At 53.5% G+C, this 107,245-nt stretch overlaps 17 protein-coding genes across 17 annotated transcripts; 7 read left to right on the forward strand and 10 right to left on the reverse strand.

Annotated features, from left to right (window-relative positions):
* The first annotated feature begins 6,067 nt into the window (after positions 1 to 6,067).
* On the forward strand, positions 6,068 to 7,735 carry LOC34619306 (vesicle-trafficking protein SEC22b-B). Its single transcript, XM_022732603.2, has 5 exons — positions 6,068 to 6,276; positions 6,677 to 6,870; positions 7,083 to 7,229; positions 7,406 to 7,449; positions 7,622 to 7,735. The coding sequence occupies exons 1-5, from the start codon at positions 6,068 to 6,070 to the stop codon at positions 7,733 to 7,735; spliced, it is 708 nt and encodes a 235-aa protein (XP_022592626.2).
* A 1,336-nt stretch (positions 7,736 to 9,071) lies between these two features.
* On the reverse strand, positions 9,072 to 9,503 carry LOC34619307 (high mobility group protein homolog NHP1). The gene has a single exon (XM_022732604.1). It carries the CDS (start codon positions 9,501 to 9,503, stop codon positions 9,072 to 9,074), a length of 432 nt encoding a protein of 143 aa, XP_022592627.1.
* A 4,019-nt stretch (positions 9,504 to 13,522) lies between these two features.
* Positions 13,523 to 15,057, reverse strand: LOC113147155. The gene is made up of 2 exons (XM_026336698.1): positions 14,329 to 15,057; positions 13,523 to 13,612 (listed from the first exon to the last, which is right to left on the reverse strand). The coding sequence occupies exons 1-2, from the start codon at positions 15,055 to 15,057 to the stop codon at positions 13,523 to 13,525; spliced, it is 819 nt and encodes a 272-aa protein (XP_026192483.1).
* Positions 15,058 to 16,723: 1,666 nt separating this feature from the next.
* LOC34619308 lies at positions 16,724 to 20,410 on the reverse strand (the record flags this gene model as incomplete). The annotated part of the gene is made up of 6 exons (XM_026336699.1): positions 16,724 to 16,909; positions 17,094 to 18,810; positions 19,067 to 19,194; positions 19,835 to 19,938; positions 20,072 to 20,180; positions 20,387 to 20,410. Coding segments are annotated over 6 exons (2,268 nt in total), but the record flags the coding sequence as incomplete, so codon positions are not given.
* A 4,083-nt stretch (positions 20,411 to 24,493) lies between these two features.
* Positions 24,494 to 27,126, forward strand: LOC34619309 (protein LAZ1). The gene is made up of 7 exons (XM_026336700.1): positions 24,494 to 25,051; positions 25,333 to 25,391; positions 25,521 to 25,584; positions 25,752 to 25,820; positions 26,059 to 26,171; positions 26,415 to 26,535; positions 26,734 to 27,126. The coding sequence occupies exons 1-7, from the start codon at positions 24,494 to 24,496 to the stop codon at positions 27,124 to 27,126; spliced, it is 1,377 nt and encodes a 458-aa protein (XP_026192485.1).
* A 340-nt stretch (positions 27,127 to 27,466) lies between these two features.
* LOC113147156 (nucleoside diphosphate-linked moiety X motif 8-like) lies at positions 27,467 to 29,138 on the reverse strand. Its single transcript, XM_026336701.1, has 5 exons — positions 28,896 to 29,138; positions 28,703 to 28,786; positions 28,305 to 28,424; positions 27,794 to 28,049; positions 27,467 to 27,669 (listed from the first exon to the last, which is right to left on the reverse strand). The coding sequence occupies exons 1-5, from the start codon at positions 29,136 to 29,138 to the stop codon at positions 27,467 to 27,469; spliced, it is 906 nt and encodes a 301-aa protein (XP_026192486.1).
* Positions 29,139 to 29,741: 603 nt separating this feature from the next.
* Positions 29,742 to 33,098, forward strand: LOC34617565 (tyrosine--tRNA ligase). The gene is made up of 6 exons (XM_026336702.1): positions 29,742 to 29,821; positions 30,481 to 30,960; positions 31,240 to 31,953; positions 32,192 to 32,279; positions 32,426 to 32,680; positions 32,796 to 33,098. The coding sequence occupies exons 1-6, from the start codon at positions 29,742 to 29,744 to the stop codon at positions 33,096 to 33,098; spliced, it is 1,920 nt and encodes a 639-aa protein (XP_026192487.1).
* Positions 33,099 to 33,758: 660 nt separating this feature from the next.
* On the reverse strand, positions 33,759 to 34,679 carry LOC34617564. Its single transcript, XM_026336703.1, has one exon. It carries the CDS (start codon positions 34,677 to 34,679, stop codon positions 33,759 to 33,761), a length of 921 nt encoding a protein of 306 aa, XP_026192488.1.
* A 6,256-nt stretch (positions 34,680 to 40,935) lies between these two features.
* On the reverse strand, positions 40,936 to 46,002 carry LOC34617562. The gene is made up of 11 exons (XM_026336704.1): positions 45,822 to 46,002; positions 45,156 to 45,395; positions 43,742 to 44,640; positions 43,431 to 43,510; positions 43,112 to 43,164; positions 43,055 to 43,063; positions 42,915 to 42,968; positions 42,648 to 42,756; positions 42,321 to 42,422; positions 41,620 to 41,874; positions 40,936 to 41,338 (listed from the first exon to the last, which is right to left on the reverse strand). The coding sequence occupies exons 1-11, from the start codon at positions 46,000 to 46,002 to the stop codon at positions 40,936 to 40,938; spliced, it is 2,385 nt and encodes a 794-aa protein (XP_026192489.1).
* A 3,233-nt stretch (positions 46,003 to 49,235) lies between these two features.
* LOC34617560 lies at positions 49,236 to 52,697 on the forward strand. Its single transcript, XM_026336705.1, has 8 exons — positions 49,236 to 49,311; positions 49,422 to 49,659; positions 51,163 to 51,266; positions 51,385 to 51,539; positions 51,676 to 51,851; positions 52,034 to 52,091; positions 52,209 to 52,434; positions 52,495 to 52,697. Exons 1-8 carry the CDS (start codon positions 49,236 to 49,238, stop codon positions 52,695 to 52,697), a joined length of 1,236 nt encoding a protein of 411 aa, XP_026192490.1.
* Positions 52,698 to 52,727: 30 nt separating this feature from the next.
* Positions 52,728 to 54,193, reverse strand: LOC34617559 (coiled-coil domain-containing protein 43). Its single transcript, XM_022730925.2, has 5 exons — positions 54,106 to 54,193; positions 53,543 to 53,862; positions 53,236 to 53,382; positions 53,016 to 53,068; positions 52,728 to 52,827 (listed from the first exon to the last, which is right to left on the reverse strand). Exons 1-5 carry the CDS (start codon positions 54,191 to 54,193, stop codon positions 52,728 to 52,730), a joined length of 708 nt encoding a protein of 235 aa, XP_022588794.2.
* Positions 54,194 to 56,011: 1,818 nt separating this feature from the next.
* Positions 56,012 to 61,140, reverse strand: LOC34617558 (EH domain-containing protein 1). Its single transcript, XM_026336706.1, has 14 exons — positions 61,078 to 61,140; positions 60,545 to 60,700; positions 60,314 to 60,421; positions 60,027 to 60,146; positions 59,573 to 59,743; positions 59,287 to 59,397; positions 59,050 to 59,145; positions 58,254 to 58,346; positions 57,781 to 57,942; positions 57,395 to 57,517; positions 57,097 to 57,246; positions 56,838 to 56,938; positions 56,408 to 56,625; positions 56,012 to 56,142 (listed from the first exon to the last, which is right to left on the reverse strand). The coding sequence occupies exons 1-14, from the start codon at positions 61,138 to 61,140 to the stop codon at positions 56,012 to 56,014; spliced, it is 1,803 nt and encodes a 600-aa protein (XP_026192491.1).
* Positions 61,141 to 70,118: 8,978 nt separating this feature from the next.
* Positions 70,119 to 71,739, forward strand: LOC34617557 (40S ribosomal protein S6). The gene is made up of 3 exons (XM_022730923.2): positions 70,119 to 70,888; positions 71,212 to 71,341; positions 71,506 to 71,739. The coding sequence occupies exons 1-3, from the start codon at positions 70,119 to 70,121 to the stop codon at positions 71,737 to 71,739; spliced, it is 1,134 nt and encodes a 377-aa protein (XP_022588792.2).
* A 3,956-nt stretch (positions 71,740 to 75,695) lies between these two features.
* Positions 75,696 to 79,841, reverse strand: LOC34617556. The gene is made up of 9 exons (XM_026336708.1): positions 79,698 to 79,841; positions 78,434 to 78,821; positions 78,023 to 78,301; positions 77,747 to 77,823; positions 77,555 to 77,603; positions 77,108 to 77,355; positions 76,816 to 76,936; positions 76,093 to 76,298; positions 75,696 to 75,794 (listed from the first exon to the last, which is right to left on the reverse strand). The coding sequence occupies exons 1-9, from the start codon at positions 79,839 to 79,841 to the stop codon at positions 75,696 to 75,698; spliced, it is 1,611 nt and encodes a 536-aa protein (XP_026192493.1).
* Positions 79,842 to 85,835: 5,994 nt separating this feature from the next.
* LOC34617554 lies at positions 85,836 to 86,927 on the forward strand. Its single transcript, XM_022730920.1, has 2 exons — positions 85,836 to 86,476; positions 86,615 to 86,927. The coding sequence occupies exons 1-2, from the start codon at positions 85,836 to 85,838 to the stop codon at positions 86,925 to 86,927; spliced, it is 954 nt and encodes a 317-aa protein (XP_022588789.1).
* Positions 86,928 to 87,682: 755 nt separating this feature from the next.
* LOC34617553 lies at positions 87,683 to 95,185 on the forward strand. Its single transcript, XM_026336709.1, has 14 exons — positions 87,683 to 87,808; positions 88,463 to 89,263; positions 89,585 to 91,180; positions 91,405 to 91,501; positions 91,649 to 91,713; positions 91,894 to 91,948; positions 92,025 to 92,199; positions 92,327 to 92,357; positions 92,502 to 92,803; positions 92,926 to 93,339; positions 93,630 to 94,142; positions 94,396 to 94,505; positions 94,660 to 94,998; positions 95,070 to 95,185. Exons 1-14 carry the CDS (start codon positions 87,683 to 87,685, stop codon positions 95,183 to 95,185), a joined length of 4,740 nt encoding a protein of 1,579 aa, XP_026192494.1.
* A 2,871-nt stretch (positions 95,186 to 98,056) lies between these two features.
* LOC34619911 (histone acetyltransferase type B subunit 2) lies at positions 98,057 to 100,182 on the reverse strand. The gene is made up of 3 exons (XM_026336710.1): positions 100,078 to 100,182; positions 99,644 to 99,809; positions 98,057 to 99,324 (listed from the first exon to the last, which is right to left on the reverse strand). The coding sequence occupies exons 1-3, from the start codon at positions 100,177 to 100,179 to the stop codon at positions 98,057 to 98,059; spliced, it is 1,536 nt and encodes a 511-aa protein (XP_026192495.1). The 5' UTR covers positions 100,180 to 100,182.
* Between the last annotated feature and the right edge of the window lie 7,063 nt (positions 100,183 to 107,245).

The following is a 107,245-nucleotide window of genomic DNA, read 5'->3' on the forward strand; positions in this document are numbered from 1 at the left end:
TCTTTCTCTCTCTCTCTCTCTCTCTCTCTCTCTCTCTCTCTCTCTCTCTCTCTCTCTCTCTCTCTCTCTCTCTCTCTCTCTCTCTCTCTCTCTCTCTCTCTCTCTCTCTCTCTCTCTCTCTCTCTCTACTTCAACACTAATAATCATGTGTTTTCCCTTTCCAGATGCCAGTAGCGTCTCTCTCTTGGTGCGAGATTCTCATTCTCAACGGATGTCTCTCTCTGGCGCGCTTGTGAGCTGTGGGGACTGCACTTGCGTGTGATGGCTGCAGCGCATGCGTATTTCTCTTCTTGCCACGGGGAGGCACGTCTCTCGCACCGCTTGCTGTGGATCCTCGTGGGCATTCAGTTCATTTGCTTGTCAATTCGGTTGCGCCTTCCTGCTGTCGCTACTGCCGTCCTTGCGACTACCCATCCCCACGGCAGCCTCAGCACCAGCACTGCCTCCAGCGCTGCCTCCGCCGAGCCGCAGTCTCCGGAAGGCACCCACGACCTGTACAGACACCTGGATGGAACGTCTACACCTTCCAAAGCGGTCAGGAAGAGCAGCCGCTAGCTTGCGTGCCACCGACGATTGCAAGCCTCTCCGGGTGCTGTACCGGTGAAACTGCATGCGCAGATGCAGAGGCGTGTGGCCTCTAATGGAGACAGACAGAGACAATGTGTGTATGTCTACATGGGTGCTCACTTGCATTTCTCTATTGTGCGCAGATGCCCTTGCAGGCGGTGAGAACTCCTCCCTTAGCCCTCCAACTGGAAGGAGCAAACTCAGGTAAGCGTTACTGCTGACCTTGCTGCTGCTTATGCCCTTCGCATGCAGAAAAAGCCCCAAAACAAGCGACGTCTTTTTTAAGGGTGTTTTTGCTGCCGCAAACAGAAGAGCTTTCCTGCTAGCAGGGGTGTCTCTGCGGCTGCTGAAGCAGGTCTCTCTGTAACGAGACGGAGAGGTTCGCTAATTTGCTGGAACTGTAAGCCTGACACGCACCACCTCGATAATGCGCGCTCGAGGAGCTGCTGAGATGCTGTTGCTGAGGAGCTGATGAGATGCTGTTGCTGAGCAGCTGCTGCTTGTGCTGTTGCTGAGGAGCTGCTGCTTGTGCTGTTGCTGAGGAGCTGATGAGATGCTTAGGAGCAGCTGAGATGCTGTTGCTGAGGAGCTGATGATATGCTTAGGAGCAGCTGAGATGCTGTTGCTGAGCAGCTGCTGAGATGCTGTTGCTGAGCAGCTGCTGAGATGCTGTTGCTGAGCAGCTGCTGCTTGTGCTGTTGCTGAGGAGCTGCTACTTGTGCTGTTGCTGAGGAGCTGCTGCTTGTGCTGTTGCTGAGGAGCTGCTGCTTGTGCTGTTGCTGAGGAGCTGCTGCTTGTGCTGTTGCTGGTGAGCTGCTGCTTCTGCTGTTGCTGAGGGGCTGCTGCTTGTGCTGTTGCTGGTGAGCTGCTGCTTGTGCTGTTGCTGCTAACCTGCTGCTGTTGCTGCGGAGCTGCTGACCTTCTGCTGTTGCTGCGGAGCTGCTTCTGCTGCTGTTGCATGCGGGGGCGCAGCGACCACTAGACTCTATGCCACACGCTTATCCAAGCTAGTGCTTTACCCTGTGTTGCTGCTGCAGCGGTGTGGCTGTCGCTTCATTATGCGCTCTACTGTATGGGATTTCATGCGGCGTCTTTGGGGCTTCGGACGTATGGAGGCATTGAGCGGAGTGTCTTCTCTCTCCAGACATGTAGACACCTCGACTTCACAACGTTTGGATCTGACTTGTACGTCTCATTGCAGTTTTTTGAAAGGGAAAGCGCCTTTAGACGCTTGGGGGCAAGGGGCCTTGCAGGAGTGCCTCACAGCGCTTTCTGTCGTGCTGAGCGCCTGATTCGCGTAGACAGTGCTCGTACAGCAGCTGCTGCGGCTGCTGCGGCTGCTGCAGCACGCGCTGTATGTACAGCTGCAGCTGTTGCTGCCGTTGCTTCTGCAGACCTGTCTCTCGGAGCGTTGTCAGCACCTGGGGCTTTGTTGAGCTTTACGCTGCCGGCGCGACATGCCTTCTCTGCTGTCGGAAATTCGGCTTGGATCCTTACAGGCTGAAGAGCTACTTTTCCTTCCTCGTTTCATCGTATGCAAGCTGCACGGGTTTTTTCTCTCTGTTTCTCTGCGTATATCCCACCCTATCGATACCCCGGATGCTCTCCCTATCCTGCCCTCTTGCGCATGGCTGGCGCCTGCTGCCTTCCATTGACTGGGCTGTCTCTTGCGCTCAATCCTCTGTGCACGGCAGAAACAAGTGCGCTCTTTCCGTGTCTTCGTCTCCTTCTGAACTCGCCGTTCCCTTCTCCTGCCTTTCTCCTTCCGTCCCCTTTTGCGACTGAGGCCCCTTCTCCAGTACTTTACGGCGTGGATTCCGCTTTTTTGCGGGTGCTGCTGCGAGACTCTTAGGAGATGCTTCTGCAGGCTCCGAGGGATACCCCTCTTGCTCTGCTGCACGCAACTCGCCATTGTGATCCAAGCGGCAGTAAAACTAGCGCTTGCGTGGGCAACTGGTCAGTTTTAGGGGCCTGGGAGGCAGCGTTTAAGAGTCTGGTGCTTTCCTGCCGCGGCTTTGTCGTCCTTCGGGGAAAGGCGAAGCATGTCTGAACTAGTAGACGTTTTTTCGCTGTATCTGTATCTGTGTGTGTGGGGGGGGGGGCAAACAAATTTCCCTCTGCTGTAGGGTATGGAACGCCCATGCAACTCGTGGGCTCCATCTTCTTGGCCAGCTGCGTACTGTGGGTAGCCGCAGTTCTCTCGCATGTGCTGCAAGTTGACGCAATAAATCCACCCTTCAGGCCGTGTCTCGCCTTTCATGCACTTTGGTGAGACGCTAGAGCTGCTACCGCCGCTGGTCGCACTTAACTGCTGCTAGAGGTGCTTGTGATTTGGGGTGCTGCGGCTGGCGCTTTTCATATTGGCAGTCGTGGGGAAACTGGTATCAGGTCGCTTCTCTCTGTGTCTGTCTATCTGTCTGTATGCATGCCGCTTGGACGGCCACTGCATTCCTGTATCCATCCGTGTCGGTTTGCTGCTTCTGCCTGCGTTCTTCGCTTCAGGGCCTCTTTGAATCTGTTTGTTGTTTGGGTTTGCGGCTTCATCTTTTATATTTCGGTGTATGGGCTGCGCCTCGCACCCTACTGCGGTGTGCATCTCTTCGTGTGGTGCCTCTATGCCGCGATTTCGCTCTTCAAGCACAAGCAGATATTCCCTCTAGAACCCCTCGATGAAGACCGTAAGCCGTCATCTTGCTGCAGTTGTGTTGCTGCTCCCCGAGGCTTGTTGCTGGAGGCGACGTTGAGAATGGCAGGGGGTTGCGGGGGGGAGAAGGAGGGGGTGGGGGAGAAAAATGAAGTTTCTGTGCTGCAGCTTGCATGCCGGGTGTTTTTGATGTATTGCTGCTGCTGCTATTCTGCTCGCGCCTCTTCCTGCAGTTGAGGGGGGGGCCAGCCTTCTCAGCGAAAGAGTCTCTCCAAATGGCGGGAACGTAATGTTTCGCCCTGTAGCAGCAGCAGCAGGAGCGATGGGGGGACGCAGTCGGCCTATCGGTGGGAGAAGCAGCAGGAGTCGCAGCAGCAGAGGCACTGGATAAGAGTGTAGGTACCGCCTGCTCCGCCACTTGACCCTCCGTAACGTAGGAGCCTTTGGAGGCCTTGTAGCCTCAGCGCCTGCCGTCCCTTGATCCTGCTGTCGCAGCTTTAGTAGAGAACGAGGAGTTGCGGCAGCGCTGTCGAGTGCGCCGAATACTGCAGCCGCGAGACTCGCTGCAGCCCTGCCACGCGTATCTGGGGGTACTGCCGCAGTTTCTCTGGAGCTGCTAAAAGTGCTGTGTGACATTAAAAAAAACGTAAAAATGGGTTAGGTAGGGCCCCTAAACAGTTCCTTGTGGCTTCCCCAACTCCCCCCAGCGTGCTCCAAGGCTTGCTAAGGCTCGCTGCCACTGATAGTTTCCCGCAACTTCAGACCCCCTGATTTATCCGCTGGGCCTCACATGAGTCCTCGAAACAGAGGAGGATCGATCCATAGGGGGACGGGGGGAGGGGTGATTATAAAGGGCCATTAAGACTGGGGGGAGTCGATGGTTTTAAAGACACCTTTTCGCGTAATTTCCAAGTTGAAAGGCTCCAGGGAAGAGTTCCCTGCCCTTAGGGGGAAAGGGGGTTGCCGCCCCTCTATTCGCTACACACAGCGACTTGAGCTCTATCCAAGGTGTTTCGAGAACAAAGGCGTTCACCGCCTTCAACAGACACTGGCGGATAGCTTATGGGCTCTTGGTTCACTGGACGTAGGGGGACACGCACTACCCGCAGTTGAGTACGAAGGCTCACCAAGCTTAGCAGACGAACTGGGGGCTAGGTGGTGGCCAGTAGACAGAAACTCGTCTCGCTTGAAAGGAGCTTCCTTTAGTTTTGTCTGCGAGGTTAGAGTAGAGCGCCAAGCCACAAACTTTGGTCCTTGCGCTGCTGCTGCTCATGGGGTTGTACATTTAAAAAGGATTCATTGGCAAGGGGCTCTACCGCGTGACGGTCTGTGTCTCCTGGTCGGCGCGGACTAGAATTGCTTAACTCGGCCCTATACGGCAGAAATTTTTAAAGGTGCCTGCACGTTCTCTAGCTTGCCGCCACGTGCAGCAGGATGCGCATGAAAGTTCAGAGCGCATAGAGAGGGCACAGCGACGCGGCACTGTGCCCGAATTGCGTCTCTCACAATGCCTAAACACCCATTGGGTGAGGGTGGCTACGGGAAGGAGAAAGGAGCTCTCCTGAAGAAGCATTTTTAGCTTTGGGGACACCCCAGTACAGAGAGCGATACAGAATACCCCTGCTTTTCTACTAGGGGAAACAAGAATATTGATGCGGGAGTGGTGAGGAACTCTGCGCAGTTGTTGAGCATGCAGGCACCTGCGTGTGGCCTACTCTTTATTTTTTAAGGCGCTGCACCGTGTTGTGGCAGGGGAACTAGAAAGGGTGGGGGGCATCGCCCTCTGTAACCTCGAAAGGGGAGGAGGTGCCACTGGCTTTTCTTGTTGCTTTGCCCCCTTCTACAGAATTCAGCACTTTGTGCAAATGCTCGAGACAAAACAGCGCACTTTTGCTCGTGGTTTCAGACAGGTGGTGAGAGCAACTCTCAGATAAAGGCGACAACACAGTCGACCGCTCTTACTTGCTGGTTGCCTAAGGCGCTCTTGATAACACCTTAGGCCACAAGGAAGCTACAGCGATTCAGCGGCAAGAGCGATCCTGAAAAAGTGTTCTGCAACGAGCTTATCCCCGTGACGCGAGGTTGCGCCAAGGGCCGAGGCGCATCCCAGATACACAGTGGGGCGGCGACGAGGTTTTAGATAGAAAAAAAGAGGCAAAATAGCTCAACGTTTCGCGAGTCGAGCCAATAGACAGCGCGACAAGCCTAAAAGGTCATATCCTGTGTGGCAGGAACGAGGAGGCCCCCCCCCGGCTGCAGTGTCTCGAGAGGCCCCCGCCTCCGCTGTCAGGCGCAGTTAGAGAATGCCCCTATATCTCGCAGTGCCCGACGTGTGGCTCATCTTATTTGTTTTTTCCTGAATTAAAGTGCTTGTGCGTGAATCAGAGCGGGCGGGGCAGCCAGTGTGTGATTGACGTCCTAGCGACTGGGCGACGCCTTCGACACATGCACCAGCAGCTCTGGCGAACGCGCAACTGCAGCAGCGGCGGCAGCAACAACAGCACCCACCCAAGTCTTAGCGTCTCCCTGTCCGCTGCGTCGGAGTCCTTTCAGTCGGGAGGCTTGCAGGCCCGCTGCTACCTGCGAAAACGCATGCGTTGTTGCAGGCACAGAGCACACTATAGAAAGAGCACTGGGACTGCCGAGGGATGGAGACATCCGCGGTGCTAAAACGCAGCTAAGGCCGCAGACATCTCGCAGCTCAAGTGTCTCGCAGAACGGGAGCTCCCTTCTTGAGACTCTAATGCCTCGGAACCCCATACCTTGAGTGCTCGTGAAAGCGGAGTCTCTCTGGTTTAGGGGTGCCGCGTGGCTTGATTTTGCTGTAAGGCCATATGGATATTAAGGGCTCGGGAAATGTGCGATGTTACCTTTATCGCCCGTTCTTCCGACGGGCTGCTGCTGTGTGAAGCTTGGTCTCCCCACTACAGCAGCAGCAGCAGCAGCTCCACCTACCAGCAGCAGCAGGAGCAGCAGCGACTGAAGCACCAGGTGAAGCAGGTGCTGCAGCGCTTGCAAGGGAGCACAAGTCAAGGAGCCATCGATGCGGGTCATTTGAAGTTTTAGTGAGCGTAGAGACACTGCGGTTTGGAGCGTGCGGAAGGAGAGCTCTATGCCTTGTAGTGGAAGAGTTTCTTCCAGAGATCAAAATAATCGGTTTAGACTCAAAAAAGGGGGAAAAGTTGGCGGCCTTCCGTTTCCTGGCGTCGGTGTGCAGCTCGGCAGCCCTCGCTCTAGACTGTTTCTGCCTGCGCTTCTGTAAAATCCTGCTTCCTCGAGATATTCTCTTGTTGGCGCGCGTCTCTATGCTCTCGCGAAAAGCTGTGTCTCCGTGAATGGCCCCGACCTGGATGCGCGTCTCCCTGTGTCTCGTCAGCTTCGCATGCAGTCTAGCTATTTCCCCGCGTAGCTACCGTCCGTTGTGCCATGCTGTCTGCCCCTTTTGATGCAATGCTATCTCCGCAGTTACAAGATGAACCGAGGCATCACCTATTTCACGGTGTGCGCTGCGTCGTACCCACGTCGCCTAGCCTTGTGCTACTTGGATGAAGTCTGCGCGCTCTTTGAAGACGAGCTGACCATCGCCTTTGGATCCAGGGCTGTTGACTTCTTCGCGATGATAGAGACCATAGAGGCTCCCTATCACTTTATTAAATTCGGTGAGCAGCGGTTAGCACGCAGTACGCTGGAAAAGCGCCTGAAGAAGAGGGGTCACCCGCAAGAAGTCCGCTATACCACCTAACGCTTCGCATTCTCGTGCCCCTTGGCCTTGTTGCGGGCTAAAAAGAGAAACACATGTCCAGTTACTAACCTCTTGCCTCCCCTTACCTGTCTGCTTCTTTTCTGCACTGCGCTTTTGACCATCCCTCAGAACGCGTGCTGCAGAAAAAGCGACAGGAATTCGCAGATCCTGGTTCCTCCAAAGCTTTGAGTCGCCTGAACGACTCGCTAGCAGAAGTCTCTGACCTTATGCGGCAAAACATCGAAGAGATACTTCAGAGGGGGGAGAACCTATCGGGTAAGGCGGCATGCACGGATCGCGCGACCCCCATATCTGTGCGTCCTCCTGATCTTACCGTTGCTTCTGATCCTGCTTTAGAAAGGCGCCAACGAGGCAGGCCAGTGGTGTAAGCGTGCCAGTTGCAGCAGCTCACGACGCCAGTGGCGTTTTGGGGTTGGCGTTGCTGCTTGCAGATGTGGGCAAAAAGGCGAGCGATCTAAAATCGGCGAGCGAGAAGGTATGCCCATGGCGAGCTGGGCCATGTTTCTCCTTACTCCCTGCGCCCTCAGCCTTCTTCTCTAGTCTCCATTTTATTCGCTTTTTGTTGTTGCTCCTGGCCGCCACTAAGGCTTCGCTCTTTGCTAGTACACTTATGGAGGGGGGCCCCCTGTGATTTGGGGTGTCTGCAGTTCAAGGGGCTGGCGAAGGCATTGAGTTTTAGGGCTTTGGTGCAGCAGTACGCCCCCTTGGCACTAGTGGTTCTGTTTTTCGTCACGCTTTTGTTTTGGAAGCTCTACCTATAGCTGTGTGGATATGCAACGCCATCAAAGGCAGCAGAGAGATACCCTCCCCCCTCCCCTCCTCCTTTGACCCCTAGAACGCCGCAGCTCGGGGGAAGCAAGGAAGCATAAATACGCATCAGCGGACTTCAACAAGCCACATATGGCGTGACAGACCCTTTTGCGTTTCCTGTCTCCTCTAAAATTCCCAGCCGGAGAAAACTAATGGCCTGTCTCGCCCTGCTCAATTCTACTTTCCGTTTTACAGCGCCATTTCCCCATATTATGTAGCTCGTGTGCAAACTTCTATCTCGCCTTGCTCCTGCAGTGCGGGTGCCCCCGACGCAAAGCTATTACTTGCTTTCAGAGACACCCTTCAAGCTGCTGCCGCTGCATCCCTATATCCTTCCTCGGTCCTGGCTTCTGCTCAACCTGCCTGCGCTGGCCACTTTTGCAGTTTCATCTTGCCCGTGAAGTGTAGTCTAATTTTAACGCCTACAGAAAGCGCTTCAGAATACGAGCGTCGGCAATATGCGCACGGTAAAAGGGAAGAAAAAAGGGGGGGCTGTTTCCTTCAGACGCCATTGATGCCTGCCTTTTTGGATGCTCTGCTGGCTGGCTGGCGCTGTACCTCTGCCCTTTAATGACAGGCTGCGGTGGCTCTTCATATATATATCGATCTAGCAAACTTTTTACAACTCCCAGAAAAACGAGCACACCCTTTAACGAAGCAGCGTAGTACCTGCCTGCTACAATCAGGCTGCTCCACTGACGCCTGCCTGCGTTGCCAATACCCCCCTTCCCCCCTTCCCTTCCTTCCCACTTGCCCTCCTTAAAAAAGGACGCCGAATCATCGACGCTCCCCTCATGTTCATTCGTCAAGAGCCCTGTCTCGCTCTGCCTCACTACCCATCGGTGCCCACGTGTGTTGCACCGCACAGCCACACACAGGCTCCTGCATGGCCCGCAGCAGAGATGACGCGTTCACCTGTAAGAACAAATAAGGAATCTTCCTGCCCCCAAGGAGACTTTGGGTTTGGCTTTTAGACTCCGGGTGTGTATGAATAAGATGGCTAAAATATATTCATGTATATGCATATAATACCAGAAACACCTGACAAGTGGCATGGGCCGGGGGGTGGTCACACTCCCCAAAGGCCCTGGACAGAAAACGGCAAATTGGAATGACATACATCGCTGATGCACACAGCCGTAGATCCTGGATCAATCGTTCATGGAAGATCGGGAGTTTATAAGGTACCAGAGAAGACAGGCAGGCCTAACCTGCTGAGGCGCCTGCCTCTGGCGACTCATTCAGTCACACACAGCAACAGAGGCACATGATCCTGCGATGACTGCTCTATTTGGTTTGCTTGTAGGCCGCAAGCGCATGTCCATACTTGGTCTTTTCCTTCGCCGCCGCGGCTACAAAATGCTGCTTTTCTAGGGCACTTGCAGTGCGCCACATGTCTCCCAGAATCTTGGCTACGTCCTTTACGCTAGATTTCAGCTCTGGCTGCTGTTGCAAGACTTCCCCTCGCTTCTCCCTGGCGAACAGCATGTAGGCAGACAAGGGCCTCTTCGGTGCCCCTGCATCCTTCTGATGCTTCTTTATGCCACGATGAACCGGAGCAGCAGACGCAGCACTGCTGCTGGAAATGCCGATGCTTGCATTAGCGTTGCTGCTGCCGCTCTTGTGGAAGACTTTTGTCGGCTGGGGAGCTGCCGGCGTCACCCCCTTCGCTGCGCTACCACTGCCGCTGCCTCGCCGTGTGCTTTTGCTGCTTGTCATTCTTAACAACAACTTCGAACTAAAAGCCCTGGTGTGCGTGTTGCTTTTGTGCTTGGCTAAGACACAAGCGGTAAAGAACAAACGATCCGATTGGTTCGCTGATGCCTGAACAGAACACTGACACACTAGACAACACTGGCGGGCGTCAACCGCGAAGCCCCATACCCTTATCCCGAAATCGTGAAGCCTTAAAGTTATATCAGTGATCTTACCCGTGGGAAAATGCAGAAATTTGCTTTTCTGTTGACAGATTCCACAAGGCTGTGACGATGTCCAGCAGCAGCAAGTGATGCTGCCGCTGTGCGACAGCAGCAAGCGACCACTGTCGGCGGCTGCTTGTGTTGTGCTGGTCCTGCTTCAAGGGCTCTTCTACGGGTAAAGATTTCATCTCTAAGTAGAGTTACGGTATATTGAAAGAAGATTAAGGTTATTGCCGAAGTATGCGGAAAGTTTGGGACTTGCGGTTGGAGGCGGTGGTCACCTTTGTTACTGTGGTTCAAACTCTCACACAAACCGTGAATCTGTCATGCTATCCTGGCTTTTTCTAAGCCCTTCCCTTCAATTAATACGGTGATTCTTGCATTAAAGGTGCGATTAACCTCACTAGCGGAGGCTCTAGGCCTTGATGCTGAGGATTTTTGCACTTTGCTATGGTTTCGGAGGGCTCGCATATCGCTCGATCTAAGGTCTCCACAAGGAAACACTGAATTTTAGAAGCATTACAAACTTGCTAGACAATTATCGGGTAGACCATAATATATAACTCCTCACTTCCGCTGCTCGTGCCCCTCAGGCTTGCCACATGAGGGTGAGAGAAGAACCTCTAGGGTGCGCTTAGTGGCACTCTCTTCACTCAGCACTGCGAGCACCCACAGATAGTTCTGTATAGCATCTAGTATACATCCACGCAATATTATGTTTCTTAAATTGAGCCAATGGTTCTCTGCAACCATACGATACGCGAACAGACAAGCCAATTAGTCCACGCTCTACTAATTCTTCGTTGATTATAAGTAGTCTAGTAGAAAACGCTGAATTGTAGCTTAGCTCGCCACAATCAGCAACAGAGAGTGCTAACTGAGGCTGTCATTTCCGGCACCTGATACAACAATTTCTCTCCAGTTGTTCGAAAAGTGCGTACCAGACAAGCGTGCCTAGACACGTCTACTTTCGCCTGTGTGCTTCTGCAAAAAAACCCAAGTAGAGCTTAGTACATAGGTAGGAATTGGATGAATTGAAGTATTTTTGCTCATGCTTATCCGTACAGATGTTTGTGCTGCCTTTCTGAATGTAATGTTCCACCTAGACTTTCCGCAGTGAGACTCTTTTAACCCCAACCCCCGCTCCCCCCAAGTCAATAATTGCTTTAGTGCGCTGTTCTATTGCTTTCCACTCTCCATCCCCTAATTCCTCGGTGTATCAGCATGAGGCAGGGGAGACTAAGAACTAGGGTGCACACAGCTTGAACGCACCAACTTTTCGTATGCACGTACACAGCTGATTCTTGTTGTTATGAGCTTACTACTGTACTCTGCAACGAATATAGTGTACCGTACGAACATCCATACCAAAACATTATCAATTATTATCAATTTTTTGCGAAGTAGAAAGAGCCCCAGTAGAATGAACAGAAACATGCTTAGAATCCTAAGTTTCGCACTTGCGCTCACTGGAGTTTTCTCGTTTTATTCACACCCCTATAAATACTTGTATTTACCATGCATTCGTGCAGCGGCCTTAATCCCACAGCAACACTATCTACTGCACTCGTTCTAGTTAATGGCAATTCAGCAGAAAATCGACTAATTTGTTTGGCTGTTCGTACATCGTATTTTGTGCGGAATACTGTCAGCTCGAGACAAGAGGACGCGATGTTGTGTGTCGGTCCGCTAGATGCTATGTGCGATTGGCTGTGAATCATCGAAGTGCTGAGATGGTGCAGCTAAGCGCGCTCTAGTTGCCAGTTACTTCTAATGCCAGAAACTGTGAGGGGCGAGCCAGCACAGGAAAGTGGGAACTTTGTAGAAGCATTCAGTAACTCTATTAAGTATAGTCTGGAGGGAAGTGCCTCCCTACGGAGACCTTACATTGAGCGTTACAATGCGTACAGTGCATGTCTACTTTGTATAGCTGTGGACAAATAGGGCCATACATCCTTAAAGATATTTACACTAATTCAAAATCAGGTGTCTATATTAAAAAGACCTAAATGAGTATATACACGAAGGATTACATAAACTGGTAGAGGTTCCTCCCTCCGTTCGCACCAAAACGCCTTTTGTCTAGTGCTAACTATATTTATGGCCCTGTATGCGGATGTACATGCATGTATGCTTCTGCCTAATGGGCCGTTTTACTATATTGTAGATCAATAAAAGTGTACTATAAGCAGAAATATGCCAGGTTTCCCACAAGAGGGACTAAAAATGCAAGGCAATAGCGACAGTCGTTTGTTATTGCAAAAGTGTTGCACTTGGCCAGAAAAGCTCTCTTCAGGAGTTATAGTAAAGCGCCTCTATCGAAAGCAGAAATCTTATCTATTCCTACAAGATGAAGGCGCTGCCGCTGGTACTGCTGATGCTCCTGCTGCGCTCTGAGGTAAGGAAGAGGAGGGCACACACGGGTACGGGGGTGTGCAGTGTGGCCTCACGCGGAGGCACTTCTTCTACGCAGAGACAGAGCATTTTTTGTTAGTTTCTTTGCAGCAGCTGCTCGCCACAAATACTGGGCAATGAACGGCAGCAACGGGAAGTGCGATCCCAAAGGTTCGCTTCGCGTGTGCGCACCGGCTGGTCTGCCTGCTTGCAGTTGCTATGCAAGAGGACAGTCCAACACGCTGCCGCTTAATTGCCACCTGGTTGTCACAACGTCGGGCCTTACGGGAGCCACTCGCTGGCAGGCCCTTGGTTTAGAACATACACCTGGCAGTCGCAGCAGCAAAAGCCCCGCAAGCAGGAGCATGACAAGGAGAGCGCGTATCGGGGCAGTTGCATGCACGACGCAGCCATAAAAGAATCACTCATCGAAAGTGGACTTGCCTGATCCGTGGGACATATCTTGAGCTCCCTAGTCGGGCAGGAAATCACGATTGCCATTGGCTGGTCCTGCAGCTCTAGGTGGGCGTAGTTCCCGAGCTGCCTGTACAGCCCAATGGCAACCTTTCTTTCCATATTCAAGAGGTGCTGCAGCAGTCAGGCAGACGACGCAGGTGTCACCGCTTCACATGTAGCCGCCTATGCTCCCGCACAAGCGACCCCTGCACGTGCTGCCCACTGCACACCGCAGCGAACGTAACAAGGCCACAGCAGCAGCCGGTCCGCAAGAAAGACATATGACGCAGCAGGACGTGCAGCAGCAGACCTCAAAAAGTCTCCTAAAAGGACTTCCAAAGAACATTGGAGGCACACTTTCTAGAGACAGAGGAATGGCGGAGGCCCCTCGCATGCCTTTTCGCGCCTGCAGTAGGCACAAGGGCAGCAGCAGCACGGCACACGCGTTCCAGAATGCCCTTTTAAGAGGAATACTTCCAAAGAGACGGCTGCACATTTGTCTGTCTACTTATCTGTCTGTCTGTCTGTCCACTTATCTGTCTGTCTGTCTGTCTACTTATCTGTCTGTCTGTCTGTCTACTTATCTGTCTGTCTGTCTGTCTACTTATCTGTCTATTTATCTGCCACCGGTGCGCGCACTTTGCCTGCACCCTAAGAACGTGCAGTGCACAGCCTACGTGGACAAGACTATTGACGATGTTGACTTCAACGGAGTAGCGGCTAACAGGAAGCGTGTGCGCCATAGCCCCATAGAACATTTCTTCGACGCATGCAAATCCAGAAGCAAAGAATAGGGACCTGTGGAAATTTCAGGACGCAAAAAACACAGCCAGGCATGCGGAGGTGACGAGGAAGCAGCTCTAGTAGAAGCTGTTGCCCAACCTCCATTTTTGTGATCCACATGCAGCAGAAAGCAACACACAAAGCCGCTGAGACAAAATTCCTGCGTCTGCTGTGCTCTGCTTGGCCTTACCGCAGCCAAGGGGGGCGAGCATGGGGTGTGGAATCGTATTCTGGAGCCTCCGCCATCGTAAAGTCGCAATACTGCAACAAGTTCGACTGCAGCAGAAGAAGCGGCCGCAGCAGCAGGTAATAGCGCTAAACGGCTAACATGTCTGTCAGGGGAAGCAGCGTGTATGTACAGCAAGCTCGCCCTCCAGAGGTGCTGCCTCCAGGACCCACCATCACCACCACGACCACCACCTCTACCACCACTACCACCGCCCCTCCTCCTCCTCGCAGAACACGAGCAAAACATGCAAAACCCCATGCACTCCCGAAGGTACCAGCGGGCAAAGAAGCCAACGTACATCCTTCAGATCGAGGAATATCTGCGGTTCCTTGCGACGCGGCAGCAGCAAACCCGCATGCAGGGGGCCCTGCCACTGCTGCTGTTGCTGCTCTTGACTTTGAGGTCCTGCATCTGCGAGCTTTTGCCCGCGAATGACTTGCGTCAGTGGACTCTCCGCAGCGAAAGAGGGCAAGGAGGCGGGTGCCGCTGCTGAAGAAGAGGCTTCTGGAAGGCCTTGAGATTCGCCGCTAGATGTGGCATCCAGTGGCTGCGGATGCTCGTGCTGCTGCTGTTGTCGCATTTCACTGTGTTTTCGCTGCAGCACAGGATAGCTTCCACTTCGCGTGGGTGGGCTCGATGGCCAGGGAGAGCCATCTTCTGCGCGTTGTTGCTGCTGTTGCTGCTGTTGCTGCTGCTGCTGCTGCTGCTGCTCCTGATTGAAACCTTGCAGCCTGGCCACAATAGAGCCGCTGCCCAGCAGCGCCTCGCCAATGGAGGCCCCCTCCTGAGCCTCTAGGACCGGAGGCAGTCCGCCTTGAGGGGGTGGGAGGGGGCCCCCTCGTTTGTACAGCGCGAGGATTGTCCGTCTCACGAGGAGGGCCTGCGTGTCGAGTTTGCTGCTGCTCAAGTCAGCCCTCCAGGAGACTTGAGGCGACGAGAAAATTGCAACGGCGGTGGCCTCCAGCGCGCCTGCCCTCAGGAGATCCGTCATGGAAAGGGCAGATCCGCAGATGTAGGCGCAGCAGCGGGCATAAGGGGCCAAGTCTAGGGGCCCCACCGTGTTCGGGCTGTGGGGGCAGAGGATGAGAACGTTGAAGAGGCCGTTCTGCAGCAGCGAATGCAAGAAAATCCGCAGACCCCGAGGCCACCCGCACACCAACACTACGGGGGCGTTGCGGCAGCTGTACACCGAAGCTCTTGCCTCTGAAATGGAGAGCACTGAGGTGATCCCGCCAAGCTGCTGATTAGCAGCCTGTGCAGAAGGTGTTGTAGCGGAGGACGCTCCGCTCACCATCGAAGTCTGCGTTGCTGCTCTGGGGGCGGGGGCCCCCAAGGGCAGACTCGCGTTCTCCCGATGGAAACATCCACGCGGAAGGGGCCCCGAGGAGAGGCCCCCAACGGTGGGTACCGAAGGCGGGGAGGACCCCGTGGGAGCGGCGGCTCCCCCTTGAGGAACTGCGCCTTCGGGGGAGCCATGATGAAAGTCGTCCATGGAGTGCACAGACGGACTCTCTTGCAAAGGATGCAGCCGCGTACGGGGAGTAAAGACAATCCCTGCAGGAGGCAAGTGCTGGCCAAAACCCCCACCTAAAACCGCGCACATATATATATATATCAATATATATATATATATGTATAGATAATATATATATATAGATATAGATATCAATATATATATATATATACATATCAATATATATATATATGTATATATATATATATAGATATAGATATCAATATATATATATATATACATATCAATATATATATATATATGTATATATATGTATATAGATATCAATATATATATACAAAAATACACATACAAAACGTACATACATACGTACAAAAACACAACACAGAGATAAAACACATACTTGCATACACATACTAAAATGCATACACATAAAAATAGAACAACACACAGATGAAACATATACTTGCATACATACATACAAAAATACACACATACAAAAATACAACAACACACAGATGAAGCACATACATGCATGCATACATACAAAAACACAACAGCACACAGATGAAACACATACTTGCATACACATACATACAAAAATACACGCATACAAAAATAAAACAACATAGAGATGATATACATACTTGCATACACATACAAAAATACAACAACACACAGATGAAGCACATACATGCATGCACATACAAAAATACAAACACATATATAAATGCAACAACACACAGATGAAACACATACTTGCATACACATACTAAAATACACACACATATATAAATATAACAACACACAGATGAAACACATACTTGCATACACATACAAAAATACACACATACAAAAATAAAACAACATAGAGAGGATACACACACAAAAATACACATACATGCATACGTACGTACATTCATCCATACATACATAAATACACACGCGTTGCGCTAAAGAGGCACTGTCAAGTACATGTGGGAATATTTGTATTGTGCGTACAAAGCAACCCTGAGCAGAAGTGTGCATGATAAAGCGCGAACTACTCTAGAAACGCTAAATGTATTCAAAACAAGACTGGACTGTGGCATGCAAAAGAAGAAAGACACCGTACAGTGACCACGTGCACACAGGCCGAGTGGAGGATCGTGAACGCGCGCGAATAATGCATTACAGAGGGAAACGCAAAGATTTACGACTCGAGAGATAGTAGGAGATAAAGTACATGACCAGAAAGAGAAAGACAGCAGGAAGGGGGGCTGCACAGGAAAAGGCCACGCAGAAGCATGGTGGGGGCAGTGCATCTCAGTGTTGCAGTGGTTGTCTATACCTTCAGGAAAGGGAATGCGCTTCTTGTAATGATGCGGGAGCCCTCCGAACGGTTTTCTGTGTCTCCTCCTTGCGCCGAGCTCTTTCGCGGATGCAAGACGGGCAACAATTTCTAGATTGGGGGCCAAGACGATTGCTGCGTATGCCCCTGTGGTTGCAGACGGAGGCGCTGTCTGTGGCAGCGGCTGTTGCTGTTGCTGCTGTCCTCTGGCTGCTGCTGCTGCCTCAGTCTCGGCTCCCACTGTGTACTGCGCGGGATTGATGGCGATTCTGTTGGCGAGAGAAATAATGCCGATGAGGTACACTTCGTAGTGGATGTACAGCACGCGGGCGAGCTCGAGAAACGGGACGCCCTCTACACACGCTGGGAACTCCATGCGGTAGATGGTGTAACCTGTGCCCCTCTCGTAATGCTGCAAGTCTTCCCTGCCTCGTCGTCCAAGTGCAGGCACTCTCCATGGCTTTCGCCTCTGCTGCTTCGAGAAGACGAACCAGCAGCCGACAAGGGGCAGGAAGCCAGGACAGCCTGCGCAGCTCCTCCCTAGCAGTTTCATCTTGACTTCGGAAATGCAGAGTGTCGCGTAGGCGCCCATGTCTTTGACGAGGCCCTTGCGGTGATCGTGTAGAAGCTGCACGTTGATAGGCCTCAAAGGAAAGCAAGCGGCACGGGCCCCTAGAAAGCGCAGCAGCGTCATCTGATCCTCTTCCTGCTCCCGTGTCTCTACACTCTCTCCAGATCCGGGAGCTAGAAGGGGGCCCTCTGCACTCTTGCGGCCTCCGAAGGCTTGAGGAAGCGCCCCAGTGATGGAGTAGGGTCTGCTGTTGCTGAAGACGAAGACAGCTCGCGCTTCCGTGCATGCGGCACGGATGGCTGAGGGGAGAAGGGCCCCTCTGGCCCCCCCCTTGATGCAAATCCTGACACCCGAGTGTTTGAATGCCTTTTGGCAAGCTTCAACGTACGCGGGGACAGGAAGGGGCGTTATGAAGAGCAAGGCAGACGCGGATCCTGGGAAGGCACGTCCCACCTCGAAGCAAAAGGCAGTCAACTGCTGCGGTTGTATGGGCCCTAGAATGCACAGGTAGTCTTCGTCTTGCGTGGGTATGGTTCCGTAAGAAGTGCACGGCTCTCTGAGGGCCTCCATGAGCCGTTGGATCTCGCCGGGCAGGTATGCGAAGGCGGAGACGATGACGCACATGGCTAGCCCCCTTCCGGCAGGGGTCCTCGGAGCGAAATCGCCATAGCCTACAGTCATGACCGTCACAACTGCGTAAAAGCACAAGTCGAAGACTGACATGTAGTTCGCTTCGACATCGGGGGCTTCCAGAATGAAGATGCCACCCGCGAAAGTCAGCACGATCATGAGCCAGGAAACACCGATCGACACCACGCGCAGAGACACCAGAGACAGCGTTGGAAAGCACGTGCCTAAGACTGTCTCCGTGCGCAGGAGCCGCAGGAAACGCAGCCATCCAAGCCCCAAGAGCCAGGGATAGTTCTGCGCCTTGGGATCAGAGACAAAGAGCCGGATCACCATCGCCGAGATGGGCAAGGTAACGATGTCAATAATGGAGTGCGGAGACAGCACAAAGTTCAAGGGCGAGGAGGCCGTTATGAGGCCCACACAGTAATCCCCCGTCACCATCCACACAAAGAGAGCCTCCACCACCGAATACGTATGTGGGAGGGCCGTAAAAGACCAATTCAGGAGGCCCTTCATCCCGGGGGCCCTCTCCATGTACGTTGTTGCCCACAACCAAACCCCACACCACGCCAAAGTGCGTGCCAAGATGGCTAGCAGGCCTGCTGGAGATGTCAAAGTTGGGAGGAGCCAGCAGCGACAGCCGGCCAGAAGGATCTGTCCTAACAGCGACAGAATTCTCCAGGGGAGGCCCCACCGGCGGCTCTCGCGGGCCTCCTCTTCGGGGCCCCCACTATAGAGGCCCCCAGCCGCTTTACCGACGGTGGCGGCAGGGATGTCGGAGACAATGTCGGAGTGGCTCTCCGCTTCCAGGCGCTGCAGCAAGGAACGCAGCTTCGCCTCGACAGTCCGAGGCTTCTTGGGAGGTGCCATGAAGAAGTCTGCGCTGGTTGCAGCCCTAAATGCAGAGGAGAGCCGTTGCTGTTGAGGGCCCAGCTGGGGCACGCCTAAGAAGCCTTCCGCATCGCTGCAGTATCTAACGAGCTTCTGTCCACCCTCCAGCCCCCAAACGGCCTCAGAAATGCCAGCTTCCATGCCGGCGACGGTGTGTCTGTGCGTCACGAATCCATGACTTGCGTCCAATCCAAAGGGACTCCCCTCTTGAGCGGCTGACACCTCCGCACGCCACTGGCCCGCACCTGCCCTGCTGTTTCTGTAGACGAGCCAGAGGCGAGACAGATCGTCTGAGACAAACCTCCGAGGCCCCTCCATCTCGCTCCTCTCCACCGGAATTCCGTTGATGCTCACAGGAAGAGCCAAGGGGCCCCCGCGCTCCCCCGAAACGTCGCCTGAGAAGGCACGAGCAGCAAGCAACTCCGGAATTTCGTCTCGGTAGGCCCTGGGGTACTGCTGCTGCCATCCTCCGATCTGCTGTTGCTGCGACTGCCCTTGCTGCTTCTTGCCGCCGTCTCTCCTGCAACAGCACCACCACCTCCAACAGAGGCCCTTCTGGTGCTCGCGTTTCGTCACCCGGGACGTGGGGCCCCCTGCCCTCTCACTCAACATGTTCCGCGCTTGCAAAGCTTCTGCTTCGATCTGCATCTGCCGCAGAAGCTGCTTCTGGTGATCCCTGGGAGTCATGGCCGGAAACTGCGTTGTCGTGTGTCTCCTGCCATCCACCCGGTGGCTATATCCTAACAGGCGGCCTATGAACAAACGAGAAATACAGCCTCGCAGCCAGACATGGAACCCGAAGCACCTCAAAGGCGAAAGCGCAAAGGCCTACGAAGGCAAAGGAAAAGGCGGGAGGAGGACGGGAGGAAAGTGTAGGCCGGTGTAATTCCCCTCCCCCCACCACATAATCGCATGCAGGTGTACAGGCACAAGAGGGCGGAGGGCAAACAAAAGGCGGCCTATACAGATGCATATATATATATATAAACAGATGCCGAGTCCAGCCTATACAGATGCATACATATATATATATATAAACAGATGCCGAGTGCAGCCTTGATGGGCAGCGGCTTTTTCAGGCAAACCTTCACGCAGCATGCCTTACCATGGAAGTATCCCTTAAGCTGACGCCTCCACTTGGGAACTTTTAAAGACAAATGTGCCAGCAGCTGCATGATGATGTGCACCCCGATCGCCGGCAAAACGTACAAGCCAGTTGTGTTCCTGTGAAGGTCTAAGGCCGTTGTGGTGACGATTAGGACCGCAAATGCTCCACAAAAAGCCCTTTCGAACCATTTAAAAAGCCAGCGCAGGCGTCGTCGCACCCAGAAACCAACTCCGCTACCCTCATCCTTGTAAGAAGACGCCCTTACCTCTCCAGGGGGTGGATCCTCCGTCTCCCCATTGGTGAGGTCTCCACCCTCCGTTGTACCGGGCAAAGGAGCTTCTGGAGACGTGTGGCCATTCGAAGTCTCCCCTGCAGGGGGGCTGATGCCGCCTAAAGGAACAACTACCTGGGTGCACGGTGAGTTACTGCTGCGCTGCGAGCCAAGAGGCCCGAGGGGCCCCCCACGAGAACCCTCATCCTGGCTCGAAATCGCGAAGCTAACGCCTAAAGGGCCCCCCCTTGGGGGCCTCCAACTGCCAAGCTCGCTCTGATCGCCAGGAGTGCGTTGGCTTGGTGTTTCTTGGGTTTGCTGCGCTGGCTGCGGCTGCATCCTGCTTCGTCCAGTGCCCTCGCCAGGCTTTAAAGCGGAAGCGACTGACGGATCGGGAACGTCGGAGGCAGTTGAGGATGGATGCGCCTGGGGTGGACTCTTAGCGACAGGACCGCGTGGTGGTACCCTGGGAGGGCCCCCTGGCGCTAAAAAAGCAAGGTCCTTGGGTAAGGAGCTCATTGTGGTATCCTGCTGTCAGGGTTCGACTGCAGCTGGAGCCGCTGCCGGAGCGGCAGGCCGTTGCTCCAGCATTTGCCGCTTCTCCTGCTGCTCTTGTTGTTGCTGCGACGGTGGCAGGCTCTGAAGCCCATGCGAAGGGGGGCTAGTGGCGTCTTCTGCCAATCCCTCTGCGACTGATGCACTCTTCGCACGAATGGATGCCTCCGGGCTCAAACGCACCTCCCGAAAAGGTTCACGGCAAGAGGATTCCCAGCTAGCAACACTCGCACGACTGCTGGTGCTGCTGCTTTGCCGTGCCTACCACAGCCACAAATGACCCTCTTAATTGTGTCTATATCATAGAAAACGCTTTAATATCCTTGAGTATGTACGATACGTCGCGGCTGACTTGGTTTGAGGGGTTTGTTGCCTCGTCAGCTCGCATGCACCTCTGCAGCATCCCAGTCTCGAGCTGCCAATACGCCCAAGAACCACAAGTGGAATGAAAGTTTATTTACACCATTTTCTACCAACTGACGACACCTACTGGCCTTCCAACTTACCTAAATAAAGGACTTATGCCGACAATCCCACAGGGGCCCCAGGGGGCCCCCTGTTCGTCAGAGCTGGCACGGCCGGAAACGGATCCCGAGTCATCAGCTCTGACTCCTAACCCTTTCGCCTCGATCTAAAGTGTCTCGTACTGGAGGTATTGCCAGCTAAGCCATCAAAAATAGTGGCAAAGGAAGCATTGCGTCTATATTGTCTTCCGTGCAACGAGCAAAAGCACTACCAGCCGAAGGAAAAAAGCTGCACGCGGCAAGGCCACTCCTCGGAACTGCACCGAGGTGGTCTTCGCGGCAGGCAGAAATATTAAACATTAGGTTTCTCTACGCTCGCATGAGGGTGGCCTGAGAAAAAAACGCAGCATGCCATTGTACCAGCAACGCTGATGGCCACCGCGCAGAGTAAGAAGCCAGCAGAAGACTACTGCAGCTACTGTTGGTGCCTCTGCTCCAACATCAAAGTGAAAGGCGTATTCTAATTTGTAGGGGCGTGTGATGCCCTGCACTACCTTCTCTCTTATTCCCTCGGAACCCTAGCACCACTAGGCCCGTCGGAGCTACCCCAGTCGCGGAGCACTTGCAGCACAAATCTGGTTGCTGCAGTGAATAGCTGATTTAATTACTCGAGCTACTATAGGGGCAAGCGTTTCTGTGTGGCACGTGGAAAAATCGGGTTTGTGGCGGTTAAGTTACACGCCGGCACCTTGTACACATACACTTTGATAGTGTCCGCTACCAGGGCAAGAAGAGAAAAAGTGCTGATCACGCGGACCCCCTAGTTGATGAGGTAATCACTGGTTTCCCAGAATCCTTAACTCTGAGATCCGTTCCCAGGTACTTCAGAGAAAACTGCAAACTTTTAGGAGAGATAGAACTGTAGGGCAGAAAAAGGCGTGTCAAGGTGCGCTCAGTAGCCTATCATGGACTTGACGGTACTGTTGCAGCTCTTTTTGGAGGGCACCTGGGGTATTGCTGCGGGTGACACTACTGTAACTGGTCTTAGTGTGAGTTGGCGAGGCCTACAATTCTTATGCTGGGTTTTGCAAATATGTACAGAGAGACACCTAACTGCGTTGGAATATATTCAGATATTAAACGGATGTTTCTTAGCTGTGGGCTGAGCAGCAGACAGGCAAGTACACAGAGAGAGCAACTGTATTACCCCATTCGAACCCTCCCATATGCAATACCTTCCCCATGAAGAACCAAAATAAGACCAGTTCAGCGTCAAGGTACCTGTGACTATCCTTCATGGTGTTCACCGTACAGCAAGATGCCAAGCGTCTCTGATCAGGCTGAGCCGCAGTCTGTTATCTTGTATTGGAGAATCCAAACGACCCTAGAGTCTGCAGTATGGGCATCTTCTAAATATATATATATATATATATATATCCCAAACTTCACGCACGTCCTCCCGTCTGTGATCTTTTTATCTGTTGCTGAGCACTTCACGTCTCGTCAAGACGCAAAGGATATGAGAACACAACCAGCAGAGGCAGCGGATGGCGTGAGCGGCTCTGAAATTTATGAGCCTCACAAAAAAATATGAGTGCGAAAGTTGAAGGCTTACATTGTGTATTCATTTCAAGGAAAGTCGAGCTATTCACTTACCCTATAAGCTCCTTTTATAATATCTGTATGGAAGCACTTTCAACATCGAATTTTCGACCAAATCAAATAGAAAAGTGTCAAGCGCTCCCCTAACAGTTTCCTCACTCGTCGCCCTTTCCACGAAAGGGCCCGACATAAAGGAGTAAAGAAAAGCCGCGGCATATGGCCGTTATTGCTCTCATCTCCTCATCGCACAGTTGCTGGCATCCAGTTGCACAGAGCAACTTGTTTTGCACAAGCAAACAATGTTACAAAATATTTTTTGTTGAACTAATTCTGTCTGCTCTGCAAAATATAACACTAGGCGAGTAGCGCAAAGAATAGCCGATTCGTAAAAACAGCTAGTATGCCAGCAAGTTTTAGGTAAACCGTTCACCCGCTGCATTCGGAGCTCTAAATGCATTTAGGAAGCTTCTTCAGAAGCCGTGCGAACACGCTATAGTAAGATGAGCACTCACGCATCCTTCTTGTCTCCTACAATCCTGTGCTATTCATCCCGCTAGCCGCGCATTCAAACCTGAATGAGCCATAATTAGATAGAAGAGCGCCTACTCATTAGATAGCCTGGAACCAAATGCAGCTTCACAAGATGCTTTGCCATTGTCGGAAGGGGAATAAACAGCTGCAAGCAACGCTGTTAAGCAAGTTTCATTAAGTAAGCCACCATTTCGGTACCCCGCTATTTATAGACGTGCAGAAATGCAGTGGTACCCAACCGCATGCAACAGGGACGCCATCTACAAGAATGCGGACCATGGTACACCCTGTAGCTAGGGAAGGAATTATAAAAGTTATGAATTATAAGCTGAGTCCACTTGAATGCCACACACTAGTGGCTCAAAGAACAGAAGAAGGTAAGTGAAAGCTAGGTAAGTGTATGGATGGCGTAACAGTGAGGGTGGAAAGAATCCGTCCTTGGAGCCTTTATTGAATTCAGACCCCAGCAAGCCTGCAGCGCTCCATTTATGGTCTCTGCATCGAGATATGACAGGCAAACAAATCAGTCCATTCATCACCAATTCTTAATCGAATTATGCATAGTACAGTAGAAAGTGTTTGACAGTAGCGTAGCCTGCTACAGAGCCCTGCGTTTAAGCCCGCATCTCGTTGTAAATTACGCAGCACAGCTTGTTACACACAGCATTTCAAGAGGCACGGGGACCAGTTCACGGAATACGGCGATTTGAATAGTGACTCTGGCTACACCGACGTCCAGTACCGAGAGGGAAGCCAATCAATTTTGATCGCTTTTTCTACTACGCATCTAAGCAACAGTGTCGCTCAAGGCTAGAAGGAGCCACTACCATCACGTGGCAGCCAAAGAGGCGAAAGGGAGGCTTGTAAGGTTCGAATTGGAAGTCTGAAGCTGCAGCATGCATATCAAGGTGCTAGCGATATGGCACACAACTTGCTGGGTGGTCTGTCCCTTTGGCCAGAGAGCAAATGATGGCTATGCTGACAGTTTCTGCATGCAGCCCGAGCATAGCAACTCACCAAAAACAGGAAGAAACGGACTACGGAAGCAATACTGTCACTCGCCGAGTTCTCCTAGCGGCCTTGCGAGCTGCTTGATGGGGCTGCAGCTGAACCATTGTGTGTCCACTGCCGACAGTGGAAGACATGTTGATTCATGTAAAGGTAGTAAATCCATGCTGAGAGGATAATTTTGAGGGTTTTCTTTCGGTTTGCATTCGTCTGTGCGCATGCACAAAGCCACTGCGCGTGTTTTGAACGCTGCAGCAGCAGGCCAGAGGGACAAAATACCACAGCGTATCCTTCCTTGAAGTTTGGCATCTAACACCTACGTCCTGTGGATGTGCCCCTCGAATATTTCCCGTGTCATTCCTTCAGCTTTTCGAGGTCGGCCTTCCCTCTCTCCCCCTTCGCCTTATCGAATCCCCCTGGCGCGCGTGGCGAGCTCACCTATGACCAACCGGAGGTTCAGCAACGATAAGGCTGGAGGCTAGGGCTTAGCGGGATGTCTCTTGTTCTGGAAGGCCGCTTCTATGATACTGCTGCAACAGCTGGCACTGCAGTTGCCTGCATTCTGGCTTCGCTGCCGCTGTTAAGCCCCTGCTGCAGGCTGTTGCTGCCCCGGGGGTTGAGCAGCAACAACTGCAGCATCAGGAGCAAGCCAAGTGCTGCGCCTTCCACCTCTGAGTTCCGCACAGCTCCCACGACTCTGGCTTACCGCATCATTCTTATGGTCCCTGTCTACGCTTTGACATCTTTACTGGCCTTTCTCTTCTGCTCTCCCCAGGGTTCCTTGCAGCATGCAGGAGCTCGACCCTTAGAACTAGCGTCAGATTCGACTACCAATGCCTCCGTTTTCCCAGGAGGCCGTATTCCAGGTCGTGCCGCTGCAGCGGCAGCGGCAGCAGCAACTGCCCTAAAGCAAGGCAGTGGCGGCTGGAGAGGCCTCTGGCTTCGGGGGGCACGTGAGGCCTATGAAGTGTATGCACTCTACACTTTTCTTGAATTGATGATTGCACTCCTGGGAGGAGAACAACAGGCTGTTAACCAGCTGCACCTCAAGGTCTGCCTTCAACGGCAACGCTGTTGGCTCGTGCTGGGACTGCCGCTGTTGCCCCTTGAGTAGTGCTGCACATGCGGACAGTCTGTACTGACTTTTAGGCTGTAGAAAACGGCACTCTAGTGCATGCATGTGCTGCTTTGGCTGATGGGAAAGCCTCTATTCACGACCCCAGAAAAGAAGCCACTCAACTAGACAGAAGAACCAAAGCACCAGGATGCATGAACGCTGCCGGCAAGTGTGCTGCGTTTTTGCTCGCCTTTGCTGTGGTGGCATTTTCGCAGGGAACTTTGCAGCATGTGTGGCCCTTCAACCATGTTCTGCCTCCAATGGAATGCGATCGGTAAGAACCCCACCCATTTGCGGCTCTGTGCGGCGTACCGGGGTGTCCATACAGCTGCTGCTGCTTCTGCTGCAGTAAAACCCAAGGGGCCGCGTCCCTGTGCACCTTTTATGTGCGTTTCTCCTGCAGAGCGTGGCTAGGTCATATCAAACGGCTAGCTGCGCAGTTTGTTTTCGTTAAGCCGGCTGCATTTGTAAGGTCCTCTACCCTCCGTGCCAGTGCGGCTGCTGCTGAGCGCTCCCAACCGCAGGTCCTGCAGCGACACGCCTTTTTGGCACGGCATAGTGCATGCAGACAGCCTGGAAGAAGTCCGCTCAACCCAAATCTATGAAGCCTAGCTTGAGCTCGCGTCTGTCTCAGGTTCTCAGCGCATGCATGCAGCAGGAGGGCTTCTTCTTCGTGGCGCTCATCAGCAACATCTCTGCTGCGGTAAGGGACGTGGTGGCGTTATTTTAATATGCTTTCGCCGCTCTAACGGCAGGAGTGCCCTGTCACTTTTCTTGCAGCCTTTGATACGCACAGCGACTCCGGCAGGGGATGCGCCGCATTTCCAGAGTTTTGGTATAGGCTCTACATCTCAAGAGCGGTGCCAGTCGGTGGTGATTTTGCATCTGAAATCATAGTGTCTCCCTTGCACGCGCATGCCTGTATCCGGGTGTCTCCGCAGGTCGCCATGTATGCACTCATTCTTTTTTATATGGCAGTGCGGCGGCCCTTGGCTCCATGGAGGCCTCTCCCGAAGTTTTTATGGCTCAAGGCCGTCGTCTTTGTGTGCTTTTGGTGAGGCGGAAGGGTAGCCACCATGTGTCGTGTGGGGGTGCAGGAAGCCTCATGGAGTGGAGGTGTCTGCTACCAAGGCTCAGGGTTCACGTAAATATATCTTTTTTGTCATGACTGCCATGACACAGGTTGCCCAATTTTTAGTTCTCCCCTGATGCAGACCGCAGCAAGATGCTTTCTCTGTCCGGTGTACTGATGGGACCTTGGTTTTTCTTACGCTGGTATGGCAATGCTTTTGTGTAGGCAATCCCTTGGACTGCGCTGGCTAGCTGGATTGTTTATTCCTGGGAACCGTGAGGCAGCAGCAGCTGCGGCTGCCCGGCTTCAAGACTGGCTTATTTGCCTTGAAATGGTCCCTTGCGCGGTCAGTGCTAAGCAGTAGTTACGTAGCAAAGCCTGTTAGAACAAGTGTAGACCCAATTTATCCACAGATGCGTACTGGCTTGCCGTCATGTGCAACGGCACTCGGTTGGAGGATGCATGCAGCCGCACGGCCTCAATCTGAATTTCCTGCGCTTTAGAACTGTGTGCTATGCTGTGTCTGCTGCTATGTCTGGTGCAGGCAGCCCATCTATGGGCCTTTCCTGCTCGGGAATTCGCCGCTTTGGGGTGTCCAGGTGGCTCCCCCAGGCTTGAAGGGCGACATGCAGCAGAAGATGAGTGCTCAGTGCTGCTGCAGGCGGCCAATTTCGCGGCTGCTTCTGCATCAACACGTGCAGATACACCCGGTGCGGATGCACGCGGCAGATGCGCTTTCGATGGAACCCCAGATGACACCGGAAACGGAAGCGTCCTTAAGAAGCCGCTGCATCAGCTCATAACCAGCGTGCACCAGCTGCTGATGTCGGACGCTGTGCTCAGTGATGCAACGCATGCAGTTTTCGGCCCACAGCAGCAACAGCGGGAGTTTCACTTAGAACCACGGTCTTCAACAGGCATATCAGGGGGACAGTAACTCTCAACACGATACAGGCAGCGCATGTGTATTGTGAAATCGCAGCAGCTCCCGCTGGCTTGGTAGCTTTGCGTCCACCAAGCGGGCAGCTGCAACTTTTCAAAGAAAACAGCTGCAACAGCGACCATTGCCGTTGCAGATTCGGAATTGCGGCCGAGAAGACCGGTCCCTAGCCTCATTTGTCTCTTGTTTTTGAACGCAAAACTCCAATCCACTGGCTGCGCAGCTGTAGGAGGCTGCTCGCAGCGTCTGTTTCCTGCTGGTGCACTCATGCTGCAGCATCAAGGGTAGCTCGTCACAGGTGGCAACAAGGCTGAAGGGGAGTTTTCAAGAAACAAAACTACTCATGAGGGACCTTGGCATCAAATTTCGGGGGCAGCAGCCCGTAGGGTGCTTGCGACTGCTCTTGCGGCTTGGTTTCCCATTTGCACCTGCAGCAGCAGCAACGGCTGCTGCTGCCACTACCTAAATAGCCCTCCGGCAGTGTTGCAGCAGGCAGTACCAGGCGTAAGAGGATGCCTCTGAGGACGAATGCTGTGAGGCCTGTGAATAGCACGAGAAGCAGCACCTGCTCGCGGAAGCTGCCACCTCAAGGGCCCACGGTAGAGAGTTCTAGAAGCTGCATGTGTGCAGGGTTTAGCGAGGCACTCGCTTGTAAGGAACTCACCCCATATAGGATACTGCTCAAACATGAAATGTGGGAGCCTGAGCACACTGGCGAAGGGTCCATCATCCTTCTGTTGCTCCGCCTGCGGCTGCCGCTGCTCCTGCTGGTGGCGTTTTAGCTGCTGTAGTAGATCTTCTAATCGGACAAACAATAGAGCCTGCACTTCCTCAGGGTTCGGCTGCAGCAAAGACGCGTCCACCTCCCGCATCGCCACGCCGATGACTGGATGGAGAATAAATCCCGAGAGAGAGAACACCTGCACAAGCGTACAAACCCCTTCGCGCCTCACACTCAAGCTGCACTGCTACCTGCGTGCGGAGTGCACAACCACTGCATGCAACGGCGCACACGCAACCACGAATAAACAGCGCGCCTCTTCAATCAACTGGTAGGGGCTTAGCAACAGCACTGGCAAAGAATCGATACGGCGCAACACATCAGCCTAGCAGCACTCGCAGGCAAGACTGCAAGAGGGGCGAAAGCCGCTGCGCTAGCCAGTGTCAGAGCCCACAGGCTGCGTACGGCCGACAATGCGTATAGGCCCAATATTCCCTATTTCTTCGGCTGTCTCTCTCAAGGCTGCATCCTCGGGTGTCTCTCCAGGCTCCATTACACCTCCAGGGAAGCACACCTGCAAGCACCAGCAATCCGTGTGCAGGGAGAACCCCATGAAAAGCCTCTGCGTGGCTGTGGAGGCATCCACTTGTAGGAGGCTGCAGCGCCTGCATGCGCATCTATTGCAAGACTCGTGCGCGCATACTCGTGGTGGTATACATGCTAACCATGGGGCCCTAGGAGCGCCAGCCGGCAATGCAGATCTGCATAGTGCGTAAGAGGGGAGCTCTCAAAGAATTGGCAGCACATTAAGACGCAGAGCTTCTCCTAGAGAGACACCGCACCAAAACCTACCTGATTGCTGTGGTTTGAGAGGAAGGGGCTTCTCAGGGTCAAGAGACAGCACGCCTCCCCGTTGGTGTTGTTGCAGAGTGGCACCTGCAGCAGCAGCAACAGCGGCAGCAGCAGCTATACCAGGACCCTTGAATGCAGCCCAACAGACTCAGTCCGTCTGTATAGTCCATAGCGCGAGACGGAACAAACATACCAAGACAGCAGCTCGCCGTATGCGTAGGGGAGATTCTGCCTCTGGCCGCTGCTGCTGCTCCTTTTGCTGCTGCTGCTCTTGCGGCTGCTGGTGCCCCTGTCTCTGCAGGGCTTCAGACAAGGCCATGAGGCGCTGTACTGATGGGGTGGCTGCGGTTGGATGCAGTGGCAGCAGCTGCAGGTGCTGCGATGCAATGATGGCAGCCATTGTGTCTATAAGGGAGGTCGTGAGTCGCAGCGGCATCGCTGTTGCTGGGACCGCCTACCTCCCCCCCAAAATTTTTCAAGAGCCAAAGTTTTAGAAGCTTCAGCTACAAAGGTGTACAGACACACGAGCGGAGAGGGTATTTCTCTTGTTGCCGGCAGCAGCTGCACCGGTGGCTAGTGATTCTGCGAATATTGCGACGCGCAGCTGGAGAAGCAGCCACTATTAGTGCCGGCTGTAGAGCTAAGATGCTGCTATTGTATTCGCGGCTCTGCTTCCGGCCGCTTCAATGAAGCAGCATCGAGTTACTGGAAATCGACGCTGCTGCTTTTCCTAGTTTGCGCAGAAGGCTGGAAGGTGCGTATGCATATGTGTGTATGTATGTGTGTGTGTACATATGTGCGTGTATGTATGTATGTGCATGTGTGTGGATGTGTGTATATGTTTGTGTCGAGCTGCATGCTTTGGCAATGAAACAGGCGCATGCACACCCATGGGGATGCACAGAAGAAGGGCAGCGGCTGCACACGCTTCAATACGAGATCGAAAAAGGCATAGTTTCGAGGTGTGGCTGCCTAGGGATCGAAAAGAGCAGTAGAAGACAAAGGGAGGTGGTACTCTTCCCGCCTTTCAGTGAATGCCATGTCGGCTGCGGCCCCCCGCATGCAGCCGACAGCAGCCGCAGATGCCACAGCATCGGTGGCGGCGGCAGTTGCTGCGCAGTGTTGCTAATTCCTTTTTTTCAGCAAAACTGCAGCAACACTTAAAATGTACATATATTGGATGTGCGCTAAATTAAAGCCCCTGAGGGCAGCTTGTCCTCTTCGCTAGTCGGGAGGGGGGGCGGAGGGGAGCATGATCGCTATGAGGTTCCCTCCCATTTCGTGCAGTCCGCATGCTACTTCCGCTGCTGGCTACTGACTCCATGAATCTGATTCTCCCCTCCGCTGCGGATTCTCCTGCTGCTGACGCCTAGCCGCCCGAGCCTGTCTTGCAGGAGCAACGGTTGCTGCTGTTGCTGTCGAATGGGACCACCCTCTACCAAAAGGGCTTCATAGCCAGCAATGAAGCCTCAACTGCAGCACAGCCTACGGCCTCCGGTCCTGTTATTCGTGCTGCTGCTGCTATTGCTGCTTGGGTGCTCATGCGCTGCCTCGCCGCACCAAGGCTGCGGCTGGGGGTTGAACTGTCCATCTCGCTTGGTGGTTGCCCCCCCCCCACATATTTCTGCCGCCAAGAAAAGCAGCATCAACGCGGCGTGGAAGCCACACACTGGCAGCATCGCCTTCTGCAGCCCCTCCTGCAAGAGGAGCAGCTTTCCCGGCAGCAGCGCGGCTGCCGTGTTTATCGGAGGCAGCAGACAGCATGTGTGCCCTTTGAGAAAAAACTGGCCTAGTGCTGCCAGGACTACTCGAGCCTTTCTTCTTAGTGGCTCCAAAGCTACCAAAGCAACAGCACTACCATCGCCAACACCTCTGCCCCCCGATGCAGCAACAGACGCCGATTTAGCTGCCGCAGGCCGTCTCTGGGAGCCGGCAAACGCAACCCTAAGAGACTTGTTGCAGCGACGGCTGCTGGCGAACGTCAGCGACATGAAGGCTCTCGAGGCGCTCCTCGCGACGCCCCCCCCCCCCGACAGCGGGGGGAGTGCCAACGCAGCCTGCGCGGGAGTATCAGCGAAGAGGGCACTTTCGGAGCAGCCTCCGCCACTTTCCGAGGCTGTGCCTCACGTCCATGTGCGACAATTTCCTCTGTACACCCCCCATGATGGTAGCGGGGGGAGCAATGAGGCCGAAGGAACCGCTCCCGCCGTATCCTTCTACATGGGGATCGACATGACTGGCCCTTCGCTTCACGCAGGGCATTTACTGCCGCTGCTGCTTCTGCGTCGGCTCTGGCTGCGTGAGGGCATACAGCCTGTGCTCCTGCTGGGTACCATGACTTCGCGTATTGCGCTGCATGTGCGGAGAGGCGGCTTCTGCGGCAGCGGCAGTGGCCCCTGCAGCAGCACAGAGGAGCTCTCGCTGCTTCGACTCCTCGGCTGCGGCAATTGGAACGCGTGGGATGCGGAAATCGAAGCCAACTGCCACGCCGTGCTGCAGCAACTCCGCCGCATTTTCAGACCGCCTCCTGTGGCCAGGCAAAAGCAGCAAGCGCCGCTCCCGACCCCCCTCGTCGTGCAGAACGATACTTGGCTCGACAGCATCCCCCTAGGGGCTTTCCTTGCATGCGCTGCACGCCGCCTGCCTCTCGCCGACATCCTTCCCCGCAGCATGGCGAAGGGGGCGGAGCGGCACTTCAAGCCGGAGCCAGCAACAGCAGCACCAGCAAGAGCACCGTCCGGCAGCTGTGGAGAGGCCCCCTTGGCGCCTGGGGATTTTACAGCGCCCGTAGAGGTGGCTGCTGCCGATGTGCGAAAGCAGAAGCAGCACCAGCAGGAGGAGGCGCAGCAACAACAGCAGGGGCAGGGGCAGCAACAGCAGCAGCTGCTGGGTGTCGGTACAGCAGCGGCGACTGCTGCAGACATCGGCTACGCGTTACTGCAAGCGCTAGATTTCGTGCTGCTTGCGCGGTGTCTCCGTTGTTACTGCCAGATCGGGGGCAGAGATCAATGGAAGAACATATCCACGGGCCTGCACGTAGCTCGGCGTCTGCTTCAGGAGCAGCCGCAGTACAGACACAGTGCGCAGCAGTTGGTGGGGGTGACCACAGAGTTGATGGAGGGGCCAGGGGGAATTAAGATGGGAAAGAATGCGGCGCCTGCAGGGGCCCCTCTGTGGCTTTGTCCTTCGCGCTGCAGCCCAGTAGATTTTTGGCAGAACTGCAGAAACACCGGCGATCAAGACATCCAGAGGTGGGTAGTGTGCTCCTTCTGGCCTTGATACAACTGCATGGGGGCTGCAAGGATGTGGCTCCTGCTGCTAGCCTCGACGGAGGGGTCGTTTTTGCTGTTTTCTGCGTTCCTTCCGGCACGACCTGCCAAAAAGAAGGGCCACTCTCTCGGCTGGTGCTAGACGGGGGGACTGCTGCATCTCGGGTGCAGTCTCTTCTACCGCGCTGCCTCCTCTTGTGCGTCTGCGCTTTCGCTGCAGGATGCTTCTCTGGTTCTCGGATCGGCCGGCGCAGGAAATTCTGATGGACACCCGCGATGAGTCACCAGCCAATATCAACAGGCTCAAGGTGAGCCCCTGCGGCGCTTGCTGCTCTTGCGGCTTCTGCGAACGCGCGCACCAGCTGACTCCGGTGCTGTAGCTGCATTTATGCAGGGAAGGTGTGTGCACCTTGGTACTGCTGCAACTGCTGCGCTACTGTGTTCTCTGCTGCAGGTGGCTTTCGCTGACGAACTGACGCTGCTAGTCCACGGCGAGGAGGGCCTGCAGCGGGCGCACGCCGCTGCGTCTCTTCTTTCTCGCCATCGCGGCAGCAGTATTACTGGCAAAGAAGCCAGGACGGGTGATAGCAGCGGCAGCAACCAAAACAGCAGCAGCAACACCACCACCCCCACGGCAAATGACGGAGCTTCCTCATTGCCAGTAGAGCTGCTACCCACGCATTTTATTTCATCAGCCGACTTCGCCGAGGTAAGCCACAGCAAAAGGGACAGTAGCTGCGTATCTACACCCAGTGGCAGCTGCGCGCACGGCACGTTCCACACAGCAACTCTTGTGCCCCTTGCTGTGTATGTCTTTGCACCAGGAGCAGGGGCCTGCGCTGCCTCGTGTGATGCGTGCTGTCTCCCTGGCGGCATCTGCCCTAGAGGCCTCGCGGCTCATGAGAGGGGGCGCAGTACGTCTCAACGGCGAGAAGGTCACAGATCCGAATCGGCGATTGATGCTGTTCGATTTCAAACAGCAGAAACCCCCAGAGGGGCAGGCACCCGCACTTGCTGTGCTGACAGTTGCAAAGAATCGCGTTGCAGCTTTGGCTGTGAAGGAGTCTGAAAGTCGGGGGCCCTCTCCCCACATCTGGGGGGCTTCTGAGGGAAGAAACACGCACTAGGTGTGGATCTGCGCCACCGTTGCACCTACCGCATCGGCAGCTTTTCTACTACAGTTGGTGCCATGCAGCAAGCTTGACGCCTCCGGGCAGCGTCATTCCAAAGGGCGCAGATGTAGGACGCTCTCCCTTGCTGGTTAGAGACAGCGGGGCAGAGCCGAACCCACAGAGGGAAAAAAGGAAGTACAGAGAGAAACATCGCTGCTAGACAGTCCATAGAAAGAGTAGGAGTCTGATGGGGGGTGTGCCGTGCCTTGCCTGCTATGGCTGCTGCAGTCACGTTCAGCGCTGCTGTTCTTGGCTGCGCTGTACGCAAGGACTGCATGGCAGCGCGGGCAGAAGGGACAGAGCAAGGATCACTCAGAGGACCAAACACACGAAGTTACAGGGAAATAGGAGGAGCACAGAGGAGGGAGAACAGACACGGAAGGATGTGGCAAGAGGGCTGGAAGGGGACACAAAAGAGCAAGCCTATTAGGGGATGGGTGCTCCGTGGGCAGGAGAAAAAAAGCACCACTGAAGAGCGAGCGTTAATCCTTTTACTAGCATTTTGTTGGTTGCTGTCCGGCAAGCCGCAGTTCTCTATAAATCTGCTCTGCCCGAGCTAGCGTCAGGCCCAGCAAGCTTTAACATTAGATGAGGCAGTTACAGCTGAGACGGCGGCTAGTAAAGGCTGGCTGAGAAGGCGCCCGTGGGGAGGGGGTATAGGGGCCGTTGTTGTTGAATGATCACGTTGGGGGGTTCGGATGTTCCCTCTGGAGGCAGAAGGCAGAGCTGTCTTTCCCTGGCTCCTCTATCGTGAGGTCTGGGTTGTCTGAAGGGGAGTGGTCCGATCTTGGCTTTAGCATGCTCCAGGTCGTCTTCAGCTTTCTGCAACACCACCTCTACTAACCTCTGAGTCACAGAGCTGGGGCGCTCACAGAGGGGGAAGTGTGCCTTGTGTAGCTTTCGCATGGAGGCCCTGAGGAACTGCCTGCCTTGATCCATCGCCAGTGCAGTTAGCTGGTTCCCAGTGCCACTGTAGGCCATGTAGCAGAAGCTGGCTGCGAGATGCGCCGTAAGCAGCTCTTGCTCATACTCTAGGCGCTCGCAGAGAGCACGACATACAGCTCTTCTTTCCAAGATATCGGGGTCCTTCCTGCACCAGCAGGTCAGCTTGTGGCATAGGGGCCTCCAGCAACGGCACAGACGCAACAAGCACTTCCAGCAGCAGTAGAGACAGCAGCAACAGCTGCAGCACCACTTAAAGAAGCAGCCACACTGGACTCGCATACACAGTCGTGGTAATGTATCTCCATCTGCTTGGCGCTTTGCTATGAACTTCCTGAAATCCGGACCCGCCCACCGGATGTACATCTTTATCGCTTGCTGTAGATGGAGGGACGCCGTATACAGCTGCTTGTCCCCAACCCTATATCTATGCGTCCTACACCGTATACAACTGCGAATGCATTTGGACTTTTTATGAAAGAGAGTCTTTTCGATGCACCAAAGTGGGGCCTCCACCTGTGCGATCTGCCGTAACACGACTTTCTTCATGTGTTTCTGCTTCCGAGTGGCTGTTCGTATAACCTGGTTGCGCATGCGGTGAGTAGTCTCCAACAGCAAGCCATGCGCACTGTCAATCAAGATAGCACGGGAGCACAGTCGCTGTCTTCTGAGTTGCTTTTTTCGCTTCCGACGGGTTAGCCGCCGACTCTTTCTTCTATGATCACAGAGGGGATCGACCGCAGAGACGGCTGAGAACGCGCACCTCAGACAACGTGTACGATTGCAACCACAGCAGCACCAGAGCTACCACCACCCCTAGAAACAGCACTTGAGGCAGTGTTGTTGCTGTTGCCACAGCGGGGAGGGCTCAAGGTGTAGCTCGTATCGCTTTGTCTATCGAGGCGACTCCAAAAGAATATTGTAGATTGAGCACAAAGGAGGCTCTATACAGCTGAGCCAGGTGCATACGACTGGATACAAGGCCACGGCAATTCGGAAGAAGTATGAACAACAAAAAAAGGGGGCAAGGCAGCAGATTGAAGAGCGCACGGTCCAGCGGTCCTTATAGAAAGGCCACGAGTGAAGCGGGATGTCTAAACTCAGCTCAAGAGAGAAAAGCATAAGCAGAGAGCAACAACATTATAAAGCAAGCTACTTGCCATAGACTTTCCTCTGGTGACGCTTTCGCCGAATGCATCCACAAAAGGCGCGGCAGGGGAGGCACTTGCAACACGGGCAGAACACCATCACCTCAGTAAGCTGATGGTGTAACAGCTGCTTCTAGCAAATGACTTCTGCTCTTTTGGGCAGTTCCCGTGCGTGTGTGTCTTGTGGCAGGCCATGTGCAGCCCTTCATTAGCCCCTTCACTAAGCCTCCCTGAGAGCTTTTATCTCTCTCCTTTTCTGGCTCTGTATCTCTCTTCGTGTCTAGGAGTGCCTTTCTGAGTCTCGGGCCTCTTCTTTGTTTTTTGTTTCTACCAGTGTTGCAGGCCTTCAGAGAAAGACAAACAGCTTCCTGCCTTGTATCCTCAATGCCCTTCCAACTTTCTTTTTCTACTTGCCATCTCGCACATTTGGCTTGCCATCTGTTCTTTTTGAGTCGAACGCTTTTGTGCGCTCCTCTCTCTGGCTTCCCTACCCCTCTGCTTGGTCACTGTGTCGCACAGTTAGTGCATGTGGCTGCTCAGGATCTCAGAGTGAGGGTCTCAGCCTTCATCCAAGATGCTGTGTGGCCCAGCAAGCACCACATTTTGCCCATGTGCAGACAAAAGCGGTACTACAACGATGCTGACGTGCAAGTGGAATCGGGGGCTGGGTGGCAACTGGTGTCCTCTTCCGTGAGTACTGGTTCCCGTCCGTTCGCAGGAGGCTCGAAGAAATAACACTTTTCAAGGCTCTCAAAAGTAATTATAAAGCTACTCGGGGGTGTCTAACTCCCCGTCTGATGACCTTGAGAACGATTGCGGGCAAAGGGACTCTCTGATGTGGGAGTTGGCGTCGTTTAGAGGCATCCACTCAAAGGGCCCTCGAATATATGGGTAGGATCTGCAGTTGCAAGCAAATTAAAGGACGGTTTTCGGGCTCTTTTCTCTATGGGATGAAGCAAAGTGCATCTCTTCTCCCCGATTCTCACGCACGGGGGATTGGCCACCCGAGAGCGTAGCTGGAGGGCTGCTAGGGAACTCCCGCAGACACCTTACAGAAAATCTGGAAGGGGTCTTCTCCTAGAACTGCCTGAAATAACTTTTATCTTCGTTCCAAAGTTTAATTTGTACATCGAAATAGCAAAATTACCTTCAATTGAAGCGCTGGCCAACAAAACCAGATACGGTCACCTGCGAGCCTGTGGTCCTTCACAGCATTTTTTGCGCCGTGCCTGCTCTTATCAAGGGTTGACAGCGCAGCAGCGACTTGAATCTAGAGAGGTGAAGGGCCCAGAAATTGGTTGTTTGTGCAAGGGGAAAAGACTGGTGAGGCCATCAATGACAATGGACGCGGAAAGCCAGCAGTCACTGATGGGGCGTGGCGATAGCAGCAAGGTCACCTGCCGCAAGTTGGCAGCTGCAGACCTCTCTGCAGAGTTACTCCTCGAACACGTAACCGCTTTTCTTATCTGTTTCACCACCTTTTAGTGTATCGACATATGAAGAAGTCTAACTCGCTCTGCAACGGCAACGCCCTCAAGCTGGCAGGCAGCAGGCTGAGGCATTGCACACTCCGCCGGGTGTACGCATACCTGAATGGCACATGAAAAGTCTGAATGTGGCAGCCCAAACCATGAAAAAAGTAGGCTTGAGGAGCTGCAGGTCTGAAGCACCAACACAAGCGACAACTACGTGTGCTTCAAAGCAAGGGCGTCCTAGCCTCGCCTCCCAATCAGGTGTCTCCAGGGGCGGCTCAACAGCAGCACTGATGCCTTCAACCTTGCTCATTCCTGCGAAGCGACAAAGGAATCGACAATGCCAGCATGAGCGCCAATACCACTACCAGCGGCAGCACCAACACCGACAGAGGGAAGGGCGGGAGAAGCACCCAGTCATTATTCGCCTCAACAGAGATGCTGGAAGCAGAAGCACTTTTCGTAACTGCAGAATTCGCACCGACAACCGCCTTCAATCATTTCGATTTCATCTCACAAATGCTCTTTCCAATAACCAGGTAGGCATACGCGGAACTTATTGCTCATGGTGTTCTCGCTGATGGTTCTGAGGCTGCAAATGGGGAGAGGAGGCCATACATATGGCTATATGCTGATGATTATACTGCTAGAGCCCCTGGAAAAACACAAGAGCAAAGCCAACTAGGTACAAAGATTACAGGCTATAACTGTGGTTTCAGCTTGAACTCTGATGTTTACTGTCCCGCTTTTCATTGTTGCATGAGGCTTTCCTTCGCTTCCGACCTGAAGCCCTCCCGCTGCATTTTCTTGCTGCTCAGGCAAGGCTGAAGCTCCAGGGTTTGGGTGTTGTTTCGTTAGCCGGCAGCATAGTCACCGGCCTTGCCCGTGCGTTGCAGCAGGCAACAGGCTCTCGAGACGCCGCGCAGCACACTATGTCACCTTGGGAGGCTCACCTTAGCACTACATCTGCTGTGGAAGCGAATACGGGGCATTTTAGAAACGAAGAAGGAGCAGTGCAGCGCATCCAGCGGGGTAAGCAGCACCTGACGCACCTGTGGCAGGAACAAAAGCAGCTACCCCAGTTATGGCAGCGGTCACAGGCCCCCGAACTCGATAGAGCACGAAAACCTATGCATGCTCTCTGTGCTGCTGCCCACCGTAAAAGCAGCTGCAGCACCTGCAGCGTCTGCAGCAGTGTCTTCAGCTGCTCACAAGAAGCGGAAGCAGCAGCCATCCCAGTTCACCCTGCAGCTGGCGTGCGTAGGCGCCGCTATGCTTCTGTTCCCCCTACTCAGTCTCCTTGCCCTCTCACTACTGGCGTTGCTGCTGGTCTCGCTGTCCAGAAGGATGAGGAGCTGCTGCGGGTGCACCAACGTGTTAGGGAGCTCTTGCTGAAACAGCGGCAGCAAATCCAGCAGCAAATCAGCCTGCAAAGGCAACAAGAACACGTACAACAGCTTTTGGAGGAACAGCAACGGCGTCTCCAGTTGCACGACCAGGAGCAGCAGCAACTGCTGCTGCAACAGCAGCGAAAACTGGCACAACTTCAGCAGACCCTGCAGCACCGAGATCTCGCGCAGACGCAGCACCAGCACCAGCAACAACAGCAGCAGATACAGCAGCAACAGCAGCGGATGCAGCAGCAAATGCACCAGCTACAGGTACACCAACAGCAGCAGCAGCGCTGTGAAAGATCCCTAACAGTTCCAACAGGTGCCCCTGCGCATGGCCTGCATCAGCATGACGAGCAAGAGCTTCGTGCGAGGAAGAGGGAGAATAAGATTCCCCAAGGCGAGTCAAATTCTGAGCCTCTGCACCGCACTGCTCCAGCGGCCCTTAGTGGCAAGTGGGGTGAACAACTACAGCAGCAGCAGCAAGAACGGGAGCTGCCATGCAGTGGCAGCAGCACTGGCTCAATGGCCACGACTGCTGCCCTTGGAAATCGCTTGCTGCGCTCGCTATCATCTCTCGGCCTAAGAAAAGAAAAGTCTGTAACCGATCCGCAGCAGCAACAAGAATCTCCGCCCGTGTGGCAGAATCAGGAGCATCAGCACAATCAGCAGCATGCGAAGGTATTCCTCAAACGAGAGGACCAAGGATGGCAGCACGGGGCACGCCCCCAGCAGCGGCAGCGCGACCAAGTACGTACACCACAGCACCAGCCGCTCTACATGCAGCAGCGCATGCTGCGAGAGTTGCAGACCTGCATGCAGCAAGGCGCCTATAAACAGATGCGTCATCATCTTCAACAGTACCAGCAGATGCAGCAGCAGATGCACCACACAGCATGGCTGAGGAGCCAAAGTCCTAACCGTTGCAGTAGCGGCGGTATCAGTACCAGCATACGGCAACACAGTTTCGTTCATGGGTGCTCGCGACGGAGATCTGAGACATCTGGCATGTACTCTGCAAGTCTTCCCATTCCGTCATCAGCAAGAGCAGCAGGGAAAGAGCAGCAGGGAAAACATGCCTGCAGGCGTGAAGGACCTGATGCTGTTGACGCCTTTTCCCCTGCGCCTCCTACTACGGCAGTTTGCTCTAGTTTGTCAATCCCGGACGGCTGCGTGGTGGTGCAGGAGGAGGTCAAGGCGCAGGTTTTAGATGTTGCTGCTGCTGCTGAAAGGGCGAAGCGTATGGGTAACGCAACAGCAACCGCAGCTGTGGCAGCAGCAGCGAAGTCCCAAACTGTTCAGCTGACTCGCCTTAGACCTTATTTGGTTCCCGTTGATATCTATGTGCCTAAGCTTGTCCACGTGCCCTTACATATGATACAACAGCGCGTAGAGCATGCTGCTGTCAACCCGGCTGCAGGAGCTGCCCCCGTCACCGCGCCTCATAAGCAGCAGCGAGGCCGGCTAAGCCAACGGCAGGTAGAGGCATTCAATATACTGCAGCACCAACAATTTGAGCAGATGATGCGGCGAGCAAGGGAGCAGGCTGCACTTTACGGCGCCCAGGCACTGTCCATACAGCAACTGCTGTTGCGACAGCACACGCCGCCGCAGGAGCGGCAGTAGCAGGATGATGCTCAACGGGAAAGGTGCTCCACTTTTCGACGAGTAGGCGAGGCATTTGTTCCAATCGCTTTTCATGCCCAAAGAGCTGAACTCAACCCACCGCTTTCTATATATAAGTCTTCGCACTGTGTCCCTACAGGCCCGCCTGCGGCAATAGGAGACTGCGCTATTGCAGGGTCCTTACGTTATCAGGACACCAATTAGAGTCAGACCATTGGCGGAAACACCTCTCTCGCTCTATACATATATATATATATATTTGTACATGTTTACACTTGTTTAATTCATGACTTGAATGTACACCATACACTTTTGAATGCAGATCATTACATTTATATATATATGTATATATGTACATACAGCCTCAGACAGAGGGGCGTCGGCTTTGTCACAAGCACGGGAACACAGTGCAACGTGCATGCATATATGGACTACGATCAAAATCTCTATGCCTGTACGTTCCTACTTAGCCCGGGCAAGTTTATTTACAGCGCTATCTAGATCAGAGAGAAAGAAAACAAGAATAGTTACCTCCAGGAGCCTTCGCCGCGCTACACAGCTGCCATGTAGAAGCTGAGTGTCTGTGTCCCTGTTGCCCTTGCTGCTCCTGCATAACGTTGTCGCCCGTTCGCTACACAGGGACAGCGGTGGCCTGCATGGCGTGTGCGCGGCTGCAGCTGCATGCAGCAGCAGCGGTCAAGGTTTTCTATCCCTGTGCAACTGAGTAGCGGTTCGTGACTTCAGCCGCGTATGCAGCCGGGCATCCATTAGAGACGCTCAACAGACAATCCATTGCGGAGCTCTTGTCGCAGACATGACAGCAGCAGCAAGCACCTATAGCAGCGCCAGCGGCTGGTTGCTGCATGCAGCGGGAAAGGGTTTCTCGTGGCGAGTTAGACACCCCAGGTGAAGGGAAATGAACTGCAGTTTTGAACCGCGCTTCTTAGCTCGAAAAATGCAAAGCCACGAATTTAAAGGCCTGAATAGGAGGCTTTAGGTGCTAGAATACGGAAAAGGAGGTAGGGCGAATAAAGTTTGGCACGATGTAGCTTCGGCTAAACTGCGCAGCAGCTGCATGCACCGTGGACCGAAAGTGTATACTGGGGGAGCCAGAGCAGCGAAAGCCACAACCATTCAGAAATTTCTGGCGCAACAGCGCAGAAGTACCAAGACGCATGGTAGGTACGCCTGCCTGGGGGGGTCAATGTAGCATCTAGGGCAAAGGCTTTAGTGCAAGGCTCCGCACAAACACCAAAGGATTCTCTTGGTGCTGCTGCTGCTGTTGCTTGGGTGTATACAGCACAACTATGGAGCAGACGTGCGTAGACGTGAAGGCAACAACCTGCGAGGCGGTGTATACGGCCCAGCGGCTCTTGCTGCTTTTACTGCTGCCGATGCCGCTGCTGCTGCTGGCGATGAGGTGGCTAGGAGGGAGAAATAACCATTTGTCATCGCCTGGTAGCTGATCTTGCGTGGTGTAGTTCTTCAGCTGTAGTGACAATACCTCTTGTGCCTGCTCATCCTCCGCATCCAGGCCCCCCCAAAAAGACGTGCCCTCCGTGCTGGTGGAGCTGGGAGTACACCGCAAAGCAGCGCCAGAAAAATCCGCGGGCAGCCTGAAGAGAAAGCACAAGAAGACACCCTAATGCTAATCTCAATGATGCGCACTTTTCCACAGTCAATAGCGCCGCATAAGCGTATGCGTATGCACGAAGCCGCATTAAGGGGCACTGCAATGTGTGGGGAGGGAAGCCAAGGGTCATGGTGGAATCGTACAAGAAGGCAGATAGAGCACGAGAGAGCGATTTGCAGAGAAATCGATGAGAAAGCAACCTACTTCCACGCGTTGCTACCATACTATCTGCCCGAAACTGCTGCAGCCACTACGAAAGCTCACGTGTTGACGCCAAGAGGCAGCGTGTTGACGCCGATATCCTGTGGGAAAAACCCTGAAGGGTCCGCATGGATCTCGTGCGGCTTCACATCGGTCACCCCGTCTGTTGCTTCTGTGTTAGCGCCTCCGTCAGTGATCTCTCTCGCTGCTGCTGCACTTGCCTGCACGGCTGTTGCCGTTGCTGCTGCTGCTGCTTCGGGTGCAGCCACAAAGGACGCAGCGAATTGCACGCGTCCGGTGACTAGCACCGCAGGACTCCTAGAGGCATCAATTACAGCAGCAAGCGCGGGAAGAACGAGATGAAAGAGAGGGACAGCCACACGGGATGCAGCTGCTCCCCCTCACACACGCCAGAAACATTTGGCGCGACATCTACCTGTCTGGCCCGAAGTTTCTCGCACGTTCTCCATTGGGTTGCTTGTCTCTCTATCTATCTATGTATCTATCTATTTATCTATCTATCTATCTCTCTGTGCTGGACTTCCGCAGAGTGTGTGTCTTATTCTTTCTTAGGGTCAGTGGATTGGCGATCTCTTTAGAGTTTTCTTGTGGCGTCCATTTTCTCGTTCTGGTAGCGGAAAACACGTCTCTGCACCCCTATGTGCCTCTCCAGTGGACTTCTGTACATCCCCCCTCCTACGATGTCTCACTACTCGTGCAGCAAGCCCCTCTGCTGCCACTTTCTTCCCAACCATCTCGCTTACTGGAGTGCCGTTGCAGCAAAAGGCCCACGACCTTCCCCAGGGGCGGGACCTAGCACCGTCTCACCCCCCCACCCGCCAGCTAGCCAGTCGTTGACGTGCAACCTGGAGCAGGAGCAGCAATACGATCACAGGCATTGCGACAGCATCAAGGGCTCTGGCGGCAGATGCATGCAATCGCCAAGCCGCAACAGTCACGCGCGCGAGGAATTAGCACAGTCACCCCCTACGCAGCCCAGCAAGCGCCTTCCCCCACCCCGAGCGGCCAAGGCACGCAGTTAGGCTCCGTAAAATGAGGCAACACCAACAGCAACCGCAAGGCCTTCCTACCTGATGATCTTAAGGCTCCTGAGCTGCTCCTGCTGCTGAGGCAAAGCCAGCGGCTGCCACCCTTGAAGGGAGAGACTCGCAGACGACTCCCAATAGAAGAGCTTTGTTCCTGCAGAGGCCGCAGGCGCAGCCGAGGCATTAAGGACCTGCACGTGCAGTTGCTGCTCTTGCAGGAAAAAGGAAAGAAGGGGGAAGGGGGTACACGGGGTGTAAGGGGAAAGAAGAGGGGTAAGGAGAAAGAAGGGGGGAAAGGGAGGCCCGCCTTACGCTGAAGTCTGCTTCCTACTGCCTCCCATATAACACCCGAGGCTAGTCCTCCGCCTGTGCTCGACTCTGCAGCACAACCAGAAGCACTGGCATCAGCCGGATGCCATAGATTGCGTCAGTACACCCCACAAAGCCCCAACAAATGCGGCCTGATGCTACTGCTGCCCCTGCAGGCGTGCGCTGAATCTTTTTTTCACCTCGCCATGAAAGCCCGTGTGGATCGCGGCCGTAGAAAATGACGCGGGGGGGCCTGAGCCATGGGGCGTTACACAGATGCAAGCGGCATCCGCATCCTTGCATGCACGAGCCGACGGCAGCACGCGCTGGACGGGAAGACTGGTACATGCTATATATGCATATGTGTATATAGGAAGGCGCACAGGAGCAGACCAATGCGCTAGGCAGCGGGAGGCATGCCAAAGCATGCGTTTTGAGGGTGTGGGGTGACGTCTTGTTTATCCACACTGCCCTCCCCAGCGCTTCCCTCGCTAGGCCCTTCTCTATCTGAGGGCGTACCGGGGTGTCTGGTCATTCCAAACACGAGCTCCCAAGAAGCAGAAAAACAGTGTAAGAAGCAGGACGTTCATTGCTCCCCACTGCACCACACAGCGCAGCACACCCGTTCCCCGCCTGAGTGCCGTGCTAGGGGATGAAGGGGGGCAAGGCTGGCGTGTACGCCGCTTATTCGTGCATGCGTGGCTCTACTTCCTGAACGAAAGCCGCATCGTCGTCTGCAGACGCGGAGGACGCTGCTTTCACACTGGCAGCAGCAGCAAAAATATAGCCGCCTCAAAGAAAGTGACGCTTGCATCCCAAGCCACACGCACTCTCCTAGATCTGCGATGCGCCCTAGGCGTAACGGCGAAGAGAACAGCGCCTAAAATCCAGAGAAGAGGAGCCCAACAAAGAATGCCCGCCGCAAGCAGAAGCTGCTGACAGGTAGGATCATCGTACACTGCGGCGCTGTCTTCCTCCTCCTCGTCAATCTCCACCCCCTCCTCAGTCGCAGTCAGTCTTGCGGGTGTTGCTGGGGCCGCTGCAGCTTCCAGCTCGCCGTTTCGATGATCTCCTCTTACCCGTCTCCAAAGCCTGCGCAGAGGACTGTCTCTGCTGCTGCTGCTGCTGCTGCTCGCAGTTGCTGCTGCTGCTGCTGCCTCTGCCTCGGCTCCTTCTGAAGGGGGGGCGCCTGGGGATGTCACGCTTTCTGCTGCCGCGACACTCCGTCCCTCCAAGAGCAGCAGCGCTTGCGCCCTATAGATTGCAGCCACCAGGCCTCTAGGCGCTTGAAAATCTGTGCTGCTGCTGCTGGTAGTGGTGTTGTGCATACTGCTGTCAAGGGCCGTGCTGGCGTCTCCCACTCGCCTCCTCTCAGAGAAGCTGCCGCTGTTCTCCTCCTGCTGCTCCTGCTGCTGTTGCTGCTCCTGCTGCTGCGCTGCAGCGAGGGCGTCCTCTGTGTGTGCAACACCCTCCCCGACTACCGGTTCATACCTTCTTCTGCGCCTCCTTGAAGGCCTCTGCGGCTGGAGCTGCTGCTGCTGCTGCTGCTGCTGTAACGGCAGCCGCAGCACCCGCCGCATCCAATTCACAAAAGTTCCCCCTGATGCTGACTGCTCGTGCTGTTCAACAGCTAACGGCATACTGCCCTGGGGTGTACCTGCTGAACCACCTGCAGCATCGGAGCTTGCCGGCCTTCCCAACACACGCGGCTGCAGCTCCAACGCACCTCCTGCATTGCAAAACTCACAACCAGCACATATATATATACATATACATATATATACACAAACACACACAAACACACAAATACACACAAACAAACAAACAAACAAACAAACAAACAAACAAACAAACAAACAAACAAACAAACAAACAAACAAACAAACAAACTAACTAACTAACTAACTAACTAACTAACAAACAAACAAACAAACAAACAAACAAACAAACACACACACACACACACACACACACACACCGTGCGAAACAGCAGCTCCACTACCACCCCTGTTCCCGCATTCCAGCACGCAGCAACTGAACGCGCGACCAGTGGTGCTTTAGCAAGAGGCCCCCACAATAATTTGCAGAAATAAAGACCCTAAGGCTTCGAAGAGAGCAGCTGGCTGTAACTAGGCTTCCGACTACTAGTTCAAATGAAACTCCACACTCAGAAGGAAAGCTCTTTTACGCCTGTCTACTGCTCCTGCTCTTGCTGCAGCTCATGTGTACTGCGACTGCACGTACCAAAGGCTAGACTGTCGATATCTGTGTCGCTCTCAGCATCAGCATCGAACAAGACATCTCCACTATCAAGGCGTTCGTCATCTGCACCTTCTGCTGCTATTGCTGCGGCGGCAGCTGCAGCTGCTACTAATTCGTCTTCAGCCGCATGCAGTCCCTCTTGAGCTGCTCCGCATCCGTTTGGCCGTGCTGTTCTCCACATTGTTGCCCAGCGCTTCAGAAGAACAGGGGGCCTCTGTTTTCCTGAGGGAGACTCTGCCGGGGGTTCTAAGTGCGCTAGGCCCTTCTCTGCCGCCTTTACGGCAAGCAGACGAGGAACCTGCTGCTGACAGCTGTCGCTACAGCTGCTACGCCTGCTCAGGGTTCCCAACGAAGGAACAGGAAATACGCAACGTGCTCCCTGCTGTATGCGCTAGAGAGCGCAGAGAGTGCCCTGAAGCTTCGTGGTATGCCGCCCCCGAGCGAATGCCTCGCAAAAATCGCTTAAAGCGCGAATCAGTTCAGTCACGACACGCAGGACGAGCTGCAAGGCGGTGCTGGTAGCTGCAACAGCATCGTCTACTGCTGCAGAGAGGAATGACGGCTGTTGGAAAAGCCACTCCAGCAGCAGGTCCTCGCTTCGATCAGGCCACGACAACGAATGTCAAAATCCTCATAACTCGAAGTTACGTGGAAGTCTCACAAGTGCCTTTTTCCCTCCGTATGCACAAGACAGGGGGCGACTCAGCGGATGCTGACCCTCTAGGGAAGGAGGGGGGCCCCCAAGGTCAGGGGGCTCTTGACCTTGGGGGCCCCAAGCGGCGCAGGCTCCGGTAATTCCTTCACTTGAAGCCTCTCTTCGCATCAACATTCTGTTCGCATGCATGCTGGGGTGTCTCATCGGGGATCTCGTTCAAAACGGCTGTCGTCGGGGGGTGTTGCTGCTCCCGCCCCTGCAGTTGAGCACGACGGCCTTCGATGCAAAACTGCCAAACATCGAGTCTCTGCTGCATCAGCCGCGTACAAGAAGAGGCAATAAGAGTCTTTTCCAGGGCTGTTGGGGGTTTTTGCCATTAGACCCCCTGCCGCTGTGTCGCTTGCTGGTATCGACAGGCGGGGGCAGCTGAAGCACACGCCTGTAAAGTCCACCTGCTGCTCTCTAGCAGCAGCAGGTGGACTGCTCAGCTGCACTCGGAGGGGCAGGCCTAGACTGTGCCTGATGCAGCGTCGGAAAAAACGGCGGCAGCAGCACTTGCTGCTGCGACAGAGGCCAGCTGCACAATGAACCGGAGACAGCTGCTTCTGCAGCAGCGCCTTCTGGGGTTGTTGGAATTTTTCGTTCTTTTGCAGATGCTTTCCGTGAGCGCAGCGAGGGTGAAGGCTCCTGGCTTTATCCTCTCCCTTGCTGCACGTACTGTTAGGCCTTGTGGCGCGCAGTTGTCAAGCATCCAGGTCGTCTCACCGTCTATTCCTTTCCAGAAACAGCCACACTGCAACAACTGTAACGCTAGCAGCAGCTGCTGCAGCAGCAGCGACAGTGGCGGGGCGGACAGCTCTACACAGGACGCGTAAGCTTGTGCTGCAACAACGTTTGATGCTGCAACAATCTCTCATGCTGCAACGCCATCTGATGCTACAACAACATCTGATGCCACAACAGGATCCGATGCTGCAACAACATTCGATGCTGCAACAACATTTGATGCTACAACAACATCCGATGCTGCAACAACATCTGATGCTGCAGCAACACCTTGCGCATTGCACTCCTACACAGCCATTGCTATGTGTTGTTGGCACTCACTCCTATTTGCAAAAAGTCCTTCGCCCTGCATAGGTGCCTCAACGCTCTGCTGCTGCTCCTGCCGCTGCGATGTGTCTCTGTACAGCCTCCAACTCATTGTTGGAATCGAGGCTCACGTACAGCTTGCCACCCGCAGCAAGGCTTTCTGCAGCTGCCCTGCTTATCCTGCTATAGAGGCTTCCACGGAAGCACTGCCGTTTCAAAGAGGCTCTGCCCTTTTGCAACACAAGCACGCCGATGCATTGGGAACGCTTCCGTGGTCTTCGCATCAGCAGCGGAACCATCAGCAGGAGCACCAGCGAGATCCACTGCGGCAGCGCCAGCAGTCCTTGTGTCAGCTTCCGAATACGCGTGTGTGCCCCATCTGCTTAGGAGATGGGGGAGCCTTGCCTTCGCCCAACAAAACGGCCGTGAAACTCGCACTTGGTGCCGCTATGTTGATGCACTGTACCACACGTACGCAGAAGCTGCAACGGAAGCTGCGTCGGTTTAGCGGTCAATACTCTGTAGACGGCGGCAGAGCTCCCCGCCTCGCCACTAGCCTGCAACGCTAGTCATGCGAACCTTCTCTGCTGCTGCTCCTGCTGTGCTGCTGCATGCAGCCGATGTCTTGCGCTTCGACCGCAAGTGCTACGTGTACCCCGACCTTGCGAAGCGATACCAAATCACGCAAACTTTCCAGTGGGTAATAAGCGATGGGCTTTTATTCCCTCTGTCTGTGTCTCTTTCCCTCCGTCTGTCTCTGTTTGTTGTGTCTGTCTATCTTTCTCTCTCGTTCTCTTTCTTTCTTTGTTTCTTTTTCCCTTACCGTCTGTTATTTGGCTGGTGCAATCGATATTGCCACTGGTGGGGGAGCGTTGTTGCAAATACTGCGGTGCGTTACGTGCCAGTCCTGATGCCGTTTATTTTGGGAAAAAGCCTGCATGGAGCCCCCTCTGAGACAGCTGATCGTATTTGTCTACTGGCTGCCGACACATCCTTGTCGCTGCTGCTTTTCGTTTTGCTCCCGTTGATGCCTTGTATGATTTCCTGCTGCCATTAAAGTCAACCCATCCAGAGGCTTCCCTCCTGGCGTCAGAAAGTTCCAAGTCTGATTGCCTCATCTCCTACTCTGGCACCGCTGGGAACGTGCCCAAGCCTCATTTAATGCTCGGCTGCCATGTGCCGCTCTGCAAAGATTCCTGTGTCTCTTCCCTTAGCTGTCGCTTTTTTTCCTGCACTTTGCGCGCCAGCAGGACCCCACGCTTTTGGCTCGCTACGGCTGCGTGCACTGTGGTGTCTCCTTGTCTGCCTTGCGTGTCGTCTCTTTCTTTCTGTAAATGACTGCGTCTCTTCCTGCTACCTTCCCTCCCAATGCCCTCTCGACTTCACCCTTCTTTAGCCAGCCCTTCGACGGCCCGGTGCTGGCTGCCGTTGTACTGCTGGATGGATATCCTTGATCGCACGTTTTCTGTAGACTGTCTTCTTCTGCCCCATACTGACAGCCCAATTGGCTTCGACGGTTTTGTTGAGATCCCCTCCGGACGTCGCGTTGCAGTTGCAAAGGTCCAACTGGAAGAAGACACTGCAGCGGCTCAAAGAGACCAGCAGGTGGGCAGATATCAGGCACCCGTGCCTAAGGAGGGTTGCAGGAGAGGGGAAGGGGGCGAGGCCTCGCCCCCTTCCCCTCTCCTGCACGGGAGTCGCAGACAGAGAGCAGCAGGCACAGAAGACCAGAGAAGCCTACCCACGCGAGGGGAGAAGCTGCTGCTGGCTGTAGCGGCATAAGATAGGAAGGGCTCTGTACGGCCGTTTTTGTCTAGCGTAGAGGAAAGCAGGAATTCTTGAGAACGGGGGTCTCTGAGCGCCACATGCAGCATGAAGATTGCATGTGTGAGGTGCAACGTGGAGGCGAGGCTTCAACAATAGACTTTTTGCTGCACGCTGAGAGGCACCACACACCAGTGTCATCTCTTGTTTCCTCAGGTCGGCGGCCGGGTGCTGCTAGACGCCAACAGGGCAGGTACGCCTCTTATCGAGGTTGTCACTAAGGTGTGTCGCTTCTTTCGATAGTCCGCACACTCCCTTTCTTCATGCTTTTCACCATCCTCTCTCCTGCTACTCTTCTGCTGCTGCTGCATGTTCTACCTGTATGACGACGTCCTCCTGTGGCTCGCCGGCTGCGCCCCTCTGTAGAACGGGTGCCCCTTTTATGATTTCTGCCTGGCATGGCATGCAGGAGGAGAAGCCCGCTTACGCTTCCCCTCTGCATCATGTTTGTACTTACTACATGCTGCAAATGGTCTAGTCACTTGTGCTGCATGCAGGCTGAATCATTAACAGCCGACGAGGCTGCAGAATTCGTCTATGAGCTCCTTACAGACCTTCGAAATGCTGGTAATAATTGAGGACGAGCTCTTTCTTTCTTTCATTCTCTCTCTCTCTCCCTCTGCAAATTTATCTGGTGGGCGCCTTGCCGTGTGCATCTCTCCTGATTTCCTTCTGAGCGTTATTCTTTCGTCGTGAACTGTATCTGTACTTTTTCTTGGATCCTGATGGTCGCCCCATGCCACGAGCCGCATGTTGCCATCCCTGCACGAGTGCTTCCCTTGTCTTGGACTGCTCGCGGCTTCTCCGGCTAAAGCAAACAGCTCGAAATGTCAAGAGCTGTCTCCTGGCGTGCTGTGCCGCCGCTTTCGCCCTCCCCCATCGTCTTCGTAGTACACTTGTATATGCGCGTAAAGGGTAAAGGGCGACTGCTGCCAGCCCGTCTCCCTCTCTTTATTTTTCTCCAAACACCCATCTCCACTCGCTTTCTGTGCATTCATTCCGCCCTCCACTCTAGTGCGGAGCGGCAAAGCACGCGTCCTAGCGCATCTTCCTTGTCTCCTCAGGGATTTGGAGGGGAACCATGGCTGCTGGAAGACTGCGATGCGACTTAAATCTGTCTCTACGTTGCCTGCGCACGGGGCGGGATTTTCCAAGGGTCGGTTCGCCACACACGCACGCACGCATAGAGCCAAGCGCCTGCGTCCTCTCCTTAACAACTGTCTTTCTGCTGCAAGCTTTCTGTGCTGTTCTTCAACAGCTGCCATACGGTACTAGTGTATGCTAGGTGTTTCTGACCTCCGGAGGCTTTTGCTATGCTCTTTTTGTACACTTAAGCCTCAAAGAACCCTTTGAAGAAGGGCACGCGTTGGCTTGTCGGGTTCCTCGGTAACACTATCCTGTCGAGTGCATCGGTTAGTCATTTTATTACTGCATCGCGTTCCGTAGTCTGATCAATATCTGCATTTTGTTGCTGCTTTGGTAGTGCCGTTGCCCCTTGTGTATGTAGGAGGGGAGGGTTTCTAGCTCTCTTCCTCGCTTTCTTTGCGAGGAAGGAAGGCCATTGGGTTGCTGCATTGCAAGCCTGTAGTGGTACCTCTCTCGCTGAGAGCTGAGCTTTCTACCGGGCTCAGTGTTTTTGCGCACGTATGCATTTCCTGTGTGTTCGTGTGGATGGTCGTTCATCCGCATGTGAGGCCTTTCTATATCGTTCCTACGCCATTGCGTATGGCACGCTGTTTACACCGGAGCTTTGCACCCTCGCCTGTTCAGGTGGAGCTGAAGAATGTGCGGAGTCTCAAGGCTGTCCGCCGTGCTGTGCATGCGGAGGAAGAAAGACAAAGGGATGTTCTAGCTAGGGGCGTTTCTCTCCTTCCAGAGACTCGGCATTGGGACGATAGCCAAAGAGTGAGGCTGCTCGCTGCCCTGTCGACTGCAGCTAGGACACTGCCAGCCGTCTCTGGAGTCTCTCCTGACGCATGTAGAATACAAGAAGCCTTGAGAAATGCCGTCGGTCGTGTGGCCTGATGCTGCAGCGATCTGTGCGGCTCCGTAGCAAACTGAACTCCTCTAGGGTCTACTTCCCGTTTGAGGAGACGCAAATCCCGGAGGTTGTTCTCGACGCAGAAACAAAAGCCCAAATCCGGTGAGCGTCCGATACAGCAGAATGCTGGCCTGCTTTGGGTGCGTTAGAGGCGGGTGGTCTTCTGTCAGGGGGATTCTGACAGAGTAAGGAACCAGGTAAAAAACGTGGTTTTGAAATACCACTTCTTGCATAGGACCTCCGTGTTGCTGCGGGCCTTAATTGTGGGTGCTCGTCTCCGCGTTTTGTTCTCGCTCTGGGTGGTATCTAAAGCCCCAGGCATGCATGCAAAGCTGCGTCCTCCGCATTCGTTTCCCGAGGGTTTTGCTCAGGTCCAGCCTGGTGCCTCCTGCAGCCACGCGAAGACAGATCTATGCCCAGTGGGGCCTTGGTGCTGCAGTGCGAATTCAGCTCGCAAGGGACCTCGAGGTACGCATTCTTAGTTTGAGGGAGGGGTATAAGGAAAAAAGGAGACAGGGACACTCAAAAGAGGGAGGGAGAGCAGGGAGAGACGAGGGGGAAGCGGAGTGGGCGGGATCTGGTGGGAGAGTGAGAGGGAGGGCGAGGCAACGAAAAGGCACGAAAAGAAGGAGAGGTGAGGGGGGGAGATGGCAGGGGGGCCAAGGGTCAGAAAGGTCAGGCACAACGCGAAACTGCTCGGGATGGTGGAAGCGGAAAGAAGAAAGGAGGAGCTGAAAGGGACATTGACACAGCCGCGAGGCACAAAATGCCACCGGCAGGGGTTGCACAGGGGCCCTGAGCTAGGCGAAAGATGCAGCTGAGGAAACGGGCGCTGCAGAGAAGAGCATTAGCGACATACAGCTCAAGTGGAAGAGACAAGAAAACTGTAGGCTCGTATGCGGTTAGGTGTGGGCTGTTGTTGGTTGTCGGCGAGCAAATGGTTTCAGCTTTCGCGCTTCTTTGAAGCGCTTGTGGCGGCGGGGGCTTCTCCCGTACGCAGCGGTCTCTTCCTTCTAAACGAATTGCAAGCGGCTCTGAAAGGAGTTTCATCCCCAGGACCTATTGAGTGCGTACGAAGGGAGCAGTAGGCTTCACATTATCCCGAGCAGGCGCGATTATGCCATGAGCTACACATTTTGGGGCACCTATCTGTATGCAGACGCATGCATGTTTCCAGAGCCACCAAACGGCTAGGTATAGATCTGCAGGGATTCCTCGTCTCATTAGCTTGCCACCTTCTGTGCTTAGGCCAGCAGACCTGGCGCTGGCGTTGTGCGCGGCGGAGAGGGGTACCCTCACCAACAAGGTGCGTTCTCTGTCTTCCTCCCACTTTCCCTACCACTTGGGGTGTCGCATTCGGAATTTGACGCTAAGTCCTTGACGCGCTAACACTAAAGGCTTTGGAGGTTGGCTGTTGTCGCAGACACTGCGCCTCTACGCTGCTGCCCTTTCCCGCGGAGACCCCAATGCAAAGCAGCTGCTGACCGAAGAACCAGTAAGCCCCCAACTTAATCAGAGAGCAATCAGCGAAGTTGCAAGACTAGAAACAAACCTAACACCTACAGTTTGCAGCGCTGGTTCTGCATGCGCAGGGAGCAACGGAGGCAATGGAAGCCACGGCAGTCAAGGACCTCGAGCACATCTTGAAAGCATCTAAAAAGTAATTGCGAGCGCTATGCCGCATATATCCTCATAGCGTTAAAAGCTAGGAGCATTGCGTGGAGGCTTAACTAAGATTTACAACTGCTTGGGTATGCGTTGCAGGCACCGTCCAGGGACCCTTCTGGGCAAGCTGCTGAGTCTGCACCCCGGGCTATGTCCTCTAAAGGCGCGTCACCTCATAGACAATGCACTAGCTAGCCAAACACAGAAAAAAGACACGAATATTACCCAGCCAGGTGCACTGGGCTAGACCAGGTGGCGTGTCAGCACGGAGAAGCTGCTAGCGTCCGGCCTTCCTCTCCTTCTTCGCCACCCTCTGTTTCTCCTTCTCGATCCGTTGCTGCTGTAGCAGCTGCTGCTGCTTGTTTCGTTGTACCTCCCTGCAGCAGCAGGACCAGCAGTAGTGATTTTCGTGTGGTGTACCTCATCTAGCAACCCTAAAGCCTTGGCAGCAACAGCAACCCCAACTTCAGAAATACAGCTTTATCCCTGGAAAGACGCTGCAGCTAATGGAGCCACGGGGTAGTGGGAACTTGTGAGCTAGTTCAGGATTTAGGTCGGATCCCACATTTCATGCTCAGCCTTAGCCCTCGCCCGAGCTGCTTGAGACGCCTGCTGTACCTGCAGGAGGCAACAGAATGCACATAGGATAGAATCGGAAAACTCAAGACAAGTGCGCACTGGCGTGCATACCCTTATCCCTAATATGCTGCAATCTTTGCAACCCAAACTTTAGCCAGAACCAGTCCTAACACTGCGCGCGCTAGGGGTTAGTTGGACATTCTCACTCGTGCCCTGTTATCGTTACACCAGATGCCTGGGCCGTCTGTAGGCTTTTTGTTGCTGCCGCTGCTGCTGCTTTGCAGCTGTAGCCGCCCTTCCTCGTCCTCTTCCACCAGTTCATCGATTTCGTAACCATATTGCTGCACCACTCGCTGCAGGAAACAGTGCAAATAGTAGACAGATGAGCGCCATCCGTCACTGCGAACGGCACGAAGCAAAAGCAACCGCTGATGCAGCGCTCTTTCGGACAGCCTTAATTTAACCCCGCTTCCTGAAAAGCTATCAGCGTCGGCACACGCGCGTATGTACTACCTCCCGGATACGCCTAGCGGTCTCATCTTCTGGCGCTTCTTCAACTGCTTGGGGCGCTCCTGCTGTGCTGCTGGAGAAGACAGCATCCAGAGCTTGCTGCCGCTGCTTTTGATGCTGCTTCGCCGTAGCAGGAAGCACCTGATGCACCCATCTCTCCGCACAGCCGCAGCAGAAGGCGTCGAGCTGCTCCTGCCGTTGCGGGGAAGGGTCATCCAGTGAAAGGCTGAGTGTCTCCTGTATCTCCACTTTCAGCTCGTGCTGTTGCTCCTCCCCTCCTGCATCTCCTTTTGACGCCGCCTCGAGCACTCCCAATACATACTCTGTAAAACAAGGGCCTGGCCATGGCTCACGCTTTAGCCTTTCGTGAGGAGTTTCGGCGACACACCCAAGGCTGTGTGTGCAGACTAGACAAGCAAGTTTTACTGCCCCTCACAGATTGTTGGGGCTGTTACATTAACGCAGGCGGTCTACAGCTATGCGGTTCGTCGCTACGGTTCGATACTTTACGCTTCTTTTGTGTCTACCCTGCATGACGAATTTAGGGGTAAGGGTAGTTTTCGCACCAACGAAGACTTCTGTGTCCAGACCAAGGGCCTCGAGACCCTCGGAAAGGAAGCTCTTGAAAGCAGAGAGTTCTTCTGAAGATTCCATTTCAAGGACTGAGCTGTGTAGGGAAATTCTTGATCAAATACGACCCGTGCGTTGTGTTAAATAGCGCCAAAAGTGAAGCAATAAGCGGCTGGCATCCCGATCTTTGCACAGGAATCACTGCGTGCTAGGCCGATGATTCTAGACCTAGCGCCTTATATTCAAACTCTAGAGTAGGCCTTCTTGACCAGAAGCCGGGCAGGAGCTCTGCCGCTTGTTACCACCCATCGAGCATTCGCAGCTGTCCGCTGAAGAGGTAAGGGCACACGGCTTCAAAATGCCTAGCATTGTATCTAGGACATAATGAATAAGGCTCCCTTTGAGGCATGCATCCATGGTAGCTGATGCATGCTTGGGGCCCCCAGCCACCCTGGGGGCCCCTGCCCCGCAGCGCAAGAGATACTGGGAAACACACCGTTATAGGCAACATGAACTTCTCACTTCTAAACCATTGACCCCGAATGTCGCCCAATTACCCCTCTAAGCCTCCATTTATGACAGGGCACCAGGCAGAGTTGTAGGCTGTCTTGGCGGTATACACCAACAACCGTTAGTTACGCTCTGCACGCCCCCTTTTTAGGCTGCCAATAGGTGTTGCCGCTGGCAATGAGACTGGAGATCCTAGATTAGACGGTGATCTGCGTGACTTGAAACACATACAACTAGTGTAGCAACGCACTTAGACAACCCGTGTCATCGAGAAGGGCACTAAGCGGTTCGGCTTATAACAATGAAGCGAGCTCCGGTGACCTGAAGTGCTGCTGGAGCAGGTGATGTATCCTCCGAAGCACCATTGTACTTGACGCAACAAGGGGGCTGTAGGCTATGCCTGAGGCTGCGGCCTCCTACAGAGATTTCGATGAACCGAACACCTCTTTGAAAACGAAGGGTATTGCGATGTCTAGTTTTTATTGGAAACAAAAGTATACACGAACTATCTTCTAGGCAGGCACTTCTTCGATATGCAACGCCTACCCCGAACGTGTAGTGTTCAACGGTTGCGAAGTCCAGGGTAAAGTGGCCGCGAGCAGGGAAGTCAGATAGGGCTTCTGCCAACGGTAAAGCACAGGCCGATACATCAGTACCAAACATGCCGTTTTCTTGGGTCCATTAAGTGAAAACAGCTTCTTATAGGGCCCGCGGTCCTTATAGGCCAGCCTCAGTCCCCGCTTGCCATAAAGGATCTGTTACGGACAATCCAGCGGTGCATATTGGGAAGCCCCCGTTCTACGAGTTGCTAAGACCGCAGCAGCTCCTACTCTCCGGCTCTTGCAATCTCCGATTGCATCCGTTCTTCCCTGTACTCCTCCACTTTTAAAGCCCCCCAATTACGCCCCTTACTGCAAATAACCTGAGTGCCCGTTTCGCTATATGCAGCAGCACTACACCGTGCCCTAGAAGCATGAGAGTAGACAGATGAAAGCGCTTTCGCAGAAAATCTACGACCCCCTTTCCTCCTTACAAACAAAAAACGGTAGACTGAGGTTGGGGGCCTACCCCGCACACAAACACACACGGTCACTTCAAGTTCCTTTTTCGGGCAAGAGGCGTTCTGCCTCCTTGGGCCCCTGCATAGTAAAGCAGCATGAGCCATGACGCTGGCCGCGCAGCTAGATTCCCTACGGTCTTTCCAATGAGTAGAATACGAGGCAGCATGCGAGGCCTCCGGTTCCGCCAGGCCAGCAGCGCATGCAAGCATCAGTCCATGTATGTAACAACACATGCCCAGCACGTAGACGCATGGACGCTATCTTTACAGCCCCTATACCTACATGCTCTTTCCAGCAGCGAAAGCACAACGGATATCTCTCCCCAACGACCCTACATGAATGCATTTTGAGAGGATATATCGGCAGCTGAGCCTGCACGAGACACGGAGACAGCTGGCTGAGCCTCATCACCCTGAATTGCCTGCACGGTGGCTGCCAGGGGCCCCTCCTCACTTGAGGAGACTCTAGGGACCCAGACACACCCAGGCATTGACTCGTCTGAGGCAGGCACAATAAGCGCAACACACCTAGTTTCTCCTGCTTAGCAGCCCGTTACATTTCCGCATGCAAGCTAGAGATGCGTGCACTTAGCCGAATCCCCCCACGCGCACACACTCCGCAGCAGCAGGGCGGGACAGAAACAAAGAAGAAAGCAGTCAAAAACAGCAACGACTTGAAAACCGTAAGGAAAACACGCTCGACAGGCCAGCATAGAGAAAAGGCTTACTGGAAGGTGGCGAGTTGATTCCCTGCGCAGTACTAAGGTTCCCTGCAGACCCTTGCGATAGTTGGTGCTGCTGCTGGAGCTGGGGTGGCAGCAAATTTGGGGGCAACGATGCTGGGAGCTCCAGGCCCTGCAGTCGCATTTCGATGAACCGTCGCGCCAGGGAATATTCATATAAATCCAAGTAACCGTCCTTAGTGACGTCAGCCAAATTCCATATCCTACAGAAATGGGACACACAGACAGGCACATATAGATGGATATCGATATATATATATGGATATGCGCATGTGCTTGCACCCACATAGGCAAGGTGAGAGAATAGCGGGGGGCGATGCGAAAAAGACCCTTCGTAAAGCTATCAAAGGCAGATCGCAGCAAACAATGACACCAAGGCACCCGAAGAGGGCCCTATACGCAGCGGTAGCCTTACCTGTGAAGGATGCCGCTAGGCAGCTTGCTCTTGACAAGATCTACCTTGGCCTGAGAGCCGTCCACGCGTCCAAGAGCATCAGGGCCCATTCGCTCGAAGTCCTGTGGCGGTGGAAGCGGGTGCATGTATGTATACACACAGACACCACATGCGCAAGGCGCATCAATTCACACCAAGCTGTAAACCCTACTGGATCAGTAAAGTGCCTGGTTTTAATACCTGTGTTCTTGCCATTGAGCGTGGTGATGCACGGGCTTACCGTTCTGTACGTCTCGAGGTCCACCGGCTGGTGAAGGTACTTGTCAATGGCCCACGTGGGGGCTGAACTTCCTTGCGACAGGGTTAAAAATGGGGATACCTTGCCCTCCACCAACGAGCCATCCGCCGCCGTGTGGGGTACAGTTGCCCACTGCGCGCACGCATACAGCTCAAACGCACGCACCCGGATTCCAAGAGAAGTCCGACTTCCCACTCCGTCCTGATCCTCTCCCCACGCACGCCCACGCCTACACGCTCCACAGACCCCACAAATTTGGCTTTCTGAGCACTTAACGCACGGAGTCCGTCGGAACCTGCGCCATAAGCTTAGGAATTTGCGTTCGTATGATGTTATCTAGAGCCTCAAGCTGCCGCGTGTCCAATTTAGGAATCTTTCCCCAATCGAATGCCGCCAACTTCTCCTGAGGCGCAAAAAGTACGGATACCTGGCGCTTGGGTGCTGCGTGCATGCAGACGCGCACCAAGTCACATGCCTTACGAAACTCCTCAATGGGGCGGGCATGCAGAGAGAAAGATTCACTACACAAAAAGCAACTCAACTCTCCGACAAGAGCTCCCAACCCTGCACAAACTCGCTTTTCCCGCCCCCCTCTCCCTTCCCTTTAAATTGTGCAGATGTGCAAAGAAGGCCTTCGGGACGGGCACTGCTGGCCAAAAGCTGCACCTGCATGGTGGCGAGGGGCGGGAAGTCCCCTAGAGGAACACCATATTCCTGAGATACTTGTTGGTAGACGGTGCCAAGCTGCTGAATGAGCTGTTTCTTCTTGGATTCCTTGCCAAACATGGGCAGCTTGTTGCGCAGAGTTGTCAGCAGGAGCGCATGCACCTGCAGAAGGACGGAAGTTGCGAACGGTACGACATATACATATACACAGGGGTCTCGTGATGGGAGCCGGTGGCACCACCTCTCCTAGCCGAAAAGGCGTGCAACCGTTCGAACCACGAACAAGACACGCGAGTATATAAAAATGAAGAGAGACAGCCAGAGAGGAAGATGAAGACAAAGCCTCCAAGAGAAAGGCCGACCGAGACAGTCGAAGGCAGCGGCAGAGACAACACGGTTCTGAAGGCAGCAGAGGTACACAGAGTATCAGCATACACAACAGGATCAAAGAAGATGAAAGGCGCCTGCCTGACCTTGGCAAGTCTGGCCCTCTTGATGAAATCATTCAGCTTCCGAATTGCCGCGTCTCGCGGCACGCGTGCAATGTCTGAGTAGAGGTCGTTCGCCTAAAAGAAAAGAGCTGGACAGGAGAGCTGATGACGGGTGAAAGTAGCAGCCACGGAAAGGTCAGGAAAAGGTAAGGCGAAAAATAGGCTAGCCAACGGGAGGGGGGGCCAGTAGCAGATGCTGCGCTTATGGTGCGATAGGAGCAAAGGCGACAAACAGAAGCATATGAATTTTTTAGATAACAGGGACTATAAATATATGTCCCAAACTGCGACTTGTGTATAGAGCGCTGCAGCTTGTGTGCAGGGTGGATAAATGCTCAATACACTTTTGAATCGAAAGAAGACGCAGTGGTCATACACATGAAAGCGCGCATAGAAAGAGATAATTGAGGGCTTTGAGCAAAGCTGCAAAAACTCCAAGAGCCACTAAAAATACGGCCACTACTGCCAAAATATCAAAGCCCTTCTACAGAAGCACAGCACCGAGATGCAAGAGCGATACAGTACAAAATTGAAAATCCCTAAAGCAACCGACCAAGACCCCCGCATTGCGGCAAAAACAACCCCCGCGCCGCCTGAAGGAATGGTCTTTATGTCATCATCGTAATAATAAAACGTACAGTCGACTCAATACACACGAGCACATCCAGCTCGGCGACAGCATAGTATAGGCCAGCCAAGCGCATATCGAAAAGAGCCGACCAATACAAACAACCTCATGCAAAAAGCTAAAACCCTTGAGCCCCAGAATCTAACCAACCTCAGCCTCAAAAAGCCTGCGGTTCTCGTCGTTCTGAAGCGGGTTGTTCCAGAAAGTGCCGATGTACACTCGGGCAACTTCTGGAGAGGAGATCACCTGCACGCGTAGACCATTAAAACCTCAAGACTCGAATCTCCCGGAAAGACTCCGTCCGCATACTCAAACGCAAGTGTGATCATCCGACATGGGGGTCATACATCATCGTCATTCCCTTACGAGTAAACTGCCTACACGCACCTTTCCGAGAGACCACATCAATGCCCCGTATACTCTCATGAGCTGTTGGTACGAAACCATGTCTGCCTTGTTTAGGACGATGCGAATCTTTGTGTCATTTCCCCTTAGCGCCTGAAAAGCGAGACCTCAGGAGTTTCACCCATTGTGCCCAAAACCACGAGGTAGCTTTTTAGCCCTACAAAACCTTCTCTATGCAGGACAGGCCTGTGCAGACTAGGGGCTTTTCAGGCATGCGACTTCGCAGCATAGGCGCTTGGGAAGAGCAATTGGTGGGTAGACGTTGTACATTGATGCATCTCCTAAATTCGTCCGAGATATCGAGCTTGTGGGCATCGAAGATCAGAAGAATGAGGTCTACACGCTCCGCAAACCACTGAACCACCGCTTCAAAGTCATATCCCCGCGAAGTTTGCTTGTTTCCGCTGAGAACACCAGGGGTGTCTATCAAGGTTAGGCCCTGCGGCAAGCGCAACACCCTGAAGGTTACAGCCCGACCCTAACTGCTGCTGACAACTTGGAGGGTCCGGTGATCTTCTAGTGCAATAAAAGCGGGGTGGCGATACGGCACGCGCGCACATCAATGCACAGACGAGGAGACACGACTGAGAGTAGGCCCAACTATAAGGAACACGCGGGGAGAACGCAGTGCCCCATTCATTTGCCTCCAAAAGGGTAATTTTATTGAAATCTTGTCGTCACACCACGTATTGCTTCCGTGTTTGCGCGATAGGTAAACTCACGTTTAGAACAACACACGGCAAGAGGGAGCACTCGAAGCGCTGTAAGAAGGTGTTTCCGAAGTTGGAGAGCTGGCTGAATGGCTTAGTAGGATCAACGACGGCCGTGTTTCCGGGTATCACCTGACCGCGAACCTCAACCCCTCAGCACTGAATTGAAAGTGCGAGGTTGCAGTGTTAAGTAGTGTAGATGGCTCTAGAATCATAAGGTCTCAGAACCACACGCGGGATGAAGAACACCTCTTGCCGTATGGGACGGAAGGCAAGGTTTCTCGTGCAGAAATTCTCACCTGGTCGGTAGTCCCCTCCATAATGGCAACAAATTTGTCGGTTGTTGGCTCAGGGCCTATTCGGAGGCCTGGATAATCTCTTTCGAGCAAGTGTTGCACGAACGTAGTCTGCGCAAGCAAGATCCCAAGCCACACCCCTGAGGCGCTGAAGGTTTGCACGCCAACTTCCCCGTGTCATCCGTTGGAATGAAGGCCGCCTTCAATGCAATCCCACAAAAACTTGACGCTTACCTTCCCGGTGGAGTACTGACCCAGCACCATGACCATAGGCTTCGCCGCGAAGTCCCCATCCGTGAGAAGCGGCGAATAGAACTGCTGAAATTTGAAATCCGACTCGAGAGGGAGGAGATGCTTCTTGTACATCGCCTGCAGGCCGGTCTTGACGCCCTTCCACACACATACATGCACACATCTGCATGCAAGCCCTTGAGCTTAGAGCCTTAGAACCATTTTACACGAGGCAAAAGCATTGTTGCAGAGGAAGAGAGATACAGGGAATGCCCGGAACTGGGGCCATCCCCATCATGAATAAGGAGGATGCTTCATCATGATCCTGCGCATGACTGTGATTTCGCCCTTTCGCGTAGCCCGCATGCAAAACAGAATACGTGCAAGCTTCGCGTTCCTTGTTTGGGCTGTTGAGATGTAGCCAGAACCCATGATACACCCCACCTAGATCTCCGCTTATGCAGATATGCGACTGTATTATGGCGATCGGTGTATTTCGGGCCTCATATACCGCAGGAGAGGGGCTCTGGTCTTACATTGTAAACGTTGGCGGACTGCTGCGTGCCGCCCTTGCGGCTACCGAAGAGCCATTTGCTCATTGCTGCGCCGGGGGGGTATTTGAAATGCGTCACACTGTTTGCATTTCGTTCTGAATTCGTAGCTCCCTCTAGGGGCCGTCTTCTCCTATCCGGGAGCAGGCCTTGCACCGTTGGGTTCGGTGTCTAAGGTTTTAGGGGCGTCTGTCCCAGCTGCAAGCTCCAAGCGATTGTGCCACGAAGTCGCCCTAGCAGATTACGAGGAGCTCTATCCTTGGAACAGCCACAAGCAGGAGCTGGTCCAGGTACTGGTGCTGCAGCGAGGGGCTGCCGGATTGCGAAGCCTCAGAAAAAAACCCAAGGCAGAAAATCGAATATAAAGTAGAAATACAAACCCATACACAGACTGTAGCTAGGAATTTGAACCAACGTTTGCCATACACGCGGCGCATGTGGTCGCGGTCCCCGCCGCACATGCAGACAGCAGTAGACACCGAGGCGTTCTCTTGGTTCACTTCCTTTCGATTAGTCCATCATCAAGAAATGAGAACACTGCAACTGCAACTTCAGGGTTTGATGACTGTGAGACAAACAATCACAACAGACAACCAAGGTCACATGGTACAGCTAGGGCGGATGTACCAAGCTCAAGCTTTACGATTTGCATTAATCATTTCAGCGGATAAAAGGCCTTTCCACTCAATTGGTGCAACTATGATATATCGAGCATGTATTTTGTTCAACGGACCCGGTGGATACACCCTGCGTTCCAGCACCGGCGCAGGCAAGCGAAACTCTTGAAGGGCAAGAACATAGCGCTCAGGTTACTGCTTGCAGAGGCAAACCTCTGCAAGCAGACCCAAAGCAAAACTTGATTAAATTTCGTCACGTTTCCTCCCAAAATTGCTCCCTCCCTTAGATAGTCATCTCCGCAGGATTCCGGCATGAGGGCAGAGGGGAAGTAAGGATAAGTATTGCTACAGCCTCTATGCATTCCGACCATCTGCGCTAAGTTGCACATAGCCGCTTGTCGCACATGTAGACACTGGGAGCTCATAAAGTATTGAGCTAACTCTAATCAGCAGCAAACAGCATACACAAGCTGCCACGCCAAATGCTCAGTTCTCTGCTATATCCATACTAAATATCGACGGTGTGATAAAAGTGTCTAGATGTAGCTCCTCCCACCACATTTGCCATCCTCCTAAGACAACCACACGCCGCATCTCTCTATGTGGCAGCTGGGATCAGCCATGAGCGGAAGGGCACATAAACTTACGCCCCATCGCCCCCCAGGAACAGGTACTAGGTAGAGATTGCGGAAAGAAGGGGCACGATAAAGAAGCATGGGCATCCTCTTGCAAAACCCAAAAGAAAAAAAGAGAGAACATTGGCCAGCTACGAGGGAGGGGCCATCTCCACACAAACTTGGCGGTGCGATGTCTGGCTGGGGTGTCACAGCACTGAAATCTGTGGCCATCCCGCTCCACAACTACGAAGAATGAGCAACATAGATCAATGATTTCATAGTTTACACTCCTACAGCAACATCGCCTTTTCTCACCGGGCAATGCGAGCAGGCTGATGCAAACATCTAATAAAACAGAGCCCACTTAAATGCCCCAGGAAAGAAGCATGTACGAAAGTTTCAAACTGAGACACCTGTAAGTATTTAGGTATCCGTCTAAAAGATGACCTTCAATATACTAACAGAAATACTTCGAGAATTACCTTTTAAAATCTATTAACTGAAAGCACTGCTAGGTATCCCGTGCGCGGAAACTTTGGGCGGGGGGGCGAACGATGAATACCGGAAACGCAGTTGGAAGCACGCACGGCCACTGTCCTTGAGAACCACAGAGTGCCATAAGCTCTCCATTAGGCAACGCAGCCTGCAGGTACACTTTGAGCACCCACAGGCGTTGGCGGGCAGCTCCACATTCCGTACAAATTCCTGTATATTGTGCTTTCAGTGGGCCTAGATAAAGTGGAAGCTTTTCTGCTAGATTAGTTATATTGAACTAAGAACTAGTAGAGAGCTGGCTACGTGGTTTGTCTCTTTATTCATCTTTTTTGTTGCAGAACGCTATTGATCAGAGACAATAGGATGCAATGTTGTATACATCTGCAATAAATACTTTGTGCACGTAGCACACAGTTCTCGAAATCTTGAGCGAGAGCAGCTACATGCACCATATATGTTTCTTTCCCCTCATATCAGGAAGTTCTGGAGATGTAGGACAGAGGACGAAAGGAACTCTTCTGCAAGAATACTCAGTAGCCTTTTAATTATGTTCTGTATTGAGTCTGGAAGTGTGCTTTTCTACGTATGCGTTAGATGCAACGTTGTAGTTGGTCAAGTTCGATCCAGCTCTTTCTCGCTCAGCCACTGGCTGTGGATGCAGCGAAGTTTCAGACCTCTTGACAGCGGTATTCTCGTGTTGATCAAGATAGTTCTTAATCCAGTAGAGTGTTTTGGGGAGGAGTCCAGGGGCAAACTTCATCTTGTTATGAAACCTGACGTTGTCACAACGTGTCACGACGCCGTTCGGGCAGCACAGGCTGGCCTACAAGCGTATGTACACTCAGTTGTTCCAAAACTGATTAAAGGACCATCAAAAGCCGCTAAACTCTGTGATATGGATATACCAATGATGCTATGTCGGCCAGAAAACTATAATTGTTTAAGGATAAGCAAGTAGGCACTCGAGGACTTTTTCAGCCGTTTGGAGATGCAGTTGGCTTTGCACCAGCCAACTAAAGATAACTGAGTTATTATTGAGGTATCATTATCACAGGGAAGGTACTTCAATAGTGGCTCTTTTCACATGGAGGAAGTTGTCTGCCTACAGAGATTATTACAGGGCAAACCTTCATACAAGCCAGTGACTTATCTTTTAATTCCGAGATCACATCAACAGCAAGCTTCTAAAGAATCGAGTAGGCTACATCAGTAAATTGCACCAATAGATCGGTATCTCGGCTATTATGAAGCTGCAATTCTCACAGGCCACGACGTAGACGACAAAGTGCCTAATCGGGGGGTTGTCTCAGGTCTACCAAACGTGTCATGCAGGTTGGTCGAAAAACGGGCAGCGACTTGGTGATTAAAAAACTGATTGATGGGGCTTTTGGGAATAGTAGCCTCCTTAAGGCTTCAGGTGCAGAAGAGGTCAGCTCCTACGCTCTCGGGGAGTAAGGAGATTCAGATCGGGACCTAGCGCCCATGGATATCGGGGGATCTGTCAACCGACTCTAGGCTGCTACCTCGAGTGAGCTTTAAAAGATTGCCACATTTAGCCCGCGCTCCGAAGCCTCCGTAAACAGCCCCCAAGCAGCGCAGCTGCTTCTTTGCTGGAGAATTTAATCACGGAATCTGACAATGCAGCTGCATGTAAAGATTCAAAGAACTTAAACGCCAAGCTATCAGGTAACAAAGGCTTTTTGGCAAGCAATGGAGGCGCATGAGTAAAACGGAAAGCCCTCCACCCAGGCAGGGGCACAAGTGAAGGGGCCAAAATCATAGAGCCGCACCCACTACGGGTCAGTTCTGCGCGGATTCAGCTTCGCATTAATGAGAAATACTTTCTAGCGCATTCTACAGTAGACAAAAAGGATCTGCTATACGAGGAAATGGTGCCAAAGCTCAACCTGCCTATTCACCCGTAAGAGCGGTCCTTACTACTCAAGTCAGCTGACGGGCGGCAGAACGTAAGATCTGCTGGCCTAAGGCGGTTAAGAGTCGCTTTGCTGCGGCATTAGGTCCTATCATCATGGTCCACTGCTTCTATGTTGAGCCATGCACCATGACACAATGTTAGGTATGCCATGGTGACCCATTGGGAGGCGCGCATGCATCCACTGCTGAACGCTGTTACGTGCCGGAGAGCGTCAGGAAGAAGTAGATCCTGGTCTCCTTAGTAAAGCTTTCAAAATATATTGTGGGCAGGGTAGAGTCGGTGCCTCAACGAGGTGAATCAGAGTTTTTATGTGGCTGGCAAAGCAGCGCAGTAAGCGGAGACGTTTCTAAATGTACATCCCGTCTTAGTGGCTCTGCAAATGGACACTTCTTAAGAATTTGAGTTAAATGTGCAGCCAAAAGGAGGAGCATCACCGGGCATGTATCACGAGTGAGTCAGTGAAGATGCTAAATAATGACAATCTGCTACCGTGAGGGACGCCTGTTGTTCGTCCAGCGCATCGCTCGAGTTAATCCCCAGGTGTGGACCAAGCTATATTCCGAGTTATCGAAAGCTCCCACCGCACAAAGAATAACATAAACATCACCCAAATTAGTTGGCTGAGTAGGCAAACTACAGGAAGCCTCCAGCATGTTTTGGGCGTGCTGAGGTTTGGCCACCGAGAAAAGACGGAACACGACGCTCGTGCGTTGATTCTGAGGTCCTGAACAAGCCTAGTGTGAAGCTGGAGCTCTTGAGACCTTTTACTGCAACATCCTTGTCAAACTAAGCTGGTGGAGCTCTACTCGGCATTTGACTCCACAGTCGCCTTCTGGAAAATCTCTATTCCGCCTAATGAAAGTCACAAAACGGCCTTCCATATTCGTGCGCTCAAGCTTGAGTATACCTGTATGCCATTTGGACTGGTTAATGGCTTAGCACAAGAACACCAGCAGGGTATGCAAAAGTTTTAATTCACCTTTCGAGAAAGGTGGATGACAGTCTGCATGACTGTCTTCTTATCATGCAGCCAAACCATTCAAGAGCAGCTACAGGACTTACGGCGTGCAATTCAGCTGTTGTGAAGTGAGCAGTGGTATGTGAAGGCAATCAAAAACTCTTTTATCAGAAAAACTTTGCAGCACTTTATATTTCGGTGCAGGAATTAGGGCACCCCCAAAATTGAGGCAATCAAGGCGTGGCTTACGCACCCGAAAAGATGTTTGGACGTTCTTCAAAATTGGATGTCAATCGAAATCTCAATCTTGAATTTGCTCGAATCGGTGCTCCCTTGACAAACCTTGACAATCTACTAAAGAAACCGTGGTTTACTACCTGGATACAGCAGGCTTATGCAGCAGCAAGAAGACTTCTTGGTCTCGTGTCAAGTCCTGTACCCTCACTGCCGGATCATGAGCGTCGAGTTTGCCACACCACCGAGACTACTGAGTGATGGAGTAGTGATTGTTTCTCTCTCCCCACAACCTACGACCGATCCAAAGCGCGAAATTACTATCTGCCCCTGAAAGGGAATAGTGGTGTCCAGCGATAGAAATAAACTCTTAGTAGTGTTGAAGGATATGAAAAAATGTCGTCACTGTTTATGTGGAAGTTGTTTTGGTCTAGAATTGTCATATTACGAACGGATTAGGGGAGTTCGATAAGTCCAGAGCTGTTCGCTGTTTTGCGCGTCTTACAGGAGAACTTTAGCTTCAAGTATACTAACGAGATTTCCAACGTACGCGCCGATGCGCCCTCGCGAAGATCAAGCTGCCCACTGCTGGGCAGCACAGCTGCACTTCTCTGCAATGATTTACAAGTTCCATCATGCTTGCTTGCGTTTTATATTTTTGGCACCCATACATCCGATACTATTGCCAAAATCCAAAATGGCGAAAGGGGGCTGCACTACCACGTTTAAAAAAGATGATCAGCTGCGTTTTAAAGCACAGTGGGGAGTCGAACACTTGTACACTTCTTGGCTGCTCTGCAGTGTGGGCTTGCGCCAAGTACATGATCATGTTCGGGCCATAGTGGGATCTGCACTCTAGAAGAAAGCTGACACGGTCTTGGTGGTGGCCGGGGATGAGTCAAGCAGAAGAGGAGTATGCACTGTTATGCTCAAATAGTCAGCAGGGAAGGCGGCACAATTCTCATAGACAGGGTCTCTTGCAAAGGCTTCAGAAGACTAAACGGATTTGGACTGATCTGAATATGGAATTCGTTCTTGGACTGCAAGAGTTTAAGGCTCAAAAATATCGATGTCTGTATGTACAATCTCAGCAAATACGCCCATTCGATCTTTTGCTCCAGCTGTGTCAGGGCTCACGTAATGACTTGATCATTCCTGGCTCATGTCCAGGAACGTCACTTATCTAACAGGATTGTTGTTCTGGATAATGGTCCGAAGTTTGTCAGAGTCTTCCGCCGTGCCTTAATGTCATGGCTATGCAGGGTTCTTCTGCAGCACTTTCGACACTGTGATCACGAAATGTTCAGTGCTTGGCTTTATCATCCTCCTTAAATTGATTTAAATAATGAACCAGCAGTAAAATTGTCTACTCTGTTACTCTCCTACATCCATAGACTCCACTGAGGGGACCCTCTCCATTCCAGGCGTCAAGCTGGTGTTCCATGGAGAGCAGACATCCAAGGCAGCGAAGGAAATCCGAAAACATCAGATTTGTGCTTGTGAATGTATGCACAAAGCTCAAGCTTAGGCAGTCCATAGTTATGAGCAGGAGGGATCAGCTGTGTTTATCTAGCCTAGAGATTTCGTCCTGCTGGATCGGCAGGCTTTACGAGGTGCACTCACGGGGAACCACAGGAAGTTCTCGGTTAACAAGAAGCATTAACCACTCTCGTTAATTATAGCTTTCATTTCTATACTATTAATTTTACTAAAGGTGGAGGTGCCGCGGAGCTGTCAACCTTGACTTTCAGAAAAGTCTCAAATTCTCCAAACTATTCGCGAAGTGTGAGCGCAGGCAGGTGACCGGTCTGGAGGCGCAGGATCCACTAGAGATGCTGAGAAGAAGAATAAGCTCCGAGGTTGCCGTAGAAGGAGGTCATAGTGAGAAGAGGTGGAGAATGCCAACCTTTACGGCGTGGAGGAAAAAGAGCATCTTGGAACTTCATTGCTTGTGACGGAAGTTTTGCTTTCCTTGGTCCACAACGTTGATCGCCATGAACGGTATTCCCCGTGTTTCTATTACTTTCCTTTCGTCGCACATGTTATCTAATTGATGTAGTTGCCTTTATGAATGGGTAATGCTTGAAAACTTGCCGGTAATTATATATAAGCTGCTATATATGCTTGGAATTCCGAGCAGGCACTCTTAGCTTCCTTGGCTGTAAATTCCCACTTGAGCCTTTTTAGGGCTCGTAGGTAGACTCTGCTGCGTGCAAGGCTGTATCCACATACAGAAATTGATTTGGAGGGCATGGAGGCCCTGCGGAAACTAGTGTGTATTTCGAGCCCATTTGCGCAAATAGTTTGTTTTCGGCTGTCTTGTAGTAGGATGCGTAATTCAGCGCTCCCAAGACAGACAGCAATCGCATGGCCGCGGTCATGGTGGCTGAGCTCCTCGTTCATTGTTCGTGAATGAGTGTATTTTTCTTCTTTCGATTTTTCTTTGCAGGCTGATACCCGCTTTGTTCTTCTCGATATCTCTGCTTTCGCGTCCCTGCCTGCTAAGGCAGTGGCGATGGAGCCGTTTCTCGTCCGCGACCCTGCACTTAGCTCACAGGTACAGAGGACGAGGCCGAGTGTTTGAAATGAGGGAAGTAGAAGTTGGGGAAGATGTAGCGAGAAATGCTGCCCTTTATCTTTCGCACTTTTTGGCATATTAGCTATATTAGATGAAGAACTAGAGATGAAATCAACCAATTGGTGTGTGTTTGTGCAATCGCATTTACTCCACGGCAATTGGAACTCAATGCAATCAGAATTTATGTTGTGTGCGAGTGCGCTTGATGCTATGCGCAGCAACCTGTGAATGTTTGGAGTGTTTAATGGGTGCAGAAATGCGCCTACTAGTTGTCCCCTCCCCCTCGTGTCGGAAATTCGAGGTTCGCGGCGGAGGGATGAAGGATTAGCTTCGGATGAAAACAGAATATATCTTGATTTTTTTTGTGACTCTCGAGTGAAATGTTCCCGTACTGAGACCTCGGGTCAAGCATTACATTTTATAGCAATGCATGGTTCGACGTAGCTGCTTCAGCAATTTTCCAGCATCTATGCATTATATGGGACACTGGAGGAAGGCCAGCAACCCACGCTTCAGTTCTCTGTCTTGTCCCCTCATGCCGGAACCGTATGGGGTGAGGGCGAAAGGAGGAGCGATCCCTGATATCTAGCGCAAACGCACACAACATCGACGCTTGTAGTCTTAAATTAATGCCACTCTGCAACAAGCCAGAGATCTGAACAGCGAAACCACATAGCCAATGCTTTTTAGTCCTTAATCAATGTTACTAGTGGGGTAAAATGCCGAAGCGTAGCTCGTGCTCTATTACGATCCCTTAGATCAATACGAGGAGAACCACTGGTGCATCCATGCACGCTAGATGCTCATGCAACTGGCTGTACACTTTGGGAACCCGTAGAAAGGGGAGCAACCGGCAGTTTCACCCCTCTCTCCCTCTCCCTCAGACCGGAACCGTGTGGGGTTAGGGCAAGAGAAGGAGCAATCTATCTAAGGATGGCAAGCATTATCTCTGCCTGAAGTTTCGCATCAGGCTCGGGGCTAAAAGTGCCCTCTCATAATACGATCCAAAGTGGAGGATTACACAAAATTACACGCTGAGAATACATTTAGGAGGCGCAGTGTCATGGTACCTCAGCAGGGACCTCAGCTTTATTACGTGCAAATGTGTATTAATAGGAGACAGATTTTAATACGTTCTTTGATTATTTTAGCCTTTCATCATTAAGGCTGCCGCCACCAGTCGGTGCATGTAACCCCGAAGTCCCTGCGCATGCAGACATTGTGGGGAAGGATCTCGCAGGAGAGCCCCTGCTGTGGGGAAGCCGGTCAACTAAGTATATCCTTTTAAACAGGAAGCGGCTTACTTTAGTGCCACTAAGCAGTGCACATATTAAAATGAGCTATAAGTTGAAGGTGAGTGATAATATTGGAGTCACTTGCAAAGGTAATGCACTAAATTGAAAAGTGCCTTTCAGCTTCTGCCACCGTAGGGTGCTGCTGCCGGGTTCAGCCCTGCTGCTGCAGCCGCTGCTGGTGTTGTTGCTGGTGTTGCTGCTGCATTTGCTGCCTCCATGCGTTCTTGATTGGCGTTTTGCGTTTGTGTTTCGTGGTTTTCGAGTTTGTAGCTCGGTAGCGGAGTCCCACGATCACAATGAAGCTGAACATTGCGAACCCAGCCTGCGGGCTGCAGAAGACGGTGGAGATAGACGATGAGAAGAAACTTTTGCCTTTCTTTGAACGCCGCATGGGGGCTGAGGTGCCAGGGGACTCGTTGGGTGACGAGTTCAAGGGCTATCTCTTCAGGATTAGCGGCGGCAATGACAAGCAAGGCTTCCCCATGATGCAGGGTATCCTTGCAAACCACAGAGTCTCCCTCCTCTTCCGCGCGGGAATGAAATGCTACAGGCCTCGCCGCACCGGTGAGAAGAAGCGCAAGAGTGTGAGAGGTGCCATTGTGGGGCCCGATCTCTCTGTGCTGAACCTCGTCTTGCTCAAGAAAGGCCCTGCAGACATCCCAGGGCTTACTGGGGGAGACAAGCCGAGAAGGCTCGGACCTAAGAGGGCAAGTAACATCAGGAAGCTCTTCAACCTGGGCCCTGAAGCCGATGTTACCAAGTATGTGGTGAGGCGCACGATGGAGGGCAAGAACAAGACCAAGGCACCCCGCATTCAGCGCCTGGTGACAAAGTCTCGTATTCAGAGAAAGCGCGTCCACTTGAACAAGGTCAAGAGGCAGGCGCAGGCCTCTCGCGTGGCGCTCAAGGAGTACAAGGACCTTCTGCACAAGATTGCATCCGAGAAAAGACACAAGAAGCACGAACACACCAAGGCAATGCATGCAGCAGCAGCTGGTGCTGCTGCCACCGTTGCAACGAAGACGGCCCCTGCTAGTGCCATGGGCAAATGCAAGGCCAAGAGGAAGTGAGAGGCTCCTAGAAAAGTACCACATGATGCAAAAGACGGTTGTGAGGCTGCATGCATCTACAGGTCTGCAGACCTGATGAGTGCGCTTGTGTTGCACCAACCGTCTCCTTTTAACAACTTTTAAGGCTTGTGCCAGTGAGAGAGAGGTGTATCACGCGTCCGTTTCCTCCAAATAGGCTTGAGTGGGAGCATAGGGAGTGTACCAGGCAGTTGAGCTTTCCCCGTTTATTCTTGCGGCAGCTACTCATGCGTAAATCTTCGGCCCAGTGCGCACAGAAATAGTCTTTGTAGAAAGATGCCTATCCCGTCTGGCAAAGAAGCACACCTGCCTTATGGGCTGGAGATCCCATCCGGGGTATAATTGTTAGAGATACGAGAGCGGTTGCTTCAGCAGTCAGACCGCAGTGGGAGGGGGCGACCTGCAATTTTTCCTTCAGGAGACATGCCACAGTATGCTCTAGAAGACCATAAGGGGCAGACAAACCTGTACACGGAGGAGGCAGGCACGCCCTATAAAAGCATAAGAAACTCGCGCATCACGTGCAACGGCTTGTTTGGGCAGGCGTTAGGACCAGGCTCTCGTGGTGGCACTCTCATTGAAGAGACATTTTCAGGGCGGGGTGCTTTTGAAAGGAGCGAGTCGGCTGATTGCATATTGTTTGTCAAATTCGGATGTCGGCGTGCTCGGTTCTCCTGCAGTTAGAACTGTTCTGTTTGGGGGTCCTGTTCAGTGGCCGTCGAGCAACCCGCCTGCCCAGTTGCAGGGATTGCTGTGGGAAAGACGAAAATTAAGCCTCAAGGGCAGTGCTGCGAGTGGTAGGGTGTCGAGCGCGAATAGTGCACGCTAGAGGCAGAGGCTATGGGGCAGGAGGAAGACGGGGCCGGTGGGTGTTATGTACAAGGGTCAGAGGAGTTTGTCGCTTCACTGCTCCCCTGTTGCTTCTTCCACCCACCGCTTTCTTCGGCGACAGATTAATGGCGAATGTCATGTTTCAGGCAGCGCGTGTAAGCAGGTCATAACGCTTTGGGTGTGAATGGAAGGAATCCAGGGGGTGAGTGTTGAGAGGGTACCGGGGACTACGAGAGCACAGGTCCACTAAACAGACAGCTAGACGGCCCTCTATGAACTGTTTGAAGTGTATGTACTGCTGGGAGGTCGAGAGCCTATACGTAGAAACCCCGTGGACGCCTCTTGGTGCAGTCGCCTTTGCGTGTTTCCCCTATTTATCATACTAGAGCGAACCCGTGAATGCTGACTGACAAGGGAATGTGGAACGATGCCCTGGGGTACATGTGTCGTCTTTGGTATCAAATAAGCACAAAATACAGAAAGACAGAACAGATCCTCCAGTATGTGCTAAGGAGGAAGGGTGAACCCAAAGGGGCCAGCAAAGATTTTTCTATAGGAGGAGCTACTCTGTGGGCCGCTGATTAAGGAAAATCCAAGGACAGCAAAAGCCACACGCAACGGCAACTTGTGCCGTGTAGTGGTGGCATGGCAGACGTGTGGAGTTGCCTGCCTTACATAGCTCTGTCTGAAGTTGTTACAAATTGTGTGAAATTGGGGGAGAAACAAGCTAGAGAAATCCTGCTGAGGCCGGCGAAATTTCCAGCATTTATTCCCCTTGGCTGTTGCGCCTACTCGAGTTGCTGTTTCGTGCCTTGCTGCTCTTAGGGTCAGGCACCCGCAGAGAGCAGTGCCACACCAGAGGCGTTATCCAGGATTATCATGTCGCTCTCCAGGAGAGGGACGCGTAGAGTGTTGCAGCTGATGCTGCGAAACCATCGCCAATCGCGAGCCGATGGGCGCACCCTTTGGGACCCTGTGGAGAGCCGTGGATAGTCCCCCTTCAGCAAAACCTCCGCCGAAGCCATTAAGGTTCAAGTGTAGATGTGCTGGGAAAAAAGAGCGACAAACATTTCAGAGAGAGAGAGGCTAGGAGTCTTCAAGGCGCACCGTTTTGCAGGGCTATTCGAAAGAGAATTGAGCGAAGTACTAGGGGGTGGGACCCCTTGGGAAGACGTAGTACCGGCATCCGTAGGTGGATCACTGCCGATTTCACCATTCCATATTTGCAAGGCTTCGTCCTAAGAGGTCAAATCGCTCAAACACAAGATGGCGATACACACTAGAGGGCCGCATTTCGAGTGCTGCTCTTAAATAGGGGGGTGCAGAGTGGAAAAGGCGAAGAAGCTTCAGAATAATGCACAAGAGAGAACGGGTGTTGCACAACTGCACATACAGCAACAAAATGCCCAAACAAGGCCTCAGTACGAAGCAACAGGGGAGGCCACAAGGAGAGGCGGCATCGGTGATGGCCGCCTCAGCATGAGCATCCGCAAACGATTTGACGTACATGCAAGCGGCTGCTCTCTGTTGAGTCTCTTGTCAGGAGCGCTGCGATATTCATGTGGCGCCATGCCTTGCGCTTCTGCGTTGAGACATACAATCCAAACCGTATCGACATATATATGTATATATATACTTGCAAATCGTCGACCCTTTGGTTACCCCGGTAGGACCAATATCTCACTTCATGCAGCTTCAAGAAGACCCTTGAGAGCCACATATGAATTGTGGGCTGCACACACATACGCACATACACACACACATACACACATATACAGCGGGAGATCCTTTCGAAGGCAAAGAAATACCCCTGAGATCGTACTATGCAGAGCCCACGCCCGCACACGCCGCAGGAGAGCAATCCAATCAGCGAGAGAGGAGACCAAGAGGTGTGCAGGCAATTAGTTCGTACTGTTAATTAGGCGGCCCTACCTGATGCGGCGACAGCCGAGAGGCAAGCAGCAAATTGTGCGACGCTTCCTGAAGAGCAGCACAAACAGGCAACGAAAGGCGCTCCAACACCAACTGTGTGACAACCCTTACGCAACTCAGTTCCCCTCTCTGTCTGCCACCCCACAATTTCACATATCGCCCTACGTGTCGCCCCCCTACCCCTTATCGTGCCCTCCACGTTCACAAACCGCTTTCACGAATCGCAGTGAGTGCATGCAGACACGTAGACGAGCAGTACAAACTCTAATTGCTTAGCTACGGAGTGCAGTGTGTAGACCCCTCAAATGAAAGACGGACGGTATTTTGGCCCTGATCAAACTGCAGCATGGCGAGCTGCAGCCGAGGCGCAGCGTCCCTAGGATTTCTCGCGGTTGCCTGCAGCCACAAAAACACCCCATCATCCACCTCTCAAAGTCAGGGTGACAGAGTTTGCCTCCCAGGATCGTTGAAGCCGCGAGACTGCATAAAAACCCCCAAGACGTGCGTCTCGACGGACACCTCCTCTTCAAACGAAATACGCCACAGGATCTCTACCCCTGCCCAGAGGTGTCTAGATCTGAGAGGGCATATTTAGAGAGACACAGTGAAGTACAGACAAAGCGCCGAACTTCTAGAGGCACAGCCTAGAGGCGCCACGTGCATGCGGAGCCACACGAGCGTCCGGGTGGAAGACAGACAGAGAGAGAGCGCGAGAGAGAGCGAGAGACAGAGACAGCGAGACACACACCACTACCCCCGTCAAAACGCGTTTGGAAAGTGCTACAGATGGAATCCACTGCACGTCCCGCCGTAATCACAGTTTGTTCTTCGAATTGCGCAAGGAGATCGAGCAAAAGACGAATCCTCAAAGCATATTTAGCACGTAGCGCTAGGCCCCCGTACTGCATGCACTACAAGGATCCCCGTGTTTTGCTGACTTTTGGTAGCTGCCGCTAATATCTGCTGTTGCGCATGAAGGAGGCCCTACCCGTTTGTACAGAGAGGCTGCCTTCTGCGTGTGCCCTGCTGTGTGCATACAGTGGGCCAGGCGAGACAAGCCCTGAGGCACCCTGGAGCTGAAGAGACGGAGACAGCAGCAGATAACCTGCGCCGCCTCCGCATACTTCCCCTGCCTTTGCAGCAGAGCAGCCAGTCCATAGAGTAGCGGATAAGACGGCACGTGTCGAGACAGACCGGCCTCAAAAACCTCGTAGGCCTACAGCAGCATCGCAGGCAACGGATTTCCACAAGTTGCGTCACAGCAATCGTGCTGCTGAGAAAGCGTGATGATGATGTAGCGCTGCCAAGTGCAGCATGTACTGCGGGAAAGGAGGAGCCGCTAGAGGGGAGAGTGCATCCTTGGACAGAAGCGCTTGCCTGTTCAAGTTGGTTCTGCAGCGTCAGTTCGCGGCCGCACAGTGCAAATGCCTCGGAGAAGAAGTCCCCTAGATGTATGGCCTGCAGGAAATCCAGCATTCCAAAAGCAGAGGCAGGAGAGGAGCGGCAGCATTGGGAGCAATCCCACAGAGGCGCGAAGAGAGGAAGCAGGGTGGAGAGGCAGGAGAAGTAGCGGGATCTCCCCACGCCAACCGCGTGATGCACACCTTATAGAACGCCTCCACTGCTTCGTCCTGGAGATTTGCGCATGAAAAATACAGTCCGAGGATGCACCTGCGTCAAGAAGAAGAGCAGGCCGTATGCACGGGCTGCCTGTATTGGATATCCCTTTGGACAGACGATCAAGGATGCGGAGCAGGTTGCGATCACCGCAACAGTAGCAGCACTCCCGCAAAGGCAGCATTTCAAGACCCCAATTCACACACAGGCACATACCATAGATAGGGTTCCTCAGGAGAGAGAACGTCCAAGGCGATCAACGCCACTCGCTGCTGCTCCCCCGCGTCTTTAAGGCGGGCAGCACAAGCGGCCCACGCTACTAACGTATCGCCAGAGACAGCCGGGTGCTCTCCCGCCTTCCTGCACATGCCTCAAGAATCAAAATTGACTTTAGCGACGCGCTCTTCATTCTGGAGATGTGAGGCTTGAGCCAGCAGAGCACTGCCGAACAGGCGCGCAGAGCAGGGTGGGGCGAGCTTCGCAAGGAGGGGGGGAGGGAGGGGCCTAGCGTTCTCAAATTCGGAAGAAAACTAATTGTATTAAGTTGATTGTCGCACCTCAGGAACCGAATGGCTTCTGCGTCGTTCCCTATCGCCGCATGAGCAGCGCCAACCAGTTCGAAGAATAAGAGCGATCCAGACGGAAGCAAAGGCCAAGAGTTCAGCTGCTGAAGCATCAAGTGACCCTCTCCACGTTCCCGCAGTAGCAGGCTGTTGGCTGCAGCAGCATCAGCAGGCAAGAGCAGCAGCCGCAGCCGCATCATCATGCACGCCAGGTTGCAGAACAAGCGCGAGGAACGGACTCCATGATGAGCTACAGCTGCACTGTGAGGGCTGCTTAGGACGAGGTCACACCTATAACCTGCAAGGAGTGACTGAAGAGACGCGAACCACTCTTCCAGACTGCTTCGTCTTGCTGTAGCTGCCAGCGCCTGTGTTGCTGGGCGTGCAAGACAGCCAACCATTGTTGCTGCCGACGCTGCAGCTGCAACAGCTCGCGCTGCTGCTTCTGCAGCAGCAGTCCCTGCCGCTGTTGCTTCACGTTCACCTCTCCGCACTCTTGCAGTTCTTGCAACCGTTGCAGCTTGGCTGCGACCTCTTGCAACTGCTGCTGCAGACTCTGCTGCATGCGGACAGCCGCCTGTCGCTGCTGTAGCAGCAACAAGGAGCAAAACCGTCGCATTATGCGGCCCACGCGGCTAGGATTTAAGGCCGCTTCGAGAAATTGCATAGGGCTTTGGCGTGGAGGCACCAACAGAAAAAAGGATGTATCGCTGCACACTGCAAACACCCCGCAGTATCCAGAGCAGCGACAGCTCCAGCACCTCTTTTATCGACAACTCAAGATTGATGGGTAACTCTGTCTCTGTCTCTCTCTCTCTACGAATCGGTCTAGGGAGGAGGCGGGGGGGAAGCTTCGCTGGTTGCTGCTTCTGCAACAGAAGCAGCAACCAGCACACCTCTTCCCCGTCCCCCTAGGCCTTCCAGAGCAAGCACGCTGCTAGCACCACCTGCAGCCAACGCACCAACAGGAAGTGCCGCCTCAAAAGAGCAAAGGGAGAAAGGGGACAGCTGCAAGGCGCAAAGGAAGCAAAGTGCCGAGCAACGGCGGAAAGCGGCCTGGGAAGACGAGGGAGAGGCTGCCTCCTGCAAGCAAGCGCAGCAGCGGCAGAAGCCACAAACGCACTTGCTGCGATAGCAGCAACCGCTTTAACAACCCGTGCACTTGCAGACACAGTGGAACGACAGCAGGCACAGCCGCAGCGCAGGAGAAACAACATCTGGAGAACGGAAATGCATGCTGGCTGTATGTCCTACCCGCTGATACGCCAAGCCCACAAGGTGCCACAGGAATGACCACGCCTCATCACCAGCAAACAACGTCTGGCGGTGCAGCTGCTGTTGCATCTGGGGTGGATCGACATCGGATTCCATCCGTGATCCTGCAGCACTCCGCGCAGCAGCAACTGGAGTCACGCATGCAGCTGCAGCTGCAGTGACCTTCCGTTCCTGCAGCGCTCCCGCCTCAGTCGTCTTTTTAATGATCCGGCCGATTCTTTGCTCATCTGCATGCAGCATCCAAACCCATCGATTCATGCAGCTCAAATCTCAGAATAGCGAGGACGGCCATTGGACAGGAGGGCTGGCAGCCCGCTGGGGAAAAGCGCAGGTGCATGTGTGTATGCTGAGGAGGAAGTAGCGGTATCTGCAGCGAGACTGCCTCAGCAGGCTTGACAGCAGCGTGTCTAGCAGCAGGCACATTACCAGTTGCTGCAGGTTGATCTGTTGGTCCGAATACGAGATTGAGAACGTCCTGAAAAGCACCAAGGCCAGGCTGAACGTGGGAGCCCAACTACAGCTTGGAAAGGCGAACCCACCCCACCCCCCTTTCAGCAACATCTGAGGCTGTTGGATTTGCCGGAAGCGCGATTTGTCACCCTGAGTTCTTCTTCTTACATTGATCCTGCTCGTGTCAACAGAGAGACTGCAGAGGGTAAGAAGAATCTGCCGCTGCACGCCCGCGCATGGGAAGCCTGTAGCAAAAGCACCGCCTCTACAAACGCTTTTTTCACGCATGTGCCATTTTCTCGCACTCTTCAGCATGTGGACACCCTGAAGCCTGTTATATCCCAATAGGGCAAGCAACACCTGCAGGACTGAGGACAGCACAAGTCCAACAGGAGCAAATCAGGAGCTCCACAACCCGCAGGAGGAGCCGTAGCAGCAGCTCACTTGGATCCATAGCAGCTATATCAAGAATAGCCTGTGCAGCCTGCTCGTCTGCCGCGACGTGGCTTAGTGCGTGGAGCCACTGGAGGCTTCCTGGAGGCCCCTCAATCGCCGCCTTCAGCTCAGCCTCCAAAGAAGCTCTATCCAGATTCCTGCCCCAAACTGAGCGCTGAGACGGGGGATTCGGAGGCTGCAAAGAAGCAGCCTCTGAATCAAAGCTGCAAAACAACCAAGACTCAAGGCCTGTCGCTCCTTGTACCGCGGCTGGCGTTCCTGCAGGTGCTGGTTGCAGTGCTGGGGGAGGGGGGCACAGCAAAGGTGGAGAATCCTGCGCAGAGAAGAGCGGGAGGCCGATCACGTCACTGCTGCTGCCGCTGCCGCCGTAGCTGCCCCTGCTGTAGCTGCCACTTCTACGGGTGCGATGTCTTAGGAGTGCTATATTGTGCTGCATAAGTTCCGTCAATGCGTGAGCCTGCTGTTTCATCCTGAAGGCGCTGAGAGCGGCGACAGCCGTCTCCAGCTGATATGCATACACCTCAACATCCGAATCCACCAACACCTCGTTGCCTGTTGCTCCTAGTGCGGTCCCCCCTTCAACTAACGGGGGGCCTCCGGGGGTCTCCTTCGCGGAACCCACAGAATGGGCCGATAGGAAGCCCCCAGGGGGCCCCCTTGAAAAGCCTTCTGAAGCATCTATCTCGTAAGGGGTGTACATACACCGAAGATGTCGAGAAAGTGACACAGGGGGCCTCGGGTTGGCTCGCAGGATTGAGATCGAGAGAGCGGAAGTCTTTAGGGGCCGCTCTTATCCCTTAAAAATAGCGGTCCGCATGAGCACATGAAGCTGAATTAAGGGTATTATGGTGCTTCCCCCTGTAAACCCCCCGAGCCTAGATACGGCAGATGACTCAGGGGGCCCCCCCCTGGTATCATTACTCCGTTGCATACGCTGTCGCTGTGCAGGGAATGTATAACCGCCCTAATAAGACAAAGAACAGATGAAGACGACATAATAATCCAAAAAAGACAGCACAATTATACGCAGCAGCAGACAGTCTCCTAGGGAACCCCTGCGAGACCCTGGTTCTTCTGGGTGGGAGAGGTGTTCACGTGGCCGTAATTAACTCGGCCAAATCACACTCTCCGATCTTCGTATTCTCTCTTTCACAGCCACTAATTCCATTAGAACATAGGCTATTCCTAGCTGTATTTGCCTCCAGAGCAACACTAAATGAGAGTTTGTCTTGCGCGATAGCGGGTTCGTTTCAACGCCGCTGAGTAACTTTCAAAAGGATCGAGACAGACTCCTGTTTCTGGTGCAATGTAGCTGCAGAAAGTATTCGGTCTCACGCAGATGCCTCTAGAGGCATTCTGCGCTGAGGGCAAGGAAGGTGACGAAGGTGTATGTAGAGGGTGTGTAGTGTAGTTTTCAGTCTGTGTGTGAGCGTGTGTACATGCTGACACATACACTTTGTGAAAAACACACGAGCTGAGCGGGGCCCTGTTGAGTAAAGAATCGGCGTGCTAAAAAGCCCTAGTGCCCGTTGAGCTGCCTTCTGGCAAGGACTCGACCTACCCAGTGAGCAAGTTGGTGCTCTGCTAGACTGCACGTGCTGCGGGCACTAGAGACCGGCCACTACCGTATAAACAACGCCCCTATCCTCTAAAATCAAATCACCAAAGTCCTTAAGAATTTCATGGCAGATATAGCACTCAGCCTGCAAAATATTCGCGTGGCGCGACGGGCAGCTATAGTACATCTACGGTTGCGACACTGCCCCTTGCATGGCTGGTCACTCCAAAAGCTACCTGATAACAGCATTTTGCACTCTGTTCGAGATACATGACACCCCAATCCCTAGAGAGAGGCTGAAGAAGCCTTGAAGGAGGCAAAGGTCCGTGCCCTATGGGCAGTGAAAATGGGCTCTCTTTTCCCCTAAGGATGGCTGTTTCCCAAGTACGTGGCAGTAAGGCGATCGAACACCCATACCAGAGGGCCAGCGACCAACCACGCAACACTTCCCTGCTGCATACACCCCGCTATCTGAACAAGATCCACAGTAACAGCAGCGGCTGCTGCTGCTGCTGCCAGCCGTATTGCAAAGTTCGTTCAGAGTTTGAAGTGCCGAACGCCGGGTCGGATGTCAAAAGCACCGACACGGGCCTGCGCAGCTTGCGCCTTCTTTGTTTCTTCCTGAAATGCGAGCATAACAGAGATGTATGTAGGCTCTAGCGGCATGAGCACGAGGAGGACAAGGGCATGAACGGAACCACACCACGGTGGTGTGTGTTTATGTATATATATAATATATATGTGTGTGTGCATGCGTGTGCGTGTATGTGTGTGTGTCTGACCTTTAGCAGTAGTTTATTGGCTTTCTTGTTCGCCCTCAAAATGCGTTGTGCCTCCTTCACAGCCGCCTTTCGGATCTTTCGCTCCTCTGGTGTTTCCCCACGGGGCCGATACGTACAGACCTATGAAGACAAAGAGACACGCAGAAAAGCAAATGGCCCTTAACAGGGGTGGCATGCTAAAGCAGGCATACAAAAAAACGCGGAGAAACGGACACCCGGAGGTGCAGAAAGAAGGGTGGGAAAACAGCTTCTGCTACGCCTGCTGCGCAGAATCTGCTAGGGAGGAAGCCCATCAAAAAGCCACGGCCAGAAGTGATATTTGCTCGAGAAGAAAATAGAACACTTGACTCCGAGGCCGAAAACTCAGCACCATCATCTCCTTCCTTTCTTTTACACTGCTGCTCTAGGAAGCGGCAAGAGGTCTCACCTCGGGCAGCTCAGCAACGGTTTCTGCGTCCTCGGGAGTAGGCGGCAGTTGTGCGCGGCGAGGCTCTTGGGCGCCTTTCGTTCCCGGCACATCACTGTCAAGCCTGCGGAAACACAAAGTGAGAACCGAGAAGGCCTCGTTTTCGCCGGTGTCTTCTCTCTTCGGAGACAAGGAGAAGACCAGCAGCAGCGGCTCATATTGCCAGGTGTTACAGTTAGCCCTAGGGCAGGATCAAAAGGAGCGCAGCGCCACTACCACACACACACGGCAGCAGCTGAAAGTATTTCAAGAAGTGATACGAGTTTCGGCAACGGGCAATGCGGCTCACGCCAAGCATGGGGCCAGCATCATCTTGGTGGCACGAGAGGAACCTAGGATAATGGAGCGTGGCTGTACAGACAGTCCAGATCTCGCGGAAATAATTGTTTCTCCGTCCCTGCAAGCACGGGACCATGCACATGGGTTTCTCTAGCTCTATATACAAATATATTTATATAAATATATATTTCTCCCTTTGTGTTCCTCCAAGCTCCGAACCCGACCCCTCAAGCAAGGCCTGTGCATGTCGTGAGGCTTACCAGGTGGGCCGTGCTCGAGCAGGCAGCAGGGGCTCTGCGTGTAGTGGCGCCTTCTCTCCTTCCTCTTCCTGCAATCTGGCGAGTGCCAGTGTCTTCGCTCGGAGTTCATCATCTGCGCAGAAGCAGTAGGAGACAGTTGCAGCTAGTTCCGGTGAAAGATCGCGCGAGGGCAGCAGGCAGATGGCTCGTCCTCACGACGTGCAGCTAAGAGCACGCCAACTGGAAACGAAGTCTTCGTATAAGTCCGCAGGAGCTGCCGCTTTCAGAACCCACTTCGCGGCTAGCTGTCTCTGCACTGTTTCCGTGCAGAGACAGCTAGCCGCGAAGTGGGTTCTGAAAGCGAGCTCACTAGAGACACCGCACAAGGCAGGCTGTCTCAAGACATACCCATCTCACAAAGACAAAACTCGTTGTCGACCCTCTTCAGGGTGCCTCTGCTGCCCGTGCCGCTGCCGCTGCTGCTGTTGCTGTCGCTGCTCCAGCTGCTTCCTCGCCGGCTCCAACGCTCTCCCGAGAGCTTCGAAGCCTCCACACCCTGCGGTCCTATACCCAATTCCACAAAGCAGTCGCCAACCAAAGGCACTCACTCCACTCCTCACCAAACGGCAACCACCACCTAGGCCCGCAGAGAGGCTAGGAAAGATTGAGGGGCTTCAAGGTCCTTACGCTCTTGAGACTTGAGGAACGCATCGAAGCACTCCTCGTAATCCGAAAAGGAGTCGCTCTCCTCCACTTCTTCCGGATCCAGCTGCATCTCCACACATGGCAATACAAAAACCCCGAGGCTGAGAGACTAGACCCTCCACTCCAAGCGTGCACCGGCAAAAACACGGGAAAATGCCGCTCACCTCTCCAATGCATTCTTCGCGGTACTCCTCAAGTAGCTGCTCAAGCTTCTGCCTAAAAGGCAGCCACACACACTTCGCTTCGAACACTTACCCCTCTGCCCCCAACCCGCAAGCCTCGAAAAAGCTCGACCGAACGCGCACTCACGCTTGCGTGTTATCGACAGCGGCTGCCCTGTATTTCGCCACCCTGTCTTCGCCAACTTGGCTCTCCGCCTCATCCTCTGAACAGCCAGTCCAAGAACCTCCGGATTCGTCCGACTCCTCGCTGTCTTCTTCCCCAACCCCTCCAAAGAGACGATCACCGACAGCTGGAGGCAACAGAGGGGGCCGCGAACCCCACAGTAGCTCCTTCTCATTGGGTGTCTGGCGCATGCACATGCAAGCACGCTGAGAACTCTGCAGAAAAGCTAGCCACGCAGCAAGCTAGGAGCCGCCCCGAGCTAGCCAGGCACGCCGACGCCACGTGCGCCCGTTCCCGATAAGGGCGTAGCAAGCTAACAAAAGGTCGCAAGGAGCCGCCAGGGCAAGCCTCGAAGCAGCACGATAGCAGTCACCAAGCCAGCAGTCCAGTAGTAACTCAATGCTCGTCAAAATCCCATAGGGATGCGGAGTTTTACCCATTGTTTGCCACCAGTGTCTGCCACAGCTGAGGCTACGAAATCATCCGCGATCTCTTCGTAACCGTCGTCGCTCGCCTCAAGGGCGTCCAAGACCTCGCAGGCTGCGAAAAAGCGCGAAAGAAGAAGGAGTCGAGTTGCTCTTGCTTTCGATTCGCTGCCGTTGCAGCCTGTGCAGCAGCAGCTGCTGGTACCCCTGCTGCAGGCGGACCCCTTCGAGGGAGCTCAAGGTTTAGAGTCTCGTGAATATTCACGCACCTTCTTTGTCCTCCCGCATTCCCGTTGCGGTCGCCTGCTCCTCCTCGGCTATGACTTCTTCTCCTCCAGCGTGGGGAAGGAACGTTCCCCCTCCTAGACTCTGAGATGACAGCACGGATCCAAGGAGGCAAGGCACCGGCAAACAGTAAGGGGCGTCCCCAAGCCAAGAAAAAGTAGACGCAAAACACACAAGCAAATACACACAAGCAAACACACACACACACATACATACATACACACACACACATACATACACACACACATACATACACACACACACACACACATACATACACACACACACAGAGGGAGAGAGAAAGGAGGAGGGAAAAAGACGTAGAGGCGCAAAGAGGTATGCATGGAAAGGAAGCAAGCAGAGGTATGAGAGCAACGGCCCTTGATAGCCTGACAGAGTCCATCGGTATCCGCGCACATAAATGAGATCCCATAGAAAGAACACCCAAATAGCGGCAGGCAGCAGCAACGCAAACAGATATCCAACACAGGGCGCTGCAGGGGCAGGGGAAGTAGATTAACAGCGTGCTGCATACAGTGACACGCAGAGACTGAGAGTACTCACTACCAGGTGTTGGGAGTAGTCGTAGCCGTCTTGAGGGAAGTAGCAATCCCCAGACTGAGGAACCCGCAAAAGAAGGAACGAATGCTGTTGAAGCAGGGAGGAGTCAAAACAGCGGCCTCTAAGGGTCGCAAAAGAAGGTGGAAATGGGAAAACTAACTGCTCGAAGCTCTGGCCACTCCACAGAGGCCCCTCCCACACGTACATACGCATAGCATTAGGCACCGAGCGCCAACTGTCTCGACAGAAAAGTGACACAAGGGGAGGCAAGAGATCGAAAACGCGCGTAGAAGGAAGCAAAAACTGCCGAACCCACGCAAGAAAACCGCAAGCATCAAACGCGAAAGGCAGACGCATCCTCCAATCAGGGGGAGAAAGCAAAAGAAAAACACCTCATGGCAGGCACACAGCGTACCAGATCCGCTTCCACGCGCCTCTTCGGCAGGCCCTGTAGCATGCGCATGCAAGCCGCAAGAGTCTACAGCTTCCGGTGAGCAGTCACATATCGCGGAGAAAACACAGAGGCGGCGGGGCCTAATGACTCACGGCTTTGGGGCCAAAGAGCAGGCACAATAGAAGATACATGTACATGTGCAGAAAGTTCGATCTGTATTACTGGAGAGAGGAGGGCAGAAGGGCGAAAACGACACGAGGAAGCACCCACAGCACAGGGCAGGTATACCCTCCATAAGAGACCAGAAGCAACAAGCAGTCTTAAGATGCGATAAACGATAGAAGATGACATGAAGGAAAGCCCACACAAAAGCCAAAAGGGTAGAGGGACGGGGTGGGGTGGAGGGGTAAAGAACCAACTGCCTGACCTCGGTTGCTTCTTCTGCGGCTGCCTGCTGCTGATCAATCTGCCGTTGCAGATATTCTGGTAGCGGCTGCAGAGGCTGAAAAGGTGAGCAGACAAGATCGTAAACCCTAGATTTTGAACTGCTTTCGCCACATGGCCTACACCAAAGGCTTAAACCCGCAGCAGAAGGCGCTGTCGGGGATGTAAGCATGCACGTGCTCTTAAAGAGGAGCAACAAGGGGCCTGGAATAGAAGCTCTCCGAAATTCCCGCCAGGCCCTCCCCCAAAGCTCTATGAAGCGCTGCTGCGCATTGCTAGTGCCGATTAAAGCAGCAGCAGCAGTAGCAGCAGCAGTAGCAGCAGCAGCAGTTGCAGCAGCAGCAGTAGCACCAGCAGCAGTAGCAGCACCGCACCTTATTCTTAGCATTAGGGGGGATAACGCGCTGCAGCTGCATGCGAATCCTTTGCCGCCCTTGCTTTGCTTCTACTTCCTGGCGTAGCTGGTGCTGTGACATTGGTAAGAGCTTGAAGGTGAATGTGTTTGGGTTGTTCTTGTGAAACCGCACTTTCCGGCCTTTCCCTTTGCTGCTCAGTGGCAGCTCCTGAGACTCTCCACGTGCTAATACTTCCGGCTCTGAAGAACCCTTTGCTGATGGTTTGCCATCGGGATGCCCTTTAGAGGGGCCCTCGAGGCCAGGTGCTCTTTCGTCGAACATTTGCCGCGGGGGAGTCGATGGGCAGGATCCTGGTGCCGTTGCTTCTGTGTCAACTTGTGCTGACTCGGCTGGTGAGGCTGCTCTTGCTCTTAAAAACTCTGCATGCCAGCAAGAAGCCTTCTGTTATAGGCGAGAAGGCGGGCAATTCGGCATTTGGACGCCGAACGCTACTGCATGTGGCAGAAGGATTTGTTACGCCTGCGATCCTTCTGGCTGCTCCTTCTCCATCGCAACACGGAGAAAACAGAATTAAATACTCTTTGAGTCCACCTTCATGTCAGCCCTTTACTGCTTGTCCTCCCCTGAGGCCTTCTTGGGGGGCTTTCCAGTGTGGGACAGGCGCTGGTGCTGCGCCGCTGCATGCAGTGCAACAATGCCGTGGCAGGAATCACCGTGCATCACTAATGAACAGATTGCCCAGATATTCCTCTAAAAGGACTGGTTTTATTTTCTTCATGTAATTTGGATGCCTCTGACAACTAACCTCCCGTGTCAGGGGGCACGCCAGTGGCAGTGCCAGCAGCAGACTTCGAGAGGCGTGACGCAGTTTCGGGCGCTGCTTCTAATTCTGCCCGAGCTGCCAGGTTCAGAAAGGTGTACTTATGGCTTCTTCTCTCGTAATTCCCTTCGGGTGGAAGGTCATGGTCGGCGCTGTCTGCACTGCGCCTGGAGTCTCAGCAACATTCAAGTCGCTACCGGCATCAACGGCAGCAACAGCGGCAGTCGCAGAAACGGCTAGGGCATCCAGGGCCTTAAATAACAGCCAAACTCCACGAAGTGAGGCTTTTTGTGGTGCCACTCGTTCCGAGGGTCACTGTATGTCGCTGCGGCTGCAGGACGGCGGAAGCACCTGCAGCACGACATACAGTGACCAACGCATGAGCAAAAGCGGAAACAAGCACGTTTGGCGCCGTGGATTCGCAATAGCAGTCAAAAAGCCACTGCCCAGAGAGGCTTTATTGGGGGACGACAATGAAGATGCAGCGACAGATACGGCAGGATCTGTAGCAGGGAGGGAAGATGCCGCTGGGCTGATTCTGATGCGCTGCAGCGAGCACCCATCTTTTTACCTCCACGCTGACCCTTCTACGGTTTCTAGACTACAGCATGTCAGGGCAAGACGCAATGCAATTGCTGCTTCTGCGGACCCTTCAACAGCAGCAGCAGCGGCAGCAACAGACTGCATAGGGCTGCGAGTAACCGTTTCTGGTGGTGGATGCAGCGGCTACAAATACTCCTTTTCAGTTGTAACACGTGAAGAAGCCGAACGAGACGGGGACTTGTAAGCACTGAGCACCTCTTGAGATGCATCCGTTCTGCCTGTAAGCAGGCCAGACCTAGTGCAGTGGTAGGCGTCATTTTTTGTGTCTAATGATTCGGACAAGTTGCTCCCGGCTCGTGTGTGGTTTTCGTGCCTCAGGATCTTTACGTCCGCAGGAAGCGGCTCGGAAGGCGACAGTCAAGACGCAACACACGACCCTGGCGACAGGAGCAGCACCACCCGTAGTAAGAACAACAACAACAATGGCGAGAGTCTGCAAAGCAGCGTCAACTACGTGGCAGAGTCGTGGTTCGTATGCGTGCCTCCTCGAGCACTGTATCTGCTGGAAAAAGGCAGCATGCTGTCATTTGAGTCGTCTTTGGGGGGCGCCTCATTCGTACTCAAAGGGAACCGCAAAGCCACGAGCATTTGCAGCTGCGGTCACTCTTTCGGCATTGACGCCCCCTTCTGATGCAATGCTGTTGTTGCTGCTGCTGCCGCGTTTGCTGTCGACCCCGTTCCAAATAGCGTTCCCCCTGCGTAGCCTTGAGGAGGCCGGCAGCCTCCTGGTCTTTCTTAGCTTACACCACGCAGTCTTTCTTGTAGACTGATCTGGCTGCAACAGCACATTTTGCGCTGTCGCTGTCGCTTTTCTGTGCAGCGTAGTGTATATTCTTTAGTTTTTCGTCATCTGCGTAGCAGTTGGATGCCTGTGTGTATTCGGAAAGGCGTCAATTGAGACGCCCTCGCTATGCAAAAGCGGCATTACCGCTCGCCTTCCTTTTGCGTGTGCGTAAATACCGACATTTTTTACACCTGTACCACTTAGATTTTTGGTGAAAGGCGACAGCTGTGCTTGACTGTCCCTCCCCTTTTATCTCCAACCCGGATGTCTACCGCAACGGGGATTGATTATCCCACTTTCTTAATCGCTGAATGTCTCGTACACGTATGCATTATGCACCGCGCTGTAAATCTATGCAAGCAGGCCCTTTCTTTATTGCCTCTTCCGTGTCTGATCTCTTCCTTGAATAGAAGAACTGAGTCGTGACACACTCCCCACTCTGCCCATCAGCGCCATATGTAGTCTGCTTCCGCCATGCTTCAACTACCAGGTCCCTTGTAGGGAGAGTCTAAGTGGAAGTGCCACCTACAGCAGTATATCCCCTCACCCCCTGGCTTTGCCACTATCGCTGTGCAGAAGGATGTACATCTTCCAAGTATTGAATGCGACAGGAAGGCACTTCAGAGCTCTATGACGAAGCGGAGGAGGCTGAATCGCCACATCACGTACAGGTTCCCTCTTCAAGCAGCCCATCTAGGCTCATGGGCAACGGGGGATCTCAGCTGAAGGTCACCTGTTCTACGGCCCCGTGGGGAAGAGACACACACTTTCCTTGAAAGTTACGTTGAATATGCAGTTAATAAGTGCAATCAAGTGAGATGGACCCGATGTAATGTATGTAGAGTCTAATCGCGCCGGTTATCCGGCCAGTTACGAGGTTGCTTATGCATGCATGACGCTGCAACGCCGCGTCACTCAGTTTTGGCCGTATGCTCAGCCGTGTGATACCAAAGGACGCATGGCTTCTGGTAGGCATACGTTTACGCTGACTACAACAACTTCTTGCCGCATGCAGCTCGGGGCTGCAGCGAGAGCGCCGGCAGCTGCCGGTGCATGCATGCGCGGCTACGAATACTGCTGGAGGGACAATGTATGAAGAGCTGCATGCGAATTCGCGGCACGCAAGGCTATGGACCGGTCCGTGGGCTGAGATGGAACTATTTAGCCCTTAGCTCCATACGCATCGCCAGTAGGCTGCCGGAGGTTGTAGCAGCACCTGCTGCTGCTGCTACTGCAACGAATGCAGCGGCTGCAGCACTGGCAGCACAACTTGCCTTTAGCAGCATGGACACAGGCAACAGACCCTTCAGCAGCAAGAACACCTTCGACTCTAAGGGGCTCGCGATACTGCACTGTCCTCATCGCCTATTTGTTTCCGGCAGCGGCGGCTGCATGTAAGAGTAGGAGCCTCAGCAATAAAGGCTGCAACACAGACAATGAGTCGCAGCTCCCCTCCTCGTTTCTCAGTCCCGGCGGCTGCTGCCTCTGGGGCCCCCCCCTCGGGGGGCCCTCAGTTTTCTTACCCAACAAATGAGGATATGCAAATAGCCCGGAGCAGCTTTTTGCAGCTTGCAGCTGCAGTTGAAGCGGCAGCAAAGTCCAAAAGCGTTAGCAGCGCCGTTGAAGCGCTCAAGTGGTCTCTCAAGGGCCTCCAGGATGTAGCTCGATTACTCCTCGTCCTGATGCAGCAACAGCAACGATGCAGGGTGCTTCTCTCGCAAGCGGTCTGGTCTGCGGCAGCTGCGAAAGTTGCAGCTGCATGCAACAGCTACATCAGCGAATTCCTCCCCCAAATGTTGCTGCTCTACACGGCAGAGGTCCAGCTGCAGCAACAGCAAGAACAGCCACCCATGCAGCAGCAAACGCAGCAACAAATGCAGCAACAAATGCAGCAAATGCAGCATATGCTGCAGCTGTCCAGGGAGCTGCAGCTGCTGCAGCTGGACTTAATGCAGAAGCTGCTGCATCAAGAACCAAGAACAGCTCCACTGTGTGCTGAAGCAGTTGCCCGTATCCTCGACATGCACCGAGGAGTGTGGGGCACCAGCAGCAGCACGCAGAGCAGCCGCTTGGCGGTAGTTACAGCGGCGTACGATCTGTTGCAGGCCTGTGGATCGGCAATGTTGCAGGAGACACTTGCTGCAGCAGGTAGACTGAGCAGCAGCGGTACTGCCGCAGTGTTGGTGAGACTCTGACGCTGGGCCCTGCAGTCCGCTGTCTGTCCAGCTCATCTCTGTACATCGTTCCTTTGGATCGCCGCATAATGTGTATATACACTCCTGCACGCGCGAGTCTGGCTGACTTGACAGTTCTGTTTGTGCGTAAATTTGCACCAGGCCATAAGCCACAATCCATTCTCCGAAGTGACCTGTAAATCTGACTCTCTGGTGTTGTATGGCGAGATGCTGCGTAGCCTGATCTTCTCTCCAGGCAGAATCCATCCATGCCTGTCTGGATGCATGCGTGAATTTCTTGACCCATCCTTCGCCTTGCTTTCGCTGCAGGAATATATTGGTGGAGCATCTGCTTGCACACGAGGTTTCGCGGCTCTCAACAGCATCCGCTCACAAGTCCACGACTCGCTGCTTCGCCTCCCCTTGCTGCTAGCCCCTGCTGCTGCTGCTGCCGCTGCTGCTGCTGATTCGGCTGCTCCGAGTCTATCTGAGGAGCAGCTGAATCAGCAGACGCGCGCTGCAGCAGCAGCCCGCTGCATGCGGAGCTGCCTCTCCGTAATTTCATCGTGGGCAGAAGTGCTCCACGCAGCGGCTCAGCAGACGCACTCTGCCGCTGCAGCCGCCAGCAAGGGGCAGCAGCAGCGGCAGCAGTTGTCGCTGACGTCAGACACCGCATCCATGCATGCAGAGCAGCTGCTGCGAGACACCGCTGCCGCGTGGGCAGAGGCGGACTCGCAACTGCTGCTCCAGCTGCTCTTGCAGCTGCCTCATACACATGCAGAGGCGTCGTCAGCTCACGCTGCTCCTACAAGTTCAGGGAGCCTCGACACTCCAGCAGCAGCGCATGATTCCCCAGGAAACGGAGAAAGCTGGAATTCTTCGGCACCCGCAGCACCAGCAAGGGGAGCTATTAACCCTCTCGTGTATGGCGAGGTGCTGCAGACGGTGACGTGGATCTGCAGTCGCGTGCCTCAGCAGCTCCGCTACTTCTTGCATCCCCTCATTCAGACAGCGGAAGTGTTGCGAAAGACGCATCAGAGAGCTGCTGCTGCAGGGGCGGCGTCGGCCTCTCCAAAAGCGGCAGATTCCTCGATGTTGAGCGACACTTGGCCGGCAGGAGTGCCTGCTGCTCCCGACGGGAAAGGCTGCGGAGTCCACTGTGCTGCAGAGGCAGCAGTAGCGTGTGGCGGTGCAGAAGCAGTGCATGCGCTCTTGCTGCTCTTGCAGCGGGAAGGGCTGAGGCTTCTGGCTTCGCCCCGTTGTACTCCAACGGCAGGTCTGCTGCTGATCGAAGCCGCAGGCAGGAAGGCGTCTGCTCGTTTGCTGCAGCGAGAAGCAACAGCAGAATTCCAGGCTATGTGGATACAGAATGAGGAAGGCAGAAGGAGCTGCTCCAGCCTCGCTGGGACTGCCGCCGCTGCAACTGAGGGTGCTCTTTCGAAGAAGCGGCGCGTTGCTGCCAGCCTGGCCAGTCAAATCGGAGTAAACAGCATTAGCGTGCCAGCGGAACTGAGTGTAGATGCGGACACTACTGCAGCACGCGCAGTCGCAGCTGCATGCAGCGCCATGGCTGCTGCCTCCCGTGTTGTCGTTGTTGCGGAGACGGACAGAGGGGCCTGGCGGGCGGAGGAGCAGCAAGTAGATGCCACTTCGCTGCTGGTAGAGGCTTACAATCCGCAGAGGCTGACGTCGCTCCTCATACAAGGCCTGCAGCGAAGCAGCAGCGGCAGCAGCAACAGCGGAGTTGCTGCACGCGCATGCGCGCCAGTAATGGACTTGCTGCAAGCGGCGGAGGCTAAAATACGGCAGGGAGACTCGAGTAACCACCGCGCTCATGAGTCTGCTGCTGCACAGGGATCTTCCAGGGGGAAAGGCCAAATATCCCTGCCATCTCTCTTCGAAGGGTCTTTGCCTGAAGAAGATCTCGCAAGCTACAGCGCCGCAGTACGCTATCAAGGGGGAGGAAGCATTAAGCCTTGAAGGATTCTCTTGTTTGACAGCTTTCTTCGCGCGCGCTTGTGCTGTCTTCCCGGCCGAAAACCAGCACCAGCAGCAATTCGTGAAAGTAATAACAGCGGGTGCTGGAGGGATGGGTTGTGTCTGAGTGCGGCAAGTTCTTCGAGCTTTCATGGGGTCTTGCTTTTCTGCAGGAAGCCGAGGGGAGTAACAGCGACCATGCCTGTGAATTCCCGCATCTTGTGCATCCTGCGGAGTCGTACATGAAGCTTCTTGCTGCACAAGTTCTCAGTGAGAAACCCTCGTGAACCCTGCTGCTGCCGCTGCTGCAGCGGTCGTATCAGGGATGCTGCTCCTGTTGGTTGTGTTGCTTCGGTTATATGAGCGCTGCTCTGAGTATTGGTGGTCCCTTTGTGGTGGTGTGTCTCATCCATGCAGGTAGTCCTCTGCCGGAACGTCTGGCAGGCAGCAATGCATACGCAGACCGCCTCTCGTTCCTTCAGGTAGGGGTGACGAGGTGTATGTATGAACGTGCAGGCCTAGCCCGTGCGTTCTGGCGATGTCATGATTAGGGAAATGGAGGGGGCAGGGGAGGTGCCTGGCCATAGCAGCTGCCTTCTGTGTCGATGCACGCCATAATAATTACTCACCACTGCTCCGTTTCCTGCATGCTTCTGGCGCAGTGGAGACAGCAACTCTTTCTGCGGCTGGTAGAGCGAACTGCAGAGCCTATGAGGAGTTACCTCCTGCAGAAGACTGTGGCAACCATCTTTCGGTATGTCTGCTTCCCATTTTGCAGTATGCCTCCTTCTAGTATGGGCACGCGTTCTTCAGTGCATGCATGCGTTTTGCCCGTCTGGCTGCTCCCCCTTGAAGGCTTTTCGAGCATCCGAAGCGGTAGTGTGGCAACGAGTCCGAAGTATGCCGAGGCAGCACTGCCATCGAAATGCTTTCACCGGTGCTGCAGCCGATGCTGCTTTTTCTCGTGTGTATGGTTCCTCCATGTCTGTTGTTTATCTTGGATCCTTCCTTCTGAACCGCTTGTAGGGATAGGGCGGTGTAGGAGTTGAAAGATATAATGACGTGTGCCAATGTGCTGCCCCCTTCCCTGCGCAGGAAGGACGATGCCTTCAAGGTCTCTCTGCAGGTATGAGAATATCACTCCAGGATAAACTCCACATTTTGCGCTTTACTTCCCGCCTCCTTCCTGCACTGTTCGCTGCTGCTGCGAGCGCAAGGTTTGCGGTGGCTGCTGCTGATGCTGCTGGCTTTTGTCTTTCAGGGCAGCAGCACACCTTTATTCGTGCTGCAGACGCATCTGGCTCTGGCTCTTGACCTTCTTTTCTTCCTCTCAAGCCGAAGCTGTAAAAGTCACCTCCAGAGCAAGCACCAGCAAGCGTCGACAGCAGTGTTAGCAGCAGGCTCTTCTCCCCTGACCTGCTCGCTTCTAGGGAAGCTGCCAGAGGGCGTGGAGGGATGGGATTCTTGGAGTCTTTCAAGATCTTCACATAGCCTCTCTCCCATGAGCGACTACGAAAAGGCTTTCGGGGAGTGTATCTCCAAGGCATACTGCCAGGAACTTTTGGATGACACGTATGTGTATCGACGCCTGCCTGTTGCGCTGTCGCTGCTGCCCTTAGCGGAGTTGTTAGCAGCACGGTAAACGTGGTGGTGCTGCTGCTGCTGGCTGCTGCCGCCTGCTCGTGTGGATGCAGGAGCCTTCGAGCTGCATACAGTCAGCTCATTGGACGCTTCCTTGTGGCTGCTCCTCTGGTACCCCCTTCGGCTTTTGCGCTGCTCGCGTGGCTAGCGGACGGGCCGCCTCCAGCAGCAGTGGTGGCTGCAGCAGCAGCAGGAGCAGCGCTTGAGAAGCAGCAACAACCTGCCGAAACGAATGCTTCGACGACAACTGACACGGGAGACAAGGCTGCCACGACAACAGCGATGCAGATCTGCGAGCAGGAGCAGGAGCAGCAACTCCAGCAGCAAAACTCGTACGCAGGATATTTGGCTGCGGCGTGCGGTTTAAGCGAAAGCCGCAGCGGTAAGGCCTTGGCTAATGACAGAAGGCTGGTGGTTGCTGCTATATCCCAAGTTATTCGGAGAAAGAACGCCCCCATCTCTCGACGGTAGGCTCTTAACGCGGATCTGTAGTCAGCCCTGTGCATTTTTCTGTATATGCTGACATGCAGACACCGCAGAGAGCAAGCGTAGCTTTTCAACCAGGCCCCCGTGATTATATATATATATATATATATATATCAGCGCATTCCTGTTGCTGCACGCTTCTTTGTAGCCTTCCTACCCGTACGTATGTGCCACAAGGCGCATGCACGTCTTCTGGCTCGTGTGTATTTGCCCATGCCCTTGCATGCTGTTTTTATCCTCTGTTGTTTCGTATACGGGTGCTTTTGTGCAGGAGCGCTTTCACGCTGCTAATGCGGCTGTGCCACGTGGGGTCTCCTGGCTGCCGACGCCTCTTCTCACGCCTGTTTGCTTCGGCGAAGGGGACGTACACCCCACCCAAAGACGCTTGGCAGCACCAAAGACTGAGAGATATCTTGCTGCAAAGCACGATTTCCGAAGCCGCCGCAGCAGCAGCAGCCATGGACGAAGCAGCAGCAGCGCAGAGCGCCATCAAGTGCCCTGCGGGGACGCAGCTGTGGCAGATGCCTGCGCTACTCTTGCACCAGGCAGGGTTAACTACTACCACTGCTACTACTGGTACTAGTACGCAAGAGCAGCAGCAACAGCAGCGAGACGATGGTGTAGCGGTAACACCTGCTGCTGTTGCCGCTGCTGCTGCTGCCGACGTCGCCGCTGCAGAAGGAGCATCGGGGAGTGCAGTCTCTGCGGAAGAACTCCACGGCTGGGGTTCCCCCGAAGTATTCTCCGGTCGTTGGGTCGAAGAGGTGGCGTCTCTTATTTATGCGTGCGTCTCTGAAATACATGCGAAACAGGAAAATAAGAGTTTTGGCTGGAGGGTTACGCCTTGTGGGGGCTCGTGCCACCTTGGCGTTTGTGGGTGTGTGCGTGCATGTAGGCGTCTGTCCTCACTGCAATTTATACATTGGCTTGAGGGTGTTGCTGCTGCGGGCGCTGTATCGGGAGCCGTGTTAGCTGATACTGCGTCAGTGTGTCTCCTGTACACGTATGTGCAAGTGCTGTGGTGTGTGTCTTGACAGATCCTCGGGAGGGCGAAAGGCTGTGGAATCGCTCACGGCTCTCATGCGTGTCAACGCTTTTCCGGCTGCCGTTGCTGCTACAGTGCTGCGGGACGTTGCTGCTGCTGCAGGTACAGCAGTGGCATTGCTGCTGCAGCTGCGAGGTTTGCTCATGTGCTAGCGTTGGTTGCCTCCTCTGGGAGTCGTGCGTGCTGCAGGAATAGTGACTTAGCGCCCTGACAAAGGCGGAGATGTGGGCACCTCCTTGATATTTGTCTGCCGCAGATGCTGGAGAAAAGGCGGCTGCTGCTGTTGCGGTGTCTTGGGCTGCGAAAGAGGCAGCCGAAGCAGTGGACGGAGGCGCGGGGGCGTCCTCAGTTGCTGCAGAGAAGAGTGCAGCTGCGCCTGGTGGAGAAGAAGCAGGAGCAGCAGCAGCAGCTGCTGCTGCTGCCTTGACTAAGGCAAAGGCGGCAGCGGCTGCCGCAGCCTTCGATATGCGCAGTGGCGTATTTGCTGTTATCGCTGCAAGAAATCCTTTTTTGCTGCACCTGCTGCTGCGGGTTGCCGTCTTCTGTACAGACACTGCGATGTTCAAGCACCACGAGCAGCTGCTTCTGCAGGCAAGCAGGCTACCAGTTGCTCAAGGGGCTTCAGCCGCGACACTGGCAACAGTGTTGGTGTCGGTGGTACAGCAGAATCACCAAGAGGCACCAATTGTGACGGAGCTGTGTGTTTCTGTGCTGCTGGTGCCGGTGCAGATCGTCGCGCAGATCAACGATTTACACCACCAGGTGTATCCGCAGCTAATTGAGGTACGCATGTTAAGGCGGCAGCTGCTGCAGTCCCCCAGCATCCGCAACCACAAGAATGTCAGCAGTAGTAGTAGTAGTAGTAGTAGTAGTAGTAGTAGTAGTAGTAGTAGTAGTAGTAGTAGTAGTAGTAGACTGACTGGAAGTGGCCTTCTCTACGCGTGTCTGCTCGTTACTTTGTTGTGCTTCTGCCGCAGCTGCAGCAGCCAGAGCAACGGCCGTTGCTGCGGGTGCTGCTTCAGCACTTAGCAGCGTCCACGTCAACAGCACTTCAGAATGGAGAGCTCCTGCCTCATCAGCTACTGCAAGCTACCTGGGCCGCCTTTGAGACGCACAAAGACTTTGCACTTGTGGCACCAATGCTGCCATTTTTCACGAGGTTCGTCCTGCTGCTTAGCTGCTCCCTGCCGCTGACTGCTCGCGGGCTGAACGTTGCACAGCGCTCGGCTGCCCTCTAGGCGGAAGTGTGTTTGCTGAGTTTGCGGACCAGCTGCAACCCACGCTGGTGCTGCTGCGTTTGTTGTTGCTGCTGCTGTGCATGCATGCATGCATGCAGCGCGCAATGCCAGGTGTACATTCAGCAGCTGGTGCTGTCCACAGAGGATATGGCCTTTGTATCCACCGTGTTTGCGGACCTCATGCGGGCCCGTGCCAAGATGCGTCAGCAGCAAAAGCAGCAGCAGCAGCAGCAAGACTGTGGCATATCTCCGGAAGAGCTGCTGCTCTGTACATACACTCTGTCTTGTCCGACTGGTCAGTGTCATCTCTCGCCCTCTTGGCGTCGTCTAAAGTGCCGGGCGCTATACCGTTGCCGCTTGTGCCGTAGAGGGGGTGGCAGGCATCAGCAGCAACCCCCTCAGACAACACCCTCAGGCGGGCAGATGTATGCGCTGCGTGTGTTGCTCTTTAGTTGCCGAGAGGAAGAAACAAGCGGCAGCTCTAGACGTTTGCTTGGGACTAACGGGGGCGCTCCCCACTTCACCTACGACAGAGGAGCTACTGCCAGTGCATGTACGTGGCAGTCGTCCTATGTAAATGTATTGTTTCTGGCCTCCCTGGCGAAGGCGCATTTCTTTTCGAATAGGGGTGGAAGTTTCACGCGATAACCCATGTGGCAAGGATCCCTGCCGAGCTCGCTCACTATTCGTGCAGCTGCTTTTCCACAGGTGCATGCCTTTGCAGCTGTTCTCCACGGGTATACCCCTGTCTCGTCCGGCTGGTGCGGTGTGTTCTTTCTCCTACAGGCCGTGGCTGCTGTTTGTCAGCGGCTATCCGATGACACAGAGACGCCTTTGCAGCCTATTTTTGGACGGCTGGTCAGTTCCTTGCTTGTCAGATTTCGGCTAGCTGGCTGTCAGGATGGCCGCCGTGGCAAGAGCATACGGTTTGAGGCAGAAGAGTTTTGTTGTGCGTGTGAGGGTTCCGCAGCTATGTCGTGCAGCGCAGCACTTGCCTTCCCTGGGGGAGTTTCTCTCATCAGTTGTTTTTCCGGCCCTCATTGCTCGACAGGTGAGGCAGAAGTAGCGTCTACTGACTGCTATCCTGGGTTCTACCCACCTCTGGGTCAGTGCAGCAACGTAGATACCTCCACCCTGCCGTTGCATCTCGCTGCACAATGCACTTAGACTCACGAGGAAAATGAAAGCTGCGTATGGTTGTCCGTTTATTCATACGGATTTTGTTAGTGCCTCCTGTGCATGTAGGCTTGGCTGACTCCTTCCCTGTGGAAGGGCGTCAGCATTGCCGTAGGGGCCCTGTGGCCGTCTCACAGCGAGACTTTGCTGCAGCACATCCTCAGGTTGCCACAGTGCGCCTTTCTTAGTTGCATGCATACAGCTGAGAAAATTCCCTTTTCGCCTCTACACAGCTGTAGCCCTCTCTGCCAACAGCTCCCTAGCTTCCTCGTGAAGCAACTCGGTGGTGGAAAGCTAGGCGTGTCCGCCCTTAACGGCCCCCTTCCTGCACAGATCGATTGTTGCTTGTGTGTTCAGGGAAGCAGGAAAGCCGCTGTTACAGCAGCTGCAGCAGCGGCTGCCTATCGCTTCGGAACTGTCGACCCTGCTGGCGCAGGATCCAGTGGTAGGCCGTCGCTGCTGTTGCCACTGTTGCTGCCGCTGCTGCTTTTGCGTGTCGCATCTGAGGGAGGTACATACACTTGGCATCTGTGCGAGTCGTGTGTGGGTGTGCAGGCGCGGCAGCAGTGCCCGCCATACTTGCAGGTCTTGCTAGGCATCTCTACGTAGTGAGCCGGTGAAGGCAGACTGGAATCGGTCGATCTGCGGCTCGTTCTGCTGTAGTAACAGTAGCAGCTTGTGCTGCTGCTACTGTTACTACAGCAGAACGAGCCGCAGATTAACCGATTCCAGTCTGCCTTACGGGGCACAGCAAGTGTCTTGCTAGCCCCTGTTTTCTGACAGAAACTAGCGAATTTCGCTACGTTTTTTGTTTTTACACGCAAATCTATTGTGATGTCTAATTAGGCCTCATCACGAAATCCCAGTGCCAGCAAAATAGGCCCGCTAGAAAAGGGCCGAATTCCCGCCCTCAGCGCTAGTTGGAGGTGGCGAAAACTTTAGAACCTACGTTGCTAGGAAGGAGTGTAATAGACACAAAACTCCTTGAGACCCGCTCTGCTTCTACAGCTGGAGCTGCTGTTGCTCCAGCGTTTGTGCAGTCTGCTCCGTCCTTCGTAGCAAGCGCCTTCCAGCCACAGAGTAACAAGAATTAGCACAGTGACTGAGGGAACCTCACCAGGATGGCCTCGACTAGTTGAGAAGTCGTGCGTCGTGAAATTCCCAAAGCGGCATCCCAGAGTCACAAGGGCCCCCCTCCCCCCTAAGGGGCCCCGCCCTGATAGGGCCTTCTAGGGTGGCCTAAGGCTGAATGAGGAGCAGCTCTGAGGGTTGCCACAGCTGCACCTTGTTATCGAAGGAGACACTTGCCCCCAGGAGAGACTGTCTGAGGTGATGCACGCTGCTGCCGCTGCTACTGGTGTTGCGGCTCGGAGGAGGGACATGCGACGTGCGCCAGCAGAAGTCTGTTATAGGGGCGGAGTGCCCTGCATGTACAAACAACAGACCAGGGGGCCCCTTGGCCACCCCATTCGTGAGCTCCTCCGTCGTTTCGCCTGTTTGCATCGCCTCCCCCTTCTGTTGCCGTTGTTGAGGCGCACTAGCGGCTACCAAATCCCAGACAGCAACAGTGCCGTCCTCAGTGGCCGCTCCAAGCAGATGAGCGAAATCGGGGTGAAACCGTACGGTGCTAATAGAGGAATCCCCCACGCGAGCAGGGTCGCCTTCGGAGGAGGCCCCTAACGGACAGCTCCCAGCGGAAAGGGATAGGAGGGGCTGTTGCAGACTGCGGGTGTCGAACAGCGAGATAATGCCTGCCGAGTCTCCTACAGAAAAGACACAGGGTTCTTGAGGACTCCAAGAAACCGCATTTGCTGCTGCTCCTTTGGATACTGTGACTGCAGTTGCAGTTATTGCATCCTGTTGCCGCCAGTCCAGCAGTATGCAACTGCCGTCCTCTGCCGCAACAGCGGCAAGGTGGGGGTGGTGGGGGTGTTGTTCCAGGTCGTTTAAAGGCGCCCTTCCCTGCCTTCCTCCCTGCTTCAAGTCGAAGACCCTCACGGGATGCGCCTGAGGAGTCTTTTCTGCAATCTGGACCCCGCCCGACGCCACATCTCCCGGCTTTGTTGCGCCTTCGTCGCCGCTGCTGCTGGTGCTGCTGGCAAGGTCCCACAGGCAGCAAACACCAGCGGAGTCAGCGGAAGAAAGACGGCGTGGATCTGCTGCACTCCAGCTTAGCCCCTCAACAGAAGCTTTCCCATGCCCGAGTAGCGCCATCTGAGGCTTGGCCACGTGGGGGCCCCCCCCCCCATGGCCGCCTCCACTCCCCACAGCAGCAGCAGCGCCACCAGTGGGAGGAGGCGAGGAGGGAAACGACGGGTGCTTGCTGTAATCCCAGAAGAGAACCAAGCCATCAGGTGTGCAGCTAGCTATGTGCAGAGGGTTCAGAGGCCTCAAACGTGCCCTAGACACATTGCCGGGGTGTACGAGGAGGGCCTTTATCTCAAGGGGCCCTGCCCCAGCTGGGGGAGGCGCTCCACGAGTCACTTTGCTTCGAGGCGCTGTGAATCCTGCAGCAGTGGCAAGTAGAAAACGGAGGAGTGAAAAGCTGGCTGGCATCAGCATGCGTGTAGACCATGACGGCAACGCATTTGTTCAACAAGGTGACTTGTCAGTATGACTGCAACCGCCCCCTGCCTAGCAGCAGTTGAGCGCAGCTGGCCCCCACCCCACTGCCCTTCCCCCCTTCCATTAGTACCAGAAACTCCAGTCTCTCGGCTACATGGGCAGCAAAATCATAAGAATCTACAGGATTAGCAGCCATTAGCGCAGAAGAAGGGAGGAGCGTGGCAAAATGGGCAGAAACAGGCATTGGCGCAGAGAACTAACCGGAGTATGTTTCGCAGACTATCGGATCAATCTCCAGGGAGGGCTGTGGGATTCTAGCCTCCGCCTGGACCAGGAAGTTTGGCTCAGTGCCATCTGTTGCCGTTCCCAACAAGAGCCGCACTGCTCCTGAGGAGGAGGAAGCCTGGGCAGGTGGGAAGCACTCCACCTACGCCACACCAAAAGCGCAGATGATAGCTTGAACTGTGTAATCTTGAGCAGACTTTATACACATAAATGCATGCACACATCGTGGGGGAGACGGGGGAGCGAAGGTTTGGCTGCTGATGCCAGGCCAGAGCTTCTACAGCTTCGCGAGCAACCCCAGTGCAAATACTATAAACTTCCGGCAAGGAGCGAAGGTCACCCCATCCGCATGGGCGCAAACTCGCAGTGAGGCCCCCATAAACCCCAAATTCTAAGGCGTAAACACGTACAGTCATAGAGGGCCAGTCAAATCGGTGACTCAAAATGGCGTCGTAGAAGAAGGGGGCGTTCTTCCGCCACACCAGATGTCTTTCCTCCATCTGTTGTTCCATGCCGCTGCTGCTGGACCCTGAAGAGCTTTCCTGATTCATGCGCGTATTGCTGTTGCCGCCACAGCCGCAACTGCTACTGCAGTTGCAGCCACCAGGAGGCGGCAATACAGCCGGTGTTGCTGGCGATGCCATGTCCTAGTAGCTGCTGTTCTTGCCGATACTGTCACTGCCAGCGTTGCTACTTCCGCTGTTCCCCTTGCTGCTGGTCCTCTTGCTGCTGGTGGTCTTCTTGCTGCTGCTGGTCCTCTTGCTGCTGCTGGTCTTCTTGCAGCAGCTGCTGCTGCATGCAGTGCCACCGCAGCAGCACAAGACCATCCACAAAAGGTGGAAAGGAGCAGTGGCACCAAGGGGACCAGTTTAAAAAAGTGAATTAGGGTGTAGGGATTAGGATTGAGGGGTGGAATCCGCGATAAGAGTAAGGGAGCTCAAGGTGTACTTCGGGAAGAAGCCGCTACAGAACAACAACCCCACCAGCAACGCGGGTTGCATACAAACGCTAAAATCAAACCTGTTGAATTAGGGAGACTTAGAAGGGCATAAGACCTCAAACTAGGCATGACACAATGCCACAATGTGTCATCCTTTCTTTCCCTTCGCTCCCTCGGTTTGCGGTCGCCTGTCTCTCACCTTTAACAACATGCGGGGGCTTGAGGTCACTTGACCGCAAGCCCTTAGTTTAGGGAACTTAACGTGCTACACACAAGGCCCTTAAAGAAAGTCTATAAAGCCTTTCTTAAGAACTTTCTGCTTAAGAAAACTTCGCATGACAAGCTTTTTCTGCATGAAACAGCAGTGCTGCGTGAGCTTATAGGATGGTAGTGTAGACAGAAAGTTGCGGCAAATGGTGTCGTCATTGGCCTACTCGTACATCACAACAAGATGACATTTTGCATATTTGTCCTTTCGGATACTTACTTACTTGTGTGCTCTCAGCTGGATCTTGGGGCACGGCTGCTTTAGGTAGTTCGGCAAATAGATGGATACGGCAACTGTTAATCTTGTGTCGATGCATTTTCCCTTCCGTTTTATGTGTAATTTGAATATGCAGCCGGCCAGGCTACATTTAGATACTTTTTTATACACCCGTTACCTATACAAGTATGAACTAGCAAGTATTGAGTGCTTTTTGTGGCCTTTTATGAAAGCTATTTGCAGCAGAGTACGGTCAAATCAGCTCCCTAAGAATGGGAATGTATAGCTCCATAAAAGCCCTCCGTGGTAGATGCTTCACTCCTGATCAAGTTCAATTTCTAAGAAGACTACTGAATGTTTCTGAAACGAACTCTCACCTTCCCCTGCGTGGACCTTCCAAGGTTCCTGAGATGAGAAGCGAGGACCAGATAGAATGCGCGTTTCTGCTCTCTTGAAGCACTCCGTTCATTCACAGTTTGTTTTAAATAGCATTTAGCACACGTACACACCAGCACGGCTTCTCGTAGTGAGCTGGCAGTGCTCTGCAATAAATTGGATTCACGAACTGGGGAACTACATACTCAATTCATTTTATTATAAGTTGATTTAATTAGTTGGTGGAAGGTCCATTACAGGGGCTAGACCTGTTCTATCTATCTCTCAATTTGAAACGTCCCCTTGAGCCCTGTACATGTTGGAGGAGACCAGCTTCGTGCGAAACAATGGAAGGCTCCGTGCAGTGTCACTAGGCCCTAGGCAAGCAGACATGCGAAAACGGGGCAAAAGAATGGATAACATGGGCCGAGGAAAAAAAAATGGGAAGACGAAATACGCACACACTAGCCAACAACGAGAGATGTACCAAACCAACACGACAGCGGTGGCGCGAAGGTTCGCTCTCGCCGGAGCGCTGAAATGCGTGAGATTTCCGATCAGAGAAGCCAGAAGACAGTGAAACTGTGTAAAGGGAATAAAATTCTACGCTACCTTATCAGTGCCCATTTGCCTCGTGGAGAAACCGGTGTGCGAGTTCAGCCTATGCATGCAGCGTGATTCATGTTAATATCCCAAATGAGGCATTAGGAAGAAGGCCGAGGCACCATACTCGAGAGGGCCTGCGCATGAAATCGAGCATAGAGAGCATATTCACACTCTTAAACAGCAACAAATTTAAGAAATATCTACCTATGAACGCAGATATTTTGGCCAGAGGGCGTGCTGTGGAAGGATATTTATCAAACGGCGCGAGAAATATGGTCAATAGCAACTGGATTGTGAACCAAGTAAAGCCCCGATTTCTTTTCTCAGGAAACGACGCCGCAAACCGCCCCTCCGCCGTCTCCTGACTCGCTTCGCCCACCCCAGTTCCACTAAAAAATCCTGTTTGGTATCTCTTCCAAGATCAATAGTCCCAGAATGCAGCACCTCAACGCTTTCCTGTGTAGCCTTCACCTCCTCTATGATGATTTGCTTGCGCGGAAGCGTTCATACAAAATTGGAAGAGTTTTGAGACAGCTTTAGGCAGTCAACGTTGGTAGCTTTTTGGCACCTCCAGCTCTACTGGAAATCAATGAAGGAAGAAGGAGCACTAATTTACGCGCAAATTCCCCTATCCTTTTGCCAACAACGCCTTGGGCGTTTCGTACGCAGATTGGTCCATAGGCAATGGGATACAGCTGCTGCAGCACGCAGAGATGCCTATCGGCGGAGGCTCAAAGTCTCGATCTGGTCGCTTTCAGATGCGCCTTGTAAAGTTTGCCCATCCAGCGAAACCAATCTCTAAGCCTTGAACCCACAGTCGGCCGCAGCCCATCGTGATGATGTGCTTTTCTCTCCTGAGACCTGAAATCGGTAGGGTCTCCGGAGCGATGCGAACTAACAGCGATTACACGAGTGCATTGTTGTATATAGAATCATTCACCACAAGGAATCTAGCCAAGCAATTGTATCGGTGTGAAACAGTTTTGCAGCAACTGTAGCGGGGTAAGGCTCGTGCACTCTGTTTGCCCATCTGCCCCTTCGTGGTTTACACTGGTCATTTCAAGGTGAGTATGTAAGCGGGGAGAACAGGCAGGCCAGAAGGCACCAGCTAATTTTTGGATCCTCATCCGGGAATAGTACTCCTCATGAATCCGTAAAACCTCTACACACGAGGTTATGATAATTGAGCGGATTGCTGAGGCACGACGAGCCCGGGTCAGGGAATGCAGTGGGCATATTCGGTTACAATGACATAGAAGCCTGGACCTTAACCTCCAATGGTTCAACAATACAGTGCATTGTCAGATCAGTCCGATTATCTTCAAAAACTAGAAGGCTCCGGAATTAGGCTGGCTTTGGGAAAATTGCACGGCTCGACGTGCTGAGAGTGTGTGCATGACACTGCACAGTACTCAGCTGCCAGGCACGGCCTACCAGATAGCATAAAAGAGCTTTTCCCAGTGCGATGTGAGTCCTATGATGACCCGAAGTAGCGTGATCATGTGCTTCGTGTACAAAGGCCCTGCGGGGTAGAGTCAGAATCTACACGCCATGAAGTACCGGTTTTGTTTTGAACAGGTCATCTTCAACGTGGCAGTGCTTCCATTTTTGCCACTGTGGATTTTGGCGAAAATCGCAAAATGTCCTTGTCAAAAGCATGAGACTGACGCAATATTGACAGACTCCGCGAGTCAGCATATTTAAGACCGAGCATGCTGCACACGGACGAAGTGCTGTGGCGTCTCCAGGGCACGTTGAAGACCCCGTTAGTGGCCCTCAACATACTCCACTGTAAATTTGTATTGCAGGGGACGCCTAATCCACCGATCAATCCTAGGCTCATCAAACTTTCTAAGCTACATTAAAGAGGAGTGGTTGGTCTGGGCAGCAACATGAAGCCCTAGTAAATGATGCTAGCATTTTTGTGTGCCTTACCACACGGCATAGAGTTTCTTTCCCCGCGCTTGATACCGCTGGTCTGTTTTGATGAATTAAGAAAAAGAAGAACATGATGCTTTGGAGAGAACTCGTATCGTGTTGGGATAAAGGAGCGCCCACCGCTACGTCACTTGCATCAGCTCTTCGAAAGAAACGACGCGCAAACTCGGCCAGTGCGATTACTGGGGGAGCTGTGGAATTGGCTGATAGACGTCTTTGCTGCTGCGCCAGCGTCCTGTCCTGGACATTGACTGCATCTCCATCGCGAGATCACCAAAAAGGGAAACGATAAGTGCAAGGCCAGGACTGAAATTTCGGTAGTAAGATACAATCCCATATAACTTCAGAAAGTCCTTACGGAGGCATACAGGTAATGGCCGTGTTCTCAATGCTCCAATTTTTGCCGAATCTGGCCCAAACGGTGCAGCTAAAACACGTAATTCCACATATACAATTGTTAATATCGAAATGCGCAAGCAGTATGTGCTTCATATACGACTGTGTCGCCCGCAACAGCTAAAGCGCCCTCCGTACATGCTGCAGGTGCTATTGAAACGTTTTGTCTGAATTTTACGAGATTTTCCACGTATAAAGCCATCCACCCCTCCGTGGTATGCCCCTCAAAGTCCCCCAATAAGTTGCTGCTGCAGTTCAGCTACTACACCGCTCAATAAGCAAGTCGCAAGGAGTACTGGTTTGCCCTCATCTGCGGGCAAAATCGAACATTTAGCCGGCCGATGAATGCTTTGTGAACTCGCCCACTTTATCGGCCACCATGCCTTTATGGTTGGCATAACCTGAGTAACGCATCCAAACACATTCTAGCGGCTAAAAAAGGCACATTTTCAGACCGCCTGTGGAGCTGCTGAGCTCCCGTTGGGATGCAGGCCGGCCTCGGTCGCACCATTCGGTGTTGTGCTAGCGCCTCTTTCCATCACCGAAGGCCCTTTTTCAGCGCGACGCTAAATAAAATAAAATCATCGTATCACCAAACGGCTCGTGTTAGCATCAGAGAACTGATGTGCGGAAGCCTTGTATCTCATTGGATCCACAGCCAGAGGATGATTAGGGGAACATCTGCTTCAAAACAGTGCTCTGGCACCAACTCTAAAAGCTCTATTTTAGCTCTTTGCCTGGAAGCTTTCAACCTCGGATTCGAAGCAGCCTTAATCGAACATTATTGAGTGTTTTCGCTAAATCTACTGTCTTCTACTGCCGCGCCTCGCAACGTTCTGACATGAGCGGCGAGGGGCAGCTAGCGTGCGCATTACTGCACCATCCAAGCACTCCAGCAATGCATAACTAGTTACACTGAGTATCCAGCTCAGACGCGAACGAAGCTGTGCACTTTTGTATTGAGCTGACCGTAGTCTGCGGTTAATCAGGCATACGAAGAAATAAATCAATTAGAGTAATCCAACAGAAATCCTAGGCGAATGCAGACAGTGTAGTAAAATGCCTTTAAAGGTGGCTTCGTACCCTGCACAAAAAACAGGACCAAGTGGGCAATTCTTTACTAGGGCTTAGCTAAATGTAGACAGGACAGTTTTTTTAGCGTGGCTTAGCCCTCTAGAGGCTGAGACTGTCATGATCTGCTGCAGGTTTACTGTCTTCCAAGTGTATGGAGCAAGTCCTGCCCAGCGCAGTACCTTTTGCGTTACAATATCATTGGGAGCCTATCTCAATGTGCCTAAACAAAAATAATGCGTCCTTTTGGGTATGCAGTGCTTGAGTCTCGAAAGCATATTTTATATCGCGCTCTTCGTTGGACATCCGCAGTCCAACTGCAAAATTTATTTGGCGCGGCACACAATGTAAAATCGTGAGCTGTGCGAAGGCATCGGGGGCGTTAAAATGATACTATACGTGCAGCAACCTGGTTTCTCCTCCCACAATTAACAGAGCGTGAGGATGAGAAGGGCTTCTGGGCTGATGTTCTCTGGAAGCGGCAAAATAATTTTCGTACTACAGAATAGAAGAATTGCTGCTTCAAATACAGAGCAGCTGTGCATGAGTAAATCCAAGAAAGCAAAGGTACGATTTCTGGTGTGACTTTGGACTGTATGTACAACGCGAAGAGCCGCAGGCACACTGCAGCCGCATGTGCTCCAGGCGCTGCTGCTCCCATAGCAGCAGCAACGCGCGAATATCGCGCAGTTTTTCAAATTCTGTTTAATAAAAGAGATATAAACAGACTCATTTCTGTATTTTTTCTTTTGAAAGGGGAACAGCAGTGGCACGGATACAGAGCTGTACATAAACGTTAGAGTGGTTCTGCCCGCCTCTTTCCGCCCCAGCCAAAATGGATGAGGAATATGATGTAAGAGAAGTCAGAAAACGCTTCGCGGTTCTCGGTCCTCTGCATACCATGTGGCTGTGTTGCTGCTATTGGTCTCACTGCTTTTACTGCATGTACGGCTTCAAACCCAGCAGGTAGCGAATGTCTTGCAAAATGGATGTCACTGGGGGCCTCCAGATCTCTCATTCGCTGAGGGCGCCTTGCGCCACAGTGGTGAAGGCGGTGCCTGCGGGATTTTGGCTTGTCTAGTAGCAACAGGGGTTCTCCGCCAAGGTCTTTTGCATGCCGCTTTCCCTACTTGCAGGCCTCACCTGGCTGTGTTCTTGGTCACACAGATGATTCACGCGCAGCGCTTAATGTTTTCGGTGTAAATTGTATGTGCAGGTGGTTGTCTGTGGTACGGGCCTGAAGGAGTGCATCCTGAGTGGTCTGCTATCATCCGCGGGTAAAAAGGTGCTGCACTTGGACAGAAACAATTACTATGGCGGAGAGTGCGCATCTCTTAGTCTCACGAACCTCTACAACAAGTTCAAACCAGGTGAGAGGCGCAAAGCAAGACTTTTGGATCGATTTTTTTTTGTTTCCGTCGCTCTGACTTGGGCTACGTTGTTTTCCCAGCGTACGGCTTTGCTCTTTCTTCGTTCTCTAGCGGCTCCCTCCATGCCTCTGTGCCTTTGAAACTTTTCCGCTGTATGCGTGCTCTACACCGTGGACCTCTCTCGGTCTTCGCGCCTGGCAGACAGCGCCTACCGTTCTCTTTGCCCCCCCCTCCCCCCCCACCCCCCTGCTCCTACACTCTCGTTTGCTATCGCCCTCCTCCTTCCCCCCTCCCCTCCTCCCGTTCCCCTTCCTCTCTCCTCTCTCTCTTCTTCCCTCTCTCCTCACTCTCTCCCTTTCTCTTGCTCCTTGTACCGTTCTCTATTCTCTGTGTTTCCT

This window comes from Cyclospora cayetanensis, unplaced genomic scaffold, assembly GCF_002999335.1.
Source record: "Cyclospora cayetanensis isolate NF1_C8 unplaced genomic scaffold, CcayRef3 CcayRef3_contig_142, whole genome shotgun sequence".
Classification (NCBI taxonomy): Eukaryota; Apicomplexa; class Conoidasida; order Eucoccidiorida; family Eimeriidae; genus Cyclospora; species Cyclospora cayetanensis.

Coding starts and splice junctions, on each gene's coding strand:
- LOC34617565 (XM_026336702.1), top strand. CDS start 29,742: ATGTCGGCTGCGGCCCCCCGCATGCAGCCGACAGCAGCCGCAGATGCC. Junction 32,280..32,425: donor CCAATATCAACAGGCTCAAG/GTGAGCCCCTGC, acceptor TCTCTGCTGCAG/GTGGCTTTCGCTGACGAACT. Junction 32,681..32,795: donor CATCAGCCGACTTCGCCGAG/GTAAGCCACAGC, acceptor TCTTTGCACCAG/GAGCAGGGGCCTGCGCTGCC.
- LOC34617562 (XM_026336704.1), bottom strand. CDS start 46,002: ATGTTGATGCGAAGAGAGGCTTCAAGTGAAGGAATTACCGGAGCCTGC. Junction 45,396..45,821: donor GGCACTTGTGAGACTTCCAC/GTAACTTCGAGT, acceptor AGTCTCCCTCAG/GAAAACAGAGGCCCCCTGTT. Junction 43,511..43,741: donor CGCATCGCAGATCTAGGAGA/GTGCGTGTGGCT, acceptor TGTGTGGTGCAG/TGGGGAGCAATGAACGTCCT.
- LOC34617559 (XM_022730925.2), bottom strand. CDS start 54,193: ATGGAATCTTCAGAAGAACTCTCTGCTTTCAAGAGCTTCCTTTCCGAG. Junction 53,863..54,105: donor GGACACAGAAGTCTTCGTTG/GTGCGAAAACTA, acceptor CTTGTTTTACAG/AGTATGTATTGGGAGTGCTC. Junction 52,828..53,015: donor GCTAAGGCTGAGCATGAAAT/GTGGGATCCGAC, acceptor CTGCTGCTGCAG/GGAGGTACAACGAAACAAGC.
- LOC34617556 (XM_026336708.1), bottom strand. CDS start 79,841: ATGCTGTTATCAGGTAGCTTTTGGAGTGACCAGCCATGCAAGGGGCAG. Junction 78,822..79,697: donor TGAAATTCTTAAGGACTTTG/GTGATTTGATTT, acceptor AAGGGATAAGAG/CGGCCCCTAAAGACTTCCGC. Junction 76,299..76,815: donor TGAGGCGGCACTTCCTGTTG/GTGCGTTGGCTG, acceptor CTGCTGCTGCAG/AAGCAGCAGCGCGAGCTGTT.
- LOC34617554 (XM_022730920.1), top strand. CDS start 85,836: ATGGTCGGCGCTGTCTGCACTGCGCCTGGAGTCTCAGCAACATTCAAG. Junction 86,477..86,614: donor GCCGAACGAGACGGGGACTT/GTAAGCACTGAG, acceptor TTCGTGCCTCAG/GATCTTTACGTCCGCAGGAA.
- LOC34617553 (XM_026336709.1), top strand. CDS start 87,683: ATGCGACAGGAAGGCACTTCAGAGCTCTATGACGAAGCGGAGGAGGCT. Junction 92,358..92,501: donor CCTTCAAGGTCTCTCTGCAG/GTATGAGAATAT, acceptor CAGGGCAGCAGC/ACACCTTTATTCGTGCTGCA. Junction 94,143..94,395: donor GTGGCGTCTCTTATTTATGC/GTGCGTCTCTGA, acceptor GTGTCTTGACAG/ATCCTCGGGAGGGCGAAAGG.
- LOC34617564 (XM_026336703.1), bottom strand. CDS start 34,679: ATGCGCAACCAGGTTATACGAACAGCCACTCGGAAGCAGAAACACATG.
- LOC34617560 (XM_026336705.1), top strand. CDS start 49,236: ATGCAGGCTGAATCATTAACAGCCGACGAGGCTGCAGAATTCGTCTAT. Junction 51,540..51,675: donor AAAGGGACATTGACACAGCC/GCGAGGCACAAA, acceptor AGAAAACTGTAG/GCTCGTATGCGGTTAGGTGT. Junction 52,435..52,494: donor ACCTCGAGCACATCTTGAAA/GCATCTAAAAAG, acceptor GTTAAAAGCTAG/GAGCATTGCGTGGAGGCTTA.
- LOC113147155 (XM_026336698.1), bottom strand. CDS start 15,057: ATGGACGACTTTCATCATGGCTCCCCCGAAGGCGCAGTTCCTCAAGGG. Junction 13,613..14,328: donor AGGGGGCCTCCATTGGCGAG/GCGCTGCTGGGC, acceptor CTTCTGCTGCAG/TCGAACTTGTTGCAGTATTG.
- LOC34619911 (XM_026336710.1), bottom strand. CDS start 100,179: ATGGAACAACAGATGGAGGAAAGACATCTGGTGTGGCGGAAGAACGCC. Junction 99,810..100,077: donor TTGACTGGCCCTCTATGACT/GTACGTGTTTAC, acceptor GGTGTGGCGTAG/GTGGAGTGCTTCCCACCTGC. Junction 99,325..99,643: donor AGTCTGCGAAACATACTCCG/GTTAGTTCTCTG, acceptor CCACTGCTGCAG/GATTCACAGCGCCTCGAAGC.
- LOC34619309 (XM_026336700.1), top strand. CDS start 24,494: ATGTCTCTTGTTCTGGAAGGCCGCTTCTATGATACTGCTGCAACAGCT. Junction 25,585..25,751: donor TCGTTAAGCCGGCTGCATTT/GTAAGGTCCTCT, acceptor CGTCTGTCTCAG/GTTCTCAGCGCATGCATGCA. Junction 26,536..26,733: donor TTGAAATGGTCCCTTGCGCG/GTCAGTGCTAAG, acceptor TGTCTGGTGCAG/GCAGCCCATCTATGGGCCTT.
- LOC34617557 (XM_022730923.2), top strand. CDS start 70,119: ATGAAGCTGAACATTGCGAACCCAGCCTGCGGGCTGCAGAAGACGGTG. Junction 70,889..71,211: donor AAATGCAAGGCCAAGAGGAA/GTGAGAGGCTCC, acceptor CTGGCAAAGAAG/CACACCTGCCTTATGGGCTG. Junction 71,342..71,505: donor CCTTCAGGAGACATGCCACA/GTATGCTCTAGA, acceptor AGACATTTTCAG/GGCGGGGTGCTTTTGAAAGG.
- LOC113147156 (XM_026336701.1), bottom strand. CDS start 29,138: ATGCCGCTGCGACTCACGACCTCCCTTATAGACACAATGGCTGCCATC. Junction 28,787..28,895: donor TACGGCGAGCTGCTGTCTTG/GTATGTTTGTTC, acceptor CTGCTGCTGCAG/GTGCCACTCTGCAACAACAC. Junction 27,670..27,793: donor TGAGCAGTATCCTATATGGG/GTGAGTTCCTTA, acceptor TGCTATTCACAG/GCCTCACAGCATTCGTCCTC.
- LOC34617558 (XM_026336706.1), bottom strand. CDS start 61,140: ATGAGCAAATGGCTCTTCGGTAGCCGCAAGGGCGGCACGCAGCAGTCC. Junction 57,518..57,780: donor CGCCCCTCGCCACCATGCAG/GTGCAGCTTTTG, acceptor TTTGCGCCTCAG/GAGAAGTTGGCGGCATTCGA. Junction 56,143..56,407: donor AATCAACTCGCCACCTTCCA/GTAAGCCTTTTC, acceptor GGGTCCCTAGAG/TCTCCTCAAGTGAGGAGGGG.
- LOC34619307 (XM_022732604.1), bottom strand. CDS start 9,503: ATGACAAGCAGCAAAAGCACACGGCGAGGCAGCGGCAGTGGTAGCGCA.
- LOC34619306 (XM_022732603.2), top strand. CDS start 6,068: ATGTGCGATGTTACCTTTATCGCCCGTTCTTCCGACGGGCTGCTGCTG. Junction 6,871..7,082: donor CTATCACTTTATTAAATTCG/GTGAGCAGCGGT, acceptor ACCATCCCTCAG/AACGCGTGCTGCAGAAAAAG. Junction 7,230..7,405: donor GAGGGGGGAGAACCTATCGG/GTAAGGCGGCAT, acceptor TGCTGCTTGCAG/ATGTGGGCAAAAAGGCGAGC.